The sequence below is a fragment of the Acanthopagrus latus genome, chromosome 1 (assembly GCF_904848185.1).
Source record: "Acanthopagrus latus isolate v.2019 chromosome 1, fAcaLat1.1, whole genome shotgun sequence".
Taxonomy (NCBI): domain Eukaryota; kingdom Metazoa; phylum Chordata; class Actinopteri; order Spariformes; family Sparidae; genus Acanthopagrus; species Acanthopagrus latus.
The window spans coordinates 26,712,874-26,815,603 of NC_051039.1; the positions used below are offsets into that span (position 1 = coordinate 26,712,874).

The 102,730-nt window shown below is 41.2% G+C and overlaps 6 protein-coding genes and 1 long non-coding RNA gene across 8 annotated transcripts; 3 read left to right on the forward strand and 4 right to left on the reverse strand.

Annotated features, from left to right (window-relative positions):
• Positions 1-12,571: 12,571 nt before the first annotated feature.
• On the reverse strand, positions 12,572-17,791 carry si:ch73-109d9.3 (zinc finger protein 37). Its single transcript, XM_037115753.1, has 4 exons — positions 16,932-17,791; positions 16,716-16,849; positions 16,470-16,575; positions 12,572-14,447 (listed from the first exon to the last, which is right to left on the reverse strand). Exons 1-4 carry the CDS (start codon positions 17,233-17,235, stop codon positions 13,402-13,404), a joined length of 1,590 nt encoding a protein of 529 aa, XP_036971648.1. The 5' UTR covers positions 17,236-17,791; the 3' UTR covers positions 12,572-13,401.
• Positions 17,792-20,291: 2,500 nt separating this feature from the next.
• On the reverse strand, positions 20,292-24,961 carry si:ch73-109d9.2 (uncharacterized protein LOC565042 homolog). Of its 2 annotated transcripts, none has more exons than XM_037115743.1 (4): positions 24,228-24,961; positions 22,758-22,876; positions 22,377-22,485; positions 20,292-21,814 (listed from the first exon to the last, which is right to left on the reverse strand). In XM_037115743.1, exons 1-4 carry the CDS (start codon positions 24,493-24,495, stop codon positions 20,655-20,657), a joined length of 1,656 nt encoding a protein of 551 aa, XP_036971638.1. In that variant the 5' UTR covers positions 24,496-24,961; the 3' UTR covers positions 20,292-20,654. The 2 variants fall into 2 exon arrangements, with proteins under 2 accessions (XP_036971638.1, XP_036971629.1); XM_037115734.1 differs by having other exon boundaries at positions 20,292-21,820; positions 24,228-24,960.
• A 1,118-nt stretch (positions 24,962-26,079) lies between these two features.
• Positions 26,080-34,801, forward strand: LOC119029107. Its single transcript, XM_037115707.1, has 5 exons — positions 26,080-26,494; positions 28,789-28,967; positions 29,077-29,143; positions 29,257-31,526; positions 31,888-34,801. The coding sequence occupies exons 1-5, from the start codon at positions 26,224-26,226 to the stop codon at positions 33,859-33,861; spliced, it is 4,761 nt and encodes a 1,586-aa protein (XP_036971602.1). The 5' UTR covers positions 26,080-26,223; the 3' UTR covers positions 33,862-34,801.
• A 1,248-nt stretch (positions 34,802-36,049) lies between these two features.
• On the forward strand, positions 36,050-38,238 carry LOC119029138. The gene is made up of 2 exons (XR_005077912.1): positions 36,050-36,632; positions 37,675-38,238. It is a non-coding gene; the product is annotated as an uncharacterized LOC119029138 (long non-coding RNA).
• Positions 38,239-51,595, reverse strand: LOC119029115 (von Willebrand factor A domain-containing protein 7-like). Its single transcript, XM_037115720.1, has 18 exons — positions 51,524-51,595; positions 50,527-50,716; positions 48,853-48,989; positions 48,599-48,743; positions 48,265-48,358; positions 47,933-48,061; positions 45,910-46,096; positions 45,626-45,795; positions 45,387-45,499; positions 45,142-45,258; positions 44,864-45,037; positions 44,605-44,737; positions 43,653-43,805; positions 43,174-43,266; positions 42,289-42,560; positions 41,992-42,125; positions 39,947-40,106; positions 38,239-39,774 (listed from the first exon to the last, which is right to left on the reverse strand). Exons 2-18 carry the CDS (start codon positions 50,707-50,709, stop codon positions 38,794-38,796), a joined length of 3,375 nt encoding a protein of 1,124 aa, XP_036971615.1. The 5' UTR covers positions 50,710-50,716; positions 51,524-51,595; the 3' UTR covers positions 38,239-38,793.
• A 5,435-nt stretch (positions 51,596-57,030) lies between these two features.
• vwa11 (von Willebrand factor A domain containing 11) lies at positions 57,031-77,305 on the reverse strand. The gene is made up of 18 exons (XM_037103477.1): positions 77,255-77,305; positions 69,958-70,144; positions 68,734-68,870; positions 68,470-68,614; positions 67,052-67,145; positions 66,646-66,774; positions 66,020-66,206; positions 65,736-65,905; positions 64,861-64,973; positions 64,629-64,745; positions 64,371-64,544; positions 64,107-64,239; positions 63,353-63,505; positions 59,763-59,855; positions 59,160-59,431; positions 58,862-58,995; positions 57,953-58,112; positions 57,031-57,780 (listed from the first exon to the last, which is right to left on the reverse strand). The coding sequence occupies exons 1-18, from the start codon at positions 77,290-77,292 to the stop codon at positions 57,100-57,102; spliced, it is 3,117 nt and encodes a 1,038-aa protein (XP_036959372.1). The 5' UTR covers positions 77,293-77,305; the 3' UTR covers positions 57,031-57,099.
• Positions 77,306-85,643: 8,338 nt separating this feature from the next.
• On the forward strand, positions 85,644-87,845 carry LOC119025444 (prostaglandin D2 receptor 2). The gene has a single exon (XM_037109004.1). It carries the CDS (start codon positions 85,722-85,724, stop codon positions 87,171-87,173), a length of 1,452 nt encoding a protein of 483 aa, XP_036964899.1. The 5' UTR covers positions 85,644-85,721; the 3' UTR covers positions 87,174-87,845.
• Positions 87,846-102,730: the final 14,885 nt, after the last annotated feature.

Below are 102,730 nucleotides of genomic sequence, written 5' to 3' on the forward strand. Positions count from 1 at the left end.
CACACAGACACACACAGACACGCATGCAGTTGGAGAGAATATTGAAGAGAGGAAAAACTCACGTCTAAATGACCACACTTTCATTCCACACGCTTGGAGGGAAGTGGGTGTTTGACATTTCTTCAGCCACTCTTACTGCTTGTTGGCCCTTGTAGCGATTCATTCCATCTGCTCACGAGAAGGAGAGAGGAAAAAAAAAAAAAGGTGTGTGTCTGTCTGTGTGTCTGTGTGTGTCTTTTTGCTTTGGGTGGCTCACTTTACCGAGAGAGAAACGGAGAAAACACAAACCATAGCTATCATCCCTCTCCACTCTCACCCACACTCACAGTCTGTCTTGCCTCTCCTCCCTCACTTTGCTTGGCTATCGCACATGTATATGTGTGTGTGTGTGTGTGTGTGTGTGTGTGTGTGTGTGTGTGTGTGTGTGTGTCTGTGTGTGTGTGTGTGTGTCTGTTTAGCCAGAGGGTAGAACACTTTACAAAGCAGAAAAAGACCGATAAGTTGGAAAAGGGGAAGCAAGAAGAGGCAGTCAGTGTAAAGAACAATGTGTCATCTGCTTGATAGTTGCAGAAATCAGAGCTGGAGACTAGATTTCTGTGTGTGTGTGTGTGTGTGTGTGTGTGTGTGTGTGTGTGTGTGTGTGTGTGTGTGTGTGTGTGTGCGTGCATGGTGTCATGTCAATTTATGTTGACAGGGTTTGCGTCAAATGACACACACATGCACACACACACACACACACCAAGGCATCTCAATCAACACACAGCATCAGAGGCTGGTGGTCTCACACGTTTCAGTGGAGCAACACTGACCCCTACTGTATGCAGCCATTTTTCAAATGTATCAGTGTCGGCGTGATGCTCTTAATCACAGCACTTCATAGCAGGCTTGTGAAAGCCTAGACTCAAGGAAGAACGTTTGTTTTTTTTTTGGTTTTTTCACAAGTCCATGCGCAAAAGTCATTAATTGAAGGAAATCTAAGTTTTTTTTTAATGTTCAGTCCAAAGGAAGGAGGACGATCCGGCTGGCAGGGGATGTTGTGTTCACGCACTAACAGTTACAGCGAGGTTTAATGAACATCTACAAGGAATGTGAGTGATTCCCTTTGAAAATGGCTCGCGCGCTCTCCTGTCTTCTCCCCTCCGCCTCCTCCTTCTCCTCCTCCTCCCCTCTCTCTCTCTCTCTCACCAAACAGTTAAAAGGTCACGTTTATCATGTTTGGTTTCAGTGATATAAACTTTTAATGACCCCCCGCTCTGCTCTCTTCAAAAGTAATGATTGTTCAGGAGCGCGAGCTTATATATTTATCGCACGGCGCTCAAGGAGAACTGACGACATTTTCAAATGGCAGTTTGGGGATTCAGCAGCAATCTATCGGCTGATTGAACCTCTAATGTCAGCCTGTTTTTGATTTGTGGTGCCGAGTGTGCGCAAGCCTTAGTCAGATGGGAAGACAGGTCTGCTAAAATACCAATAAAAATGAACAGTGGATGGGGCCAACCCTACTTGAAACCTTCCAGTTTCGTGAATAAAGACCTGAAAATGTTTCATCTTTTTCACGTTTATCACAAAGAGCGCTGTGCTTTACCGACCGCCTTGATACTGAATTTTTGGGATTTTTTAAGTAGAATATTTAACTGTACATAAAAATATGCCTCATAATATTTTCAGCTGAAATAACACAGAGAGGTGAATGCTTTTTTCAGCCTTGAGTAGCACTTGCGATCCACCTCTCAAGCTTTCCAACCTCAAATAAGAAGTAAGAACAGAATGTATAGCCTGAGAGGCAAAATCCAAGGAAAAGTCAATAAATCACTTGGCTGCTGGTGGTTAAGTTCATTGCTCTGAGGCACGACTAAAGACGACTAAGATGAATGTACGAACATTTTTATAAGAACTTCTCATCTGGATCACGACAGCTAAAAAGTAGTAAGAAAATGTTAAGACAGATTTGTTTCTGGAATTAGAAAATCTGAAACAATGAAAATGAGGGGCGCAAAAAAATAGGATTTCTGAAAAGCGAGGGAGACAGTGAGGTTCCTCCATTCCTTGGCGTTAATTATGCCCAGCTGGAGCCGTGATACCAAACCCAGGGTGCACTGTGGTCTTCAGAACCGCATCTTTTCGGGTGGCATCCTCATTCCAAGGAACCTTAAAAAAGAAAGAACGTTAACTGCATCACAGAATCTTTCTTGGGTGGCAGACTGTGGTGCTGGCTGTACTGAAGTATGCATGGGGAAACATACAGGTCGACAGGGCCAGTAATATTGTGATGAAATGGGTCAGGTTTGACCAAATATTGCTGATATTGGACTGCCATTGGACTGCGAACAGGAGCCTTTCCCCAACACAGTCAAGGGACAAACAATAAGCCAATAAAAAAAAAAAAAAATCTGTGGTCAACTTTCTGTCTAAAGAGCCACTACTTCATCAGGAGTCATACGACATAGATATGTTGGGTTTAAGTGTGTTTCTCCATGCATCTTCTACTGACTTCATACAGCTGACACCACAGGCTGGCACCATGGCAAGACTCAGTGATGTCATGGGTAGGTTCCTTGCATTATTCCAGGAAGTTTGTGTCTGAGATGAAATGGAATGGTGTAAACGAATAGTCCCCGAAGGTCTGAAGACTTGGATCTGCTGATGGTAACGCTGATACACGTTGACAAAAAGATGGCCATAACATTTTATTCAGTTAATGGTTCCTGGCATATGAACCTTCATGACTTTGGTAGCACCACCATGAGGTTGACACTTTTGACGCTATTTTTTAGTAGAGGCTTGAACATGAAAAAAATGTGCAGTCAGTTCAACAATCAGAGCGATTTCCCTGTTTGTACCCAAAGGAAGTGACATAATGTTCCTGGAGGTTATTGTTAAAGGCTTGAATAAAAACAAGGTGGTTGTGGTAATAGGCATAAACACGTTTTAAGTTCACATGCCCACTCAATCACTTCATCAGCAAAAAGGACAAAGAATTAAATCCACTCTACAAGTGCAAATGTGTTGAAAAGTCACCCGATGCCATGCAGATGCAGACACACAAGTGGCATTTTCAGCTTCTTGACAAGTAGACGGAGAAAGTAGTTAAACAGAATAATAAAAACTGCCGCCTGATGACAGTGGCGACAGGAGCTGCTGTCTTTTGGGAGTGTGGGTGGGTGTGTGCCTACAGCTAAATGAGGGTAAATGACAAGTCAGAAAGGCACTTTTCAGTGTTCTGAATCCACGTAGAGCTGCTGCTATCAGCTCAACATGAGTTGGCTGCAAATGGCAAACCACAGGAAGAGTGTGCTTGTGCAACCCAATGACAATAAATGCATCCATCAGTCCGTTTTCTTCAAAGTCCCTTTTCATGCTGTTTCCTTCATATTGTCCACCCTTTGTATTCTATCTCTTGATCTTTCTTGTTATTCTGTCTTTGTCTTTATTTGTGCAGCCCTTCCTCCCTACCTTGCTTGTTTCATACACCCGATTAGCCCCCCTCAACATGCAAGGGCTCAACATGTTGATCAATGCATTTCTTGTGAGTTGTGGGTGGAGGAGAAGCATGTGAAGGGCATAATGAGGGGGGAGTGAAAGGGTCAAACAGTTGCGAGCGAGAAAACAGATTGTACGAAACAAAGGAGGCGGGGCAGCACAAATGAAGACAGAGAGACTAACAAGAGAAAGAGATCAAGAGATGAAATATGAGGGGTGGACAACACGATGAAAGCGCAGCATGAAACGGGATTTTGAAGAAACAGACTCACAATTACAAAGGTACTGTCGCAGCCAAGTTAAATTAAGTTGAACGGTGATGAGAATGGTCAAACGTCATTTGAACAGAGCAGGTTTTCAAAGCAAAATGAGACAATTAAGTTCCAAAGAGCAAGGGTAGTCAATGCCCCAACTCCCAGAGATTGATTAGCGAAACTGCATAATGATTAGTAGTAGATGGTCGATGGAGTGCTCGCTTGACTTTTCGCATGCCCACAGAATTTATCCACGACCTTTCCAGCATAGCCACTAACTGTACTGTACAAAAACTTTGAAAAGTTGGCATTTCTGGCAGAGCTGTGAGTGGTTAACTACTAGTGTCCAAGCGGAAAGCACAGAGATGCATAATCTGAAGTGAGAAAGAAAAAAAACATACAATGAAAGATAAATTAGAGGCGTTTGTTTGGTGTCATGGTGCATTTTTCCCACTGAACATTTTACCCTGCCAGTTGGGAAAAAAGGTTCAAAAAGGTTGACTACATGTCAAGAGGTTGGACATAGTGTAATAAATGTGTTTGTAATTTGTACCACTGAATTACCATCTCAACTAAAAAGGCTCCTGAATTATTTATGTTCATCCATTCACTGACCTGACCTGTGACAAGATCTAGATTACATTAATCACAAGCTGTGTTAAAATTGGATTTTCCGGTGCCTTGGGAGAAGCAGAACAATCTGAAAAAACATCACTGACATATTATCGCCTTAAACAGTTGTTATAATAAATGCATTAGCAAAATTGGAGTGACACAGAGATCCTCCTTGTCACATTGGCAGGTGAGTGGCACTTAGTGGTACTCACGTAGCACCTAGTGACTCTTCTATGGCAGCTAGTGACACGCCTTTGTTAGCTAGCTACAGTCCTACGACAGCTAGTGACACGCCTTTGTTAAGCTAGTGGCACTCGTGTAGCACCAAGTGACACTCCAGTGGCACTCTAATGAAACTCCTTTAGCGGCTACCGTGGCCTCTAAAAACATGAAAAACATGAATTGCACTTTTCAGAGTCACTGTTTGGTTTGTCTCTTCTTGGCTCCTCTTGTAACCTGGCAAAGCATCATGGTTATAATAATAATATCATATCACATTTTTTGCTAAATAAATCCTCCTGAATCCTACATTAATGTAATCTAGAGCCATGCTCCTGGTCACCTTACAATTGTAAATCTCCTTTTAGCCCTTTTTTGGTCTCCGCCAAATCCTGAGAAAATATCTGGCTCTTGAGGCTACATTTAATGTGTTCACTGGCTAGGACCAAATAGTGAACCTGCAGGCCAAAACACCAGCCATATGTGCCCTCTATTTTCTAATTTCCTGGTTTAATTAATATGCCTCAAACTAATTCAAAATATTGGGCCAGGTGGTATTTTGGCACAGGACTTGTGGTGGGAAAATAATTTAAGCTGCCATGTACAGTCTGCTGCATTTATAACAGGATATATTGGACAAAGGTGATGGACTGAATTATAATTTATTTCATTTTATTTTTGTTTGCTTCAGGGCCCCCGTTACATGTCACTTACCCAATAGTATCCCAGCATTCATCCAATTGTCTAATATAATATAAATTGTGAAGTTAAATCACATCAGTGAAAAAAACACCTTAAGCACTCAGATTCATTTCAAAGGCCTTGTTAACAAGGATCTCGCCTTCCCCTGAGCTGCTCTGGTCCACGGTAAACGGTTCCCCATGGAAACGTGCAGAAAAAATTGGACTTGTAAAGCGCTCAAAATAACTGATACAATACAATCTTATTCATTATGTGAGTAGAGTAGGATTACGTTTAGGCTTCAAGGTTTCCTGTTGTCTGAAAAGTAGATTTCTCTGTTACTTTGTGCTACACTGTAGGTGCGCTTACACACACAGCGAGACAGGTTATGTGGTTTCAGAAGCTTCTGCCAGACTTGAAGGACAAACAAGCGTCAAACTGTGAGACTGGCAGGGGAAAGAGTCCAGCACAGCTATTATTACACACACACACACACACACACACACACATAGTGATGAAAGATGTGCATGGCTGTCCATTGACAGTGGCAGTGTGGACCCCACTGGTATGTCTGACTCTTGTTCTTTGCACACACTTACACACTTACACACACACACACACACACGTTTGTGCAGAGAGAGACAAATGGAAAGAAATTCCTTTTTCTTAAAGAACGTCCAATGTCAATGGGCCCCTCTTAAGCCTGTTGAATGAAAACAAAAGCGATCATTTGCATTCACAGTGTATTTCATTTCAACACCAGGAGTTCTTCTGAATGACACAAACCTTTCTCGCTAAGAGATAACGCGTGGAATCCTTTTCAAGAAGCAACTGAGAGCGATATTTACGCTGAATGAGGAGAACACCAAGGCTATATGAAATCATGCAGCTGACCTTGTTGCTTCTGTGCGAGGTTGGACTCTCATTCAAGAATTCTGGGGTCACATGCCACAAAGCTCCCATGAAGGTTCTGTCCGTTGCTTGAATGTTGACATGATCATGATGTACATTTTAACAAAGGATAATCTACATTGTCATCATTTTACCACTGACAAAGAAGCTTCATAATAGGGCCTTTGGTAGAACCAAAAGAAACACTGTACCAGCCACCAGCACACATCGCTATATGAACCCAACCTGGAGACACAGATAAAGGACAGAAATTCTAGGTATAGCGGCTTGAAAGGAATCACAGTATTTAACAGAAACCAAGTCTGTATCCAGGTGTAAGAAGGCAGGAATGTATACATGAAGAAAGCTATAAATCCTCATGCAGCTCCAGAGAGGGATACACAAAATCTGATAAACTGCCTCAAGTGATCTCTGCTGGGGCTGAAGACTACATGTTAGGAAATGAAAAAAGTCTAGGGGTTTAGAGTCGAAGAAGTGAATTAACCAGACTTCTGTAGCTATTCTTCAACTTAGCTTGGGGCTAATTGCTCAGGGCTACATTAGCATATCCAACTGAAGTGATCAGATTGCATTGTGGGTAATGGAGACATGTTTCAATGACAACGAAGACATATAGTGTTACATATGCAATGCTAAATTGGAAGTAGTGTTATTTTAAGAGATTCCCGAAGACACAAATCTGGCCACATTCATGTTGTCAAATTGCAGTTTTTTCGCCATATTACCTTTATGGTCCTATGAATGACATTCTTGGTTTGGTCCACCTCTTGTGTCAAGACTAAAATATATCTCAAAAATTCCAAATTTGTTAGATATTCATGACGCCAACGAGATAAAGTATAACAACATCACTCATTCCCTGTATGGCTTGTCTAGCATAATCATCAGCATAAAATTTGACTTTGCCCAGAAGCCTACTCCGGTCTCAAACCAAATAGCTTTATGCTAATAGCATTTCCATCAACCTCAGCTGTACTTCGCGCTAATAAGCAATAAAAAGCAAAACGATTCTGAACATCAGCATGGTAGCATTGTTATTGCTAGCAACTTGCCGACTTTAGCATCTTCCCTCAGAAGACACAAGTCGATACCGAGTCAGTATTGCGAACTTTCGATCTAAATGCATCCCAGGGCATTTGCTTAGGAAAACGTGGATGCCTGCGTCTGTTGGCTTTACAAGCAACTATAGCGGCTGAATTAACAGACTGGGGCACTTAAAAAATAGACTTGAACAGTAGGAGTTGCATTTCTACTGTATCAAGTAAAAATAAAAATGAATATGACTACAAAGTTGATAATACAACACAAAGTAAAAAGGTATGAAAGATAGTGAAAGATGGTGGAACAGGGCTTTTTGCAAAAAAAGAGACTGCGCCACCATAAGGTCACAATGACCTTAGCTTTTGACCTTTAGCCACTAAAATCTGATCAGTCCATCCTCGAGTCATAGTGGACACTTATTAAATTTTAAGAAATTCTCACGATGTGTTTCCCAGATATCGCATAGCAGAAAGGAAAAATGAAGAGCTCTCTGAGGTCTTCTCTAATTGTTAGTGAATACAGACCCTGGTCATTGAATCGTATGAAAGAGAAACAAGAGAAGCAGTGGCGACTTATTCTTTTATACACAATCAAAAAGAAGGTGAAACTCAAGGACTTAAACCTCCTCTTAATGGATTTAGTGAACTTGCAACAAATGTGAATAAAAGTTGGAATGAAGAACACATCAAAGTTCAATTTCTTCTGCCTGAGCTGCTTTTATGAAATATGAAGGTGTTATGAATAAGGCACACTAGCCTTGCAACACTTGGCATAAATCTTCCACAGTGCACTCCGTGGCCTGTTAAGCACTGAATTGAATATTGGAGCGATTTGACACAGAAGAGAAAAGAAGTTTCTTTTAAAGTATAACTATAAATTCAAGTAGCAAGAGACATTTTCCAAGTCAAGTCAGGCACTGCTAATACAATTGATTGCCTTGTACCTTTAACAAACAGGGGGTAGAGGGGTCAGCAGATGCATGTTATATCAGGGAACTGAGGTGGGAATTATCAGGAAACTGTAAATCTGTGCCTTGTTATTCAAAGAGGCCTTTTTCTTTGAGTCCGTCTGTTTGCTTCCTGTCTTGTCTGCTCTCTTTTCTCATTTTCTTCTCAAACCTCAGGGAGACGTTAACAGTCTCTGTAATGAAAGGCGGTGGCTAAAAACCTCTCGACAGTGCTGAGCTGCACACATTACAATTTTAAAAATATTAAAAAAACAGTGGGAGATTTGAAGGCAGAGTCAAAGCATGTCTGGAGTGTGAAGACATACACTGGACATGAACAGTCTTGTGCAAGGGGGACTTAGCATACACTATATTTAGGTTGTTTAGGGAGTGTGCAAAACATATCAGGGGAAACGGGAGGGTCATTTATTTCCTATCCATTATTTCTATTTAATTCCTGTTTTGTATTCGTGAATTGTTTCAAATTAAAAGAGGATCACGTATTTATACCAAAAACATGGTTTTCATGCGCCTTTTTCCATAAGCAGTGGTTATGGGGTGACACGGTTCACTCACTTGATGGCTGTTACTGCCACCCAGCATCTCAAAAATGTAAATTCAGAGTAAACTTACTTTAGAACATCTTAATTCTCAGAGTAAGATTTGAAAATATTTCAGCTCCACGCGCTGTTTTCACCTACTGCTGATGTCTGACTCTCAGTCACTTCATTCCTGCTGCGTTGCCTCTCGCGTTCCCACCTGCAGTGTCTTTTAATCCCAAAAGTCAGTGTCCCGATCATAGCTATTTTAAATCACCTCCATGCTGTATCCTCTGTTGTCAAACTGTCCTCCTTCAGTCTTGGAGACTGTCTTCAGTTTGGACCGGCCGTGTGTTTACTCTCAGGCTGCCAAATCCAGTTGAGCTGGACCCTGTCGCGACTTCCCCTGTGATCTAAGCTCCTGGTTCAGACAGACTCTTGGACTGCTGGCTCCATGGCGAAATGAGCCATGAGCTAATTACGTTAGCTAGTTACAGCCCAGGAAAGCTAACAAAGAACAGCAGTTACCCATTACTCCGTGACATGCCACCTTTGAATTTTGTTTTATTTTACACATTATACCTTTAAACTAAGCACAGTTGAGGTCTGGGAAACATTGCAATTTGTGTAAAATTACTACTTTGTTAAAGATAGGGTACCTTTTGCATCATGGTTACAACAATGAATATATAGAAAAAGTTAAGGTCAGCTTTTGCAAAATAATGTTGACTGTCTGCTAGATATGGGGAATGACAAATATCTCCTGTGTTGAACTGATGTTTTGTTTCCCCTTTCATGCAGCCCAGCCACCTCACTCTCACGTCACCTTACATTTAGCAGACGCTTTCTGTCAAAAGCAACTTACAGTAATTCATACATTCATGATGGCGGCGGCTGCATACAGGGTGCCAACCAGCATATCAGGAGCAGTTTTGGGTCCAGTATCCTGCCCACAGACACTTTGACATGCAGACCAAGGGAATCGACCCAGCAACCGTCCGATAACAAGACGCTGGCTTTAACCCCTTGAGCCACAACCGCTCTCTAAGTAAGGATATGTTCTTTTTGGCAGCTGATTACACAACTGTCACTCTGCTTCGGAGGACATTCTTGTATTGTCACTGTTCTGTTATATTTATGCCATTTACGTATTGCTCATCTCGAAGATTAGGGGACAGGGATAGCAATTTGTTTCTAACTGAAAGGGAGGCTCATGCTTAAATAAACATACAGTTCATCATCTGTCCTTATCGCCAAATGTTTCTCCCTTTGTTGATGTGAAGCATTGCATCATGTAGGAATCATGTGGATGCTTCAGTGTTTTGCTGAAGGACACTTTAATAAGACTCATGGCTGCTTCCGATGTTAACACTATGTCCCCTTTCAGCCTCCTTCGCCACATGCCATACTGCACTGCTAGCTCTTAACAACATTTCTGAGTGCTCAATGACTGTCCAGATCCATTAACTATTTTTCTTTCACTGATCTCTCCCAGTATGTTTTCCTTTTTAAACCAAATCCAACTGCACAGCAGCTAAGCTTGAAGTGGCTTTTAGTTGCCACCCTCTACACAGGAACACAGTCTCTTATTCTTCATAATACTCGCCACAGTCTGGCTTAGTCACTGAAGGGCAGAGAAGATTGAGAGTGCAGAAAAATAATGTGATCAAATTAGGGGGCTGAAGAGAAGAGGAATGGTAGTCTGCTTTTGTTATCTTGAAAAGAAATGCTAACTTCAGTGGTCCAATTAGAGGCAGAAAAAGATTCACATGACATTAAGAGACACTGTTACTCACAAGTCTGGTTTGAAGCACACGGACACATGGTGTATGCTGGCTTACATACAGGGATATGTTTATATATGCCATGCACTCCCACACATTCAACCGAGAACCGACAGGCTGGTTTCACAATCCCATCACACAGCCGGCCATATAAGTTATGCTCACTGCAGATTCAGCTAAGTAGGTATTTCAATTGCTCCTCATAGATAACTTCTCTTGTTATTGGGTTCAAACATCAAAAAGAAAAGATAATATCAAGAATAGAAGCACTCCTTTAATCCACATTTCTCACTCTCTCGCTCTCTGTCTTGCACACACACACACACACACACACACACACACACACACGCACACACACCGAGAGAGGAAGAGTTTAGCCTCCACCAGCTTTTACCTCACCTTGAAAATAAGATTAAAATGTTATCAGTTGTACCACCTGCACAGTGCTGCTCCGACTCTAAATACAGATACAACACATCAAGCTTAATCCTGCACATGAGATGTGTTAACACACACACACACACAGGCTTTGGCCCACACAGAATCTGATCGATTAAAACGGTGCCTACAGACACTTGTAATCACGATGTGTCCTAATGGAATGGTTTTCTTCTACTTCTCTATTCCATTACTACATTAGCAGGCAGTCGAGAGGACTGATATCTTCTGATGATCTCTGCCGCGGTCCTCATTTCAGCACGATGTTCAGTGAAAGGCTGACACCAAGTGGTCAATTAGGATAATACCACACTAAAGAACAGTGAGGTATTGTTGGTGACAGAGCTGTATTTAAAGGGTAACTCCACCAATTTTACATATTAAATTGTGTTTGCGTTTTAAGTTTTGAGCATTATGACTGCATATGTAAAACAAAAAAATGTCAACAAAAAAGTAGTATGAAGCCTTATGTGACTTCTGAGGAAGCTGCACGTAATCTGATACATGGCCTCCGGTGATGTCATTCAGTGATTAAGTAGCATTCTGGGGGACTGGTATATCACTGAACTCCTATAACATTAGCTGTGTTTAAATGCCCCAAGTATTTAATCAGAACGTAACTTTTTATTTTTTCGACATGTGCAAAGCATAGTATGTTTTGTTTGTTTTTTTCTGACTGTACTGATAATTCATTCATTGGCTGTCAATACACTTTTCACGTTCATTTTAATTGACCTGACCTTAGCTTATGTTGTGATATTAGCATTAGCTGTCAAGATTGAATTTACCTGTAATGCTGCTGTCCTTTTGAGTAGCAACACGAGCCTCAGACAAATTATCCTCAAACTCCACAGCCACACAACAGCAAGTCATGTTCACCACTCGTGGCTCTCTCTTCAGGTCATCCCTAAGTCTGTCTGGGTTGGAACCACTTCTACCATTTTGACTTTGAGCCTTGTAACACAAATAGGCACTTACCCACTTCTCCAGCAGTGTCTGATCTGGTTAGTGGTTCAGTGGATTCAGGCTGCATTCTTCCTTGTAAACACTTGTTGTTTCAGGTCTTTCAACTGACTCTTTCAAGATCTCCAATAAAAGAGTTGTGTCTATCTCGTACCATGTTTTGCTCCTGTCATGTTTTTGTGCTTCCTGTAAGCCACATGACCTATGTTAGCCCCACATGGCGAGAATATATTTATTCCAACCTTAGAGAAACAATCGGAGTAACTGTTAACATGGTTAACATTTTCCCACTGATCGGAATATCCAAGCGTTATACCAACCCTGTCACTCTTGACAATCCATTCAGGTCAGGCCAGACCAGATCAGTGTCTTCTGACTGAGGTGTGGCATTTTTTATTCTGGTTAGGCAAATATTGTTATTACTAGTGTAATTTTAGGGTGTGTAAATGCAGCTACTGCTAGACTCATTACATGCAGTTTAAAAACAAGTGATCAAAAGTGATACAGCAGAACCAGAGAACCTCCTGCCTGCTACATGACCCGTGATGAAACTGAGCCACTGAGTGACATCACGAGAGACTATTTATCAGATTACATGCAGCTTCCTCTGGAGCTACAAAAGGCTTTCAACAACTTCTGTCACAAGACCTGTAAACACACTTTAACAAGTAAAAGAAAAAATACAATCAATCATCAATCTTTACTTTTTAAACAATCAATTTAATATTTTGAATCATCAAAAAATAGCAATTAACATGTCAAATTAAAAATATATTTAAAATATGTAAATACATAAATAGATACAAAATAATATGAAATTGGTGGAAATGGAAACAGCAAAACAAAAGAATCCACAAAATAAATAAAAAACAGAAATAATCATTTCCTATGAAATGCTTGTAACTGAAAACAAGCAGTACTCTGAATTATTATGCTTCCTCTGACTTATTGTAAGTCAACACCAATGATAAACATATATTAGTAGGTGTTTGCTCACCTGTTTCTATGTTGCAGCTATCTAAGATCTACTCTTCACCAACTTTAGACACATTTGGAGCTCTTTAAAATGTACTAGGAGTAAAGCTGTAAATAACTGGGTCATAAAGTGTGTGAATTACTTTCATCTACCCATAATCTCTCTTTCAGCAGGGTTGATAAATACCAGCCCTGGTCCTTGGTCAAATACAAAGTAAGTGTGTTTTGTGTTCACAGGTTGGGTGCAACTGATATAACAGAGGAATTTTGAGTATTCACAGAATAAATAGTTATTTATTGATCACACTAGACCTTTCTGTGTGCGCGTTACATTTGACAACACACTGCTCTGTATCCTCTACAACACTACAACATCTCTGTAAAGTAGATCAACCTTTCTGGAATGCACGGAAGAAGTCAGGACAATCACTTCAAGAGACACAAGAAGCACTTTTGCAAAGCATCACAGCAACTGTAGTACACAGCATTTTAATCTAAGGGAAACACACACACCAAACTCTTTTTTTATCATTATTATTATTGGCTGTCCACCATCATACGTCCAGATGAATCCTCTGGTGGCGTTTCAGGTTGCACTTCTGGGTGAAGCGTTTGCCACAAGCCAAACAACAGTATGGTCTCTCTCCAGTGTGGACCCGTCGGTGGGCCTTCAGGTTGCTCAGCTTGGTGAAGCTGCGTCCACAGAGGGAGCAGCAGAAAGGCCGCTCGCCTGTGTGAGTCTGCAAGTGGGCCTTTAGGTTGCTGGGGTGCGGAAAGCACTTCCCGCACTGGCCACAGCGCAGGAGGTGTCTGGGGCCTGTGTGAGGGAGAGAGTCTGGGTGGGGTAAGGGGTTGGTGTGATGGGAGTTTGCCGACTGAAGTTGGGTTTTGATGCTGACCCAGGGGGCACCAGTTCGGTTATGTGCTGCCGCCTCCTTGTCACTCAGGTGAACTCGTTGGACCGAGAGTGAAGGAGGAGCAGCAGCTTTAGATGTAGAGGGGATTCTGTTGAGGGGATTTAAGTTCACAACCTGAGAGTGGGCTACAGACAGAGTTGCGCCGGTGTTGTTCGAGACCGCGTGGGAGGGCCTTTTCATCGGTCGGTGTAGGTGCTGTATAGCAGCTTGCAATCTGAGACCTGCACCCACTTTGGAATGCAGCTTCATAACCTCTTGCACCGTGGCTTTATGGGACAAGTGGTTTTGCTTGTGTGGTACTGAACTCACTCTATGTTGTCTAACTGAACACGGAAAAGATGCCAACCCAGACTTTGTTGTTCTCTTTATCTTACGCTCGCTTTCCACATCAGAATCATCGATAACCTCCTGCTTGATAGTCACACCTAACGCATCACTGTTTTGTGGTCTTACCGTGGGGGGCGCTGAGGATGAAATCTGATCTCTACCTGGAGCAACCAGAACATCCACCTCTAACGATGGAACTTGGGTTTCCTCCTGCTCCTCAGGAAAGACATACGCAGTAGAGGCCTGTGTGTCTTGCTTAATGACGTTCCTCAATAGTTCCTCGCTGATTTCTTGAGTCTCTTTTGGTTGTGCCTCAATCTTCTCCGCAGCACTGTGTGATTGAGGTCCTGCTCCGCCTGGAAAATGAATGAAAACAAAAGTTATATAAATGACTTCAAATGCCTTTTCTGTTGGCAGACATTTACCAAAAGAGCAAGTCGGTTGCTCCCCCAGCTAATGCTGTCAGCTCAGTATTTCGGTCTGAAAACAAAATGTTACTGAAATCATTTTTATAACTTTAATTTGAAAAACCGCCTGCATGAGAAGATATTAACCTTTCTATCTAAAAGCCAGAGTGGTAAATGAATTCTAAGGTCTTCGAGCTACTGGGGAAATTATTAAAGCATCATGCAGAGCACAAAGGAAGTTTTGTTCAGCGGTAATATTAAATGGACAAAGTCGACTGCATGATATGGATTTTTTCAGCCCATACACATAACCAATAATGATTTCATATTTTTGTATTTTACAAATAAGTTTATATCGTATAGTTTGTGCATCCCTGAGGGAAAAAAGGTTAAGATCTTGTGGGCAAATATGGATGATTTATAGGGTTGAGTGACATCCACCGAATTGGCATATGACAAACCATGGTGATGGATGTGGACATTGGCATTTTACGAATGTGAGGCAGTGTGTCCCCTCAGTGTTGTCGTACGGTAGCAGTTGCGTATTAGCTCACCGTTGCAGCTGCCACTGTTTCCCACCGTTGCTCTGACATGAATCTCCAACTCTCACCCAGCAGAAGAAACTATCTCCCATAACCGCTGACATACATCAGTCTTCTAGGTTTATAAGCATCCTCGTCTCCACACCATATGTCCGTAACTTAGCTTTGTTCAGCCTCATATGCATAAAACAACGTTGGCCAACTAGACAAGGCAGCAAAGTTGAGAAAACTGTGTAGAAAAACGGCATTACTGAGAGAATCAGCGGCCCACAGGATAGGAACCCTACTGCCACAAATTGTCTTGGGTTCACCTAACTGAGCTGGTCTAATAAGAAATTATTATACAGGACATGGAGATGTAATGTTTGTGCACTGAGAGGCAACTTACTTCTTTTTATTTCCTCTCCCCACATATCACAAACAACAAAACTTGCCCTACAGCAGCTCTACACGCCACTTAATTGTGCTCTGGTGACAGCCATCAGTGATGGACCGTGGCATCGTTCATCGGCCCAGCCCTCATGACTTATTATTCATGGCTCTGATAAGATTTATTGTGTCAAGTCTTTTCCCTCTGCGAAACACTTTTTACACAAGTTTCAATTGTGTTGTCTTCCTCTGAACGCCCACTGCAGCAGCGACATGTTTGGCTCTTGTCTATGTTGCACGATTCTACACAGGTGCAGAGAAGAGCAGAGAAATGTTGCCGGACTGCACATCTGGGTGATGCTGTCGAAGATACGTTGGCACATTCACCGTTTTCCCCCCTCACAGCTGTCGGACAACACCCAACACACCCTCCTCGTCTGATCCAAAAAACATTCCCACACAGCTGGTTTAAAAGCAGAGGGCAGGTCCCTGTGATATAGCCATAGCACATAACAGTGTCTTCCTCTGCTGTTGTTGTTTAACGACAGTTGGAAAACAGCTTTTTGAAACATTACTGCCACTTACTGAACTGAAGTTTGGATCAGAACAGTTATTCAGACATATGCTCTCATCTTGTCATCACACATATTCACCTTATGACTGTGAGAACCGCACTATGATGTCCTTACCGTGATGGAATGGGACGAATACATGTACTGTTACACCCACACTATTCAGCACGGCCTAGTTTGATGTAAACTTTGTGAGCCTTGTGCACTGCTGGACAGACCTGCAGACTGGACGCGACAGAACAGACGCACAACGCATCAGAGCAGTGTGATGTGTGAGGTCTGACTTTTCAAATCTGGACCAGTAAATTAATGGTTGTGACAGGCCCATCACAAACTAGGAAAATCTGTCTGAATTGGGGGGGGGGTGGCAAGGCATATCTGCCACAGCACATAAAACATGAGCTTGCAGATTTCTTAGGTCGCTCTACAAAAAATGCCAAAATTTGTAACAAAAACAAAGGTCATAGGTGACACAGTGTAATTCTCACCATCCGGGCTACCGCTCCACACTCCCAAATGCACAGAGGAACACGATGGCTTATTCACATCTTCTTTCTTAATATCCAGTGCAGTTAACACGTCCTCTTCTGGTACCTGAGCAGCACAGAGAACAGAGAGACTTCTAAGAAAGTGTTTTCCTGTCAGACCAGATATTCATAAGCCCTTTCAGAACAACGCTGACGTAGCATCAGTGACGGAGCACTTCTGCTGGAAGATGGTGTCTTGAGACTCACCTGTGTTTCAGGGCTGCGAGTGGCTGTTGGATTGTCTGCTGCCTGTGCCATCTCTGGTATGACTTCCATTCGGCTGTTTGTCCACCTGTCCGAGGGGTCGCCCTCTTTTTTCACACCGCAATCACCCAATGTGTCTGAAAATAAGGGATGTTGAAGAAACATGAGAATATACAGAGTGTTAAATACCTGATTTAATATATTTCTGTTTCTTCTTACCATCCTGCTGCTCTCTGAATGTCTCTCCAGCAGCGTCACAGGACAGCTCCACATCATCCTTGGCACAGTCGACACACTTTCCGATTTTCCCTCCTTCCTTCCCCTCTTGGTCACTTAACTTCCTCTCTGCCCACTGCAGCTGAATCCTTAGGGTCTCCACCTCCTGGTCCCTGCGCTTCACCTCCTCCAAGAAGCCGTCCTCCACCAGCCTGGTGACCTCATACATGGCTGTCTTCACCACAGTCTCCATCACGTCCGAGAGCTGGGTCTGGAAGGTGACAATGAGGGCGTCCAAGTCCGACATGATGCACTGTGTCGGGTTCCAGTGTCTGATACTTGTGTAGTAACGCGTGTATTTGTGGGAAAATACAAACGAGGATGAAGGTGTGCTTTTCTGTCTTGAAAATGCTACCACAGGTTGTTTAGGTTGTTCACCATTATCGCAAGGCCGTCTATATTCGACTTTATGTCAACTTATTCTTGTGGTCACTTAATGTAATAAAAAATATGGCTAATAATCATCGGATTCAGTTAAATAGCTGGACTTACGACACTCAACACAAGTGAGCTTCATGTCAGCTAGCCAGCTAACGTGACTCCTTCTCTTGACGTTAGCATTAGCTAACTAACGTAAACGGCGTCACACCGTTAGCAAAGCGTACACGATAACCAATGACATAAACCATAGCCGAGCCTAACGTGTTGCTCTGTTTACACTTAATGTATACATATCACTCTAACAGCGACTGTTTATTCGAGCAAACGCATGTGCACAAATCATTAAACCATGCTAGCCTCCAAACAATCGCTTATACTTCTTGTTTTTGCTCGTGATGTCATTGCCAACGTAGTACGGTGGCCTTACAGGAGAACTGTGAGTAATAACAAAACGCGTTTTTGTGAAGTGAAACCCAAAGGTTGCGCCAAGCGCTTGCTGCTCACTAAAGCTCATGGTTCGACACGGTTTTTTTCAGTGACTTAAAGGTCCATGTATTGAGGCCACATGCAATAATATATATTTATATATATATATGTATATATATATATATATATATATATATATATATATATATATATATATATATATATATATATATATATATATATATATATAATTTAGGCATCTACAGCCGGCAAAATGTCACTAAGCGAACTTTTTCAAAAACGAAAGTGAAAGTTAAAAATTGCGCTCGCAGCAGTGAGTGACCCAGCTGCGTGTGTATCGTTGGCATGGAGACCTGGTATACACGTGCTGACCCAACCAAAACGCATAGTGAGGCAATAATAGTTCGCGGGCCACAAATAGGAGGCCGGCGGGCCACTGAACCACTGAACTACACAGACTGGCCGCTCTTTCCTACAATATAGTCTGTTGGAAGAAAGCACATGTTGATTAATGTTTAACCAATTTTAAATAGAGCATGACTTTGATTGATAAGGAGATCAAAAATTATTTTGCATCACTCCTACCAAGGATTACGAGTGATACTTATATGTAAAGCTGGAAGCTTATATTTTGACATTGGCTCAGGAATATATCAACTTTTCACTGTATTACTCCCTTCAGATACACTCACCAATAACTAGTAGTTTGTGATGAACAACTGCCAGTGGTGGACAGAGACATTGTAGGTGAGGCAGATTAGTGCATGGGAAAATAAACAGCAAGGGAGCAATGAATAGATAAATACATACATTTGCCCGTATTTACGAACTACTGAGGAGCAGTGTGCAGTCAGCTTTGTGACCGGACAACACACTGTACTTCTATCCAAGCTGCACTATCTCCTTTGGACCATCTTCCATCCTCCGAAAACAAAAGAATTGTTTATGATCAAACCTCTTTTGAAAGAGAAATCCCATGTGAAAACTTTGCACACCTAATGATCGTATGACTAATGTAGTAAAACTGTGCTATTTTCAATGTACTAACAATGTACTTAGTATGCTAATGATATACCATCAGTGCTACTAAAGACATACAGTAAAAACACTAAAGTGCAACTAACTGTTCTATTTTGGGACACCATTATGATGCACTATACTGAGATCTGTTACTGAGATCTGTTTTTAAATAACTATAACATTTCTAACTTGTAAGAACTATATTTGTAATTTAATCAAAATGTGCGAAAAATACAAAGTGTGATTTGTTTGAATTTTTACTTAATTTGAAGCACACTCAACACAATAAGGATTCCTGTTGTAACAGATTTGGAATAACATACTTTTACAAATGGCATTAGTAAATGGTACTTCAGTTTGTTGTGTTTCAAGATAGTACAGTCAAGTAATTGTATTTCAGTATGTCTTTAATAGAGAGATAGATATGGAGCAAGACATATATAGGCACATAGACGAGTATAAGGCAGACAACAAATGACTGAGTACTGAAAGTGAATAAAGTTTTATATGAAACAACTGAAGATGGGTGGAATAAACCTTCAAAACTGGAATACAAATATCAAACTAGGGTACTGAAAGTGCAGCCTGCGCTACGGCAGGAGCGAGTGTTGTGGGGGACAGAGTTGCTGAGTCAGAGACCCCATTCGTTCTATTAAAAGAAACTGTACCTTCAAAATGATTTAGAAGCTGTTTTTTTTAAGGTATACAAAAAGTGACATGATGATCTAAGTTAAATTAAAGTTAGATTGACTCTACTTCCTAATGATGAATGCACACTGGAATACCACCCTGAGTACTTAACTTTTCTTTTTTCTAAGAACCCTACATAGATTTCCCTTGATACTTACAGGACTTTTGATCATGATTCTCTTGATGTGTCTCTGCTGTCACACTCCTCACCTGCAGCCACACTGACCAGGCGTCTATGCCTCTGTTCTCACAAGGTGCAATTCATCTTGTCCCTCTCATCAAGCTCACGCTTGACCTGCTCAGTCTTCAGGTCAAACTACTGCAGACTGTTTAAATCAAACACATTGCTCAACATAACAAATCAAGCTTCATGCATTAAACTATAGTTGTGCCTGTGGTTGCTTGGCTGGCTTTAACAAAGGCATTTCTCCATCCCAGTCTCCTCCTTTTGCCACATGGGATTCACTTACCTGGTGAATTTAATTGTAGCCTTTAATTAAAACATGAATAGCTATGAAAATATTCCTGTGAAAATATGCACCCTCACTGTGTACTCCAATACCATTTATTGGAGAGTAAAGGTTGAGTCCTTATTCCCTCAGGAAAATTTCATCTTTCTCCGGTCGAATGACCATTGTGTCAGTTTGCAATTATTTTCAAGTCAATTAATTCATTAAAAAATAGGAATTTAGGAACAGCTTGTGATATAAAAACAACTGAAACTCACAGCTTTAGCTTCAATGTTTAATTTAGAGAAAACACAAATTGCAGACACCATTTTTAGTTTTATTTTGAATGTGTAATGAAATAATCACAACAATAGTGTTACTCTGCCTTTCTTCAATTTTACTCAAGGTAATTTCTTTCAGTAACAAAATATGCAGCAAAAAAATGGCAACAAATGGGACATACTTGATCAAACACATGAAGCATGTATGATATCTTTGTCCCATGTTTTTCATACTACAAAAAAGCTTTTGAAATAAACAAAGTACTTTGAACTGAAGAGTAGAATGAAAATAATCATGACTTGAATGGCTGATGAATAGCTCATAAATAAAAGCATACATTTTTATATCATCTAATACAACAAACAACCTTGAATGAGGCTCTCTCCCAAGCCTAGCTTTATAGATCTGTCATGTGTTTGCGTTGATGTGATTTCAGATGATCGAGGCGTTTGAAGCTGAGGCCACACACAGTGCAGCAGTATGGTCGCTCCCCTGTGTGGGTGCGCTGGTGAACCTTCAGTATGTCTGCCCGTGTGAAGCTCTTATCACACATGGTGCACCGATGAGGTTTTTCCTGCGTATGAATTCTCCGGTGCAACTTCAGATTCCAGAGACGGCTGAACTTGTTCCCACATACGGAGCAGCAATAAGGTTTGTCACCTGTCTGGCCACATTTGTGTGTCTTTAGGTCAGAGAAAGAAGGGAAACCTTTACCGCAGTGGCTGCAGAGGTGAAGCCCCTGCCCCGAGTGAATCCTCTGGTGGACTTTGAGGTTACAGGCTTGAGCGAAGGTCTTTCCGCACTGTGTGCAGGAGTACGGTGGCGCCTGTCCGGTGCCTTTGTGGGTCTGTTTATGAGCCTTTAGTGAGGCTGAATCAGAGAAGGACATGGAGCACTGGTTACAGGTGTGTCTCCTCCCTCCTCGACCTCCTGCCTGATGCTGCAACCTCTCACCCAGGTTTAAAGTATCACTGTATGCATCTGTTGGTCCATACATATCCGCTGTGCTGTTCAAAGTCTGGTCAGTGCGAATGCTCTGCCCTCGGAGGTTATGCCTGCTGCCTGACTCACCAGACACGGGGTACAAGATATTTGGGTCCTGCAGGTATCCTTCTTCATTAATCAATAAACAACTGAACTCTCCTCCCACGTCGATGTTAGTTCTTGTGGGTGAGCCTGCAGCTGAACCGACCACGCCCCTTCTACTCCTTGGAGCACCTGTTTGGTAAGCTTGATGCTCAGCTCCTTCTGGTGCCTCCACATCCCCCTCATAGTGCCCCATGTAGCTCAGATCATCGCCCAGGTGGGATGGTGATCCTTGTAACCCATCCAAGTTACCCATGTCTATCATATTGCCATCTCCATAGCCAGTCTTGTCAAAGCCAGCCAAGTCTTCCATAGCATATCTGCTCTGGAAAAGTGGTTCTGTTGGGTCACCCGAATGTCCGTCCTGGCCCGACTCTGGTCGCTGGTCAAAGCCAACTTCCCAGTTCATGTGGCACTTTGGGATCTTCTGGTCAGTGTAACGTTTACTGGGCCCCGGCTGACCTGATGATTCTGTTTCTGACCAATGAGAGGAGAAAAAAGATTTTCTAACAGGGATGGATACATGTTTACAGGGACTACAATGACAAATATACTGTATTAAATGTGGAATGTGCAACATGGTCGATAATGAGAAACATCTGGTTTAGCATTTTCAGATGAACAAGTACTGTAGAAATTACAACAGCTTAACATGTAGATCCCAATTGATACTGGATTACTGGGGCCAATACTGATATCAAACACTTGTGTTTCTTGTGACAAATATGTATGTGCAGTTATGGAGGCAGGATACTTAAAGGTTTAACATTAACTTTACAAAAACAATGAACATCACTGAGAATTTTAACAATTATACATTTTCCAAACATCTATTCAGCATAATGTTCATATATTGGACAACATATACGCCTAAATCGATATGTCTGTAATGGGCTAATATCTTCCTAAAATAGCAGCCAACCAATACATCAGTCTGGCTCTACTTATGTGTGACTGGAAAATTAAGGATATTAATCTGTTTAAAATTCCCTTGAAAAATCATTTCTTCCTGATTCAATTTTAATACACCGACCTTCCAAACTGACTCCCCATCTCTCTTGGGGCTCAGTATTTTCTGGAGTTATCCGCAGGGCTTCCTCCTTGAGCAGTCTGTCTAGCTTTTCACCCTGCACACCTGCCGCCTGGCAGACAAAACAGGCAGAAAGATAACATTATTACAGGAAGTTTAACTTTACTCACCTCAGGGGAAACCATAAAATTGGCATTACATCAACAGGCTGGCCTGACTAAATGCAACTGCATTTAAAAGTTACACAAAACAATACAATAAATATCACAGAGATTACTTGTCTCATGAGAAGTGTACAACTGAATTGCCACCGACTGCTGACACACATTTTTAACAATTAAACCTTATTACTGAGGCTAAATAGTGTAATAAACTGTTGGCTACCTGTGGCGCCTTCATAGCACTGGGGGCCTCTTCTGCTTCATGACTGCATGTCTCACCATCAGTGCTCTGGGAGTTGTTGAGCTCTTCTTGCAGCACTCTCTCCTGTTTGAGATTTCTCTCTGCAGCAGAAGGATTTTGGATTTTTGGATTTTCTTTCCTTTTTTTTTTTTTTTTTTTTACTTTTTAAAAGAAAAGAATGCACATAACATTTTCTAAAGTAGTTTCTTGGGACTTTCAGAAACTTGGATTATGCCAGACAAGCTGTATGGAGCCATTTTATCAATATTTTCTGTCACTTACAATTGTAAAACAAGTCACAATCTACTTCAACTGTTTAGGTGAACTTTGCCATGCTTGTTTTGCTGTGAAGCTCAAGACATGTTTTGTTGACTGCAAAACTTCACCCAACTCCTACCTACCAAATCAGTATGAGGAAGAGTAGATTATGAAAGAATTTTTAATATCAGGTTAACTCATCCCTCAATCTGCCCATCAGTTTACTGCTGCGCAGGTAGTGGACAGGTGGTCCACAGGGAGTTTTCTGCCAGACTAAATATCCACAAATTGAGAGTCTGGTCAGCAAAAAACAAACAAACAAACAAATAAACAAATTTTAAAAAACACATGAAATGCTGTTTTTGCAAATCGGATTCAAACAAAATTGGGACATGGACTTAAATGTGATTCAACTTCAATTTCTACAGATGTGTCTCAGTCCAGATGCTCTGGCTGCTCACATTAGATTCAAAAGTGCATGCTCACAGTGTGGCACACAACGACAGCTTCAACTCCAGAGTCACGGAAGTTTATCAGAGCGCCTGTGCAGAATCCATGCTGCCACTAGCAGAGTGGTACATTGATATAAAAATATTGATTGGGGAAGTTTTAAAGCTGTTGCAGGACCACTTGGTTCACTTAAAGTGCTTCTTTGTAAGAAGAAGCTGATTTTTGACTCCCAACTCACCCCAAAAAAATGACGCTTTGGGACTGTTGGACAGGTGGTCATCCCATGTATCAGTTTTTGTCGAGTTGGGAGTGAGACACAAAAATAGAAATAGGGCCTTTAATCTAATGGTAATAAGTCTCTTAGATTATTCCCCCACATGTATGATTATTAAATGATTCCCAAGGACCTATGCTTTTTCAACTCAAAGAGAGCTCAGCCACCTTAGATAGGTGAATTTTATTTATTTTAATCTCAGTAACAGTTCATAGTAATCTATAAATATTATTGAAATACAATTACAAAGCTGCAACTGATGTTTATATACCTTAACTTCCTTTTTAATTCTTGTGAATTACCTACTAACTACATTTCAATGGACTCTAAATTGAACATTTATCAGTGATGGATATGATGAAGTGTGGCATGTAATTCTGGTGAGTGCAGGTGTGCATTAGGTCACCCCTATGACTTACTCAGTATTTGGTAATAATGTTGTCTGCACGTACAGCACATGACGGTCTCACCTGTCGCTCTGGGTTCTTCCTCACCGGACAGCCCGGCTCTCCCGCAGTCCGAACACCTCCCCCTCGGTCTGTCCCCCTCTCTCTCCTTCCGTCGAGTCTCGGACCACTTCAGCCTTCTCTTCAGGGACTCCACCTGCTCCCTGCACCGCGTCACCTCCTCCAGAAAGCTGTCCTCCACCAGCCGGGTGATTTCGTACATGGCAGCTTTGAAGACCGTCTCCATGACCCCGGAGAGCTGGGACTGAAACGTTACGATAGCCTCGGCCATGGTGCCACCAGTGTGCGGACAGTCTCTCTCTTCTTAGTGAACGCGAGAGAAGGCAACTTTTGACTGGCACTTGATGTAGAGGCACTTGTCGGGCACAGCAAAGCCCCTTTAAACTCGGTTTGCAGCGTAGGCAACGTTAAACAGGTTGTGGATGTGAACGAGTTGTTCCACTTTTTCACCGTGTTGTTACCTCCATCATGCCAGACCTGGTGTTAAACAAACAATAGGTAGCCTGACATGACACCGTTAGCTAACTAGCTTGCAGCACTAGTTTTGATTCAGAGTTATCGTAACGGATTCCGACCGCTGTGTCGTGAGCTATCATCGGACACATGCATTTAGCATATCGTACACGCGTGCAGTGTGTGTGAACTGCAAACGTTATTCAACTACTTAGCTTTAGGCTAACGTTACAAATTGTTTTCCGTGGAGCTGTCGCATTTCCTCCTGATTCCGTAAACATTCGCACTTCCGAGATTTAAACTACGGGTCGGGATGTGGGACAATCTTCATCACTCCGGTTGTTACCGATAAAGAGTCAGCCTTCTTGGGCAATGACTGGTGGGCTCCAACGCACATTAATGGTAAATAATTACTCAGTTTAAGGGCTCAGCGAACATTATAGTAAAGACAGATTGATGGAAATGGAGATGTGATTGATGAGCTGCTCTTAAAAATGTTGAAAACAATAATCATTTCCAGAACATTTCGTTTAATATAAAATGTTAACAAATAATATGAAATGCAAATTAAACAGAAATGGCCAAACTGCAGGGACTGATAAAAGAGAATGAATGTGACTCAAAGAGAGTACGGGTATCCTGTTGTAGTCGCCAATAAAACTGAAGAGCTCGGCTTATCACTCTAATAATATTTGTGAACAGGGGCAAAGAGGAGTTTAAGCTACAATATCTGAGGATAAGAATTTACTACATCAAATGATGAAAAAGTTTCATAAATATACTACTCTCATCAGCAGAACTGAATCACGCTCTCGAGAAAACTAAAATGTCATCAGGGAGGGATACTTAGAAATGGAGACACACATGCTTAATAGATTCCTCAGTGCTCATCAGATTGTTGAATAAAATATATTCATCTTTATTTCATTTTTAAATTGTATTTAAAAGGCACAAGGAGATGACTTCAAAAGGTGCAGGTGGCTTTAAAATATGCATGTGCTCTCATAGATGTATGCCTGTGTCTGTGTGAATAAAATATGAATATGTTATGTAATATACATTTGCGGTAATAGCTTTTACAATCAGATATAGAAATTTGATTAATCTAGATATATTATGCATATTACATAAAGCTATGTGTGTATATTTGTGTGTGTGCGTGTGTATATGTACACAAATGTGTGCGCATGTAGGTAGGAAAATATCTGTGTTCTGCACATATGTATGTGTTAATATATGGGCGTGTATGCACAAATGTAAGTGATATATGAATTGTATATGTAGTATATGTAACGTGGGTCCTGTAGTGCAGTTGCCGGTACAGCAGGTGGCGGTGTGAATCTAGCAGCTGACAAAAAGGTGAAGCAGTACAAGAAGAAGAGCTCAAAGTGCGTCATACAGAGCAGAGGCCGCGGCTGTCTGTGTACGGGAGGAAGCCATGTTGAGCCAGCTCCTAATAAACATGTATTTAATAATGCTGTTGTAAATCGTAATGTCTACGCGGGATTCATGTTTACATTTGGGTGAACGGTAAACCATTTCAAAAATGTCAGCGGACGATTTTCAGTCGAAGTACGCCTCCGTCATGGAGAGCATGCTGAAGAGTGCCGTCGCAGAGACCACGAAACTTTTCGAAACTATGGTCGACGAGCTGAAGGCAGAAATAGCACAAATGAAAAAAGAGAACGAGGAGCTCAAGGCAAGGTGCAGCCAGTTTGAGAGGACGAGAGGCCAAGGGACTGTTTGCCTCAGAGAAAGCGAGCCTGAGCCGGGGCGAAGAGACACCTCTGAGAGACGTGACGCGGCGGTCCAGTGTGGTGAGTTGTGTTGCAGTGTTGATCGCGTAATCTTACAAATCCTCTCCAATGTAGATGTCGGACACTGCTAGTTGGTGATATAGCGCAAATGGGGTTATTGGTGTAGCCGTGGTAATATGCTTTTCTCACGGCGGCTCTAAATTACTGAAGCATCAGTGATATTAGCTTAGCCTAGCATAGGGTAGAGCGTGGGAGCCAGATTGAGAGGGAAACCATACAATGTTGCCCTGGCTAACAGTAGGCTAGAAGAAGCGTTTCAACAACATTCAGGCTGTTATAAATGAGGTAAGAAAGAGACAGGTGTTAGTACACTTAACGGGGGTGTTATTCAGCAGTGTCTTTAATGTGTGATATGATATTTAAAATCATGGGATAATGAGTGAGTGCTTAATAGGAGGTGAATTACATTACATACAATTAGTATATACTTCTATAAATATGCTGTCCTTGGTAACACTTGTTGCAGATAAGGTATTTTTCAGTTGTACAGCTAGCTTAAAATTATATTCTCCAGAATTGCATCCCCCAAGCAACAGGCAGCTTGTTGTCTTTGGCATGGCTTAATGAGGAACACTTGTAATTTTTTTCAAGTACCATATTTTCCGGACTATAAGTCACTTCAAGTCGCACCTGACTATAAGTCGCAGAACCAGCCAAACTATGAAAAAAAGTGCGACAGATAGTCTGGTTAAACCAGCATACATGAATGCATCTATATGAGGCAGGCAACAGCCCAGCCATCATCAAAGACGATATAATCAAACTATGAATACTTTATAACTTACAGATGAAGCTGTTTTGATGCACTTTAATGGATTGATTAATAAGCTTGCTGTGCGGAGATGCTTCTTCTATGATCCCATGGGCAAAAGAACTTCCTGATTACAACTTCCTGTTGTTTGGCTCCTGCAGTTTTACCTCACTTCCTCTTTAATGCCGCAATCTGCAGTCAGCACTAGATGGTACTAAAGTGCATACTAGGGCTGTCAATTTTTTAAAAAATCAAGTTCGAACCCCCCCAGTCCGTCAGACTAGGTTGTATACTCCACTGCTAACGTTAGCTAAAGTGGTTGTAAGCTAGCAGGTGAGTGCGCAGATTTGTTGTCATTTTGGAGTAAGACAGCTGCTTCATACAGAGCCGACAAACAGCTTTATTAGTTACTTTTCCATCTACGGTGTAGAACAGTAGATACTTCCATACACTACTTCTCAGATGCTTTGGTGTCGCGATTGTCCGCACAGGACGGCTTTGCTCGCTAGTGTCCCCCATTTTCATAGCAAACAACATAATATTACAAGCGGAATTGGCAGGTAAAGAGTTAATAGGGCGTGCAATAGGTCAAGCTGATTTAGAGCGCCCTCTGCTGGATCACAAGGTGAACTACTTCAAACGGTCTGCTGCGCTTATAGACTGTACATTTTGATTTCGAATGGGGCATTACATTCGAATCATCTTAAGATGTCAAAGTGTTTCTAATAAAAGGCCTTAAAAAGTATAAGTCTCAAATTCGGACTCGATGGGTCTTAAATATTTTTGTTCATAGCACTGCAAACAGAAATCTGAAAGACCAAAGGAGAAGAATTTTATTCACATTTGCACCATGTTTTCAGCATTGGGGCAGAATACAGGTCAAACTCTAGCTAGCTGGCCAGCCTACTAGCAAGGATGTTACCACAGGTGTTGGTAATCCACAGCCTACAACGCAGTCATCCATCCGCTGAAGAACTTTTGGCTCAACACGAACACTCAGAGCTGAGTGGATTTGGGTGCTGGTAATCGAGAGTCTGCAGTTTGTTTTGATTGTTGGCCTCAGTTGGACAACTAGATTACATTGTGATGATGCTCCCATGCTTTGTTGGATTTTATGACGTTGCTGGGACGTACAAGCGTGGTGAGACCCACGCTGAGCGTGACTTACAACAATTTAATCATTTTAGCTAATGCCTCCAGCCATGAATAAGTGTTTACAGCAAGCCCTCCTATCAACCCAGCTGAAGCCAGGTTGGGAGTAGGGCTTGTTGTTAATGATGCAGTGATGCAAACTATCAAACCCAACATTCTGAATGTCATTACAACAAACGACTACATAGAAAAGCTTGTACGTAACAAAGACAGCCTACGATTCAAATGGTAAAAAACAAGTCTCTATTTGTATGCAGATGACACTCCGATTTCCTAATATTTTGATTAAGACATTAAAATGCAACTATGCATTCAACTCACAACAAACACTGGCAATATTTAAAATGAACAGTGCTTAAATATCACCTGTTTTTCTGTGTTTATGTTACAGACCTTGTTCCTCTTCGCGCAATGCTGGTAGAGCAATGCCAGCCATTGCAGCTCTCATCATTGCAAAACCAAAGGCAACAACGTGGTTATGAGGAGGTGCATTATGCTCTGCAGGAGCACGATTATGAGAGCCATGGAGAGGGAAATTCTCAGATGGCATTTATACTTGTCAAACAGGAGGTGAGTGTTTATTTGGCAGGTAACCCATTTATTTTTTCATTTATGTCCTCTTGAAATTGAAGGTTTTGTCACCCCTCAACATAACACTTATGATGACTCTTCTGTACAGTCTGTCTTGAAGCAAGAGGAAGTTGAGTCCACTGTGGCATCAAGGCAAGTCTTGAGAGATAAAGCAGGTGGGAATTTTCAATTTAAACTGTTTTAATTAAGCAGACAGCATTTGTTAAGGTTTAATTCTCACCATTCTCATATTTTTATTTCTTCTCACATTTGATATTTATCTTCCTAGATTCACCATGGGTCTCTCCATGTGGAACTGAAAATGAAGGTCCTATTATTAACACAGTATGCTCAACTAGAGAAACATCCTTGCCTCAGATACACAAAGAGACCCAAGTGGCTATGGAACTACCTATTTTGGTGACATATAGTGGTTCACAAGGATCCCAGAATCAGTCATCTGAACCAGAGCATTCATTAGTAATTTCACTCGCTGCAGTAAAAGATGACCTAGAAGGAGAGTCTGAAGTCAGTCAGAAGATGGCAGAAATTGGTAAACAGGGAGAACTCATAACATCGGAGCATCTGCAGTCACTAGCAGCCCCCCAACAAACTCAAAGAGAGGGTGAAATGTCAGTGAATGAGCAAAGTGGTGTCACTCTGCAACAAGCTACAGATGTGCAATCTACACAGGACCAGTTGGCACAAACACTACCACTCATCAACAGAGAAGTGTGTGATCATTTAAAAAATAGCCTCCCAGAAGTTGAGGCTAGTTCCCAGCCTGGCTTGCAAATACGACGTAGAAGAGGTCGGCCACCGAAGAAAGCAAAACATGCGCAACAGCAAATGAAAGAAAAATCCCTGTCTTCTTTAGTTATCACCTCGTCAGATCAGCAGAGAGCAGACCCTTCTTTCGAAGATGTAGAGAACAGTAAGGTTGGTTCTTTAGCAGTTTCAGTAGTGTGTACAAGTGGAAGACGTTCCTCTGAAAAAGAAAAAACCTCTGAGACTCAGCAACTTTTCATGGACACAGAAGAGGGCACAATTCAGGCTCCAACCACTGAAGCTTCCGCTGTAGTTGAAACACTTAACACTCCACCACCCGAGTCACCACAAGCCCCACCAGTTCAGCAGAGTGAATGCCACACATCTGTAACTCTTCAGGACGCACTGCTATTAGTTGAGGCCATGAACCAGTCATTACCAGACAATAGAAGCTCCTCTCCGCAGAAAGAAGCAGAACCAGCCCAGACCCAGTGTGCTCCTCCAACCAGTGAAGCTCAGGCCCACATTAATGTTGTCAAACCAAAACAACATACGGTCTCTCTATCTTCAAAGCCCCCACGAAGTGCTGCAACTCAAACAACTGTGCAGTCATTTCAGCAGCTCCGTCCCCATTCCCTGATAACATCAGTAGCAACCACTGGTCGGGGTAAAGCATTACCTCATAAAATAGTTATCGTGCCAAGACCGGCATTCTCATCAATGTCTCATAAAATAGCAGAACAGTCTCCAAACCAACTTCCTAGTGATGTATCAACAGTTAATACTGCACAAAATAAAAGTAAACATCAAGGTTCTACAGCTGCAGGCTTACCTGTCGAAATGCCCTCTTCTTCTTCTGCTACTCAGAAAACAATACATGTAACAACCAGCAAATTGCTCCCTGTTGTCACAAAGTCCACCAGCACCTCCAAAGGCCTGTATTCAGGGACTCTACTACCCTACAAGATAAGCAGTGCAGTTCTAAGACAGGTGTCAGCTTCAGCATCAAGGAAACAGGCACAGGTTTTGACAACACAGCTGGATCCAGCCAAATCAGCTGCTCCCATTCTGGTGTCAACATCGCAGTTAATTTCTTCGACGCAGGAGTTGAGCGTTTCTGAGGATACACAACCCGCTTTAAATAGTGCGACCTCCATCTCGTCGCAAAAGAGAGAGAATATATCTGACAGTTTCAAAACTTTGACAAACTTGCGAACTAAGGAAAAACTCCCTGCTGTGGTCAGATTATCAAGGCTCCCATTTCCAATTACAACCAAAGAGTCTGTCTTTGTTTCAAGACTGCCTACAAGTGGATCAGCTGGCTCTTGGTCCATTTCGCAACAATGTACCACACAAGAGAAACCTTTATCATTTGTCATATCAACACAACCATCAGATACGCTTGTGCTGTCTACTGACAGCTGTCCCAATTTAAAAGAACCATCTGTTGCTATGTCTGTATTGACCACTGGGATATCAGGAGAGCCAAATGATATCGAAGAAAAGATATTATCTTCTGAAAAACGCATTACTTTGGAGGAGTCACCTACCATAGCCATCAGCATGACTGACCCTTTGGCTGCATCTGGTTTAGCGGGAGAAACGACTTTGAATTTGGAAGATTATGAGTTATCTATTGACCAACCAATAGGAGAGAAGCAGTCAGCTGCCTCTGTGTGTCTGACCTCCACAAAAAACACCAAGGATACATCTGACCCTCATTCACAAATGAGTAAGACCCAGTTCCTGGCACATCTGGCAGTATCACCTGTTGCACAAGACACCAAAGAGGTAATGGATTAGTAAACTCCTCTCAGTCTGTTGAACAGTGTTTGTTGTCAATTACATTTTTTTTATGATTATAAAATAATATTTGCATTAGTTACTACAAATTCAGGCAGCCTATTTGGTTACCCAGAGTCAGAATAATCAATATATACTCACCACTGTGATAGGAAAGCAAACCCCAGCATTTTAAGTTGTGTAAAATGGAAATTTTGAAGTTTTGTTGAAGTGGAATTGGAGGTTGGTTTTTATTTATGGTCATCGTGTGCATGATTGTTTCATAATTAACTGGAATTTCTGTCTTCAGATTATTACTGTGATTGTTCTGCATGTATATTATCTAAATATATTTTTCTTTTTGTTAAAGGCCTCCTCTGACTTTGTAGAAGCAGAAACTTCCCATGCAGAGAGCAGCATCAGTGACAAGAAAAGGTTACAGCAAAGTACCCTCATGGCCCAGCTCCGAAGTCACATCAAAACCCATTTGCAAACTAAAAGAACTGATTTAAATCCAGAACCACCCACAGAAACGGCAAACTACACCGTAAGCCCCAAGAAACTCAGATTGGGGAATGATTGTCTAAATGATGAAAACACAGCTAGTATTCCCCTCCACCCAAAAAACCCAGGAGCAGTTGAAGATTTTGCAACTCTAAAAACTACTACTACTACTACTACTACTGGCCCTATTCCCATGACTCGTACGAAACCTGGACTATTACTAGATGGTGTTAAACCATCTGTCTGTCCTAGGAGCCCTAAGCCCAACAGTGAAGCTACTCCTGTGAGTCCAAGGAGGTCTGGTTTAGATAGAGTTGTAGTTTCCACAAATGAACAATCCACCTCTGTTAGTCCTAGGAGGTCCAGCTCAACTAAAGAAAATGCTACTCCTGAAAATCCCAGAAACAGTTTGCTCACAAGGAGGACTAGTTCAACTAGAAATGGTGTTAGCCCTAATACTAAAACCACCTCTCTGAGATCTAAGAGGTCTAGTTCTACTACAAATGTTGATCCTGAAAGGACTAAATCTACATCAGTCAATCCAAGTATATCTGGTTTAAGTAAAAATTGTTCTACCCCTAAAATGCCTACCAGTGAATCAACTTCTTTCTGCCGTAGAAGGTGTACCTTCGCTAAAGATGATTCTTGCACCAAACAGATTAAAGCAGAATCCAATCCCTGTAGTCTAAGGAGTTGTAGTGCAGCTGCAGATGGTGCTAATACGAAAAATACCGAGGATGAATCTGATTCCCTAAGTGTTAGGGGGCCTAAATTATCTAAAGACGATAACAGTCCGAGAAAGACTAGGGAATCTACATCTATTCAGAAATCCAGATTAATTCAAGGTGATGCCTCTCTTAAAAAGAATTTAGGAGTGGTGAATGCAAAGAAGTTGGCTAAAACAACAAAACCAAAAACCATAGATAAAAGAAGTTCCAATCAGTCAAATTTGCAGAGTGGAGCCAAAACAAGCCAGTTAGCAGAGAGCCGTGCTATCTGTAAGGCTGTAAAAAGATGTACAGCTAAAGCTGTGTGGATTCCTCCAAGACTGCAAGCCAGTAAAACACCCCCAGCAGGAGGAAAGAGATCAGTGACCTCATCTGTTAAGAAAGAGATGGTATCTCCCAAATCCCAGTGTAATATACAGGTTTACCCCCACAGTGTTTCTCTCCTCCCAATACCCATCAAAGCACCTCCTGTTGTATCGCCGTTACAGCCTTTATCAGTCATAGGTAGGCGTCTGCTCAAAAACCAGTGCGGGGAGTGTGGTCGCGTCCTCAGCAGTAGTGCCGCCCTAGAAAGCCACGTGAGTCTCCACACAGGACGGCGACCTTTCTCATGCACGCTCTGTGGGAAGCGCTTTGTAGACTCCAAGGGTCTAAAAAGGCATGGCCGGGTACACCGGAATGGTAGGATCCATGTCTGCCAGCAGTGCGGGAAGGGCTTTGTCTACCGCTTTGGCCTCACGAAACACCTGCAGATGGTGCACAGCAGGATAAAACCTTTTGTCTGTCAGATCTGCAACAAGGGATGCTTCACAAAGCTAGATGTGGAAGCCCACATACGTATCCACACAGGAGAGAAACCATTCCATTGCAACCTTTGTGAAAAGAAATTCACAAGGAGGGTAGACCTGAATGTGCATTTAAGGTGGCATAATGGGGAGAAGAGACACTGGTGTCCATACTGTGGGAAGGGATTTTTAGACTTCAATAACATGAAAAGGCACAAGTATATCCACACAGGGGAGAAACCACATGCCTGCCCACACTGCCCCAAGCACTTTACACAGTCAGGCCACCTGAAAAAGCATGTCAAAAATGTGCACAAAATCCAATGAGGTGGACTTTCAAGATGACATCATGTTCCACTGAGTAGGGTAGCATTATCTATCTCTGAGAGATATAAGATGTTGATAATTTAATGTGAGAACATTTGTTTTAGAAGAGATCTGTTTGTTTTTTCTTTGATGCAATGTGTCCTTTAAATACAGAGGATGATTTCTCCTCTGGTATTATGAATTGTTTTAGGTTATACTGGAAGATGCACCTGTAAAGCTTTGTTGATATTGTAAAAATATATATTTTTTAAGTTCAGTAAGGATTTTTAATTGTACAGAGAACTTCTAATGCTGAATCTTAATGGTTTAAGAATTGAAGAGTTGATCGTAATTTTGTTTTGATGTTTTAGACAGAGCCAGAGTAGATGATTCACTGTGCCCCAAGTCTGTATGCTTAAACATTTACTTTTACATTTAGGACTGTGAGCAGACGCTCGATACTTGGTGCACAGCTATTAAAATGTTAACTTGGTAATAAATGAATAAGCAGATTGACCACAATGTCAAACTAATCTTTATAAACAATGTTCTTCAGGTACTTTGTGCTCTTCACAGAGTAGAAAGAAGTTGTAGATATTGTAACTCCAAGGTTAATCTTACACAAACCTCCAGTAGCCGTAATGATGAATATGAAACGTCTATTTTGGAAATTGGACTTGGTGAAAATCTGCAGTAACAGGGTGAACTTGGAAAATACAATAAATATGTAGAAGTGGTTGAATTGTGTCATTATTTAACTGTAAACATGTCAATAATTTCAATTATTTATACAATTGACTTTCATATTTACTGTCAGTCAAATCACCTTCTCATTCTGTGTTTTTTTTCTTTATTTTTCTTTATTTTTTATTGTGTTCTAAATTGTAGCTCAATAATTAAGACATCCAAACCAAGAAAGAACCCAAGGAATGATGCAATAAACTAAACATTCTTAAACAAACCAGAATAAGTTTGTTTGTATTTTATATACTTCAAAGTAGCTACCTTGTGCTTTGATGACACTTCTAGCATTCTATAAATTAGATTCATGAGGTAGTCACCTGGAATGGTTTTCAGTTAACAGGTGTGACTTGTCAAGAGTTGATTCGTGGGATTTCTTGCCTTCTTAATGTGATTGAGACCATCACTTGTGTTGTGCAGAGTTAGGGTTGGTTCACAGTTGAATACAGTGAATAGTGCTATTCGACTACTTTTCTAATATGGCAAGAACCACACAGCTAAATAAAGAGAAACGGCAGACCGTCATTGCTTCAAGATAGAAATGTCAGTCAGTCTGGAAAATATCAAGAACTTTGTATCCTCAAGTGCGATTTCAAAAACCATCAAACACACGATGAAGCTGGCTCTGAGAACTGCTCCACATAACATTCTTCACAGAGTTCAATTAGCAGACACATATCAGCATCAACTGTTCACAGACTGCTTGAAACAGGTCGTCTTGGTTGAATTGCTGCAAAGAAGATACTACTGAGGAAGAACAACAACCACAAAAGAAGAGTTTGGGCCTAGAAACACAAGGAATGGACATTAGACCAGTGGAAATCTGGACTTAGATGGGCTTTGATGGGCTCTGATGGGCTTTGAGGTTTGATAAGTCCAAATTTGAAATTTTTGGTTCCCCCCACCATGTCTGTGGGACACAGAAAAGGTGAGCGGATGGTTTCTACATGTTTGGTTCCTACAGTGAAGCATAGAGGAGGAGATGTAATGGTGTCGAGGTGCTTGTACTGATGACACTCTTGGTGACTTTTTCAAAAACCCAAGGCACATTTAACCTGTATGGCCACCAAAGCATTCTGCAGCAACATGCTATCCCATCTATCTATCTATCTATCTATCTATCTATCTATCTATCTATCTATCTATCTATCTATCTATCTATCTATCTATCTATCTATCTATCTGTCTCAGGGTTAACAAACTCAGAGTTTTCACAAAACCCACTTTCTGGAATACCCCCTTGGCCTCCACAACCACTCAACCTAAACCCATTTGAGATGGTTTGGGATGAGTTTCGGCCAACAAGTGATCAGCACCTCTGAGAACTCCTTCAAGACTGTTGGAAAACCCTTCCAGGTGACCACCTCATGAATCTGACTGAGAGAATGCCAAGATTGAGCAAAGTCATCAAAGCAAAAGTTGGATATTTCGAAGAGAAGATGAAATATGAAACATATTCAGGTTTGTTTACACTTTCTTGTTTACCGCATAATTCCATGTGTTACTTCATAGTTGTGACATCTTCAGTATTAATCTACAATGTAGAAAATAATGAAAAACCATTGAATAAGAGGGTGTGTCCAAACCTAATTGTTTCTGTGTTTAATGTTGCTTTTCAGTGTTGCTGTTATCAAAAAAGGGTTGATAATGCCCCTTAAAACTAACGAGTAAGGATCCGTTCACACTGGACATAAAACGACTTTCAAGATTGTGACCCATTTGAATGTCTTTGCAGGCTGTGCCAAGAAGGGCAATGAAGTTTTTTTTACTCTGATTTGTGCAGCTGTTTGTACTAAATTTGTGCAGGCTTGCATCTCATGGGTTTATTATTACTGTGACCAATTGCTAACATTTCTTCTGCTCTGAGTGCAGCCATTGACACATACACCCTTGCCAACCCAACCAATAGCTACTCTATTTCGACAATCATATGCCGAAGTGGGAACTGTTATTGATAGCCAGTTAAGTGTTGCGTTAACACTGGTAGCATTAGGTCAGCACTAATGTGATAGCTGCAGCCAAGACAAAGGGTTAAAGTCTTCGAAAAGCATGTAAGCTCTACAGTACTTCCTCTGTATCTGTTCAAGCCTTACAATGGATGCATTTGTGTGTCTTCATGTTTGGTGTAAAGGTACTGAAAATGTGTCACTCTTCCAAGTAATGGCACCCTGGGGCACAACCTAGCGGTCAACTGTGTCGAATAATGAATTGAGCACATTTAAGTCTGACTTAAACTGGTATTCATCATTTTCTTATGTTGTTATCACACTGGTAAATCCTCATTTCTTCTTCAACAGTTTGAAGTGTTTACTGCATTTGAAAAATTGCTTGACGCCATTGGTCCTCTTATAATTCAAAACCTTGTTTAAGACACTACATATTCAGCATTTACATTGATTTTAATGCTGTCAAATGTAGATGTATATTTTCTTGCTTGTCATTTTACAAAACAGCTAATGAATTAAAGTGATCAAACTAATGCCCTTCTTCAGACTTTTGTCAGAAAACAGGATACCTAGTTTGAGCAGGATTCATTGCTTTGATATCTGTGTCTGTTGACAAAATTATAGTATTAATAAATACATGAATAAAACAACAATATCGTAACAACTGGGTGTGTACGAGGCACAGAACTGATAAACTGAACAGCTAACTGGTTCAAGCTTAACAGTTGACAGTAATGATGTAGAATAATTTATTTCTCCTGGCCTCTAAAGTTGATACTCCCTCTCTAAACTCTACCTACATTTAACAAGTAACAGTGTGTTTTTTCAAAAATAATGACAAAATGATAGTATCAATAGACACAAAGTACACTGTAAATGCCAGGAAATAACACAAGTACAATAGGTTTGGGTTACAAAATTACATCTGAAAACAAAGCCATGTGTTTTTCCAGGCACAATGCTGCAGTCACAGACAAATGTAATTTTAGTTTCAGAGGCAACTTGTTTCTTCTGAAGTTGCAAATGAATCGTGTCCACTACAGGATGAATGATTATTTCTGGATATTATTCTTTCATTTAATTCCAATTGTAATTCTCACTTCACACTGATATCATTGTCCCTCCAATTTCATTGTTCATACCTCAGGTTCTCTGTTCACTGAAGATCTGACCCTACCTGCCCTGAAAGGATCCATCTCTCAAGTCCATTGTTTGTCAATTTATCAACTCTCATCTCATCTCATTATCTACTGCCTAATCCATGAGGGTCGCAGGGATGTAACCACTTTATCCCCCATTTTTCAAGGGGTCACGACGGTTACTGGAGCCAATCCCAGTTATCTCTCTGAGCAAAGGCAGGGTACACCCTGGACAAGTCGCCAGCTCATCGCAGGGCCCTTACTGATGGCAAAGGCCACCACGCAAGGTGCCAACTGCACATCAGGAGCAATTTTGGGGTTCAGTGTCTTGCTCAAGGATACTTCAACATGCAGCTCAGTTCTGCCCCAGGGGAGCCAGGATTCGAACCAGCAACCTTCAAATCACTAGTCTACTTACTCTACCCGCTCCCAATTTATCAACTCAAACTAGTTATTCATTTATTAGAATATTTTTTGTGTTGCACTGGATTGTTTATTCTGTGACATATCTGAATTTTGATTTTGTATTTTGGTTCCCAAAAATATCGCAACACATTTCATCTGACTTTAAGTACGTAAGATAATGACATTTTATTACACAAACAATAAGTAAAATGCTCCCATTATGAATTCATTTACATACAACATTTTCCATGGTAAATGTGTACAAAGAGAAATATTTAGCCATACACTCTGACGCTTCGTCTTCTGAAAGCATCAAATCGGTTCCGATACCTCACAAAAAATGTTACAAGCGCGTTGTAACGATGTATTAGGTTAAAATTAGGAATGTGATACAAAGACTTTTCTCCAGACTGGATCTATTTATGGGTTTGAATTTTACTGATACAAATAAATCACTGATCATTTAAATATATTAGCCTGATATATGTTGTGCATTCCTATTAAAGATTGTTCTCTTTGCAGGAAACCAAATATTTATCTGAGTTATTTTTTTGTCAGCAAAATTGAAATGCATCAAAAACACGAGAAATTTATCATCCTTTCAATAACACAATTAATGTATCCATGGAAATTTAGAAGCACATTTATTATCCATTACTTATTCATTACTTCTGCCTACAATTTATTGACGCACTATATCTCTATAACCAAACTGAAGCCCCTTAAAACCTTGCTATGAAGGCAGATACCAGCAGGCACAACCACAGTGGTGGTGACAGGGTTAAAGCCGGAGGGCCAGCAGAGCGTTCAATGGAATGATAACACTTGCCCACATTGCCAGCTTTATCTGCAGCTACCAACTCAACAATCTGCGAGCAGCAGGAGGCTGTGTAGTTCGCCTGAATGACAGGAGCACTCAGGGAGGTGAATGTCAAGTTTCCATTGCCCTGACGCAGGGAAACAGTCTCTATCCCGGTGCCGTTTCCATCAGTAAGTTTGGCCCAAAGCTCCCACTTGAAAGGTCCACACTGGGACACATCTTGAGGACAATCAGCAGCCTGCACACTAACTACTTCACACAAAGGTGGAACAGAATCTGGAATCTGGACAATGGAATGATAGCACTTGCCCACATTGCCAACTTTATCCACAGCTACCAACTCAACAATCTGCGAGCAGCAGGAAGCTGTGTAGTTTGCCTGAATGACAGGAGCACTCAGGGAGGTGTATGTCAAGCTTCCATTGCCCTGACGCAGGGAAACAGTCTCTATCCCGGTGCCGTTTCCATCAGTAAGTTTGGCCCAAAGCTCCCACTTGAAAGGTCCACACTGGGACACATTGTGAGGACAATCAGCAGCCTGCACACTAACTACTTCACACAAAGGTGGAACAGAATCTGGAATCTGGACAATGGAATGATAGCACTTGCCCACATTGCCAACTTTATCCACAGCTACCAACTCAACAATCTGCGAGCAGCAGGAAGCTGTGTAGTTTGCCTGAATGACAGGAGCACTCAGGGAGGTGTATGTCAAGCTTCCATTGCCCTGACGCAGGGAAACAGTTTCTATCCCGGTGCCATTTCCATCAGTAAGATTGGCCCAGAGCTCCCACTGGAACGGTCCACACTGGGACACATTGTGAGGACAATCAGCAGCCTGCACATTAACCACTTCACACGAAGGAGGAACAAAATCTGTAATCTGGACACAAAACAGGGAAAGAAAAGTGCTTAGTGTATGTAAGAATCACAGCAATGGGCAATTTAGATCTGCAGGATATCAATGACTTTGTAAAAGCGATGATTGTGGGTATGTCTCAAAGCTTTTTTATTTCATTCTTTTGGACTGTGCGATCAAGGATATGTCTTGTTACCTTGGTAACAACGGACAATCTCAAAACGGCGTAATTGGAGTCTAGACCATTGGACGACTTGGCTTCTATAGTCAGAGTGACATCAGTGCCCGATGGTGTGTTGGCAGGTGGCGTAATGGTCAAAGTAGCATTTGCATATTGTTCAGGTGTCAAGGTGAGGCTGTCGAGAGAAGAGAAAGAAAAGCTTTATGATCATAGGAATCATTATTATGAATATGATTTAGATTTTGAGTGAATTAAAAAGTCTACACCCATACTAATGGCTCTGTGGTTTCACTTGTGCACAGCTAAATGCTAATTTAGCATGGTAGCATGCTCATACCTACAATGCTAACATGCTCATGTTAAGCAGGTATAATGTTTACGCGCTAAGATGGTGATGCTAAGTGTGGATGTATATATATGTATCGCTATGGCTCAGCGAGATGCTTTCGTTCAACCATACCAGTTTGACCCAGAATCGGACCCAGAAGAAGACGCTCCTGAAGAAGTACAGCAGGACGTTTCAGAATGGTTAGTGTGTCTGAATAATGTTAGTTTGTTCATATGTCTTGTTACAGTTACTACCATGTAGCTAATGGCTAACAGCTAGCAAAAGCTGTGTTTTGTCTCCAACACACCGTTCGCATCGTCTCAGTCTCCAGTCTGCACGTTTCCAGATTTTTTACTGTGACAACCAAGCGCCATCGTAATATTATTAACATTAAACTCGCTCCAAATGCCATTGCATAGCAGACCAAAGCGGAGCTAACTAGTTAGCCAATTTCCAGCTGACTTCATCATACTTGTAGGCAACTGTTAATACTATCAAAATGCGGCGACACTTATCTGTGGCTCAGGTGCAGTTGCTGGATCGGTTGGGACAGATCCTTTTATGAGGGTCAGTGTCGAGGCAAAGCCAGCTTTGTACTGAATATAGGCACTGATGTTGATTTTTACAACCAACAACAGAGCTATTTCTGTGTCTAGCTCTAAGCAACGACATTGCGAAACACTGCTATCGTACCGCTGGACACACCGAACTTCACCTCAGGGATGAAAGCCCCCCTCTCACCGCGCAGAGGGGGCCTGCCTATGAAAATGACTCCTTTAGTTACATAACAACAGGAGCTGAATCTGAACAGCCTGTACGAGCACCGTTTTACCAGTGGGTGGGCTGCAGAGGTCATGCAGGAATCGCTTGTTTTCCTCATTCTTGGAGTTGGTAGGCTCAGGGAGGACCAGTTTATATACGTAGAGACCAGAGAAAACATGTTTTTCATAATATGGGACCTTTAAAGGTACAATCAGTGACATTTTCAGAGAGAGACACAATAATCAACTATCGTTAAGCGTTAAGTATTGCACCTTTCAACTCAACAGACGGCAACCGAGTGCAGTAGTAATGAATCCTAAAATCAGTTAGCATTCTTGCTCCTGCTTCAGTTTTAGTTAATTCCTGAAATGAGTTCTGTGGTTACAACAGGATTAAGATGTTTACATGTTTTGTTATAAGACATAAAATATGCCATTAAATAATAATTAAAGATAATAATTGAATTATAAAGTGCTTATATGTCTTAAAAATGTCCTTAATGAAACAATCTCAGCAGATATCTTGAACAATGTGTCAGTTGTAGAAATAGAAGACATCTTGTGGAAAGAGCAGATAGGATAAGTAGGCTTGCCAGAGGAGCTATGAGTGTTGATGTAAGCGTATCCCTTGCAGAAGTCTTTTCAATATCTGCGATGCATGAAAGAGGTATGCCACATAGCTGGTTTACACAAACAATGATGAGAACAGGGCTGTCCAGATGGGTTCCTTTTATATGACAGTTTGCGAGAATGAACAAACTGAGAAACAAGAAGATGGGTCAAATTACTGGCACCTTAAGCCTAACTCTAACCTTTACTCCAACCTTTACTGGGGTTACAGATGTTACGCTAACCAGATATAACTTTGCCTGATGGTTAAGGCAGCTGGAATGGTGTACTTTAGATGTAGAGAAATGTCATTGAGGACAAGGATATTTAACCATGAACTGTTTTTAGCGGCTTCTTCTCACCTGTTTGGGTAGGACATTTTGAAGTTTCTGTCATTTTTGGCCCCAATGGAGTATTTGCCACCAGAGCCCTGGGTCATGACACTGAAGGGGAGCATGAAAGCTTTGCCTGGCTCCATACTGTTGTCTACCACAGCCTAGAGGGAAATGAAAGAAAGAAGGAGAAATGAAATGGGTGAAAAGGAGTGATATGGTCTTCTGTACTGCTAGGCAGTTAAAAGCACCTTGTATAGGTCCAAATATTCTTTCATCATGATCTTAAATGTACACAGGATGAGAAGAAAAAGTGAGCAGACCAACCTGTATATTCACTTTAGAGACTGACATCTGGGTGGTAGACTGCCTCTGAAATTCACTGTTTGACAGTTTGTCAGTTCCACTAAGAATGACAACAAACTCCCCCTCAGGGACTGCATCGACTGTCACCAGGATGTCTCCATTGCCCATGTCAGTGGTTGTGCTATTGCTAACAGTCTCAGGACTAGAAACTGTTACCAGGCCGACATCTCCAATAGTCAGCGAGGATGGACCTTTCCTGCCCATTACTGAGAGCATCAAGGTGGCTGGCTGGCCTGGGTTTCCAGCAGGGAGAAACAAAGAAGGGAAGTAGGGGGAGAACAGGAAGACAATCAGTTTCCATGGGGAAAATGTCTTGACTGATTTAACAGGAGTCTTTTAGGCGTGAGGAAGACATTGGCTTTGAAACAAATATTTGCATTTCCAAAATGTGAACTGATTCTGGATACCAAAAAATGTAGTGTAGTGTACCATGCCTAGATTTGTCTTCATGAAGGCATCATGGCAAACTTGTTAGTGAGCATATTTTGTTTCCTTACAACATTTGCAGAAATCTCTTAAAAGGTAGCTTTGGGGATTTTTAAACTCTAGATGATGCTGTTGTCGCACAGAAATGCACATTAAGGCATGTGTTCGCATGTTTTGTTAAAAACATCAACACATGATATACGATTGGGATGAATGTGCAGACATACAATTTAATTAAAACATAAAAATTCCAGCCAGCAAATAAATCAAAGTCTTAATTATAAAGGTGCAGAAGGACCATCACATTTATGATGATTTATTATGATGATCACACATAATTACATTGTGTCTGTATTATCTAGAGTTAATCAAGTACTATGGTTGTAAAACAGTAAAATTGCTTTATTATATGTAGTGTACCTGCTTGTGGACGCCCACTGAGGACTGCGTAACCTGGGTGAGGTCCTTTGAAGCTTTCCACAAAGTCATAGATAAAGGTGATGGTACTTTGGCCTGGAAACACAAGTACAGACTTACAGTAAATACAGACATACAGCAAATAAGGACTTTTATGAGGCCTAACAGTCTCTAATTGCAATAATTGTCGTATGAATGTATCCAGTTGTATGTATTATAAATAACACAATGTAGGTCAGTGCGAGTATTAGGTCAGATTACCTTTAGGAACTGTTCGATTTCAGACAGACATCTTGGGAAATACATTTTTTCGCTTTTTTCCCTAAAGTTATAGTGGATCACCACCACTCTCATGTGTTTCCAGTAAATATAAAATATGAAAGAAAGTGAATAAGCCTATTTCCCCACAAGGTGAACTACTCCTTTAATCTGCAATTTAAGTGCATGCACAAAAAGACACAGTTTCTGTGATAACTTCTGACCTGTGATTTTAAGTGTGTATGGTTCTTTGGTGTTTATATTTATCTTCCAGGTCCCTGTCTGCTTTGCTGCATTGAGACGAATTCTCCACAGGTTGCCCACTGTCTGTACGGTCCCCAGTTTACCGTTGGCCTCGTTTTGGCTCTGGCTCACACCTGGAATTAGGTAACATACATTACTGGTCATTAATGTGATAAGCAATGGCATTCTGAGTCAGAAGATTGGACACTTGAAGGTCCACTGTGTAGGATATAGGGGCTCTACTGCAAGAAGTGTTGAATGGGCCCTCGCACCCTCATACACATTGTCATGGAACTTTGAAATGAAAGTGTTGTGGACATTGTGACAAGCAGTTCAATATCCTGGAGGTATCCTACTATCAGGCTCAGGCGTAGTCCACACCATGAAAATATCATGTGAATTAAATGATCTTTGTCAACTTAGCTTTGCTTCCTGTTGCCAGTAGGTGGCACAATGTGTATTGACCTTTTTTGGGAAACTTGATGAATATTGGGCTATGTACAGTCAAGGTACAACAACTTCCTGTTTCATGGCAAAAGAAATGTTGGCACTGCAACAATAGAATGTTATAGAAACTTGCAAGCACTTTCCTGGCACCAAGCAATTTTTTGCTGGATCTTCAGCTGCTACATATATTTAATCCATGGAGGTGAAAGTATTCCTGGGGGCAGTTCTTTATGGCCAAAACCCATAAAAAGCATTCATTTCCACCACGAGTTTTGTGAGTTTTCAAGCCTTCAGCACCACAACAATGTGATTTATTTCGTGAAATAATTACTGCATTACAAAAGGGCCTCTGCACTGGCCGGTGCTCTGGTGTTGCAAGGAGTGTTGAGTTTGTTACAATCTGCAATCACACTGCAAAATGCTACTAAATCCTAGACACTTGATCTTTAAACCTGTGCAAACACTGCATAAGGAATGGTGTGTTACCTGCAGGGTTGGTCAGTGTGAAAGTAATGGATTTTCCTGTGATGTAGACAGTGATATTTTTCAGAGATTCATCTATTACAAAGGAAAAGGTCTCCTGCTTCCCAGGGCTCCTTGCTCGCTGAAGAACTGTCACCTGATGGAGAGTGGAGGACAAGAGGAGCAACATGCATGGATTTACATCTCTACTTTTCAAACTGGTCCAATGAAGGAAGACCTGGCACTTGCCTCAGAGGTTGCCATTAGAACTGCACTGTCTTACCAGAGCTGATGTGGATGTGTCAAGGATGACATCTGTGGCCTGAGGCAGCTGTTTCTTGGACACTTGGATGGCCTGGCCTCCAGAGGCCAAAGCCAGGTCCTTGTAGTCTTCAAAGCTTGCAGCTCTGAGGGAACGACGATGTCTGGCACCACTCCCTGTCATGAAAAATGACACCTGTGGAGATCATTTGATGTGGAGATTAATTGCATTTCAAGTTAAAATCACTGAATAAAACGAGTAAACAGAGCATCATTGGTGTCACCAGTGTGGGTATTTACAGTTGACTTGGTGCTCCTGATGAGAGCAATAATAGTGTCCTTGAGGTCGATGTCTTTGGCTGTGGCATCCGTGAAAACGTAAATATGGGAGGAGGAAGGGGCACCAGTGAGAGCCAGCTGAACAAACAAAATAGTGAAACTGGTGAGTGGATTTTGGATTGCAACAATCTTCAAGGGATTAAAAAAAAATATCCAGAATGTTTTCCCCAATCAATAACCATCTGACAATATCATGGTTTTAGTACCTGAAGTCCTGACAGACACATCTCAGGGACATCACCACCTCCTTTGGCTTTGAGCTTAGAGATTTCTCTTTTCATCTCATCAGGGTCTGTTGTTCTGATCATTGGTCCAAAACCTACATATAGAGCACATTAAAAAATAAGGGCCATGGTCAAAGCTTTTTGAATCAAATGTAGCTATCCTAAAATCACTTTTCATCCTACGCGCTTCCTAAACATCAGCGAGATCTAAGAGTTCATACCAGGGTCATTGAAAGGCACTAGAATGTACTCCGACGGCTCATCCTGTGTTCCTTTTTTGCTGTCAATTAGTTCGTAAACAACAGCCCTGGCTTCATCGATGTCATCTGACATACTGCCAGTGGTGTCAATAACAAAGCACACGACAGAGGAGCGAGCAATCCCCATCATTCTGTGAGGGAGAAAGAAAGAGTGAAGAATTAAAGCTCAGGTCAATCTACTCAACCTTTTCAGTCAGTTTTCATCATGAAGTAAAACTTGGAGATTTGAGATCTGAACGGCACACCTCAGAAAGTCTCTGTCCCCGGCAGCTGACCGGATGTCCTCCAGCAGCTGCAGGCTGGCGGCTGTGGCCAGAGTCACTGCAGCATTGTGGAAGGCTACGTTGTCCGCACGACGCTCATCTTTGCTGATGCCTCCACGAGGAACTGCTGTGCTAGTCAGGTCAGCTGCACCTCCATGGCTGCATTTACCTGGTGCAGGACAGAAGGGACAGATCACACTGGCTGAAATAGCAATTTATGGTTGACTTGTGCAAGTTCTGTACTCCATTGTGTTTTCTGGGTAGACTGAATCTCACATAATTGTCACGCTGCATCTGGATTTGAATATGAGGAAAAAAATACACATTTTGAAGTGACGTCTTGAAAGAGCCCTTTGACTACCTGACCTAAATGGTGATTTCTGTCTGTCTCCTGCACCCTGTGGGTACAAATTTGCGTAACACCAGTTGATCAAGAGACATCTGGACCTGGTTTGATCACTATGTTAAATGCGTGCCCCCATACCTCCCCCAGCCCCCCACGGTTCACTCCCTCCAAAGAGCAGACCACTCCCTTTTGCATCCCCTTTTGTTTACCTGTTGATTGAATCTGCCATTCTTTGTTCTGACTGTATAAAATGTGACTGTTTCATTTGCTCTGGGTCGACTCACCGGCTCAGACCCGCTCTGTGCCTGTCAGTTCACCAGTTTACCGGTATTCTTTGAATAAACATATCACCAAAGCAAAAAAACTGCTCAACAGGACTTGAATGATTTTCTTCAACAATTACGTTATTAAACTCAATCAGTACTAGGGCATATAGAATGAGTCAGATGAGAGCTAAAGGGGTGATGTGAGTTAGTTGTGGTTAAGTACAACATCCATATTCCTTATGGGGATTGAAGGAGTAATTTGACATTTTGTGGCATGACATTATGCACCTATTTACTTTTATGCTGGGAGTTGGGTGAGAAGATTGAAACCATCCTCATACAGTTCATGTCCATTAAATAAAAAGATTAAGTCAGCAGCTTGTTAACTTAGCTGAGTACAAAGGGGGAAATAGCTACCCTGGCCATGTCCAAAGGTATGAAAATCCACTAGCAACTATTGTATGAAGCTCACTGATTAACATTTTGTATATCATTTGTTTATTCACATAAACTGTGTACCTTCTTGGCAAGCAACATTCACTTCCTGGGGTCTCACTGGCCACTCATGATAATGACAAGACTCCAGGAAGTGACAGATGTGAGAATGCTATCAATCTTCTCATCTAATTGTGGCAAGATAATAAGACAAGGCTCATTCTTTTCTTGTTTTTTTGTTTTTTTGTTTTTGTTTTTTTACTTAAAAAGAGCAATATGTAAGAATTTTACTTGAAAACATTCAAATGTTTACAAAAATGGTAATTCAAATTCAGAGCTCTTTTGCTAGCATGTCGATACCAACACTCTCAGCTCCCAGTCTGCACTGCATCTAGAAGTACTAGAAGAGCCACACCATTCACTTATTTTATTCACATGAAAGCTAGCTGGGCAGTAAACCTGAAGTTCTTGAATGCACACACACTGCGGGCCCCACAACACAGGAGACACAGGTTACTTTTACTCTGGAAACAAATGCTTTTTTGGCTTCTTGCACCACTGAGCTGATTTCATTTCATTTCAAGCTGCATGCAGAGTCTTAGATCCATGATGCACTGCTAGCTACACGGCTAAGAGAGCTTACTAGTTGATGGTGGCTAACAACCGTTAGCAGTTACTCTGGTGAAATGGTGACCCCCCCCCCCCCCCTCCCCTTCTGTATGAATTTGACAGGATGCCAATTCTTACATATTGCACCTTTAAGTCTATACATAGCCACTTTCATTCATCAGCTTTCAGGCAAACTTTTAGATAATTTGCTTAATCAGTTTTCAGTTACACAAGTGAGTGGGTGAAATGTCTTGTTTTGTGGTAACACTCAGCCTCTCAGCCAGTCCTGCTCCTTGTGTCTGTGAACATGTGTTTGAATGTTGCATGAGAATATGTTTGTCACTGATACCTTGAGGCTTGGCAGAAGAAAAGATTCCCATGTAGCCTGATGTGAGTTTCTTCTTCTTCAGGATGTCAGAGAGGATGGGATTGGGGCATGAACCACTGGCACAGTCACTGCAGGTGGCAGTGGCGACATCTACACAAGCAAAAGGCAGTGGGACGCACAATCAGTACAGCAAGGTAAGTTTAATTTCATCAGGCTGACTTAAATTGTATATTATATGTTAGAACACTGACAGGAATGTTAATATCTGTATGATTATCTGAAAATAATACACACTCACCAGCCAATCAGAATGAATCACCTCTGTGGCAACAATAACACACACAAACACACACCTGCCAGGTTTTCCAGTTGTTGGTCTGGGCGTATAAGGTTGATGTATGGGTCTGTGTATCCCAGCTCCACCCAGTTACTATGGGCGTAGAAGTCCTGACAGTGCATGGAAACACACACACATTAACCCTTGTATACATACATGTAGAGTGAGATATGATTCATATTTAACACACTGAACTTTAGAACCTTGGTTCCTTTCAGTCTCGTTCATTTCACCCCCACAAAACTTATCATTCTTTCATTCAATATTTATACTCCCATTTTTTATTCAATATCCTCCTCATATTGGCCTTTAACCTCTCTGTGTCCAGCTGTTTTGTTCAGTCCTCTCACCTGTAGTGTATGGAGGACTCTTCCCAGGGTTTCCCTGGCAGCCTGGAAGTTCTCCTTGCGAATGTTAGCCTTAATGGCCACCACGCCCTCCGTGATTAGGCCACGTCCTTCCAGAAAGGCCTCTGAGTTGAAGTGGTGTGGCGCACTGATGGAATATTTCAAGTGTAAAATCAAGTCATATTTTAAGATTAGATTATCTGACAATTGTTTGATTGATTTTTAGTAAATGCTATTTAGTTTTGATCCACTTCTACCTGTTGACAAAGTCACGGTCTACCAGTCCGTTCTGTGTGTAGATTTGTTGAAGAGCAGAGTGAAACTTGGCCCCAGAGACTTCTCCTGTGGCTGTGGGGCCGAGACAGGCCTGGACCAGCTCCTCAGGAGATGAACCCTGTAGTGAGAGGTGAAAAGTGAGAAACAATAGTTCCAGTAGAATCCAAAAGTTCACAAACCACACAAAAATTAGTATAATGTTGGACCTATTCGATATATACCTGTTGTTGTCATACAACAGTAGGAATGACACAAGTCTCATCCTTTGTTTTTGTTTTTTTAACCTCAGATTGAAAGCTATACTTGCAGCTGTTGAAGATGAGCTCTGTCAAATCTGTCAGCACATTTTGATCAAAAGCAGTGTCAGTAAGTCCACCACCATGAATGTCTCTACAAAATGTCATGGTAATCCAAACAATAGTTGTTCCAATAGCTTCGTGACCAAATGGTGGACTCACATTTGCCAGGCTTAAGTCACAACAATAGCATGCCTTAGAAAATAAGCAAACAGGGCCTATAACTGCTGCTCTATATAAAAGCTGGTAATGAAGAGGTGCATGTTTTATTGTTATATGTTTGGTAACACTTTCTTTGGATAGAATGCTTATCTATGTACCGCTGAAAATTCACTGGTGGACTCGACTTGCCCCTTGTGTCCCCATCTTCAAAAACACCCTGCGAAAGTGCCATCCTAGATACTCCTATCAGAGACGTGCACATTATAGAGGGGCAGGGGCTCAAAGTCAGAAAAGGGCAGTATGTGTGCGCATAGCCTGCACCAATTTTTAATAACACAATATGTAGATTAATGTAAAATTAATAAACAAAGTAATTATAGAATGCTAACTACTTAGCTGTGTATCCTGTGTAGCTGTGAGTGATATGCAATTGCCATTTCTTTGTCTTATTGTCTACATGAGTTTATTCACATTATCATAATAACGAGGTTTGGAAGACATGCAATTCAGCTGCAATTTTAAAAAGCAATAAAACACTGGTTTATCATTGGGCTATTTATTGTAGGTCAAGTGCAAACTAGAAGTACAGGCTACACATCTAAAAATGTGACAAAACCAAGAAATGACTGTGACTGCTACTGTGACTGTTAGTAGGAACAGCAATGTTTACAACAGCAAAGTCACAATAAACTCAATATCTGGAAGAAGACTAAGATTTGTGGCAAGATAAACAGCCGACACAGACAGCTGTCAGATTAGATTATTCTTAACTCTCATTAACAAGCACAAATGGGAGCTTTTCTGGAATATGACTCTTATTTAAGCACATTGAATAAGTGGAAGGCGACTTGTTAGCCCCAACAAGGAAGTTATGTTAATGGATTTATAACTCACAAAGGTTCAAGTTGCTCCACTGTCACGTCTCATATATGAGGTGGAGTTCTCGATGAGGCAGCGGCTTCTCTTCTCTATCAAATTCTCTCTTTATATCATGTGTTGAACATTTGCATAGCAAATGCATCGGTTGAGTGAATAACTCAGGTTTGACAAACTTGTTCTGAGAATATATAGGTATGTTTATGAATTGTCACATATACCTATAAGTACATATTCTATTAAAGTGACACCTCCTGTTTATATTGGTGAATGTTTGAATATTTCGGTGCTGTATTGCATATTTTTTATCATCCATCCTACCGTGGGTTTGAACTCATGACCAGATGCCTCAGCCACAGCCCGACATGTGTCTGTCACTTTTTGCAACAGAGCCGATCCTGTAATGCTAATGTGAGTGGATGCCCCACCCCCGATGGGTACAAAGGCCATGGTAGGTCCTGATAAGGCTAAAGCCAGGAGGGCTGTGCCCAGCAATGAAGTCATGGTTGATCTACAGGCAGAGAAAAATCAGTATCATTAGTATCAGATAGGGTTGGTTAAATGATTGAAGATATAAAAGGACTGTTCATTGTGTTCTGGTTTGGGATGCTGACATCAGCAAATGTTAGTGGAAGAGTAGAAGACACAGTAGAGTCACAGAATTTAAATCACAGAATTTAAATCACAGAATTTAAATCCTTTCTTATGTCAAATACGTTATCATTATTTCTGTGCCATTCTTTCAAATATCCAGATGTGTTACATTCAGTGTAATGTATGTGACACGAGGAGTTCATAGGCAAAGACACATGTTAAACACATATTGGTAGATAGTACAGATGATGCCACTTCCCATCCAACTTATCACTTTTTACTTTGTGTTTTCTTGCTATTGACACAGATTTCTCAATGATTATTTAAACAGTGAACTGAAACTTGTGTCTTCAATCCTTTATGTTTTGTCAAATAAAAGATTAAAATAAGTGTGTATGGTGTAAGAACACGTGGCAAAAAGCAATTCAAATATTATTAAGTACAGCACATATACAAAAAACAAATGTATAGATCATCATTTAATACAATGGTATGTTCTTACAGGTTGATTAAACTGGAAAAGAAAAAAAAAACTTTTATTTTTAGATTCCTTTTTCCCACAAAGGAAATACACTAGCTGATAAAAGACAGTATTTGTTTTGTCTCTTAGAGTAATTTGTTTTACATAAAACTCAAAATGTCTTGAGGAAGAATTTGGATAAACTGTTCTCAGTGTAGTAATATATTATCAAAGCTAACAAAGTTGGCCAAAATACAATCATACCTTGTTGTTGCTTAGTTGTGATGCCTCCACTTATGTGCAACATGCAGTCCCACCACCCCTCTATAGCTGAATATATAGGCAGTGCCTTATACATGATGGGTGGAGACATAAGCATTCAACACGGCTAGGTGGGTGTGGGTGGGTGTGGGTGGGTGTGTTGGTGTGTGCATGCTATCTTTCACCTCACATCATTATCAGTTCTACACAGGAACAATTTGCTAAAATAAAAGGGTTCCCCTCTTAAAAAACTCGGTGTGTATGGTTAATAGGGGGTATAAACGCTGTCACAATTTATGTCACGTCCCTACTGGAATTCAGAACAGTAATAAAAAGATAAAAAGATAGATAATGTTTTATGAGTTTTTCCTCGAAATGGCCCCACCCCACCGTACGCAACAAGATTTCACTGCTTGGGAAAGTTCACACAAAGGTGGGGCAAGTTCACATAATACTTACAATGTATTCTTCCCACCACTCCAGTTAGAGGTGGAGGACTGGAGGTTAATGGCTCCAGCAGCATGGTGTAGTGGTTACATGGTTACTGCTGACTTCACTTTTTATCAAGTTCGCTGGAAGGGAGCTGTTTTATGGTTTAAAATTTGTTTTATTTATCCACATAGATACACGTGGGCTGGGTATGAATTTTGATTTTACTCTAAAATATTTCATTCCATTTCATTCCTGTTACTCTGACCTGTGTAGAGGGTATAATGTACAGGACTTGGGCAAAGGTTCCCTTGGAGGTGGGATCGATTTAGGTCTTAACTGTTCTGAGGTCAGAGTTTGACATTCTCTCAGAACTGTTTCGTCCTCATTTTCACAGCCACACTTTGAATAAAGGCTTGTGTTGGCATGTAATGTCTTTTAAAAAGTCAAGACAACACAAAATGCCCTGGGAAGGGGTGCCAAACTTGACATTTTATCCAAAGCTTCACTCTTTGTCTTAAATCGCACCTGTTGAGACTCTCAGAATGTACTCATCTAACACTTGCTCAGACATATTTCAGAATTCGTGTTATATCTTGCAAAACAACGACAAAATACCTTTTATGGTTTTATTGTGAAAGTACAGTCATCTGTGCTCACACAGTAGATGTGGGTGTGGGCTGTTTCTGGGAGATCGATGAGGCTGTGTTTCTGCTGACTGATTGTGAGACAGGTGGATAATTTTTCCTTTAAAATCACTCTAGCCTTCTTGCCACATGAAGTTACAAAGTCAAATATGAGTCATGGTTCAATGTGCAACTCATTTTGATATGGTGAAACACAATCTGTTTCAACAGGTGACTTAAAAACAAAGCGGGGTTCATATATAAACGATGATGACTCATGAATTGATCCTCTAATGGCCCAATCCTCAAGATAACGATAACAAGATCCTTTCTCATGGGAAAATGACTTAATAAGGTTCATAGGAATGGACTATCACATATATACATACTGCACTGTGGGGTGTGTTCAGTAGTATCAAAGTAAACCATATGAACCTTTGCCATTTGTTGTAAGACTGTTTTTAATGATTTGATATGAAGCAATTTCCATTTTGACCTACACACAGTGCTCAGCTTAAACTTCCAACAGAAAACTTTTTTTTGCGTAACTTAGCATTCTGAAGTAAATATTGATTGGACAGCTCTAAAAATAAGTAAATAACACCATCTGTATTTATAGATCGGTTCTCTATAAATCTTGCTGTCATTAAGCTGTTCAGTCTGCTACTGTGCTCGGTTGCTCCTGGGAAAGGTCAATTTACAGCAAAAAATGTGCATCTGCCATTGCACCACCTAAACCGGAAGTGATGTTGTTCTCCCCGGTCATTATTCCCAGCTACAGCTGGAGTAATTGTGGAAACTTGCAAACGAAAAAAAAGAACCCCACTGATGGAAGAGTATGAATACTCTGTGTGTTTTACGTTGCCTTTTCTCAGCACTGAGATTGGGTTCTCAAGGTTTACTATGCATTTTAAAATGTTTGTTTTAAGTGATGTGTTATACTTTGCGTAGGCCCTGTTTCATGATGTAGTCTCATCAAAGCAACAGAATTTTGAGTTTGAGTGTCTCAAAAATGAAATAAAATGCGCAAATATAGAAATATTTGCATGTTGATATCTTCTGGAATTTTGAAAGGGAGTAAGTGTAGTTTTAGTTTTAGTTTTAATGTGCTACTTACACTTCTTCTTCTTCTTTTACAATACAAATATCTTTAATTCCATGGAAAGACAGAGGTATTATCTGTACATAAAGAAATTAGCAGTGAGGTTTGGTAATGCTCAACATCTTTGATCTCTGCGTACATATAATACAAAGCAAACACATGACGTGTGTGAAGTCATGTTCACCACTAGATGGTGACTGAGACATTTGTGACCAACAGGAAACAGTTTTCTCCACAACAGATACCATGAACTGCCAAATAATGAGTGACTATTTTGTGCAGTACAGATTGTGGTTTGTGATGTTGGCGCTTTTTAAGTACACGTTGACTTGCCTTGCTGTTGTAGTTGAAAGCAGAGTGGTACTGCCTGAATAAAGTGTTAATTTATACTTTGTGTTGATGCAGTTTGTGGTCACATAAATTCCAGCACAGACTGAGGTATCAGAGGAAGTAGTTCACACAAGTCCTGGCATGATGCTCAGTTACATGGGACAGATGATGATACATCACACACATCACACTTAACTCCTTTTTCTGTTCATTTTTCTTTTTCTGTCTTTCTCATATGCAATATTTTTGGGGGGCACGCTGTCTCCCTGCACATGCCTGTCTGAATGTAAATTTCAGTTGAATTTGCATCCTCTATCACACACTCCCTCACTAATCACAAATCTTATCAGCATATGAGCGAAGGAAGAGGAGGTATGTCAGTTCATATTTGTGCAGAACAGAGGACATGAGTGTCTGTGATACAAAGACAAAGAAGAGGGCAGAACTTGATTGCAACTTCCTCAGCAGTGAGAGTATCCCAGTTGTGAGGTGAGTGTTACAAATGCTTCTCAATGAGTTCAGCAACCAAACAAGCAGGCTCGTCAGGCAGGAAAGTCAGCATGCTGAAAAATAATACACAACCTTGTCTTCACTGAAATGTGATCACACAAAGGAAGTATGAATAATAATCTGCAGGTTCAGCAGTTTGCTGTTTGGCTCATTCTGACCATAATTTCTCTGTCTGTATTGTATGTTCAGCCTTTCTAAGATCACTTGTTTCTCTTATTGTGGTTAGTCAAGTTCTCAGTTGTTTATCTTGAGTGCAGCTGTCACAGTAAGATGTCAAAACTTAATTGATGCCAAAACATCCCCACATTTGAGATCATCTAAGCATTTTACACTTGAGGGGGAAAGGAGTCATGTCATGGATAGTTGTTGCTGGAAGACAGTAGCGTTCCACCTTAATTTTCCTCAAAGTTATGTCGCATTCTGAGATCTATACTTCTCGGCTGCCATGATGACTGAGAGTGGAATAAGCTACTGCTTAGGTATGTTGTTGGAAAATACTTCTTTTTAGTAAACTCTGTGTATGCAAACAACGTTCTCAATGTATAGAGACCCTGGTGATACTACACGCAAATTTTATGTTGTGTCGAGCCTTCTTAGTGTTTTAAAAATAGCGATTTTTATGCTAGCGTAAAAGTGCCCCTCGCACTGAGAAAATGACCTGAAAACGAGAATATGGTAAATCTTGCAGTAAAAGTGCCTCTTTCATCGTAATCATGCTTTTACACAAAGGTTTGACTCATATACATTCACAAAAAAAAAAGCCTAGGCTGCATTTTGGCGAGAGTTTCACTTTAATGTGTCACCGTTCCTCAAGTAATGTCACTTTGGGGTACAGCCTTGCAGTCGGCTGTGTTGAACGATTAATTTAAGTCTGACTTAAACTGATATTCAACATTTACTTATTATGTTACTGCTCTGATAATTCCACATTTCTTCTGAAAGACTGATTTTACTGCTGTCAGATACAGATGTATATTTTCTTGCACCTGTCATTTAACAAAACATTTTTTGCACTTTCTGTCAGTACCTACTGCTAAGTTGAGGTCATACCTTCAGGTAATACCAGGTGGTTGGAAGGTCAATCAGAAGTCTGACAGAAGTCAGAGTCTGGTTGGTAACACACTAAATGCACCTGTGATCTATAGTGTAATTTCCTGATATTTATAGTGTTATTTCTCTGAATTTTAGGTGTAATTTCATTACGCAAATCAGTACACATAAAGCACTCACAGGTTTACTGCTACCAAAGTGCTTCCAGAGCGGAACAAGGAAGTATCAATTGGCAGTTTCATAGGAATGAATATGTTGGTAAGTATTGTATATCCATGAGGTATGACGAATCAGTGAAACATTATATCATAACAGCTTGGTGTGTACGAGGCACAAAATTGATAAACTGAACAGTTAACTGGTTCAAGCTCAACAGTTGACAGTAATGACATGTAGTATAATTTATTACCCCTTGCCTCTAAAACTGACACTCCTTTTCTGACCTCTACCTACATTTAAGTAACAGTGTGTGTCTTTTCAAAATTCTGACAAAATGATAGAGTTAATTTACACAAAGTACACAGTAAATGCCAGGAAATAACACAAGTACAATAGGTTTGTATTACAAAATTACATCTGAGAACAAAGCCATGTGTTTTTCAGGCACAATGTTGCAGTCACAGACAAATTTTAGTTTCAGAGGAAACTTATTTCTTCTGAAGTTGCAAATGAGGTGTGTCCACTATAGGATGACTGATTATTTCTGGATATTATTCTTTCCTTTAATTCCAATTGTAGATCTCACTTTACAGTGATATCATTGTCTCTTCAAACCAGTATTCTGTGAATTTGGTCTCCAAAAATATTGCAACACACTTCTTCTGACTTTTAGTGCAAATCTATGCAATATATGCGCCCATATCTCAATATACCTCACTAATTTTTAGTAGTGTGCTTGAATAACAAAACTGTACTATGCACTACAACAAGGAGTTGCATTGGCATTTGGCAGATAATTACATTTTATTGATTATCTGCAATAAGTAAAATGTCCCATTATGAATTCATTTACATACAGATTTTTCCATGGTACTGTATATGTGTACAAAGGGAAATATTTAGCCTCACGTTCAGACACTTCCTCCTCAGTTCCAGTAGCCCAAATGTTACACATTGTAGTGTATTTTAAAGGGTATAAATTAGTAATGTGCTACAGAGTTTGTTTGTTTTTCCAGCTTTTAAACTGCAAACCAAATTTTAAGGTGCAAATAGCCATTTGGCTCCATATTATCAGCTTAATATATATATATATATATATATATATATATATATATATATATATATATATATATATATATATATATATATATATATATATATATATATATATATATAGTGCATCCCTATTAAAGAATTAGTCCAAATTAGATTTTTGTCAGCAAAACTGAAATGTATCAGAAACATGACAAATATGTCAACCTTCAATAACATAATCAATGTATGTAGAAGCACATTTATTATCCATTACTTATTCATTACTTATGCCCACATTTTATTGACGCACTATATCTGGATAACCAAACTGAGGCCCCTTAAAACCTTGTTATGAAGGCAGATACCAGCAGGCACAACCACAGTGGTGGTGACAGGGTTAAAGCTGGAGGGCCAGCAGAGCGTTCAATGGAATGATAACACTTGCCCACATTGCCAGCTTTATCTGCAGCTACCAACTCAACAATCTGCGAGCAGCAGGAGGCTGTGTAGTTCGCCTGAATGACAGGAGCACTCAGGGAGGTGTATGTCAAGCTTCCATTGCCCTGACGCAGGGAAACAGTCTCTATCCCGGTGCCGTTTCCATCAGTAAGTTTGGCCCAAAGCTCCCACTTGAAAGGTCCACACTGGGACACATCTTGAGGACAATCAGCAGCCTGCACACTAACTACTTCACACAAAGGTGGAACAGAATCTGGAATCTGGACAATGGAATGATAGAACTTGCCCACATTGCCAACTTTATCCACAGCTACCAACTCAACAATCTGCGAGCAGCAGGAAGCTGTGTAGTTTGCCTGAATGACAGGAGCACTCAGGGAGGTGTATGTCAAGCTTCCATTGCCCTGACGCAGGGAAACAGTTTCTATCCCGGTGCCGTTTCCATCAGTAAGTTTGGCCCAAAGCTCCCACTTGAAAGGTCCACACTGGGACACATTGTGAGGACAATCAGCAGCCTGCACACTAACCACTTCACACAAAGGAGGAACAAAATCTGTAATCTGGACACAAAACAGGGAAAGAAAAGTGGTAAGTGTATGTAAGAATCACAGCAATGGGCAATTTAGATCTGCAGGATATCAATGACTTTGTAAAAGTGATGATTGTGGGTATGTCTCAAAGCTTTTTTATTTCATTCTTTTGGACTGTGTGATCAATGATATGTCTTGTTACCTTGGTAAGAACGGACAGTCTCAAAACAGCATAATTGGAGTCTAGACCATTGGACGACTTGGCTTCAATAGTCAGAGTGACATCAGTGCCCGATGGTGTGTTGGCAGGTGGCGTAATGGTCAAAGTGGCATTTACATATTGTTCAGGTATCAAGGTGAGGCTGTCGAGAGAAGAGAGAAAGAAATACTTTTTTAATCATAGGAACCTTTATTGTGAACAACACATGCATTTGACTTTTAGTGAATTAAAAGTCTACAGCCGTACTGATGGCTCTGTAAGTTCACCTCTGCACAGCTAAATGCTAATTCTAGTATGCTAACATCCTCATACCAACAATGATAACAATAATGATTATAATGTTTACCATGGTCATCATCTTAGCATGCTGACATTTTCTAATAAACATTAAAGGTACAGTGATGCAATCAATTATCATACATATTGCACATACAAACTCAATAGACGGCAATACAGAGTGTAGTAGTAATGAGTCCCAAACTCCAAAAATCAGTTAGCATCCTTATACTTGATCAGAGGTGCTATGAGTGTAGATGTTGGTATATCCATTGCAGAAGGCTTTTCAACATATGTGATGCATGAAACAAGCATGCCACACAGCTGGATCATACAAACAATGATGGGAGCAGGACTGTCCAGATGGGTTCTTTTAAATGAGAATTTGTGAGAATGTACAAACTGAGAAACAAGAGGAAAGGTGAAATTACTGGCACCTTATGCCTAACTTTAATCTTTACTCCAACTAGTGGGCGTGGGTAAAGATGTTACACCACCCAGATACAACTTTGTCCGATGGTTAAGGCAGCAGGAATGGTGTACTTTAGATATACAGAAGTGTCAATGTGGAGAAGGATATTTAACAAGGAACTGTTTTTAATGGCTTCTTCTCACCTGTTCGGGAAGGACATTTCAAAGTTTCTGTTATTTTTGGCCCCAATGGAGTATTTGCCACCAGAGCCCTGGGTCATGACACTGAAGGGGAGCATGAAAGCTTTGCCTGGCTCCATACTGTTGTCTACCACAACCTAGAGGGAAATGAAAGAAAGAAGGAGAAATGAAATGGGTGAAAAGGAGTGATATGGTCTTTTGTACTGCTAGGCAGTTAAAAGCACCTTGTATAGGTCTAAATATTCTTTCATCATGATCTTAAATGGTACACAGGATGAGAAGAGAAAATGAGGAGACCAACCTGTATATTCACTTTAGAGACTGACATCTGGGTGGTAGACTGCCTCTGAAATTCACTGTTTGACAGTTTGTCAGTTCCACTAAGAATGACAACAAACTCCCCCTCAGGGACTGCATCGACTGTCACCAGGATGTCTCCATTGCCCATGTCAGTGGTTGTGCTATTGCTAACAGTCTCAGGGCTAGAAACCGTTACCAGACCGACCTCTCCAATAGTCAGCGAGGATGGACCTTTCCTGCCCATTACTGAGAGCATCAAGGTGGCTGGCTGGCCTGGGTTTCCAGCAGGGAGAAACGAAGAAGGGAAGAAGATGTAAACTCTAGATGATGCTGTTGTCGCACAGAACCACACATTGAGGCACGAGTTTGCATGTTTTTATAAATCATCAACACATACTCGGGATGAATGTGCAGACATAGAATTTAATTAAAAAATAAAAATTCCAGCCAGCAAATTAAACAAAGTATTAATTTTAAAGATGTAGAAGGACCATCACATTTATGATTGATTATCACACATAATTACTTTGTGTCTGTATGGTCTAGAGTTAATCAAGTACTTTGGTTGTAAAACAGTAATATTGCTTTATTGTGTGTAGTGTACCTGCTTGCGGATGCCCACTGAGGACTGCGTAACCTGGGTGAGGTCCCTTGAAGCTTTCCACAAAGTCATAGATAAAGGTGATGGTACTTTGGCCTGAAAACACAAGTAAAGACAGACATACAGCAAAAGAAGGACTTGACATCTATGGGGCCTATCAGCCTCTCCTGGTTGTTCTAAACTCAGAATCAACGAACAGATGAGCAATGATTTGTGTTCTATTATTTTGACAATACTTGCAGTATGAATGTGTCTGGTTTGTAAGGGCTAAAAACCTTTTCGAAAAAAAAAAATATATGAAATACACTTCTGTTTAAATAATAGTTAACACAATGTGGGTCAGCAGGTTACTGTTTTTCGGACAGACATTTTGGGAAATATATTTTATTTGCTTTCTTGCCTAAAGTTACAGTGGATAAATTTAACTCTCATTTGTGTCCATTAAATATGAAATATATGTTGGGACCCTTACTAAATGGCTACATGACAATTGAGCAGCAATATGCATATAGGCCAAAACCCCAACTGGGGGACCTTGGGGTTTTTAACCCTAACCCCCAACCCTAGAAAATTGGCTTGAGGCTTAAATGGTTAAATGTAGCCTCCTAGCAATAACAAAGCTTGGTAAGCAAAGGAAAGTGTACCGACCATAACGTCCAATAGGGTGCACCTGCTTGTCACAGTTCCCCAGGTTTAGAAGATAAAAACAGCTGCATGCCCATTTCACTGCATGCCCATTTTCAGCTGCAGTTCCATCGTAACGTGTTGCTTGAAGTATCAGCTTACATCTGTGCAGCTGTTACTAAAAGTGAGCATACAAACATTTGGATTTTATCCTCCCAGGCCGCAGTCTTTAACCTCGCTGAAATGAGCCAAAACTGCCCCGTGTTTAATAAAAATGCTCAGGATCCAGAGAAGTGTTGTGTAACCTCCCTCTAATGCCTGCAGTAGGAGGTTTGCATGCAGAAGGAGGTTTCCCCTCAGAAAACGCCTGCTTTGACCCATTTTCTGTGTCCTACCATCAACAGTGATGCCCCGTGTGAGACCATCTTAAACAACCTTTACTCCAATATTTATGAACTCTGATACACACATCCAGCCCACCCCAATCAACTCAAGGGACAACAGCCACTCCCAGATGACACTTGATGACTATCCAGCACCACCATGGGCCTGCTTGGTGGACACAGGTACCCCTCCCCTGCGTAGGGTGCCCCAGTCAATTCCCAGCTACACCACTATATGCTGTGACACTGTAACCCCACCCCAAAGGGAGCAAGGTTACCACCATGTCTTGAGCAGCATAACTGTTTCTGGACCCTTATTCACGGTTGAGCTGTATGCACATTGTGTCACGTCTGTTTCTTGAACGGGCTTTATCCCCACCACAAAGGGGGGACCTTCACTCTGATCATTTTAGCAATATGAGGGACTCTAGCAGTTCAGATGACTCAGATGACACAAGTCCAACTGAGATTGAGTCCCTCGCAAGAGACATGGAACGCATTAACCCAGACAGCCATCGCACACTGCAGACATTAGCATTAGGGAACTCAAACCAACCCCAGAGAAAGATAAGATGAAGACTCTTCTCGTCCAAGAAGGGGACACCTTCCCTCCTCGTTCCACACAGACTTCTTCTAACCCTCTTTCTTGAAGTCAGCACCTCCCACACACACCTCAGCAGTGGTAGAGGGTGTGTTGCAATATGCCTACAGTCCCAACAAGTCATCCCTCACAAACTCACTGACAAACCGTCTGCACTTGGTCTGCACCTCACTCTCTGTGACTGGCTCCTAGACTTTCTGACTGGTAGGCCCCAGTCTGTCAGGATTGGGAATAGGACTTCAGCCAGCATGATCACAAACATTGGCACTTCACAGGGATGCGTCCTCAGCCCCATCCTCTACACCACGTTAACCCATGACTGTGTCATCTCCCACAAAGACAATGAAGACTGAACTGCGACAGTTTGTTTTCCTTCACTGTGAGTTGAGGGGTGTTTACATGTCAAGGGGTCCCAGAGCCATTAATCAGCTCTGTGTATGCAGTAAAGTTTAGCTGGAAAACTGAATTTATCTCTCATGCCAGAGGTCTGGAGCTGACTTAATGTATACATTTTCATATAAGCATGAAGAGACAATCTGGTCAACTTTAGGCTGTGAGCATTAAATTTCTCATCAGCAGAATTAGGTAATGTCCAGAAGATGTTTAGATCTCCTATTGGATAGATGGACTCTCACTCCACCAAAGTGCCCAATTAGAAGAAGTAGGAAGATGCGAGTGGATGGACTTTAAAAAAGGCCTGCAGAAGCGGAGAAGGGGTGGTGGTCACTTGTAGATTTCCTAAGATCAACGGTTCGAGAGGATTTCTGATGGCGCAGAGGGCAAAGTATTGGTGAGAACTAACCCTAACCCTAATCCAGCATTTGAGAACACCAGGGAGCAGCCGCCCTGGTTTGGATGCAGGCTTGAGATCTGTTTCAATAAAGATTACTCTATCATTCCACCCAGCCTTGCCTCTGCAGAATTATTTAATCAACATACTACGCACCTTTGAGGTGAGGTTGTTGGTGTGAGTACAACAACCTCACCCTCAACTCGAACAAGATGAAGGAGATGGTGAAATGAACTTGCGAAGTCTGAGAACGTTGGCTTTTGGCCGTCTGAGCCATTGGATACTCTGACGGGTTGTGTGCTACCTGTATGACCATTCTGACTGGCGGTGTGCTAATGAATCAGCGTGTGGGAGGGGCGAATTCTGCATGCGCCATGGACTCTAAGGTGTCCGCTTTGTTTTTCTAAGTCATTTCCTGTTTTCATGTTTTGGATTACTGGCATAAGACTAGTGCAACCCGGTCTTGAGCAAGCATAGAATGCACACGCTATTCTGTAATTGGCAGCCATCGATTTGGTATGTTTCAATGCAACTTTTCTGCCGAACGGGTCAGATGAGAGGCAACAGAGTGGTCGGATTAAGGCAGTTGGCTGTCGGTTTGAGTCTGGGAGGTGTGTGGAGGCCTTTGAGCCCAAGACCACCAGACCAAAGAACTCTTTCTTTCCCACTACCATCAGAATCCTAAACAGCAGATAGAAGTTTAATCTACCTCAGAGCTGTCCCAACTGTTTACATTTTTGCCCATTCATAATTGCACAGATTTATTATAATTATTATTGCTGTTGCTTTTTCTTATTTATCACATGTGCTGTCTAAAAGTGCTTTAAAAGCGCTTTACATTGTATATTATATATTTTGGCTCTATATATTTCTTTATTACATTATTGGCATTCTGTGGAGAGCAAAGGAAGAATTTCATTGTACAGAGGAACATGTTTCTTTACTGTGCATATGACAATAAACACTTTGAATATTGAATCACAAGACAGCCTTGCACACGTTCTGCACACCAGTCCACAACCATATCACTAGTTAGCTCTAATCCAAATCAGATGAGGGGAACAAACCTTTGATACATTCTCTGTGCCCTACGATCAATTCAAACATATGAAAAAAGTGAATAAGCATATTTCCCTGCACGTTTAACAACCCCTTTAATCTGCAAATCAACCACATGCAGAAGATAACTTCTGACCTGTGATTTTAAGTGTGTATGGTTCTTTGGAGTTTATATTTATGTTCCAGGTTCCTGTCTGCTTGGCTGCATAGAGACGAATTCTCCACAGGTTGCCCACTGTCTGTAAGGTCCCCAATTTACCACTGGCCTCGTTTTGGCTCTGGCTCACACCTGGAATTAAGTAACATACATTATTGGTTGTTAATATTTATCACAATGGCATTCTCCTTCAGAAGATGGAACACTTGAAGGTCCATTGTACTGGTGATTTACAGGACCTTCAAATTTCATGACAAATCATCAAATACTGCCACCATGGCCCCGCTGTTTAACGAACACTAAAGCTTTTAATAACTTTTCATTCCAAAAGAGTTTTCAGTGACAGAATGTGAATTTGATCAGGTTAAAGCTCTAGGTGCAATACCTGTAAATCATGAAATTGAGCATTAACTACAAAATGACCGACTTCTTGTTGGGTTAAGGTCCTGGCACCAAACATTTGGTGGATCTACAACTGATACACATGTCCATTTCATCCATTGAGACAAAAGTATTCCTGGGGGCAGCTCTTTATGGCCAAAACCCATAAAATGCATACATTTTCACCACATGTCCACAGTTTTGTTTTCAGGCACATTCAGCTGCACAAAATTGTAATTTATTTTGTGAAATAATTACTGCATTACAAAATCTGCAATCTCACTGCAAAATGCTACTAAATCCTAGACACTGTTAAACCTGTAAAAACACTACATAAAGAATGGTGTGTTACCTGCAGGGTTGGTCAGTGTGAAAGTAATGGATTTTCCTGTGATGTAGACAGTGATATTTTTCAGAGATTCATCTATTACAAAGGAAAAGGTCTCCTGCTTCCCAGGGCTCCTTGCTCGCTGAAGAACTGTCACCTGATGGAGAGTGGAGGACAAGAGGAGCAACATGCATGGATTTACATCTCTACTTTTCAAACTGGTCCAATGAAGGAAGACCTGGCAATGTCAGTGCCTCAGAGTGTGCCATTAGAACTGCACTATTGTACCAGAGCTGAAGTGGATGTGTCAAGGATGATATCTGTGGCCTGAGGCAGCTGTTCCTTGGACACTTGGATGGCCTGGCCTCCAGAGGCCAAAGCCAGGTCCTTGTAGTCTTCAAAGCTAGCAGCTCTGAGAGAACGACGGCGCCTTACACCAATGAACGTCCCGAAAAACATCACCTGTGAAGATAATTTAATGTGGAGATTATACCCCCATCATTTCAAGTTAAAAGCATCATTGGTGCCATCAGTGTGGGTATTTACAGTTGACTTGGTGGTTCTGGTGAGCGCATTAATAGTGTCCTTGAGGTCGATGTCTTTGGCTGTAGCATCGGTGAAAACGTAAATATGAGAGGAGGAAGGGGCATGTGTGAGCGCCAACTGGAAAAACAAAATAATGAAACTGGTGAGTGCATTTCGGATTGCAAAAATCTTTCAGAGTTTTGGAATGTTTTCCCCAGTCCATAACCATCTGACAATATCATGGTTTTAGTACATGAAGTCCTGACAGACACATCTCAGGGACATCACCACCTCCGCTGGCTTCGAGCTTAGAGATTTCTCTTTTCATCACATCAGGGTCTGTTGTTCTGATCACAGGTCCAAAATCTACATATAGAGCACATTAAAAAAAGGCCATAGTCAGAGCTTTTTTGACCAAACATATCTTTTCCTTTTCAAACTCACTTTTCATCCAAAAGAATCAATGAGTCTTACAGAATGATTTACAGTTTGCTAGCAACACATCCCAATACCCAAACACCTGATTTGGGTTATTGTCAGCATCCCTTAAAACAACGTGACCACTGCAGCATAACAACAGAAGACATATCAGACCTTCATCATACACACTTGATTTCTCTGGGAAAACATGATGGTCTGGGTTTAAAATGAATACTTTAATTTGGTAATTTAATCCCAAAACTACCTAAGTAACTTTAATCATGATTTGTATGTGACGTAACTTCTTTAGTAAGTTACACAAGCTCACAGTTGATTTCTGGTATCATACTGGACACGAAAAGCTGTCTACTGGATTATGTGAATTTACACTTTCGTGTTGCTATTGCATTTGATTTATTTGACTATTATCAGCCTTTAAATATTACCAGAATTCAGGAAACGCAGTATTTAAATCTCAAACGACCTCCAGATCGTAGCTTTGGTTGGGAAATCCTCCCTTTTTTTTGAGGTCTCAAGATTAGTAAATTTGGTGTGCCTGTCACCACAATTGTTGAGCTTTATCAAACAGATCAGGCGAACACAAATGTTTCTGTCTTTGTATGCACACACAGTTTAGGCTTTGAATCTGCACAGTGTTTTATGCATCTGGCCAGTAATATTTTCCTAAACATCAGTGAGAGTTCATACCGGGGTCATTGAAAGGCACCAGAATGTACTCCGACGGCTCATCCTGTGTTCCTTTTTTGCTGTCAATTAGTTCGTAAACAACAGCCCTGGCTTCATCGATGTCATCTGACATACTGCCAGTGGTGTCAATAACAAAGCACACGACAGAGGAGCGAGCAATCCCCATCATTCTGTGAGGGAGAAAGAAAGAGTGAAGAATTAAAGCTCAGGTCAATCTACTCAACCTTTTCAGTCAGTTTTCATCATGAAGTAAAACTTGGAGATTTAAGATCTGAACGGTACACCTCAGAAAGTCTCTGTCCCCGGCAGCTGACCGGATGTCCTCCAGCAGCTGCAGGCTGGCGGCTGTGGCCAGAGTCACTGCAGCATTGTGGAAGGCTACGTTGTCTGCACGACGCTCATCTTTGCTGATGCCTCCACGAGGAACTGCTGTGCTAGTCAGGTCAGCTGCACCTCCATGGCTGCATTTACCTGGTGCAGGACAGAAGGGACAGATCACACTGGCTGAAATAGCAATTTATGGTTGACTTGTGCAAGTTATGTCCTCCATCATGTTTTCTGGGTAGATTGAATTTAAGAGTTTACGTCTAAACATGGCCTCTTACATTCATCAGCTTTCAGGCAAAATGTTACATTATTTGCTTAACCTGTCTTTAATTACGTAAGTGAGTGGATGAAATGTCTTGTTTTGTCTGCTTTCTTTTGATCATGATGTGATTGTATTCAAGTAATTGTGGTCTCATATAGATGTTTACATATCTTGCGAGCTGTGGAAGTTCCTTTTGTCCTTAAGGAGAAAGGAAACAGTGTAATGCTCCAGTGGTAACATTCAGCCTCTCAGCCAGTCCTGCTCCTTGTGTCTGTGAATATGTGTTTGAATGTGGTTTGGTAATATGTTTGTTGCTGATACCTTGAGGCTTGAAGGAGGAGAAGATTCCTATGTAGCCTGATGTGAGTTTCTTCTTCTTCAGGATGTCAGAGAGGATGGGATTGGGGCATGACCCACTGGCACAGTCACTGCAGGTGGCAGTGGTGACATCTACACAAGCAAAAGGCAAATGGGACGCACAATCAGTACAGTGAGTTAAGCAATAATGCAGACCCACCAGTCAATCAGAATGAATCACCCTCTGTGGCCATGGCTTTAACAACCGACTCTGCTCTTTGGTGTACAGCTATAAACCCAGATGGGTTTTGACCCAACCCACAATAAATGCAAAGTTGTCCTACATCTCTGATTCCAACAACATTTGGAGGCATCAAACATAAAATGAATGAACACGGTTGATCATTTATGGCAACAAAATCACACACACCTGCCAGGTTTTCCAGTTGATGGTCTGGACGTATTAGGTTGATGTATGGGTCTGTGTATCCCAGCTCCACCCAGTTACTATGGGCATAGAAGTCCTGACAGTGCATGGAAACACACACACATTAACCCCCGTATATGTCAAAGAGCAGAAGTGACTGTTTGTGCGTTTTTATATTGTTGCTTGCTCCCCTTGACTAATTTGATTCCCTGCACTTGGTAGATCTGTATTTGTAACAGGCACTGGTGACAACCAGTTGAATCTTTGAGAATGACGCAAGAAAACAGTAGGCGCGTTCATGTTGAACCCCAGCTGACCACCCGCGACAGCACGATCTGCTGGTGACTGCAGGGGCGGCGATACAAACGCTGCTATGAAGTTGGACAATCTCTATGTGATGGGAACAGAAAGGGCTAATAAGAGTGGATAGTACAGCTAACACTTCAGTTGAACCTGTGTTGTCTGCAAGACACAGCAGTTACCCTACTCGTGGTGATGATTGAGAAGTGGTTAACAGAACTGAGCAATATATTGATGACATCATCATCATCATCACATAATTGTAACACTATAAATATTATCTATTTATTTTTACTTTTTTAAATATACTTATATTGCACTGATGCCTTGCACTTTTTACTTGTTCTTCTTACTTACTGCTTACTGCTACTTATCTGACAGTATGTGATATTTGAATAGAAAAGAGGCACAGGCGCTTATGCATATGGAAATTCATAGAAACATACGTCATATATGTCAGCGTAGATAAAGGCCAATAAGGGCAAAGTCCTGACATCATGAAAGTGGGTCTAGACTTGCGCAGTACCTGGAGAGCAACTGCTCAACTGCTCTGCAGCCGCCTTGCTCCCACAATGACTTAAGGTCAAGTGACATTGAATGCGGAGCAGAAACCACTTTCATCCAGGTCATCATGGACACATATTAACCAAAATGCATGGCGATTTAGGCAGCCCTGCGCAGCGCTGTGTGATCTTGAACTCGTCTACTGGCACAATTCAATGGGTGGGACCAACCACCTGGGCCAAATGGTAAGGATGAGACTGGCACAGAAAGAAGAAAAAGAAAGCAAAGAGTGTGCAGAGAGGAGTGTGGAGAGAGGACAATGGTAAACCAGGCAACGAGGAGAGAGGGAGACTGACAAGTCACCACCTTTTCTCTGCTGCACCCACACTGGACTGCAGGTTTTAAAGGATGCTGAGATTTTAATATATTTGGGACTCTTTAAAACTGAATGCGCTCAGAATGGTTAAACATATTTTAAACTTTTGTACCTTGAAGTCAGATGGAAAGCTGTACTTGCAGCCTCCAAGTTTAACAAAAAAAATAAACAGCAGTAAAGCAGCTGTTCTCGGAACCCCTTTAACCTCTCCGTGCCCAGCTGTTTTGTTCAGTCCTCTCACCTGTAGTGTATGAAGGATTCTGCCCAGTGTTTCCCTGGCAGCTTGGAAGTTATTCTCGTGAATGTTAGCTTTAATGGCTGCCATGCCCTCCAAGATAAGGCCACGTCCTTCCAAAAAGGCTTCTGAATTGAAGTGGTGTCGCGCACTGAAAGAAAATTTCACAATCAATAACTTTGTTACTGTTAAATCAAATATTTTTTTAAGATTAGAAACAGTATTTGATTGATTTTTAGTAAATGTTATTTAGTTTTGATCCACTTGTACCTGTTGACAAAGTCACGGTCTACCAGTCCGTTCTGTGAGTAGATTTGTCGAAGAGCAGAGTGAAACTTGGCCCCAGAGACTTCTCCTGTGGCCGTGGGGCCGAGACAGGCCTGGACCAGTTCCTCAGGAGATGAACCCTGTGGTGAGAGGTTAAGAGCAAGAGTTCCAGTAGAATCCAAAAAGATCACAAACAACTCAACAATAAGGAGAATGTTGAGCCTTTTCAGTCGATTATATACCTGTTGTTGTCATGCAACAGTAGGAATGACGTGAGCTGAGTCTAATCCTTCATCTACCGTCATAAACATTAAGTATTTAAATATTCTAAACTTTGACTGAATTGGCTTGGATCTTATTAATGTTAGTGTTTTGTTTTTGTTTTTTTAACCTCAGATTGAAAGCTATACTTGCAGCCTCCAAGTTTAACAAAAAAATCATTGGGAGTAAAGCAGCTGTTCTCATGATGAGACTTGAGCTCTGTCAAATCTGTCAGGAGATTTAGTTCAAAGCAGTGTCAGTGAGTTAATGACCATGAATGTATTTACATGTAAATTTCATGGTAATCCAAAAAATTGTTCTTCCAATAGTTTCATGACCAAAGTGGTGTACTCACATTTACAATGCCTTAAGTCACACCAGCATGCCTTGAAAAAATCAGCCAGTGGAGCCTATAACTGCTGCTCTATATAAAATCAGCTCCCATAAGTTTTTGCCACTTTCCTCTCCCTCAGCACTCAGCATTGGTAATAAAGACTGATGACGTTCATGTTAATTTGGATAGAATGCTTATCTATGTACTGTTGAAAATTCACTAGTGGACTCAACTCACCCCTTTGTTTCCCCACATTCAAAAACACGCTGCGAAAGTGCCATCCTTGATACTCCTATGGTAGCTATAACATGATGAAGTGGCCTGTAGGGTGCCCTTACAGTGGAGAAAATTACTCTCTATAATGACTGTCTGGCACCCCACCGCATACAGCTTGTCCTCTTTTTATTTTTTTGCCCCTGAAACATACACCACTGTGAAAATTTGTATATATTATGTTGAACATGGGTTGAGAACTGAAATGCTCAACAAAGGTTGACAAAATGGTTTTCTAATTGTTTATTGAATTTATTTATATCATTTGTTGAACATTTGTATAGCAAATGTTGAATGAGTAGCTCTGAGAATATATAGAGTATATAGGTATGTGTATGAATTGTCATGGTCCATCCTACCGTGGGTTTAAACTCATGACCATCTGCCTTTGCCACAGCCCGACATGTGTCTGTCACTTTTTGCAACAGAGCCGATCCTGTAATGCTGGTATGACTGGATTCACTCCTGATGTGTAGAAAGGCCAATGTGGGCCCTGATAGGGCTAAAGCCAGCAGGGCTGTGCCCAGCAATGAAGTCATGGTTGATCTAAAGAGAGAGACAAATGATGAAGTGTCAGTAATCAGGTTTGTTAAATTCTTAATGATCTTAAAGGAACATTCATTCAATTGATTTGTATTCTGTTTTTTGTTGCTGACATCGGCAAATGTTATTGGAAGAGTAGGCGACACATTAGAGTCACAGAATTTAAATCCCACTGGAGCCATATGTCAGATTTATTATGTCGGATTTGTCATCATTATTTCTTTGGCATTCTTTCAAATATCCAGATGTGTTACATTCAGTGTAATGTATGTGACATGAGGACTTCATAGGCAAAGACACATGTTAAGCACATACTTGTAGACAGTGCCAATGATGCCACTCCCCATCAAATGTATCATTTCACTTTTTATCATTTTTACTTTAAACAGTGAACTGAAACCCAAAATGTCTACAACTCTCTATGTTTTGTCAAAGATTATGTGCATATGGTGTAAAACAAAAGAACAAAAAGCAATTCAAATATTAATATGTATAGCACATACAAAAAAGCTAATCTATACGTCATTTAGAACAATGGTAAGATCTACAGGTTGATTAAATTGGAAAATATTTACTACAAAAACTTTAGATTCCTTTTTTGTCATTATCAGTCGTAAACAAGTAGAGTGTGATAAAATGAAAGGATTTCCCCTTGGTGTGAACAATTAAAAGGGGTTGTGAATGCTGTTGCAATTCACGTCACTTCCTGTGGAGCATGCTCACTTTACTGAAATTCAGAAGAATAATAAAATAATATGACAATGTTTCATTAGTTTATCCTCGAAATGACCCGACTGTGTGTAACAAGATTTCACTGCTTGGGAAAGTTCAGGTGGAGGTAGAGGACTGGAGGCTAATGGCTCAAACAGCATGGTGTAGTGGTTACATGGTTACGGCTGACTTCACTTTTTTATTAATTCTGTCGGTAAGGGAGCTGTTTTCTGGTTTAAAATGTGTTTTATTTATCCACATAGATACACGTGGACTGGGTATGATTTTTAATTTCATTTTAAAGTATTAAATATTAAACGTTCGCGTTAGCCATGTGGCTAACAAGTAGATGTGTTAATATGCAATAGGCTACAACCAAAAGACTTCTCATTATGTAGGGGAACTGCCCCCACTGGAAGGTTATTTTTGTTATTAACTGAGATTTACGTATTCTCTACACTTTTCAATGTAATCAGTTGCTACGGATTGCGCAATCCCTGCCTCTATCACCTGAAGCTGACAACATGGTGGTGTCTACATCTTTTGAAAAGTAATCTCAATTTCAATCAGCATGTTAAAATAGCTGCCCAGTCTTGTTTTTACCAGCTACACAGAATCTCTGTTTCTCTAATCTCTGTCTGCCAAGAAGCCAATGTGGATTATGCTTTCATCACTTCCGGTCTATTCTACTACTCGCTTCTGCTATACAGCCTTTCCATATTTCAGCTAATTCAAAATGCTGCTGCCACACTGTTAGAACTGTTTTAGATTTTAGAATCTATGATGATCAATGACTGTTTAATCCCTTATGAGGGATTAAGTGTAGCCTGAGATCCTTCGGTGGGTTACCCTTATATACTCCATGATCCAGACTAAAAACCAGGAGAAACCAGGATTTTGACCAGGATCCTGTCACTCTGGAATGGCCTGCCAGAAGAGATTGAGTAAACTACATCTTTGTCCCCTCCACGCTTGTAAAAACACCCTCTACTTTTAATTGATTAATTTCTTTATTGTTTTGTTATGTCTGATTGTATCATCTTTGATTGCTGTTAAACGGCCAGTTTGGCTTCCATATTTAAGAACTCAAGCACTCTCAGTTCATTGTATATCTTATAAAAAATGATGTATTCAAGTACAGCCAGACACCCAGCAAGTGAGAGAAGACATATATGACATATATAACACATTGAGGTTTGGACAGAGATTAAATCTACAAACAACATTTATCTAATGGTTACCATGCAAATTGAGATTTCACATGTAAAACATGTGATGAACTTACAGTGTTTCCTCTCTAACTGTTTCGTAGTGGGGGTGGCAGTGAGTCAATTTTGATACAAGTCCCTGTCTTAGTTTTGGTTATAGTGCTATAATTGGTTGCAGCAGTATTGTTGTTTATATTTGGTCATTTGATTATGATTAAAGGGACACTTCAATGCTGTATGTCTTTTTGCTTGTTTGTGATTTGTATTATAGAATATGGGTCTTACAGTTTCATAGATATTGATCACATGGAGAAAATATGGTCTGGGCGCCAGTTCCATTGGACCAATACAAAAAAAATAAAACAATTAGAGGCAGCATGTTTCTTAATCTTGTAGCAATTGACTACAATTAATCTGCATTGCTATTTTGTTTGATTCCAACAGAGGGCGCTATCTACATTTCTGTTGGACAAGAGACCCCAAGTTGTCTCTAGGTCATTCACCTTACCTGACAAGTTACAATAGCAGTTGTCAAGATGGAGATATGAGTAAACTTAAACAAGCCATGTTACAGATCACGACTGACTGATAAACACCTGTCCTTTGTGCTGCGTATTTCAACAGCAACTACGATTAAGTATAAGACCATGCATTTGTTCACGATTAGTTCATATTAGCCTGATCTATTCTTGTTCCAAGATGGCGCCGCGGATGGCTGCCTCGGTGTGTTGGTGCGCATTGTTTTGTTTTATTTTGTGCGTAAACTCTGTTTTTTGCGACAGTACCCGGAGCTCTTTCACCAGAGAAGAGCTCATGAACATCAGGGCAACAACCCCAGAGGATCTTTTTCCCAGTTTTCTCCTCCCAACTCTGGAAATTTTGGACATTCTGGTCAAAGGTGCGCTCACCTTTGCTCACGCAGCAAAACGCCGGAGGAGAGGGAAACGGGCCGGTGCACTCGTGCGTCTTCGCCAGCGCGGACTACGCACAGCGTTACCGGGAATATTTCTCTCTAACGTGCGATCACTGCCCAACAAAATGGAGGAACTGCAACTGCTGTTGGGCAAAAACAGGGACTTTCATTCATCTGCGGTTTTGTGCTTCACGGAGACGTGGCTGTGCGGACTAATTCCGGACTCTGCGCTGCAGCTGGCAGGCTTCAATCTCTACCGCGCGGACAGAGACACGGCACTTTCCGGCAAAACTAAAGGCGGAGGAATCTGTTTTTACATCAACGGTGGCTGGTGCAACAACATAACAGTGATCCAGCAGCACTGTTCTCCTGACCTGGAATCTTTTATCATTAACTGCAAGCCGTTTTATTCACCCCGTGAGTTCGCTTCATTCATTCTGGTCGGTGTTTACATCCCGCCGCAGGCCAACGTGCAGGACGCACAGCGCATGCTCGCCGACCAGATACTGTGTGTGGAGCGGACCAACCCGGACTCTTTGGTTGTTGTCTCTGGAGACTTTAACAAAGGTAACCTCACCCACGATCTCCCTAAATACAGACAGTTTGTTAAATGCCCGACCAGAGAGGGGAAAATTCTGGATCACTGTTACACCACAGTCAGGGATGCTTATCACGCCGTCCCCCGTGCTGCACTGGGTCACTCTGACCACGTCATGCTCCACCTGATTCCTGCCTACAGGCAGAAACTAAAGCTCTGCAAACCTGTAGTGAGGACTTCAAAGACGTGGACCAGTGAAGCTGTGGAGGATCTCCAGGCGTGTTTGGACTCTACTGACTGGGATGTGTTCAGGACTGTTACCAACAGTCTGGATGAGTACACAGAGGCTGTGACGTCATACATCAGCTTCTGTGAAGACTGCTGTGTTCCAACACGGACCAGGGTGAGTTACAACAATGACAAACCCTGGTTCACAGCCAAACTCAGACAGCCAAGGCTTGCAAAGGAAGAGGCCTTCAGGAGTGGGAACAAAGACAGATTCAAAGAGGCGAAGTACAAGTTTAGCAAGGCGGTGAAAGAGGCTAAACGACAGTACTCTGAGAAGCTCCAACACCAGTTCTCAGCTAACGACTCTGCGTCTGTCTGGAAAGGGCTCAGGCAGATCACCAACTACAAGCCTAAAGCCCCCCATTCCATTAACGACCGACGCCTAGCCAACGACCTGAACGAGTTCTACTGCCGCTTTGAAAGACAAAGGGACAGTCCTGACACCATCCCCCACGACACCTCCCAACAGCTCCAGCTCCAACTCCAGTCACCTCCACCAATGCCCACCTTAATGGGCCCCCCCTCCCACCTTAATGGGCCCCCCCTCCCCACCCTCCTCAGTGACGACTCTTTCCATCCATGAGAGGGACGTCAACAAACTCTTCAAGAGACAGAACCCCCGGAAAGCTGCTGGACCGGATTCGGTCTCCCCATCCTCCCTGAAGCACTGTGCTGATCAGCTGTCCCCAGTGTTCACAGACATTTTTAACACCTCACTGGCCCTGTCACGGGCCAGCCTGCTTCAAGACCTCAACCATCATCCCTGTCCCCAAGAAGCCAAGGACCACCGGACTTAACGACTTCAGACCCGTCGCCCTGACCTCTGTGGTCATGAAGTCCTTTGAGCGCCTTGTGCTCTCTCACCTCAAGGACATCACCGACCCTCTCCTGGACCCCCTGCAGTTTGCCTACAGAGCCAACAGGTCTGTAGACGATGCTGTCAACCTGGCCCTCCACTATATCCTCCAGCACCTGGACTCTACAGGAACCTATGCCAGGATCCTGTTTGTGGATTTCAGCTCTGCTTTCAACACCATCATCCCAGCTCTGCTACAGGAGAAGCTCTCCCAGCTGAACGTGCCTGACTCCACCTGCAGGTGGATTACTGACTTCCTGTCAGACAGGAAACAGTGTGTAAAGCTGGGAAAACACATCTCCGATGCACAGACTATCAGTACCGGATCCCCCCAGGGCTGTGTTCTTTCTCCTCTGCTCTTCTCCCTGTACACCAACAGCTGCACCTCCAGTCACCAGTCCGTCAAGCTCCTGAAGTTTGCGGACGACACCACCCTCATCGGACTCATCTCTGATGGTGACGAGTCTGCCTACAGGTGGGAGGTTGACCACCTGGTGACCTGGTGCAACCAGAACAGCCTAGAGCTCAATGCTCTAAAGACAGTGGAGATGGTTGTGGACTACAGGAAGAACTCAGCCTCACCTGCCCCCATCACCCTCTGTGACTCCACTATTGACACTGTGGAGTCTTTCCGCTTCCTGGGAACAATCATCTCCCAGGACCTCAAGTGGGAGCTGAACATTAGCTCCCTCACCAAGAAAGCACAGCAGAGGATGTACTTCCTGCGGCAGCTGCAGAAATTCAGTCTGCCGAAGACAATGATGGTGCACTTCTACACAGCCATCATTGAGTCCATCCTCACCTCCTCCATCACCATCTGGTACGCTGCTGCCACCACCAAGGACAAGGGCAGGCTGCAGCGTGTCATTCAGTCAGCAGAGAAGGTGATTGGCTGCAACCTCCCATCTCTTCAGGACCTGTACACCTCCAGGACCCTGAGGCGTGCAGGAAAGATTGTTGCTGATCCCTCCCATCCTGGTCACAAACTCTTTGAGACACTCCCCTCTGGCAGGAGGCTGCGGTCCATCAGGACCAGAACCTCACGCCACAAGAACAGTTTCTTCCCGTCTGCTGTCAGCCTTATCAACAAGGCCTGAATCCCCCCTGACACTCCTCACACTCCACCTCTACCACTGACTCTACTGTCACACTGACAGTACCATAACTTTATGCGTTACATTAATGCTCACCTTGAACATCCTGTTCATTTGCACATTTTCATTTGCACATCATTCTTGTAATTGTTCACTGCCAGCTGGTCTGCTCTTTTTACCCAAAAAACAGATTGTGTATATATATTTATATTGTATAGTTATATTTTCTACTTTTTAAAATAGTTTATATTGTTAATTTGTTATATTTTCTACTCTTTAAATAGTTTATATTGTTAATTTGTTATATTTTCACTTAATAGTTATTTGCATGCACCAATATCACCACAACAAATTCCTCGTATGTGTAACATCGTACTTGGCAATAAAGCTTTTTCTGATTCTGATTCTGATTCATTCATTGAGTCATTCCATGAAAATGGAGCATTTTGAGTCCCTGTCTCCTCTTTAGGTGTATTTTATCTACTGGGTCACAAAAATCTATATTTTAACAACTTTACATATACATTGAAATGTCTCCTCTAATACAGTGTAAACATATTAATACAATTGTATATTTATATGAGAAATTGTATTGTTTTTTTGTTGACACCACCTATTTTCTCATGTCCCTCATGGCCTTCAATGAAAGTATACTTAGAATATACCAAATAAAACTATTTTAAAAAAAGTTCATACATTTTGATCTAAACCTAAACCTCTATCTGTGCTTATTTGTTGGTGATATTTTTTTTTTCAAAATTAATTGATAAGTATTAATTAAATTCACATTATCTAGATCTGTACCTGAGTAACCCCTCTACCCCATTACACAAATGATTCTCCCCCCATAAAAACAATGGTATGATCCATATGAGCACGTACACCAGGAAGTGGCATCCCTCAAGTCTTTTGGACAACCGGACACCAAAGACAGGCCAGTGGCTCCCTTCTTTTACTTGATTTTGGTCATTTATCTTATGATATTGTGGTCGTCAAACTCAGTGACTCAACACCGTCACATGAAAAAAAGACAGAAAACTATTACCTATGAAAAAAGGTTTTTTTTATTTCAAGAATACATGCTAATTCTGAATCTCATGCATGCCATGTGCTCTGTCTCTGGTATTCGCTATGTACAGTGGCGGCCATTTTGTGCAAAAATCACAACCCCGTCACACTCAACCATGTTACATGTTTGACTGTAACGGGGTTGTGATGGGGTTGTGATTTTAAGACGTTGGTTGTTAAGTTATCCAATTATTTAAATGAATTATCATTTTATGTGATAAACATTCTTTAACCACATGTATGTTGAATGTAATCTATGTTCCATGTTTAAGCTGTGAGTAAGATGGCACCAACAACAGCAGCAGAAAGGCAGAGGAAGTATCGGGCACACCTTAAAAGTGATCCTGAAAGAAGGGAGAAATACCTGCAGAGTGAAAGTGAGAGATGGAGAAAGAATGTGGCAGCGGCAGAAACAAAAAATGTGGAGAGCAGCTTACAAAAGGAGCAAGGAGAGGAGAGTAGTGCTCAAGAACATATGCACTCCTTCACACAGTCCAGATCAGGGAGATCACAGAGCAGTCTCAGCAGCCAGGATCTTCAAGATTAGGGAAATTGGCAGTTAACAGTGTTAGAAAATGACAGAATTACACAATTTGATTTTATTCAAGGGCAGCACAGTGGCCCAGTGGCTAGCACTGCTGCCTCACAGCTAGAAGATCGCTGGTTCGCGTCCCGGTTGGGACGCCTGGGATCTTTCTGTGTGGAGTTTGTATGTTCTCCCTGTGCAAGCGTGGGTTTTCACCGGGTACTCCGGCTTCCTCCCACAGTCCAAAAACATACTGAGGTTAATTGATTATTCTAAATGAATGAATGAGAGTGTGCCTGGTTGTTCGTCTCTATGTGTAGCCCTGCGATAGACTGGCGACCTGTCCAGGGTGTCCCCTGCCTTCGCCCTAAGTTAGCTGGGATAGGCTCCAGCCCCCCCCGCGACCCTGCAGAGGATTAAGCGGCGGATGGATGGATTTTATTCAAGACATCAGTAATAATTACAAACATGCCACCAAGGATAGGGAAAGACAGCTGATTGCAAAAGTTACAACAGGGAGGATAGTAAAAAAAAAAATACAGGTTGCAAAAATTTGCCAGTGAATCTCTTGGATTTTCAAATGAGCATTTCAAACAGAATGAGAGTTTTCATTTTGAAAGAAATAAGACCAACAGGTTCACTGATGACTTCAAAAAAAGAGTAAAGGCATTCTATCTAAGAGATGATGTCAGTAGGATCACCACAGGAACCAAACAAACACTCACAGTGAACAAGGTCAGAATGCAGAAGAAGTTCCTGGCAGATACACTGCAAAATATTCATAGAGGCTTTTTAGCAGAAAATCCAGAACAAACAATATCATATTCCCTTTTCTGTCATCTTCCCCCTTTTTGGGCTGCCAACAATCTCAGACACATGCATGTGTAAATTGCACATGCATGTGTAAATTGCATGAAAATCTGAGCTGTGCAGCTGTGAAGCTCAGTCAGCTGAAACTTACTGAGACTGCCAATCTGGAGCAGATGGTAGAGATGGTGTGCTGCAACTCATCCAACAAAAGCTGTATGTATGGAGAGTGTCCCCATCTCAAGTGCTTATAACAGTACTGCAAATGTATCTTTTATACAGTGGGTAACAGAAAAGAAGGAGATGGATAAAAAGAAAGAGGGAGACGTATAAGAAATCTGTGGAGGGCACAGAAGAGGACCTCATGGAGCTCTTCAACAGCTACATAAAGCGATTTAAACAGCATCACTTTAACATTAAGCAGCAATATGCCTTCTGAAAAAGAGCTTTGATACATGTTGACTTTTCCGAAAATTACAGCTGTAAATACAGCTCCCAAGTTCAGGCGGTCCACTTTGGGGCTTCACATCAGCAGGCCACACTTCATACTGGTGTGCTGTATGTTGGCAGACACCCAGAGCCTGTGTGCTTCAACACCATTTCCCCAAGTAGACACAAAGGCCCTCCAGCAATATGGCAACACCTACATCCTGTGCTGGATTACCTTCAGGCCCAACATCCACAAGTGTCTGTGCTGCACTTTTTAAGTGATGGCCCCTGTACTGAGTACAAACAACGAGGCGACGTCAGAGGAGGATTCAAGGCGGGTTCTTGGAAATTTTCCGAGGCTAGTCACAGGAAAGGAGCACCAGATGGTGCGGGGGGGGCTTAAAAAGAGCAGCTGATATGATGGTGGCAAAGGGCCGTGACATCCCAGATGCAGCAGAGTTGTACAAGGCCTTGACTGAGATAAACACAACAGTGAAACTGTTCTGTGAAAAGCCAAGATGTTGAGGAAGCAATGGAGAACATGCCAAAGCTGATACCAGCAGTTCCTGGCACCATGAGAATTCAGCAGGTCCTTACTCTGGCTCCATGAGAATTCACCAGGTCCTTACTCTGGCTCCATGAGAACTGCTATCTCATGATCCAAGCTGTATGTGCACAATACGGAAGCAGTTTAACTGCGAGTGCTTCAACACCCAGTGTTTCAGTTTTGACCAGAAGAGAGCAACTGCTGTGCCACAGCCAGCCAGTGGAGGGAATCCAGAAAATGATATCCATTTGGAAAGAGCTGATTGGGAAAAGGTGTATTCTTAGATATGAAGGTCTGCTCTGTCTTTGGTACTCAGAATTATTTTAACATAATTAAGCACGAGGTGGTTAATGTTTTGAAATTTGTGGCCATTTGCTTACATTTTGTAAGTCAGTATGACCCTCAGGAAAATGTTTTTTACAGTGATGGTCCACCACCCCTGAATGACTGTGAAGGAAACACTTGATGCGTGGGTAATTTTTAAACTCTGACATTTACCATGCATTTTAAAATGACCAGTTTGTTTGAAGTGATGTGTTGTACTTTGCATAGGCCCTGTTTCACAATATAGTCATCAAAGCAACAAAGCAACAGAATTTTGAGTTTGAGTGTCTCAAAAAAAGAAAAGTTTTAAAATGTATAATTTGATGATTATGTTTGATTATTTGATGATGGATCTTTAAAAGTGATATGTTACTTGATTGTATTTAATGTATACTGTATTATGTTAGAATGTGTGATTGTGTTTTTCGGACCCCAGGAGCTAGCTGATGTTAACAAATGGAGATAAACTAATAGACATAAAATTGAATTTAAATCGTGTCATCAGTCATTTTAAACATGTGTGCAGCTCTGCTTATTCACTGCAGCTGAAAGCATATTAAAAGTCCAGTTTGTCTCAGTATGAGTGGGGTGTTTGTATGTGTCATATTTCCATGGCATAACTAGTCATGGTTCCATGGTATGAAACCTAAAGCCTTCAGGGCACAGACACTGACAATGGACTTTTAATTTGGATGAATACAGTAATATTTGCAAATTCTAACCTTTGGAATTTGAATGAGGGAGAGGGAGTAGGTGTAGTTTTAGCTTTAATGTGGCACTTACACTTCTTTTCCCTGCCAAAACAGTCAGACATGCATTAGAGATTTTTTACATCTGCCTTTATCCATGTGGGGACTGGATATCTCATTAAATGGTCTATTTCAGCTTTATGGTGTACTGGTTTCTATGTAGGCTATGTTGTTTTTTACAATACAAATTTCTTTAATTCCATGGAAAGACAGAGGTATTATTTGTACATAAAGAAATTAGCAGTGAGGTTTGGTAACGCTCAACATCTTCGATCTCTGAGTACACATAATAGCTGCCCCAAAAAATGATGTGAATATTTTGTGCAGTACAGATTGTGGTTTGTGATGTTGGGGCTTTTTAAGTACACATTGACTTGACTTGCTGTTGTAGTTGAAAGCAGAGTGGTATTGCCTGAATAAAGTGTTGATTTATACTTTGTGTTGATGCAGTTTATGGTCACATAAACTCCAGCACGGAGTGAGGTATCAGAGGAACTAGTTCACACAAGTCCGGCCCTGGCATGATGCTCAGTTACGTAGGACAGATGATGATACATCACACACATCACACTTAACTCCTTTTTCTGTTCATTTCTGTTTACTCTCTTTCTCATATGCTATTTCGTCATGCTCTCACCCTGCACACACATGTCCGTTTTTAAGTTTCATTCGAATTATCATCCTCTATCACACACTCCCTCACAAATCACAAATCTTATGAGCATACAAGCGGAGAAAGAGGAGGTATGTCAGTTCATATTTCTGTATAGGTGGGTTCGGGGGCGGAGCAGTGGGCATGTCCAAAAGAGGTGTAGATAGTGAAAGAACAGAGGGGATGAGTGTATGTGACAAGAAGACAAAGAGGAGGACACCACTTCATTGCAACTTCCTCAGCTGTGAGAGTATCCCAATGTCAAGGTGAGTGTTAGAAATACTTCTCAATGAATTCACAGTTCACAGCACTATGATGACTGTTTAGCTGCGATCACATCAACAAGGAGACTTTTCATTGTTTTGATCTTCTCATGACTTTTATTAAGCAGTTCCAGATGTGTCCAAAATGTTATTATACTTTATATTGGTGTGCTCTCTCATCCTTATGCAGTTTTTATTGTTGTTAATTGGGCTTGTTGTTGTTGTGGTTGTTGTTACTGCAGACCTGTTTTTTCACATGCTGACCTATCTTCCTACAGTGCATGTTTTTTTTCTAATGTATTTGAATGACAGTTCAGTTTCATATCGTGCATTCTGAGTGAGTGATGTATTTCATCATACAGCGCTACAACACAACAACATAATATGAACAGTTCCATATGTGTGTGTTTTTTTGTTAATGTAGAAAGAAGAGATTCTCATGTAAGATACTAAGATACTGTCTCTTATCTGCACAGATCATGCACTACCAGATTATGTGGTATTTAATATTAGGAATTTTACAACAACAATACAATATCACAGTATCACATCACTTTTCTTCGGAGCATTAGCACATATAAGTGAGGTCTATATATTTTGTAGTCATACATAAATAAATAGATATACAATAGTTGAATTGCTCACACTGCATGTGCTACAAGCATAAATACATATTTGCAGCTCATTTAAACCAAGTAATGGATGTTCTGTGGCTGTACTTGACTATAACAGCCTTCCATTGCTGCTAACCCTGTCTGTCATCGCTCATTTTTATCGCCAATATAACTGATCTCACAGCACAGCTGTGGATGGTTGTGCAACATGTTATGAGCCACAATCCAAATTTCACGACTGCAAAGGCGACTGTTGTGAGGCAACAGAAAGCAGATGTTAAACAAAAACTACAACCCAAAATCACAGAGATGTTGATTCCCATGGGACTAAAATCACCACGTGGCTTCTGTGTTTGATAAAGTTTGGTTGTGTATTTGCGATGGAATCTTCTAAAATTACAGACAGAACAGATTTGCATGGGATTAAGATCACAGTTAACTGCTGCAGTTTTTAAAATACTAGAGATGTCCTTGGTAATTGTCCTGTGTGAATAGAGATAGTTCCCAGTTTATTACCGGATACAACTGCCACAAAATGCAGTCTAATAAAAGAGCCCTGCAATAAATCCTACCTTCATGACTGTTTTAGAGAGGTGTTCATTAATCTTCATGGTCCTTTTGAATTGTATTGCTTGCTACTGATGGGTTGTTTCAAATATTTTGTTCCCTTGATTGATATCAAATTATGGTAAACTAAATATTAGCGTGGTGTCCCCAATAAAACTGATACTAAATGTCAAAAGCAACTATACAGCAAAGCAGCTGATGGCTCGCCAGGCAGGAAAGTCAGCATGCTGAAAAATAATACACAACCTTGTCTTCACTGAAATGTGATCACACAAAAGAAGTATGAATAATAATCTGCAGTTTGCTGTTTGGCTCACTCTCACTCTGTACTATATGTTCAGCCTTTCTAAGATCACTCGTTACTCTTATTGTGGTTAGTCAAGTTCTCAATTTTTTATCTTGAGGGCAGCTGTCACAGTAAGATGTCAAAACTGAACTGATGCCAAAACATCCCCACATTTGAGATCATCTAAGCATTTTACACTTTAGGGGGAAAGGAGTCACGTCATGGGTAGATTTGTTCATGTCTGTGTACCTGTGCAGACATGGTGCTGTGTTTACCTCATCCAGGCAGTCAGGACAGGGGGATGTGACTAAGCATGTTTGAATGGCTGTATGCCAAAATACTATGGCAGCCTTTGAACAGTCCACATTTAATCTAAAATATGAAGTGATAATTAGGTGTTCCACATGTCTGCTGATTTTAGATATATTTTTCATATATCCAAAACTTTACTGAGCAATTGAACTATACTGTTTAATACCACTGTGTCACCTAAAATAACTGAGCATTAGTAACAGAGAAGAACACTGGAAGAGGGGACCGGAAGGTCTCAATAGATTAATCAGGTCACAGAATCTGACATGTGGCACAATCTGATACTGCTGTGTTGGTGTTGTTCCTGGAGCATCATCAGTACTGTTGCTTCACATCCATCACTGAAACTGACCAGTCATTCTTTGGTAATGTTGTATCTTAGTGACATCATCTTTCAAAAACATGTCTGGTTCGTAAGTTACTGCTAAACTACAATGGTCACAATGGACAATGGACCCATTCAGTCATTTAGGCATGAGGATATATTGGTTGCCATGTTAGTCCTGGATTGAGATTACATATGATGTTCCAGGAACAACATCAACATGAGTTGCAAATCTATGACATCAGATCTTTGTGATTCTACATTTCATTCTTTAAAAGGTCATCTTGACTTCGTTGTTCAGTTTGTGCTGTTTAATATCATTTGTTAATTATTCAGTATTAAAAAGTAGACATACATCTAGCTTGTGCTAACAAGTCACTGTAAGCAGTCATATCTGCAACTTGTACAAACTGAAGTAGCTCTGAAGTCCTCCTCTGCCTCAAGTCCTCATGTCACACTCTACAGCACTGGTACCCGAGTCCAACAGAAAGTGGCTTTCTGCTTCCCCTCAGTGGGAATCAGTTGAACATAGCATTTCAATTTTAGCTAAGTTCTCAGTATTTTTCATTTTTTACAGTTGTCTCAGCTAACAGCTCTTACAGCAATAGAAACAGTATGTAGCACAACCGCTGCCAACTATGCGGCCTGGCGTGTCAGTTGTCTTTATTCTTGGTTAAACATTCTAGCATGGGGTGATAGAGTGCCGATGGGTCTGTATCAAAAACATAAAAGGTGTAGAAAGTAAGCATCTTAGCAAATAAAGTTATCTTTATTACTTTCACATTTTAGTTAAATCTGGTGTCCTGGTGGTTTCAGCCAAAAGGACTGATAGAAAGAGGTTATCTCAATGAAAAGAAGTTGATATACAGAGATAACATCAATCCTGACAATGACATGCTTGTAAAACATTCACTGTCTGTATTGCTTGAACTACATGCATAGTTGCTGGTATGTGGTTAGACTGCAAGAACAGGCTTTGGCATGTCGAGTGTATCAATGGGATATTGTTTAACTTTTTCAAAAACCAAACACATTGGTTTGGTTTTTGGAGGTGGTGGGAAAAAAACACCTGGGGTTGTCAGTGCCACATATTTTCAGGAGAGCACTTGCCTACTTGTGGTTGTCAAAGAGTTGTTTATTGAAAAGCCCCTAACTGTGGTCAGAACTGTGTCAGAGGAGAACGCTGATTTGTGAAAGGAACCCATAGATTTATATGAAGAAACCTGATCTGTACAACCTGCCTGACACTGAAATGAATGGTCTTGATTTTTTATTTTGGCATTATTGGCAGGATTACTGACTCCACAGAGGTTACCGTCCGACTATGAAGGATTATGCATCCCTGCAGAGATGAATAGGAAGTGAGATGGCTCTGTCATTAGCTATTTCCATGATCAGCTTCTAAGTAACAATGTTTAAGTTTCACTTCAATATATGAGTATGGTAACTCACACTGTGTCTGTGTATCACATCTATGAACATGGACATGTACATTATAGTAGATGGAGTTTAATGTGGATGTAGACTTTTTTCTCATTAGGTTTTCCAGAGAAAGAAGAATGAAGGGAAAAGTGTGTTTGAGTACTTTATACTACGCTGCATATACTCACATATCAGCCTATCCTAATTAGGAGGACACACACAACAAGTACTCCCTTTCAATGCTCTTAATACCACAAAGCCGACTGAAAGGTTGGGGAAAAAACGGCACTTAAAAGGCACAGAAAAATGTTGTGAGGAGTATGATAAAATACATAAATCTATACCATTCATAAAACAATAGAAAAGAGGCTGGCCTTCCTTACATAACCAGCAAAAATATTGCCTAAAAATAACATTCTATGATGCTGACAGGCTTGAAAGGAAAACACACATTTTAGTGGCAGATGACAAGAGACTAGAACACCTGAGTTGATGTGTTAATCACCAAAGCCATGATAATACCTCATCATTTATCAGACAAAGTGTATCTCCTTGAAATCACCACAAGACTGTCTGGTGGAAATTATTGCACAAGCGTGCATGAGAAGGCATGTTTGATGATTTTTTTCCCCTACACGTATGTTGTAGATAGTTTAAGGACTAAAAGGCATGTAACGACACAACGGTAGATAACCAACAGTAATATTATGACTGAATAAAGGAACAGTAACACAGGATTGTTATGATATCGGCATATATACGCACACACATATGTATGAAGAGATGTCAGGGTGAGTAGGCTGCCAGGTTACCAGCAGTTAGAGTCTCATAACAGTTTCCTCTGTAATTAAGTAGATTTGTAATTGAGCAATAAAGACTAACAAGCCAGACGATTATGGTACTCATTTCCTTTAGTCATTCTACATGAGGAAACAGAGTAACGATTTATTATGTATCTGCAGGCAAGGGCAAGTCTACTGGTTATATCATCATCAACATTACCATCACTGCAACAAACTGTTCTGGAAAATGTTTCTCTATGTAAATAGGAGCAAAAAAAGATCAGATACTGCAGGAGGTGATGTATAAAGTATTCAGGATTAAAACAAGTGCAAGCATGGGTGCACCTTCACCTCTTGACACTAACTCTAAATCGTTTTTTTTTTTTTCCGTTTTCTGTCATTTTTCTTTCAGAGAGTTGATGTCGAACACCTCAGAGCCCTCAAGGGGGCAGCAGTTCTGTCCCCTGCTACTGAGCATGATGACCCACAGCCACAACAACACAGAAACCAATACGATGTTGGTTTGCTTCCATGGTCTGGTGTCCTGTCTGGGGATTATGGAGAACGCCCTGATCCTCTGGGTGGTGGGCTTTCGCCTGCAGCGCCGCACCGTGACCTCCGTCTGGGTGCTCAACTTGGCCATGTCTGACTTCCTAACGACGCTGACGCTGCCCCTCTTCACCATGTACCTGCAAGCCAAACACAGCTGGGACCTTGGCAATGGACTTTGCAAAGCACAGGCTTCCATCTTCTTTGTGAACATGTTTGTGTCAGCCTTCCTGTTGGCAGCCATTTCAGTGGACCGCTGCCTTCTGGTGGCCAAGCCAGTGTGGAGCCAGAACCATCGCTCAGTGGCAGGAGCATGGAAGGTGTGTGCATTGGGTTGGCTGTGGGCAGCGATCAATACACTACCTTACTTCGTGTTCCGCGCAGTGAATACAGCAGGTGGGAGGAAACTGTGCTATCATCATTTCGCCATGTATCCGTCCTCTCAAGACTCTCTGAAGAGAGACTGCGAAGTGAGACAGGCAGCAACAGCCATTTCCAAGTCGCTGCTAGCATTCCTGTTCCCCCTGGTGGTGATTGCCGGGAGCTACATCCACATTGCTGTAAGCCTGTGGAACAGAAGCAAGAGGAGGAAGCAGAGTGACACTATCGTCCCTAATGCCCTTATTGAGTCAAACAAAGACGGAGAATCAGGCACAGCAAATACCCCTCAAACCACAAAAACCACAAACATATCTCTCAAGCCTCGAGCCCCCAGTCTATCTGTATTCAAGTCAACTCCTTCCCTTTCCCCCACCACCTGTAATCAGCCCAGCCAAAGTCTGCTGTCCCAGAGCTTCACTAAGATGGTGACATTTGTGATTGCAGCATTTGCACTGTGTTGGGCTCCCTATCACATCTTCTGCATACTCGAGGTGGCAGCCCACTACAACTTTAACCTCCTCAACAAGGTGGAGGTGGGGCTGCCCATGGCCACAACCTTTGCATTCTTGAATTCAGTGCTGAACCCCATTCTGTACGTCTTCAGCTGCCCAAACTTCAGCGTGAGAATACGACAGAGTCTTGGAGCAGTGTTTGACGTTCTGGTAGATGAAAGAGCGTTAATGATGAGTCCAAGAAGAACTGTAATAGCACAAATTAAGCGGAGGTGCAGTCGAGATTTGGGGCTTGAAACACAAAAGCTATCCTGTTCAACTCCTGTCCCAAGACAAGAATCAAAAACTGAGGAGGAACTTGAGTGCTAAATTTTATTCGATTTTTGTCTTTGTTATATTTGACTGATTGATTAATCATGTCAGATATATGCACACATAGGCCCACTACAATGGATACTCTGTTCTGTCACATAAGAACTGTCGACACCGAAAAAAGAGTGTGGAGCAAGAATTAGTTGCATAGTTAGACAGACGTGATGTTTTTGTGCTGTTGAGGTGAAAGATGTTTAGCCATGGCTTTAGGGGTGGTATCAATTCGGTACAGATGTTTGTGGTTCTGAATCTTACTGATGTTGGTGACTGACTTTTCCTTCAGCACCACCATGAGGTTGACCATTTTGTTTTAACTTGCACATTAGCATGTTAGCCTGCTTATATTGGCATTAGGGTCAATGTTCATGGTATGCAGACGGTGAGCCTCACTGGCCTTTGTGACCCTCTGACTTGTCCTCTAGTGCCACCATGAGGTAGACATCAGTGCTTTAACATGAGCTGTCTTGACAACTGCTGGATCAGTTAGAGAGGTTAGGGCTAGCCATGAAATTTGGCATAGCCATGAGGGTGACCCCCTCGATTAATTGCAATAATTCAGTAATGCTTTAATTTTCCATCAGGTCAGAAGTTCAATTTGACTTGATAATTGCACAGTAGCAAGATAACCTCTGCAAAGTCCATAATCCTGCCAATAAGGCCAAAAATCAAAACCCCTATTTACTTGTTTTTTTCCAAAAGGAATAACTTTGAGCAAACCTGAGAGTTTGACTTACTTACAATCAAATAAGATGGTGGAGGTGTAAAACAGTATACCAGCACTGTCTCTGTTTCTGGGAACCTACTCCAATATTTGCATTTTCATACATGCCAACAATCCTAATCTCAGTGGGAGACCAGTTTCATTGTGGTACAAATCAAATGGGTGCTTTTTCAGTTTCTGTGTTGGATAAGTGCCATGGTACCTGACAACCCAACCCAGAGGCAGAGGTGAGTGTGCATAACCAACCATGCCTCATTTGCTTGCACGAGCCCTCCGCTCAGTTTGGGGGGAAAAATGGGTGAACTCGCAAGAAGATATACAAATTTTACTCCACCTTGATGCAAGATCTTGTCTGATATCAGACAGAACTATCAACTTGTTACTTTGTTTCCACATTCATAAATCAGAATCAGTCAAGTGTCTCACTCTTTCTCATCTTCCATGGCTCTTCAACACACACACACACACACACACACACACACACACACACACACACACACACACACACACACTTCCTCCCGCTCTCTTACTACCAATGTTTGCACTTGATATTTTTGAAATGCAAATTTTAGATGTTATCTTTTTTTGTTTCTTTTCATTTTGTATCTTTTTAATTAATTTTACTGTGAGGTATGAATTAAAAATTCATTTGAAGTTGTTTTCACTTCCTTGTATTAATTGTATTAATGTGGTTATTACAGTTTTTTTCAATTGCTTGAGCACGATTTTGAATATAGGGCCCGGTTTTTCAAAACACTACACACAATTAGCACAACCATACACACAATTAGCAGAACACCTCACATCCTTTGCAAAATGAAACACTATTATAAAAACTATACACTACTTTATAAAAATGATATTTTGTTACCACATGAAAACACACACGTTTCATATGACTAAATTCTGGCTGAACCAGTTACACACTGCTGCACTTAACCTAAAACACTTTTAGCAATTCTACTCCTCAGTTATTTGAGTAATGTAAGTGAAGTACACAGAGAAAGTGCAAATATGCAATACTAAAAATTACCAAATACAACACAAGACCAATGCTGAAGAGTGATTTATTTATCTAAATCAGTCAAAATTTCAACAAAAGATGTCCATGCTACAACAGTACTGTGCATAACATCAAAAAAAAAAAAAAAATACACACCCAATCAAAAACAACAACAAAAAGAAGATACTATAAAAATATGGGGGGAACAAAAAAAGAAAAGAAAATCCAGCAGGGAAAATATTAGAGATTATCTCTTCGCCAAGCTAGATCAGGCCAGAGAATTTCGTCGTCATCACAAGCGATATCTTCATTAGCAAGACAACGAGGGAAGAACCGCCATGAATTTCTCTGAGAGTTATTGCATCATTGGCCAGAACCATGTTTATGATCGCTCTTTCTTGTTCTTGTGTGAAAATAGGCCCCCTCCCTCCTTGTCACTCTCGAACCTGAATCCTATGTGGAAAGAAATACATTGGATGTCAAAGGAACCAGTATGAACAGTGCTGATATGGTAAATACTAAGCAGTTGATAACTTTAGTAGAAAGATTTGTTTTTACCTGTTTTCTTGTCGAAATGTCCTGATCACAGATGCCACTGTATATCTGCTAAGATTTGGCTGAACTCTCAGTCCAGCCTCCCTCAGCATCAGTCTGTGGTTCACCACATGGTCAACTAATGTTGCCCGAATTTCATTTGATAAATTTGGTCCTCTCCTTCTTAGGGCATGTATTCCTGCTTCCGGTCTTCCTCTGCCTCTGCCTCGTCCTCTTCCTCTTCTCTACCTCCACCTCGGCCTTGACCTCTGGCATGGCCTCTGCCTTCGCCTCCTTCTCCTTCTCTTTGAATTCCTCCTCTCATTCTTACTCTTCCTCATCTTACTCGTTCCATTGTGGTAAAAGACAGGTGAACTCACCTGCTGCCTTTTTGTAGTGCTTGAACCTGATTTGTGTGTCTACAATTACGCAATCATGTGTTGGTGCACCTGAGTGTTGTGTTTAACCAATTAGATAATGAGTGTGGTCATTTGAAAGTCAGTGCTTTGGAATTTGCAAGGAAGTGACATCATGATATGCATCTGTGTCTAATGTATACAAGTGTGTTTAGTGTTTTGCAGTTTACTGTGTGCAGTCATTTGCAAAAAGTGTGAAGCCGACATTGTGCTTATAGTTGTGCTAATCTGGTCCGGGGTTTTGCTCCTTGAGTGTAAGGTTTTTATAATTGTGTACGACTTTTGATTTTAGTGTTTATGCAATCCAAAAAAACTGTAATCTCCCTGATGTTGGCAGATTCAGTCACTGCCATGAATGAAAAATTGTTTTGTTTGTCTGTATCAGTGATAATGAATTAAAAGGTATTTTGCACAGACAGAATAATTGGTCTGGTTTGGTTCATTTGGTTTTCATTCATACTTTTCCTGACATTTATTTCCATGTTATTATTTGATTCTTGTGCCTTGAAATTGTTCAGCTTTTGCCCTCTTATGGCAAAGATGTGAGAGAAATGGATTCTCAAGGGGTTTACATTTATATAAAGAAAAGAAATACGTTTCTGCTGCACCAAATTAGGGTATTATTTAATCAAATGAAACCCTACAAAGGTGAAAAGCTGTTCAAGGTCTCAAGCCAAAAGATTGGGGATTCATGTTGTGCAGGTCTTGGCCACCAGAGAGCAGTGTAGCACTGATTGGGAGGAAGACGTGAAATGATGAAGTAGGATTATGCTTTTCAGGTCCTGTAATCCAGGAGCACTTTCAATCTGAATTGCTGGATGTCTAGCCACCCTCCTGAGTGATTGGATTTGATCATATCTGATACCCATTTTGATTGACTGTCTCATCACTGCTGGTCACAATTGTTTTGTCCCATTACATTCAACATGACACACCCACACACCAACACACACAGGCTGAGGTGTAATGTAGGCCACTGCAGCGTGGGATTACCGTGGAGGTAGTAATTTGGAGAGAATATCAGAGAGTAAAGATTCAGAATATACAGACAGAGCAGGATTAAACCTAACGGGTCAGACTGATATACAAAGCTCCACTTTCCCTGCAGCCATTCACTTCCAGCAGATTATGTCTCTCCCTCTCTCTCTCCCTCCCTTTGGAACTCTCTCTCATTCCCGCCCTCTCTGTATTCATCTAATTCTCTCTTTATGTCTTTTTGGCTGTGGAGCAAGGCCTTTTTTCTTTGAAGTGATTGCGCAAACAAAGACTCTCAGTGTAGTGAAGCGCAAACATTTCTGTCCATGTTTGACTTTTTTTACTGTAGAGCTCTGCAAAATAAGAAAGAGACATTTAAATTCCAGTCTCTCGTCAGAATCTGTTTGCTCTCTGTGAGTCATCACTTTCTCTTTCTTCCACACAGTGAAGAAAACAGTGAAGGACATTCTTTTTAAAGGTGGAGCTCATGCCATGCGAACCAAGAATTAAGGAAGGAAAAAGCTTGCCAGAGACTGATACACATTCTGTGTCCATTTCCCTAAATTGTTTCACAATCAGAGGTATAAAGCATGAGAACCCAGGCCTGGTGAGAAGAAAAATGTATTTTTAATTTTTAATTTAAATATCCAAGTGTGAAGGAGATACTGAAACATACTACTCAACACTAGATGATTGAAATGTGCATCTACTGATTAAAGCTACTGTAGAGCGATGATGTGAAGTGTAAAAATGCAACCACAAATATAAGAACAAAATCATATAACCAAATATACAACACTTTTATTATTTCTTTAAAATGCAGTGCAAAGAGTGATCAGATATAATGGGATCCATCAAGATGGGGAACTTGGTTGTTGAAAAGCCTGAAGGCCAGAGTCTCTAAGAGCTAATGGTGTGTATTGAGGAAAAGCACGAGAGTGAGGTTAAGAGCTACTACAGCTATGCAAGTAGCTGAAGATACTGGAGTCATGTACACCAAGCTCTGAGCAGGTGCAGAGGGAAGAACGGGGGTTCCCAGAGAAAAATACCTGTGTCAGCAGAAATCAAGAAGAGTATGGATTGGATGAGACCGGGAAGACATTCCCAGTGTTTTGGGTTTGCAAGAGGATGCTCAATGCTTAGAACCTCAGATTGGTTCACTTTGTTCACACTGTATTTGTCTGTGTATGATCTTGTGCTTTGTTTGCCGGTAAATAAAGTTCTACTGCACTCAGCCTTGAGGACTCCTGGTGACTTATTCACCTTTGAAATCTTTTGGACCAACTGAGGAAAGTGAAGTCGATCTATGACACAGGAAGGGTCTTGCTTTTTCAAAAACCGAAACAAATGTATATGAGTCAGCTGAATGCTCTTGATAATTCATGGTTTGAATCATAACATATATCATCAACTATATCATCTATCTAACCCTAACCCTGAACCGCCATGAATGAAATGATCTAGAGATTAGGGGTATACTGAAGCTCAACTACAGAAAACACAGACACATCCGGATAAGGATAAAGATAATGAGACAGCAGGAGCACAGCGAGAACACTGAGAACGTAAGATGTTGAAAACGATAGAGCCAGAGAGATTATATAAAGTGCTGTGGAAACAGTTGGTACGGATGAGAGATAAGGAAAGAAGGAATGAGAGAACACATGGAAGGGCAGGCGATGAGTATCGCTTTAAAAGGGTTTAATGCACTGCTGCAGTACTTATAGGTGACAGATGCTGACTAGAAAATTACAGCGCATCAGACATCAGCGATTTTCTGTTCAACATCATGCACTGAAGTGCACACTCATGTTTCTACACACACAGGGAAGATAAAAATGGCAATGGCAAAAAACCTTACTAACAAAAAAATGTATATGCATGTATCATATAATGCAAATGTCAATGCAAATGCAAATACAGCAACAAGTGTATGTATATTATACTGTACACAGAAGAAACCTTTAATAAAATCCAACCAATATGCTATCTTTGTTTAATTCTGTTACACATTAAACCAACTTTATTTTACAATTTGGAACAATGTGCATGTACTAATGACTTTTTTTTTATTGGTGTGCAGATTGTAAAGTGCACAATGTTGTATTGTGAGGATGACATGTTTAAGGTGTTGAATGCTGCTGGAGTTGGCAAACATAAGCTAACGCCCAGCTTCGGGTTCAAGTTGTACTTTCTGTGAGTCATTTCATTTAGCATTCATGACTTTTGATTTATGAATGGAGGTAAATGTATTGTGCTGTTGCATAATATAACCCTCTAGATTATACACACACTGATAAGAGACCACATAAAGCTGGACAAAATAATTAATTAACTTGTGTGTGGTAATTGTTTGTATTACTTACCCCGGGGCTCCCTTGCTGTTTGATAATGAAGCTGTCACCAAAGAAAAATGTTTGTACGACTGCAGTTTGAGTAATGTAATGTATTATGTATCGTAAAGGAAAAGAAGTCAACCGTGAGTCTTCAAAGAGTCTTTTTACTTTCACATGGGACCACAGACCACACCTTAAAGCAACTTTCTTATTAATCTTTATTCTTTGTACCTACCTGTCTGTTCTTGCTCTGTTTTGCCCTTCCCTTCTGCTCTTTGTCTTCCTTTTTCCCAAGATCATATTTGTGGATTTTAGCCACACCTCCAGTTGTCACTCTATCAGGCTCCTCTGAAACCACTGCAACAGACTGTGATGGAGGAAGCACATCATTCACTCAGCCTACCATCACTCCAGGATGCGTGCACCTCCGGGACCTTGAGGTGCGCAAGAATTACTATGACCGACCCTTTTCATTCCTGGAAACAAACAACCTGTCATCAATCTCTCTGCTCAAGTATGACAGTACCAACTGAATTACATTGGTACTACTGAGTACCAATTCAAGTTAAGTGGATCTGTACCAAATTTCCGTCCATGAGTGCACATCTTTAGAGTAACATTAGAGAGAGGAAGAGAGAAGGGAGTCATGCTATGTGGGGTCACGGTGAAGTCTTGAGTCTTTTGCAGAAGATACCGAGTGATTCTGCTGTCCTGACATTAGTCCGGAGTTCGTTCCACCACTGAGGCGCCAGGATAGAGATAGAGTTGTGGTTCTAGCCAACCAGCTGCCGTAGTGGAGCGAAGTGCTTGCACTGGGGCATGTGGTCTGACCAGTGTTTGAACTTAGATGGGTGCAGTTCCATTGATGGCCTTGAAGTCCAGCACCATTGCCTTGAATCAGATGCAGGCTGCATCAGGAAGCCGGAGGTCACAGAGGGGGGGGGTCACGTGGGAGAATTTCGTTGTCGTTTGTTGGAAACGCTGCAACGGTTTAGTCGCAGAGGCTGAGAGTCCAGCCAAGTGTGCTTGTACTGTACACGCACTGCACAGGCCGATATGGCAAACGTATTAAACAATGGGAAGCGCTATGGAGTGCAGAGGATTGAGCCTACATCAGACGAGATCAGACAGACATAGACATAGAGAAATTGAAAAATATACAAAACAGAAATGTCTGTTTCTGTTTTGTATATTTTTCAATTAGCCTAACAGTTTTAAATGGCAGAGGCCAACACAAGAGCATGAAAATACACATTAATCATCAAAATATCAAACCGGATGGTTTTTATGTGACTGAATGAAGGAGCCTCTCCGTGTGAGCGCATTGTCTACAGAGAGAGAAACCAAGTGAAGAGGTGGATAGAAACGTGAGTGATGGATGCAGATACAGGCGGAGGGATGACAGAGGGAGAGAGAGGGATGAGAGAAGGAGGAGCGACAACAGTGGGAGATATGCCTCAGATTATGAACCAGTCGGTGTCAGATGCTCTAGAGACAGTTAGAGAGGAGGAGTGGACAAGAGCGTGACAGGAGGAGAGAGAGACAGAGAGAAAGAGGACATCCGTGCGTGCATGTGAGCCGGGCTGCAAAGATGAGCGACACGAAGGGCGTATCATCCGTGGAAGTGCCAGAGGGGAAGTTAGTGAAGAAGGTCAGTGGACGTCATGCCAAAATATGAGTTTGCAGTGTCCTAAATCCATAGTGCTCCTCCTCCAACATGATAAATGCTGTTGACCCAGAGGCCTGGCTGCCATGGACACACCATTTACTGTTTGTTTACAACTTTCAAGCTGAACAGTTGCTTTTTTTTTTTTTTTTTCTCATTTTAATGCAGTTCCTTTTTAGAGCAAAACTACACATGCAAGAAACTGACAAGTTTCTCTAAGGCGTCAAACAAATCCTGCAAATGTGGGGACTTTGTTGAGCCAGTTCGTTAAAAGGTTGTGCAATGTAAATGATATTTGTACAAATGAAACCTAACCTAAAATATGAGTGTACCAGCCCTTACCTGATGTCCTTTCTTTCTCAGAGTTTGGGTGCATTTAATCTCGAAGTTTGCAAACAGATAAATGAAATGTGATCCCTCCCTTAGTTCTCTCTCTCTTGCTTTCCATTCACGTTTCTGTCTGTCACATGTGGAGCAACTTTCCAGTTTCAACCTCCTCGTTCTATCCTCCAGGGTTCCATCAAGAAGAAGATTGAGTCATTCAGGCGATGGAGTTCAGCGAGCATAAAGAGGCCTCCGAAGACCAAGGCCAAGACCTTGAGTCTGTCTTCCCCCGTCGGAGACCCCGAGGACCTCTGGCTGCAGGAGGGAGACAGGAGGAAGCTGCGACCCATCGTCGACTCAGTCTTCGGACAGGTAGGATTCTGACCTGGGCAGTGAATGTCTTGGTGCTAGTGCACTTCTAAACATGGCATTTATAAAATGTGTCTAGATGTACAAAATGGCACTGGCTTTTGGATACTGCTTGAAAAAATCTATCAAACTTGGCAAAACAAACTGCCCTTCAATGAATGTATGAATGAAGGAAGCAGGTCGCCGCTGCTGTGAGACGGAACAGCAGCGAGCACATAGAGAGTGAGAACCTTTTCTTGGCACGTGAACAAAAAAATTGCAAGGTATCGACATGATTTAAAGGTACCCTAAGGAGCTGCTGACCACTAGTAGATATATAGAACTAAGATGATTGGATGAGTAAGTCTTCATTTGTTTGTAAAAACGACATAGTCCTTCAAGACTGCAAGCCAGCACATATGGATGTGAAAAGGTGCTATGTGTAACAATTTGCAGCAATTCACGTGTATTTATAATTTGTATGTGAGCAAACTGTAATATGACAGAGAACTTCCCTGTTTCTCTCAGCCGCCTATACAAGCCTGTGGACGATTTGTTTGAGTTGTTTAATGCTTCTGGACAATGGATTCCTTTTTGAAGGAAGATATGAATTAATGCACGTTCTAAAGTGCCTCATCTCAGTGTCTCTCTCCACTCCACAAACTGAGAATGACAGAGAGCTAATGTTCGCTTAGAACATTGAGAAAGGTTTGATTCTTTTGTTTTGCTTAACTTATCATTATAACGAATATGTTGATTGCACAATGTAAAGTCTACAGAATAACAACGCCGTCATGATCTAGATTGTTTTTTCTGTAAGCTTCGCTTTCACATATGCAATTTGATAGCAGCATGTATGAAAGTTTGACTGGCAGCCTGAAAACTAGTATCTGCTTCCTCGTCTCCATTACGGACTTAATGAAAGAAAACACTGAGTTGTTTGTAGCTGTCATAGATGAAAACAGTAAGCACGTGATTTGATTTTTGTTACAACAATAATACCACTTGCTGTCTGTTTCCATGACCCTTTGCTATTTATGAGGAAAACTTCACAGTGCCCCTCTAATGTTTTTGGTAAACATATAACTACAAATCGAGTGAGGAAAATAGCTTATGATACACCTGAATACAAGAGTGCTGCCATTTTCACGTTAACTCCAGACAATGTTCAGACTCTTCACACATGTTGCGCAAAACAGCAGAGTCTTCATGTCAGATGATTTCTCACCTGCTGGAAATGCTCGTGTAAAGCCAGACTCATCCGTCATGTTGACTGTATTTGTGCTACAAAAGAGTGGAAAGCATTATGGAGGAAAGCAGGAAAGAATATGATGTGGCTACACTCCGTGCACATCTTCAACACGTTCTAAAGTAATTAGTTAAGAAGAATATATATGCACTTAGCTGATTAATGCATAATATATTCGCAAGGTTTCTTGTTTGTACTTCAAGTCGGGATCATGTTAAGAGCGAGGAGATGAACAAGGGATTAGATTTCTCCCTGAGTGCTTTTCTCACATGGTACGATCACCTGTTGAAGACACACCACAGAGTTAGAGGAAAACGTGTTGTGTTAAGCTGATAAAACAGTGAAAGACAGCCAACAAGTCAGAGAGAGAAACAGAGGTAGGTTAAGTGCTAGTCAGAGAGTTGGGCTGTCACATTGAGACACAAGAAAGGAATAATCAGCCTCAGGCTCAGTGGATCTTCAGGTCACCGGCCTCTCACGTTTGATTTCACACCCTGACCTGTGACCCCTCAGAGGACAGGTCAGCACATTGTACACAGTCTTTATCTATGCCCTTGTGCTTATGTGTTCGAGTGTGCAAGCATGCAGATGTGTTAAATGGGTGTACTGCAGCAGACCCTGGTAGACCCGATCTGTACTTATGGGTTTTAGTTGTGTAGTTATAGCAGATAGCAACAGCTCCTGCGGCTGCACAGTTATTGGACAGGTTTGTGGATTTGTTGCAGCAAAAACAAAAGAGACTCTTTTTAATTAACCCTGCGTTCAGTTTTAGAAAATAAGTATAGGACATGGTGTCATTTTCATGTTAAAAGTGAATTTGTGTTGAACATACAAACTCAATTAAGCAGCCAAACTGAAGAAGCAATGTATGGAAAATTTCTTATTCATACTCTGCCTGGGACAAAGTGTGTCAGTCTTGTTGAGACCATAAAGTAGAAGGGGGGCACAGGTTATTTATTTACAATCATAATAATAATCATTAATGAACGCTCCACTAACAATAGATGACGGTCCTTCTGCCTTGTTTTCTCTGTACTTTTTCCCCCCGTAGCCTGGTCGTAATTGTACAGATGAGGCATCCATACAGTCAGCAACAGATGGCATGATTGATGAGAGGGTGAGGGGAGGGAGGGCTGGAATGAGGGCTGGATGTCATAAAGAAAGCCAGAAGAGATTGATTGCGATATAAAGAGGAGATTAGAGCTTAAACAAGTGAGAGGACAAGACATCCAGTTAGACGCGCGTCACTTATGACATCTTGCAAAATACAGAGAAAATGCTGGAGGGACAGTGTTGGGCAAGTTACTTTCAAAATGCAGTATGATACATATAACTCATTACATTCATTTTAAAGTATTGTATTATGTTACAATATTACTGTCTGCGTAGAGTGATAAATGATTTCTTACACTACTTCTAGTAATACCTCAAAAATGCCCAAATAACCTGTATAGGACAATTAAACAGTCTCGCATATGTGATTCAAGAATTTAAAGTGCACTCGGAGGATGAGGCTTCATCATTAGGCCGACGACATACGTGTCATTTCAGTCGCACAGAGGCTTAACAAAGAGCTTACAGGTTCGGCTATTTTAAACACACACCGAGCCTTTATTAATATGGTCATGTTGTGGTGGATGGGTTCTTAAAAAACAATAAAAGCTTCATTTTGGTCGGCAATGTGACATAACTGCAGTAATGAATTACTGAGAATATCACAACGTTGCTGCTAAAAGTATAAACATATATCACTGTAACGAGTTGGTTTTCTAGTACGTTGAGGAACTGGATGAATTTCTATCAAGGATGAGAGACATTTAACTTCTCTGCAGCATTTCTTACAGAGAAGTGCAACACATTGCTTAGGAGTCAGCATATTCATAGGAAGTTAGTTACAAAGTTGATGTATGTATGTATGAAATTAACATGCTGTTAGTATGAGTCAGTATCCTGACATACTGTATAATTGGCCACGTGGTAACCTGGCATTTGTATTCGTTGTCATTTGTTAATGATAAATATGTCACCTGAACTTCACCAATGAAAAGGTTTACGTGCCAGCCAGCAGTAGGATATCGCAACAAATATGCTGTTCTATGGGGAAAAGTTTTCTTTGGTCAGGGGAAATCTCAATATGAATACATTTCGCAAACAGCGAACACTCTGCCAACTGACGCTGGGCTCACAAGTGATCCCTCTTACGTGATCCCATGGGGGAGCAGACGTAAACAAAATGGAGATTAGTGAAGTGCAATAGTTTGCTTTAGTAAGGTGCCGCAGTGAGCAAAAAACAAAAGCAGCAAAGTATATGAGTCCTGATGATGAGGTCAATGAGTTTAACTTCTATTCTTCAGTGGGTACTTGAGGTGAGATTTTAAGTTAATGTTAACAATGGGGTGCAAGCCAACATTAGCCTCAAGAGCTAGAATGATTATTGTCTAGCACCATCAGCTGCTTGGAGACGCTTGTCCCATTGGTTGCTGTGGTCTGGCTCAGAAAGTACCTATGGAATCAAAATAATCAAACATGTTTGACATTATCAGGTGGCCTGGATGAGTGTGTGAGCAGTTCAGGAGGCTTCCGACCGAATCTGTAAATCCCTCACATTACCAGATAATTAAAGTGCTGATAATCGTTACCACTCAAGGGCCAGTTATCAGGAGGGTGAATCAGGGATAAATCAGCTGTAAACTCCTGTAGTGTGAGCCCAGCTTTACTCACGTCTTCTTCTATCAGTTCCACTATGTCGTAGCAGCCGTGTTGTTCATAAAGAGGAACGAGGAGTGCACAGTGTCTGGTCGTGTATTGTTTGATTTAACTTTTTGTCAAAAAATTGCAGTACCACAGATCAACCAACCAGCATGTTTTGAATGGGCCCTGCAGTAGTGAAATATAATCCAAGAAGTCCGGTTTGAGTGACAAATCCATGGTTTTGTATGCTGTCATGTGCCAAAACACTGCACACTGGTTCATAATACTCAGGACAGTATTATAGAACTAAGCAGTGGAATTACTGTATTTATATGACAAAATATTGTGAGGTTGCCTGTATTTTACTGGCCAATGCAGCTTCATGCCACAACTGTTCATTTTCATTGCTTTTGAATCAACAGTGCCTTTTTTTTTTTTTTTTTTTTTTACACAGTAATGCAAAGTCGGACTGTGATTTCTGGACCAGAAGTCACATCGATAGTTCCAAATGGTTGCTGCAAAAGGAACTAATTAATTGAATAATTGACATATAATTGATGTTGTGGCACAAAATCTATTTTTGTTTTCCCATCCTTAAAATGAAGAAATACATATTAAACACACATATTTTGTTTTTCATCACATTACTTAATTTTTACAGATTCATACATGTAGATTTTCTTAGTCTTTGTTATATAACTATTGATGAGAACAGTCCCCTATTTTAGAAATTCTATTTTGAGCAGCAGGCTTTGTCGGGAAACATCGCACAAAGTTACTGTTGAACATCAGTGTTTGTAGACAGCACATACAGCCCAATTAGAACTGCAAAAACAAGAGCAGCTTTAGTGGGCAGATTTAAAAGTGGATTAGTTGATGGACCATTACCACTGGGGCACTCTCAGCACCAACAGTTGGTCCTATACTCATAAACATGCAGCTCCAAGCTCTCTGTGACTTTCCGTCCCGTTTTTTTTTTATTCGCAGACAGTCTCTAATCCATAGGACCTCAGAGCAACTCCAACTTTTAGGTCACATGAAAAAGCATAAACAAAATCTGGACAGGTGCAAAAGGTATTATCCTCCTTTTGGGAATGGGTAAGTGGGCGAGAATGAGAGCGGGGAATGTGGGACAATCCGGGCGGCCATATGTGGGGGCAGTCTGTAAAATGATAAAAAAAAAAAAAATCACTTTTTCCTTACACAACCTTTTGTAGTTGGCACAGTTTGAAGAGTGCAGGTCAGAAAAGGATATATGAGGTAATACTCTTTATTTTTTGTTTTCATCCTTTTTTGATGCCGATCTCACTCTCAAAATGTTGATGTTTTTACACAGAGAATATTTGATGAACTGATGTTGAACAGTGCATCAGCCTTTGAAATAGAATTTGTATTTGGTTTAAGTTTTGAGTGCTTTGCATGTTGAACCAGAATCAACTTCTATGAATGACTCAGTTTCAAATATATTTTTCCATGTTCCATTCTAGTGCTCCATTATGTTCACCAACCACTAACACTGTCCGTTTACTGTGTGCTGCTGAGTGGTTGGTGGATTTTTTTTCAAAGCTTATTCACTGAAAACAGCTGCCTACTGATGGCAAAAACACAGTTGAAACATCCAATATTCACTCTCCTTTCATCTCTACTCTGGTCTCCACTAAATCCTGAGAAAAATGTGTCCAGTTAGCCTGCTAAATGTCCCATTATGTTCACCAGCTGCTAACCTTGTCAGTTGGCAGGTAGCTTACAGTGGTTTTATGAGAGCTCTTTCAGTGAAAACAGCTGCCTCCTGCAGATGGACACAGGATTGATTGAGAGTTGTGAAAAATGTAAATCACAAAAGTGTTGGGCTGGAAAAGGAAAACCGTAAGACGCTGGAACGCTTCATAGAACCAAAGTAAACGTGATGGTCAGGTTTCCAAGAGTGACCCTGTTCACGCTTCACTTAACATTACATACATTTTTCCACTGATGATAAAACAAATGACTTAGTTGAACATGCAGGACCAAAACCTGAATTCATCAAATATGTTTTTAAATGTACATTCAGTACAAATTCAATCAACCTTTATTTAAATCAAAATGTAAGCAAGCAAGTAACATTTTATTTATGTAGCACCTTTTTAAACCAGTGCTTGACAAAATAATGACATACAAATGAAACAATGTATGACAGGCACAGTTAATTGAAATACATAAAACCTTGACACGCTTTTACAGCAATAAAAGTGATTTGAACAAAGCAAAAGCAGTTTTTGATGTATGATGGCATGCTGCCATTAAGGACTCCATAAATAAATAGAAAAGCTATGCTTGTCAAGTCTTACCGTCAGAGATGGCCACCCAAGCTTTTCATTGAAGATGTGATGATAGTTACAGTAGCAGTCCAAAGTCATGAATATTAATGTAAAACAAGAGTTTGAAAAAGCTGATACTCAGATTTGACGTTCTTGTCTTTTTCAGTGATTTTGTAACCTGTTGACAGCATTGTTGTGTCGTTTTCAAATAACTGTGGATCAGGGCTGTGAGCTTTTGGCTACACAACTGTGCTAAATTAAACTCAGCCGGGTTCAGCTCAATTCACCTCTGCTTGATCCTCCTACCTAGAACAGCAGATATATACCATCCAAATTCATCTGCCAGAGAGATCAGCACACAGTCAGGGTCAGGAAGCCTTCATCGATGTGCGCGGATGGCACAGAGTATACGAATGAAGACTGAATGAGGAGAAGAGCGTTTCTGTTAAAGCTCTGACGTCAAAGAGGCTTTGATTACCACCTATAAGAGTGTTATTACCTGTCTTCAATGCACTGGGATTATGCTGTCAGCCTTGTCTTAGATGCATGTTAGATGACTCTTGTACTGTTGATGCAGGCTGTAGTGTCTAGTACCAATGTGATGATGGCTGCAAAAATGCCTTGCATAGCTGAAGTTTGTAGGTCACCCTGTATCCTGCCTCATATCCACTGATTACAGCATTTGCCATAACCATGTTTGTGTGTCAGTGTGCAAGCATGTGTACGCAGTCATCACACAGACACAGCCCATCTCAACCAAAATGTCTGATCTGACCCACACCGAAGCTGTCAACATAGCATGGCATGCAAAATCCTGACTTTTGGAACGCGTCCATCACACTGTCCTGGCACTGGATTTTCTGTTGGCCTGTCTTCTATCTCTGTCTTTCAGGCATCTGGTGTGCTTGCTGTTGTCGAGGGATCGAGCATGAATTGTCACCCAACTGCTCTGTTTGGGGTTTAATGGCTGTAAAGATTTGTGTTTGCGCCGGGC

What these genes read in the sequence shown, in the direction of transcription:
- si:ch73-109d9.3 (XM_037115753.1), bottom strand. Translation starts at nt 17,235, where the DNA reads ATGTCGGACTTGGACGCCCTCATTGTCACCTTCCAGACCCAGCTCTCG. An exon ending in CTCGCAGCCCTGAAACACAG is followed by an intron (nt 16,576 to 16,715) that starts GTGAGTCTCAAG and finishes TGTGCTGCTCAG; the next exon opens with GTACCAGAAGAGGACGTGTT. An exon ending in GTGGAGCGGTAGCCCGGATG is followed by an intron (nt 14,448 to 16,469) that starts GTGAGAATTACA and finishes TTCATTTTCCAG; the next exon opens with GCGGAGCAGGACCTCAATCA.
- si:ch73-109d9.2 (XM_037115734.1), bottom strand. Translation starts at nt 24,495, where the DNA reads ATGGCCGAGGCTATCGTAACGTTTCAGTCCCAGCTCTCCGGGGTCATG. An exon ending in GGAAGAACCCAGAGCGACAG is followed by an intron (nt 22,877 to 24,227) that starts GTGAGACCGTCA and finishes CTTCTGCTGCAG; the next exon opens with AGAGAAATCTCAAACAGGAG. An exon ending in ATGGGGAGTCAGTTTGGAAG is followed by an intron (nt 21,821 to 22,376) that starts GTCGGTGTATTA and finishes CTCATTGGTCAG; the next exon opens with AAACAGAATCATCAGGTCAG.
- LOC119029107 (XM_037115707.1), top strand. Translation starts at nt 26,224, where the DNA reads ATGTCAGCGGACGATTTTCAGTCGAAGTACGCCTCCGTCATGGAGAGC. An exon ending in TGACGCGGCGGTCCAGTGTG is followed by an intron (nt 26,495 to 28,788) that starts GTGAGTTGTGTT and finishes TTTATGTTACAG; the next exon opens with ACCTTGTTCCTCTTCGCGCA. An exon ending in AGTCTTGAGAGATAAAGCAG is followed by an intron (nt 29,144 to 29,256) that starts GTGGGAATTTTC and finishes TTATCTTCCTAG; the next exon opens with ATTCACCATGGGTCTCTCCA.
- LOC119029115 (XM_037115720.1), bottom strand. Translation starts at nt 50,709, where the DNA reads ATGACTTCATTGCTGGGCACAGCCCTCCTGGCTTTAGCCTTATCAGGA. An exon ending in TTCTTCTGCCAAGCCTCAAG is followed by an intron (nt 46,097 to 47,932) that starts GTATCAGTGACA and finishes GTCCTGCACCAG; the next exon opens with GTAAATGCAGCCATGGAGGT. An exon ending in TCAGGAGCACCAAGTCAACT is followed by an intron (nt 45,038 to 45,141) that starts GTAAATACCCAC and finishes TGATCTCCACAG; the next exon opens with GTGTCATTTTTCATGACAGG.
- vwa11 (XM_037103477.1), bottom strand. Translation starts at nt 77,292, where the DNA reads ATGTTCTTGAGCACTACTCTCCTCTCCTTGCTCCTTTT. An exon ending in GGGGACAGAGACTTTCTGAG is followed by an intron (nt 65,906 to 66,019) that starts GTGTACCGTTCA and finishes TCTCCCTCACAG; the next exon opens with AATGATGGGGATTGCTCGCT. An exon ending in ACACATCCACTTCAGCTCTG is followed by an intron (nt 64,240 to 64,370) that starts GTACAATAGTGC and finishes ACTCTCCATCAG; the next exon opens with GTGACAGTTCTTCAGCGAGC.
- LOC119025444 (XM_037109004.1), top strand. Translation starts at nt 85,722, where the DNA reads ATGTATAAAGTATTCAGGATTAAAACAAGTGCAAGCATGGGTGCACCT.